Below are 144179 nucleotides of genomic sequence, written 5' to 3' on the forward strand. Positions count from 1 at the left end.
TTTCCCAGTGGAATTGGTTTCATTTTCTTGCTTGTCCTTATCTCTGAAGCCTCCCTAAATTCTTCGGAGGTCCCCTCCTGCACTGTCCCTAAAACTGCCTAATAACCCTAGGTTGCCCTGTCTCATGGATATAAGATGGCATTAAATGAGATGCCACGTCCAGGAGTTTACAACAATAAAGTGTTCCTGATGCTTGCAACCCCTTCCCCTACACCCAACAAAAGGCACCAAAAAAACGGGGTAAGGTTTCCCGCTTATGGTTGTCATAGCAATTTGTACTTCATTCCTTCATGAATGACGATCATTTTCAGTTGAATAATTCTGCGCTTACTACCTACCACTAGAATTTAGTTCCGTGGGAAGAGGTAATTCATCTTTTTGCTCTCTGTATTTACTCAGTGCCTTGTATGGCGCAGGGCTTAGAAAAGACAGCAACATATTTGTTCAATGAATGGCTGAAAACTCAAAGACATGACAAGAAAACTAGCGTCTAACACGTACTGCAGGAGGCATGCAGAGTACTGTAGGCATTTATAGAAGGAGCACATAAAGCTATCGTGGGGGAATGATTTCCAGGAGAGAAATTCCTCTATTTTTCCAAATCCGACACTTGCATGATACTGTGCCCCACTGGTCTGCCTGGCTTAACCCGGATCCTTCTCTATGACAACAGCATCTTGCCAATGACTAAATAGCAGGACCCGGCCAAGAGCAGGCAGCATATCAAAAAAAAAACAAAAACAAAAAAAAAAACAGGCCAGAGGACACGGAGGCCGCGCGGTTCACTTCCAATGAGATCACCGCTGGCGAAAACCCTAGGGACATGGAAATCTTCCACTCGGGAGCGGGCGCTGCCACGGCGCAGAGCCTCCACGTCACCGCGGGTCCCGTCACGTGACCCGGACCGCGGCGGCCGCGCTCTGGGCGGCCCTGCGCCTGCGCTGGGGGCGGGCCCGAGGCGCCGACGGCTTCCGGTCTTGTGTCCCCGCCCCTGCGTGGCCGGAGCCGGTCGGCTGGGCGGCTGGGGCAGAGCCTGGTGGGGTGAGGTGAGTGCCCGAGAGGGGTCCCGGGAGCCATGGCCTGCTCCATTGTCCAGTTCTGCCACTTCCAGGACCTCCAGGCCTCCCGGGACTTCCTCTTCCCTCACCTGCGGGAGGAGACCCCCAGCGGCGCCGTGCGGAGGGACCCCAGTAAGTGACCCCCGCGCCGCCCTTGTGCCTGGCTGAGTCCGCGCCTCTGCCCCGGGGCTGCGGCCCCCCTCGCGCCGCTTTTCCCTCGCGGGCTCGGCCCCCTGCCCGCCTCGCCCTCCAGCCGCGGCCGGCCCAGCGCGGCTGCCTCTCCGCGACTCCCCGCTCGCTCCTCAGCCCCCCGGCCCCGGCTGCGTCTTGCTGCGTCTGCTCTCCCTACCCCACCGGGGGACTCCTGGCTTTCTCGCCCAGGCTCTTCTCCATCCCCTTCCCCCCAGCCCGGATTCCCGGCTCCGCCAGCACATCCTGCTCCCCCATCTCTGCCAGCTGTCAGCGCGCTCTCGGCGTCGTCCCAGCCCCGGGACCTGGGCCTACTGCCCCTCCCTGCCCCCAGTGCTACTCGTCAACCCGCCCACACTCCTCCTGCCTCCAGCCCCATCCAGATTTATAGAATAAACGACTGATTGACAAGTGAGTGACTTCTAAGGGGATGAACAAGCCTCTCTCCAATAAGGAAAATAACTTGTCAGGAAGTGAGCGAGAATCTCCCTCAGGAGCTAAAATTACCGTCACATGGCCCTGAAAAGTTAATTTGCTTTGAAATGAGAAGCCTTCCACGCATCATTATCATCAAGTAGTGTTAAATAAGCCCTTGCCCACGTCGTGTAAAATCCCAGGGCTGGTTGATTAGATACTGCCTAGTTCCTCAGCGTCTCCTGCGTTTCTCCCGATGACAGGTTGTGTGTGTGGTGCTTAATGTTTTCTAAATAGTCTCAGTCTGAACCACCTTTGGCTCTTGTGTACAGTGCTGCCACGTTGTGCCTTCCTGGGATGGCGATAAAAAGCCCAGTAAATCTGCTCTTCTCTCCCCTTCTCATCCTCTTTAAAATTTAGAGGACTACCCAAATCAAAACCATGTGAAGATTTGCTCTGCCTGTCACTAGTGCTGCAAATCAAATCATCTGGTTGGTGGAACACAAAATTTGCCAGCCGTCCTACAGTGTGATTGAGGTGTGTATATGAGGCACCTGGGGACACCTTGAAGTGGTGATGCTTAAACTTACCTTTGAAGTAGTAGGATGAATAAGGACTGGTAATTGCATATGCTGTGAAAGGGGGCTGTGAAATGGCCTGATAGAGGACTCAGAAAGAGGAATGGTGGAAGAGAAGGATGTGAGGGAAGGATGTGAGGGATGAGATTATAAAGGTAATGAGGAGCTTGGCATGAGAAGCCTGTGAAAGGAATGGGAGGCCTCTGGAAGGCTGTAAGCAGAGACATGACATAGTCAGATGTCCATGCATGTGAGTTGAATACTTATTATGTGTTTAGATGGCAGTGTGTTGGAGGGCTTGAAAGCAGGGAATTGGTTGAGAGTGTTCCATTAACCTATGGCCAGAGGTGATGTGAGCTTAAAATATAAAATGGCTTGAGAGGGAGCACTAGGTTGGAAAGATATTAAGGAGGTGAAACAAGCAGGACCTAGTGAAGATCTGGTGAGTGAAGGGGAGTTGAAGATGCCTTTGAGGTTGTAGCTGGGGAGTGGGAGATTGTGGGACTTGAGAGTGGTCTCTGGCTTTTGGTTTGAATGAGAGTGTACAGTGAGGGAGAATATGAAGATGTGATTTCAACCTTTTGCATTTTAATGGTTTGGTCTGTCCAAGTGAGTGGGTCCGGTTGAACACTGGCTATAGAGATCTAAGACTTAATGTGGTGTCCTGTGCCAGAGATGTTAATTTGGGAGCTACCAGCAAAAAAGTGTCAGTTTGGGGCCTCCCCCAGTGGCGCAGCGGTTGAGCGCTGGGCTGTGAAGCTGCCTGCAGCCTCTGCAGCACTGGTTCGATCCCCGGCCACCGGGGAGGGTCCCACATGGTGCTACAGACCTCTTCTGCCACACCCACAGCTCCCCTCAGCAGTGTATTTCGTCAGTCTGCCTGTTCTGTTCCCTGCTCTGGCTCTGGTGAATTCTCTCACCCTCACGTGCTTCTGACTGTACCCTGTGCTTGTATAAATGAATAAATAAAATCTTAAAAAAAAGTGTCAGTTTGATCTCAAGGATTGTGTATACGGTAAAATGAACACTGAAGTTGTAACCTTGGAACAGCACTAAAGTTTAGGAGTCCAGGAGGTGTGACCAGGAAGACTTAGAATGGGAGGAAACCCAGGTGAGCGTCATGGAGCTGAGGGAGGAGAGAGTTTGATGAAGAGTGGGTCAACAGGTGCAGACGCAACAAAGCTTGGCTAAGGATAGAAAGTGTCTGGTGGTTTGAGGAAACATATTTACAAGATGTGGAGGAGTTAAAGAAGAAAATGACAACAGAAAAGAAGTTGGCACCTTCAAGGATCCTGTCTATGAGAGGTAGTAGACCGTAGGACATTAGACAAAGATGTAGAGCAAGAACATGGTTTTTCCTTTTCACTGCTGACCCCTCTGCCTGGCAACTTCTCTCCTGGCAAGGGTGCCAGTCTTCTTCAAACAGATCTTCCTTCTTCCACCTTTGATATCTAGTAATTAATTCCTAAAAGCAGTCGAAATAAGCTTTTAAGGCATAATTTAGATTATAGCATTCATATCTATAAACCTCTAGGACTTTTGATCGTACTTCATATAAAATCCAAAGTTCTTATCTGCCTTCTAAGGTGCTGCCTTCTTGCTCCCTGTACTCCTCTCCCCTATTTCGTATACTTTAGACACTTAGTGTGCCTGAGGCCTTTGCCCTTGCTCTTGATGCTTTGTGTAGATCTGTGCGTGCTAGCTGCCTCTTTCAAACCTCAGCTCAGATGTCAGCCTCTCAGACTGTTTCTGACCAGCTAATCTAAAATTGTCACTTGTTCCCCTTTTCCCATTTGTTGCTCTCAATCATATCATCCAGTTTATTTTAATCATGTCTGTACTGGTCAGTATGGTAGCTTTTGTCCACATCTGGCTGTTGACCACTTGAAATGTGACAGGTGCTACTGAGGAATGAATTTGAATTTAAATAACCAAATGAAGTTAGTGGCTACCATGTTGCATTGCACATATGCTGAAATTTATACACATACACATGGAGTACTTGTCCAAAGTTCATACAGTCAAGGGTAGATAAAGTGTATGAGTTTCATTGGACAGTTGGGCTTTTAATCACATGAAAAGCCTCTAGATTAATTTGCACTGTGTCTAAATATTTGCAAATATGACTTAATACCTCTTCAAATCAAATTCTTAGGTTTGTGTATGTTGGTGTCATTGTGGCTACCATCAATTCAAATAGGAAATAAGTGGAAAAAGGATCTCTTAACTAATGAGTCTTTTAGCAAAAACTGTTTTCCGGTTAAAGTCGTGTTTAATTTACAAATAGAAATCAGAAAAATAGATGCATTACTGTAGATCGTTTACTTGGCATGATTAAGGATATGGATTTCAATAATCTGGGCCATCTTTTACAAAACAATAGGTTTTGTAACTGGTACAGTTAGATGCTCTTCATTTCCTGAATCAAAACTTTTGTTAGGGTGAAAAGTTACAGAGTGAAAATGAAGTTAGCGGAGCAGGTAGGACCTGCTTTAAATTGCTCATGGTTTCATTTTGGTTTTCTTTGTTAGTGACAGAAATGATTATTAGTAAACAGAAACCATGGACTCATTTTCCAAGCTTACGTTGTTTTCTTATCCTAATTCATCTCTGGGGAATATATAAAAACAAACAAAAAACCTCAATTATTTATCATGATTATTTATCCTAGTTAAGTGATCATTTTGAAAACGTGCCATTTGGCTTAATAGTAGTTTTGCTTTAATGTGGACAGCTGCCATACATATGGTGGTTGCTGGGCATTGAGAAATCAACCCTACTTTTCTAGATTTGAATTGACAGAGAATAAGAGTATGACTTTATATCTTAAATTATAAAATGACTTCTATTTATTTATTTATACAAGCACTGAGTACAGTCAGAAGCACGGGAGGGTGAGAGAATTCACCAGAGACAGAGTGGGGAGCAGAACAGGCAGACTGACGAAATACATTGCTGAGGGGAGCAGCGGGCGGCCGGAGAGGTCTGAGCACCTTGTGGGACCCTCGCCTGGCCAGGGATCCAGCCAGCGCTGCTGAAGCTGCGGGCAGCTTCGCAACCCAGCTCTCAAATGCTGCGCCACCGGGGAGGCCCATGACTTCTATTTTAAAAGAGATCTGGAACCCCAATATTTTCCAGTGTCTACATTAGTGAGGATTTACCACTAGTTGTTTCTACTCAATCATATGCTATCTACTCCAGACATGAAATTTGGTCTTGTGCTTGGAGATTCTGAGATAGATAATAGTATGTGTCCCCACTTTAATACAGTGAGACTATATTTTAGAACAGCTTTCTTTTATTTACAGTTAGGTGCATAAAAACAGAAATGCATGCTACAGAGAAGGAGAAGCAGAATATTTGGAGGTAATTTTGGTATTATAATATTGTGGCTCTCTTAATTCAACCAATAGTAAAATGATTTTCTCTTTGCTATCCTAAAGAGACAGAGCAGCATTCCATCTTGCCTGTTTCAAAACAAGAAAGAAGATAAAGCATGTAGGGAATTACATTGAAGTCATTGATGTAAGCCTTTTATGCTACAATCACTGAGAAAAGTATGGTGTTTAGGATATCCTAAAGTCAGAGTCACTTGTGCGATAAACTATTACAAAGCATATAAAATACCCATTTTTGATACTTAGATTTCCACTAAGTATGCTCATGCTCTCTGTTGTTTGAAGTCTTAATGAGAGTAATTTGAAGAACATTTACAGGAATTCCAGAAAATGTAGAGTTGTTGGATTTCTTTATTTAAAATTGAAAGCAATAATACTGATAAAATGTTATCAGTGAAGAAATTGAGACGTGTGTTCTTTAGTTTCTTCATTCAGCTAATATTAAGCACCTATTTTTACTATACTAAAAATTTTCTTGAAGGTAAATAAAATAGGTCCCTCTGCCTAAGGAGCTTTCAACTAATAAAAGGAAATAATATGTAAAAGGAGTGTTAAAGGTGTTATACCGTAATTGGGCATGTGGTAATTGGAGCATGCACCTTTGCTCCTTTCTTTATAGGGAAACTGTCTCCACAGAGGTCTGCATAGTTTCAGAGCTGTCCATCAGATAGAAAATGGCCAGTCAAAGGATGTGAACAGCATGGGGTTTAGAAAACTACAAATAGTAAATTGTAGTGGGAAAGTGGGGTTTATACACCTTATATTGTAAGGGATGACCCTGGAGAGGTTGGCTGGAGTTCAGATTATATTTAGTAGTGATTTACTCCTACATTGAGGTAAGAGTATGTTGGGGTTACATGGAAATTTGCCTTGGCTTACCTGGGAACAGATAATTTTAAGTAAATGCATTTAAGGAAAGTCTGTGAAAGTAAAGTGCCTGCTTTCCCACCCTGCCTTCTCCAGTGGGAGAACTTAGTAAAGAAAGTTCCATCCATTCACACATTCTGAATATTAGTATAGTAACTTGCCTCAAGGTGTTAAAAGCCGTCCCCTTTAATTAAGGTACCATAAACTCCCCTGAGTTTATGAGTAGTTTTTGCTAATTGTGTTTAATAGTTATTTGTCAAAATTTGTGGTATTAAGTGTGCAGTTTCCCTCAGTTACAGGTTGCAGTTATCTGCATTTTCGCTAATAACACCTTTTCACCCAAAATTGTTTCATGGTAACTTTGATTAGGGAAAAAATATCCTTATTTGCATCTTTATGTGTGATGCTAGTATTTCTGAATATAAGTTTCTGGGATTAGAATTGTTGAAAAATAAAAATTCACATTTTAAATTTTGATCACAGTTTCCAAATTACTTTAAAAGTTGGTCGCTTTCTTCTCTGTCCATGTTAAACAGATACATATTTTCACACACACTTATTCTGTATTATCAGTTTCTTTGACTTTTGCTCTTATGATGATAATGGTTCTTAAGTGGTTGAGATTATTATCAGACTTTCTCTTACAGACAATCATTGAATATAGAATGGACTAAGGAAGGAGGATGTAGCATTGACTACTTTAGAATATACAGAAATTAGCTTTAATCATGGGAGTTTTTACTTGCCTTCATCTATATTTCATAATGGCATACTCTCCCTGACCTTACTAGCTGTTTACTTTTTCTGCTGCTTTGGGTATAGTAAATAAGTAACTCATAAATATGAAGATGTAAGAAATTATACAAGACATGTAAGTTCTTTAATATATTATTACCTTTAGTGGTTTTTGAAAAACAAGATAGCGAATAGGATATATTAAATTCTTTTAAAGATTTATTTATTTATGCATACAAGAACTGGGGTACAGCCCAGAGGTGCGGGGGAATGAGAGGATTCACCAGAGATAGAATGGGGAGCAGAACAGGCAGATCTACTGAAATACACTGAGGAGAGCAGCGGGCGAGACAGGAGAGGTCTGCTGTGCCATGTGGGTTAGCTCTCTGGCTGGCTGGGGATTGAACTCGTGCTGTAGAGGCTGCTGATAGCTTCACAGTGCTGTGCTGTGCCACCAGGGAGACCCACAACATAGTAAATTTTTTTTTGAAATGTAGGCCTAACCATTTCTTAGGTTTTTGGGCAAAGGGAGTATGTTTATTTTTAAGCATTTTTTTAAGACTATACAAGAACTGGGATACAGGTCAGAGGCGCAGGAGGGTGAGAGAATTCACCAGAGACAGAGCAGGGAGCAGAACAGGCAGATAGACCAAAGAGACTGCTGAAGCAGTGGGCGAGGCAGGAGAGGACTGAGGTGCCATGTGGGTTGCTCCCTGGCCGGCAGGGAATCAAACCTGTGCTGCAGAGGCTGCGGACATCTTCACAGCACAGTGCTCAACCCGCTGTGCTACCGGGGAGGCCCAGAACAGTGTTTTTAAATTGATATAGGAGATGATTTGTCTGACAACTCAAATTCTAGAGCTGAAAAAATCCTTAAAAATCTAGTTTGATTTAATCTGTTTTTTTTTTTTTTAATCTGCTTAAAGTATATTTATAAAGTACAAGGATGTATTTACTGGACCTGGTCTTTTATTTAAAGTTATTTTAATTCCTCTTTTGCTTTCCTTTCTAACCAAGTGAGATTTTCTTTGCTCTCATCTGAGAGTCCTGAGCTGATCTCACTAAATATCTGCTCTTTGCTGTGAAGAGTGAAAGACTAGCACAACCTTCCCCACAGCTAAAGGTGAGTTCATCTCAGAAGGCCCTCAAGTATCCTACTGAGGTAAATGACTCTGCTCTGATCAGCTTAGGCTGCTGTGGAGCAGAGAATCAGATGTCCTTGGGGTGCTGTCTTCATCTTCTTGAACTGAGCCAGCTGTCCAGCCCAGCCAGCGGTAAGCTTGGTGCTTGTGGCAGAGGTAGATCTCCATGTTGTAGTCCTTCTCCTCTGCCAGCCAGGAGAGGACTGTTTTAGGCTTCTCCCTGGCTACATAATTGGGCTCCAGTCTAAACCCCTGAATGATGGTCAGTTGGCCTGCTTCTATGCCTGCTTTTCCCCTTTTCTCCTATAAGGCGTTTTCCAAGTCATTTTCTCCTGGTTCCAAGTGGCCTTTGGGAGGAGTCCAGTAGTGAATGCCATCTGATGCATTTAGCAGTAGAAAGTCAATTGCACTGTTGTCCACCTTGGGAATGAAGTGTCTTCCAAAGGTGATCAACCACATGCTCTTGGCCATGGTCTATCCAAGAATCCAAACAGAGAGAGAGACTGGAGGCTTCATCTGCTATTTTGAAAGAAATAAACCCCTGATTATTGAAAATGAGAATGTCTACTTCATTTTAAATTGTGGCATTGTCATATGTGCTTAAAAGAATATGCTGATAGGAAACTTATTTTTCCCATTTTTCCTAGAAATAAAAAAAGATTAATTCTAAGGCATTGAAAAAATAGAAGTAGCTCATCTATTCTTTAGTTTTTTAAATTTTGTATTATTATGTGACGCTTTCCTTGCATTGATCACGCAGAGCCAACTAAAATGTGTTGAACTTCCTTAATTATTTACAAGTTATAGATTCTAGAGGTTCTTGCTCTTTATAGAAATCAGTACACTATTTCTGTTTTTCATTATCTGAGAAGAGCGGAAATGAATTTGCTTCTATGTTAATAAGATCTTTTATTCAACCATGGAGATTAAATTAAGCTCTCCTTTTCCTAACATTTAATGATTTCAGTTTTTCATTTAGTTTTTTTTCTTGACATATTCATATTGGAAAAAAGCAGATGCTGTCTAATTAATTGCCCACTTCTGGAATTCAATTTCCTTTCTAGCTTCAGGTTCTTGTTCAATGAAAAACATGCCCTCAGTTTATGAGGACAAACTGTTCACAAGGAGATCAGAATGATGTATTTTTAGAATTAAATAGAGCTATGGGAAATAGAAGTTGAATTTCTTGAGCTTTTGTTGGTAGAATAATCCCTTCATAGGAAGTACCCCTAAAAAGACATCTGTAATTGTTATTAAAATGTATTTTCTCTTTGCTTTGAAGGTTTCAAAGACTATCTCATTCGTCAAGTAAGAGCAGATTGTTTTTTATGCTAATCTCATCTCTTTAGGGAAAAAAATTCTCTCCAGGGGGAGTTATAGTTACATTTTACATTTTTAAGTCATTGATTTTATTCATTCAAGCAAAGCATTTAAATAGATATGAGTAAGAACAAGGGGTTGTGCTTGTTACCAGTTATTCGAGACAGTTCAAAATAGTCCATTTCAAAGAAGGGTATAAAAGCAATTAAGGTTTGAAAAAATCAAGCTATAATTAGGAAGAAGGGAGTTTCTTTTGTTACTGTTATTTCTAATTACATCTTGCTTATTTTTATTTGTAGTTTACTTGTATTTATTTTCCTAGCATATAACTTGATCGGTGATCAGCTTATTAATTGTATTTATAAAGAGAGCAAGTATGATTCAAGATGTATGAAACAAGTGAAAGGCAATTTCAATGTACTAACAAACTAAGCTGGCAAACTTTCTTGAAAGACTCAAATTCTCAGTGCAAGTTTTCTGTGAATTTCAAGGAAAAATGGCTAAGAATGTGAAAAGAGTAGATTCTAAGGAAGCTTATTCCTTAAGAAAGGTTTTGCCTGAATTTAAAAAACATCAAAAGATCTAAATATTGCACATGAGACTAGAAATGTTTTGTGTGCTTGAAAATGCCATCTTTTCAATAGGTTTTATAGGAAATGAGTTGGGGGACCCCAATTCATACATGAGCCTTTGACATACTTTGCTTACTGTTAGCATGGGTACGTGCTGATGTAGTGTAGTTGTAAAATTAAAATCCCTGCTTTAGAGACAATATCTAGCATATGAGTACTGGCATGAAAGTAACAGGACAAGGGAAGTATTCTAATGATCTGTTTTTAGATTTTTCCAATAGGTGATATTTGCTATTTTTGAATTGTTTTTTTGTATAACATGTATTATTCACTGTTGACAAATATGTATATATTTGTACAACTTGAAAATGATGTAAATAATATTTGTTTTTTTCCTTCAAAATGGTATGGTGTTTACTTGAGAACTTACTATTTTTCTTACCAAAAACCTAGGTTGTTAAAAGTCACACTTAATTGAAGGAGCCTATTTCCCATTATTAATGAGATCGTTTGTTAGTAATGATACAAGTGTTGTTTTGTAGTATTGTAATGGACATTATGTGTGTATGAAATATAAAGATCCATTAATCCATATCAGGCATCTTTCACTATCTTTCTAAAGGATCATTTTCTTACATAATCAAATTCTACCACTTAAATTTGGATTTAAACAAATACTCTTTTTTCCTATTATTTAATTAAAACTAATGGTAGGAAATTGGTGCTTTTTAGTTAATTTGTCTCACTAATTACAATGGAATGGAGTAGGAAATAATTATCAATGTTATACATAGATCAGTTATTTGGAAAGGATAGTTTTGATCCAAGATATATAAAAAGTCTATGTATATAAGGTTATAAAAAGAAAAATTTGGGCCTCTCTGGTGGCGCAAGGGGTTAAGCGCTGCACTATGAAGCTGTCCGCAGCCTCTGCAGCATGAGTTCGATCCCCAGCTGGCCAGAGAAGAAACCCACGTCGCGAAGCAGACATCTCCTGACTCTCCTGCTGCTCCCCTCAGCAGTGTGTTTCGGTCAGTCTGCCTGTTTTGTTCCCCACTCTGTCTCTGGTGAATCCTTTCACCCCCCGCATTTCCGGCCTGTGCCCCAGATCTTGTATGCATAAATAAATGAATCTTTAAAAATAAATAAATAAAAATAAAATTTTATTGTTTGTATTTCTGAAGAAATTCAAAAGGCTTAGGTAGATTCAACAACTAATTTATTCATTATATTTAAAAATATTAACTTAGGGGCCTCCGTGGTGGCGTAGGGGTTAAGTCTCAGTGCTCACATCCCTGCAGCTTGAGTTTGATCCCTGGCCAGGGAGCTGACCCACATGGCACAACAGACCTCTGCTGTCTCGCCTGCTGCTCTCCTTAGCAGTGTATTTCACTAGGATCTGCCTGTTCTGCTCCCCACTGTGTCATTGGTGAATCCTTTCATATACCCCCTCCTCTACCATTGCCTACACCTCAGTTCTTCTATGCATAAATAAATAAAAATCTTTCTTTAAAAAAGTATTAAGTTAAATCCTGCTGCTTTTATGGTGGTATATGCGGAAGTGTTTGAGTAAGAAAGTCATTTGCAAAGATCTGTGTTCTGCAGTTATTTATGAAGTATTTATGATTTTTTTGAAAATACTCCATATTTATATGTTTGTGTTTACACACAACCCACCCTACAAGTCTTAGTAGTTGTGTAGCAAGGTGTATATTTATTATATCAAACAAGTTAACAATGCAACAAATGACCCAAAGCCATATTTAATTAAGTTCTGAATGAAAAATACTGTGGTTTCTGAAGAGGGCAAGATCACTGTTGGATGCCAGAAAACTTCATAGAGGATTAATCTGAGTCCTGTAGGAGAAGTTGGATTTAGAGAGGTAGAGACAAATGGAAATGTGTTTTAGTTGACAAATATTGGATAGGCAAAGGTGAAGAGTTATAATGATGTTTTATTTGGAGAATAATATTATTTCTTTTTTGGTAAATATTTATGCATACAAGAGCTGGGGTATAGACCAGAGGTATGGGGGGTGAGAGAATTCACCAGAGACAGAGTGGGGAACAGAACAGGCGGATGGACTGAAGTACACTGCTGAGGGGAGCAGCGGGAGAGTCAGGAGAGTCTGCTGCGCCTAGTGGATAGCTCCTTGGCCTGGGGTCAAACTTGTGCTGCAGTGGCTGCAGACAGCCTCATAAGTTGTGTCTTAACCCTTGTACCACCAGGGAGGCACTCTTTCTACTTTTTAAATGTGGCAACCAGTAAACTTAAGATAGTTCATGTGGCTTGCATTCTGTTTCTTGGGTAATGCTGCTAAATACTGCACTCCAGTGAGTCAGGGGCCCACTGGAATGAAAGAACAGAAAGGTGAAAACAGGCCAAGGAAAAAAGACTATTCAGCATCAAATTAGCTGGAATGGAAGTTTCTCTTTGAGCTAGTGTTCCTCAGAGTGTGGTCTACAATTTTTTATTTTAATCTCTTGTCAAGAGTTTTTTTTTTTAATAGAGGCATGTTATTTATTTGTTTGTTTTGTTTTGTTTATACATGCACTGGGTACAGTCAGAAGTGCGGGAGGGTGAGAGAATTCACCAGAACCAGAGCGGGGAGCAGAGCAGGCAGAAGGACCGAAGTACACTGCTGAGGGGAGCAGCGGGAGGCAGGAGAGGTCTGCATGTCATGTGGGACCCTCCTCCCGTGGCCGGGGAGCAGCCGGGGATCGAACCGGTGCCGCAGAGGCCACGGGCAGCTTCGCAACCCAGCCCTCAACTGCTGCGCCACCGGGGAGGCCCTCTTGTCAAGATTAAGGTGACCTGGAATCTGCTGTAGAGGAGGTAGTTTTGATTTTATGAAGACTATGGATATGAATAACATTTAATTTTATGATCAGTTTTGTTGAATTGCATTTCAACAAAATAAAAGACAGGTAGTTGATGCCAATTAAAGGCTTGCTTTTGGGGGGTTGGGTGGTTGCTACTTAATAAAGGGGAAAACACTTAAAATTACCCTGTAATTTGTAGTGTAGCCTTTGACTGAAAGAAGTGCTACTGAGCTCATTAAGCAACCTAGATAATTGCCAGAGCCTTTGTGATTTGGTGATTGTGGAGTGTTAGGAAGTTTTGCACTGGACCCTGACTATTCTAAAGAAGTCATCTTTTCTGGTGCCCTTATTCTATAATAACTCTTTGTTAAACTCATCTCTTGAGTCATACCAGAGGTCGGAACTTTCAGATTATCCTGGTCTGTGGAAGATTTTGATCTGTGTATTCCAAAAGACCATCACGATGAGTTTTTTTTTTTTTTTATAGTAATTACGAACAACAGTACACTGTTCTCAAATACTCATTATCCACTATATCCTAGCCTTTAGCCATTATCCAGTTTTGGTAACTGTTTTGGCTACCTAAAATACATGTTACACATACTGCTTTGGTTACCCTGATCAATGATAATCAAAAACACTGCTAATGATACTGAACACACTCCTTCACTGAAAAGTAAATAGAAGCAAAAACTGAGTAAAATTGTTTACATGAGTGACAACTTTAGTGGACATTTGTCATCTGAGTTTTCAGTACAAGCCAAACCGTTCTCCTCTAAAGCATGTGCTGCTTGGCCTGCCCATGTCATTTGAAGGCAAAAGAAATAACTTAGTTATAGTGCTGTGATTCCAACACTTTTTTTTTTTAAAGATTTATTTATTTATACAAGCACTGGGTACAGTCAGAAGTGCGGGAGGGTGAGAGAATTCACCAGAGCCAGAGCGGGGAGCAGAGCAGGCAGAAGGACCGAAGTACACTGCTGAGGGGAGCAGTGGGCGGCAGGAACGCGCCATGTGGGACCCTCCTCCAGTGGCCGGGGAGCAGCCGGGGATCGAACCAGCGCTGCAGAGGCTGCGGGCAGCTTTGCAACCCAGCGCTCAACCACTGTGCCACCAGGGAGCCCCAACACTTTTTTTAAAGATTTATTATGCATACAAGAGCTGGGGTACAGGCCATAGATGTGGGGGGTGAGAGGATTCACTCGAGACAGAGTGGTAAACAGAACAGGCAGATTGACTGAAATACACTGCTGAGGGGAGCAGCGGGAGAGTCAGGAGAGGTCAGCTGCGCCATGTGGGTAGCTCCCTGGCTGGCTGGGGATCGAACTCATGCTGCAGTGGCTGCGGACAGCTTCATAGCTTGTGTCTTAACCCCTTGCGCCAGCAGGGAGGCCCTCCAACACTTTTTAACAGCCAACAGTAACTGTCACATAGCAGCCTGCATAATAGTATTAAATAATCTTGAGCAGAAGTCAGGAGGCTGCGACATTCAATCGCTGGCACTGTGTGGAAATAAAAATGAAACTAGTGCCAAGTTTGCAAATATTTTCCCCCTCCCTCCTTTTTTTAGTATTTCCCATTGACAAGATTTGGAATGCATTTTTTACAATGTCATAAATACTTAGGATTCTAGACTAAAAGTCAAAAACATTTTTAACATAACCGAATGGTAATTCTGCTTCACCTTCCTTTAATGGTGGTTCTTGACTTATTTGGAAAAGGTATTCCTGTTAATTGTGGGAGATGCTTGATTAAATTCTCTCTCCCTCTCCTTAATAGAAACCCCCAGTAAGAGGCATTGAGATACATGTCAGCCCTCAAGGATACATATACCCTGTGTCAAGAGTGTATTTCTCAAGGTCTTTCTCTTCCTTGATGTTTTCAGTTGGGCATAAAGAGATATTAGGTCTCTGCAGGAGTAGGAAGTTCAGATTGCTGGTGTCTTCTGTTTGATTGTATGAGTCATTTGCGAATTGACTCAGGTACTTTTTATACTATACAGAGGAGATACAGCACATTTTTCATAGTTTAGTATTGCATTCAACTGAGATTTTGTGCACGGGCTATGTTCTTTGAAGTATTAGTTGCTTTTGTGTCTCAGCACTTAGCAAAGATTCTATACTTGTTGAGTGAATGAATAGCTGACTTTCATGAATTGCTTCATTTCTATATGGTCTTTCTGTAATCGTGGTAATTTGATAAATACGTTCTTTTTATAGCAGCTTACTAATTGAGTCAAGGGTAATAAGCTCTTTTAGGTACTTTGCTTTTTTATAAGACCAGGGCATTTCCTCAGACTATGTAAGTGGGATAGCCTAGTTGCCACTGCCCACAATAAAGGTTGTTTTGGGAGAGTGGAAAACTGAACGAAGCGTTTGCCTAGCTGAATTAGAGTACCAAGAACAGACTTATTTTCCCTGTTTAGAGAAATCTCCAAATCCTAATGTCAAAGGAATGTTTCGATTTTAAAATAAGTATTCTCTTACTTTTGGCCTTAACTGTAAACCCCACTGTTCCTAGTCCTATCTCCCTCCATAAGCAGACTGGATTAAGTATAGCAGAATACACAAGAACATGGGCTTTGGAACTCAGGCAGATCTGAATTCAAACAACCTCCTCCTCTCCCTCAACCCCCACTGTTTTCTGTGATCTTGGTCACAGTATTAACTCTCTATAATCTATTTTTCTCATTGTAAAATGGGGGTGACAGAGGATGCTTGTGTTGCTTAAGTGAGTTAATGTCTATGACGCACGTAGCTGTACCAACATGCTGACTGCATGTTAGTTGTTCTCAGGTGATAATCCTTATATGTGTGTTGCATCTTATCTTTGCCTTTGCTCATATTGACCATTTTTTCAGGAATATTTGAAAAGTTCCTAGCCTCTTTTTAAAGACTTCATTGAATTCTTCTCTGTACTTTTTCATCTTCTTAAACCCCTTATCTGAGTTCCCCTAGTAGTAGATTTCAGTAATCACCGCTTATTAAAGTCACATTTGTCCCCTGCTCTCAGTCATGATTCTTTAAAGACAAGGAGTGTGTTTGCATTTTTTTCAGCTCCTGCTGCAGGCTTTCGCAAATAGTAGTTAACAGAGCAATTGTTAAATTGTTTAATTAACGTGTATATGGAAATCTTCTATAAGTTGTGCAGTGTTAATCAAATGATAGTACTATTTTAGGACTTAATATATGCCTAGCAGTGTGCTTGACATATTGGGAAGTATTTACTTGGTATTTAAGAACCAAAGATGAGACTGTTACTACACAGCTAACAGAGCAAGTACCAGACGGTAGCATTTTTTTTTAATCTATATGTAATTGTGATTTTAGCAACTTTTAAACCTTATATAAATGTGGAAGCCCTATTTGCTTCCTTCCTACTGTAAGCATCTTAGATATCAGGTTTCATTCTATCTTTTAAATTGATTCTTACCCTGGAATTTTGAAGTTGGTTGTTTTAAGCATAGTTCTTTGTTTTATAGTATTTTAATGGCTAAAACTTGATTATTAGCATTGAAAACTTTGTCAGCGTACTTAAGTATGTTGTGTGATTTTAATCCTTTTACCAACCTTACCAGATGTAGTAGTATTTTCCGTGCTTTTATGGTGAGAGAGCTGGATCTTATGGATATGGGGTAGTTTGTCCTTGGTCACAGAGCTAGTAAGTGCTGGGGCCAGGATTTGAGTTTAGGTAATCTGACTCTGGGGCCTTTATTTGAATTTTGTATGATATTTTAATTAATTTGAGATAATGTAGCAAGACCATCTAATGTTTTTTGTCTCTGAGTAGTTTTATTCCTTCTTTTCTGATATGATTCTGTGAGAGATGGATTCAGAGATAAGTCTATAGAACTGAGTAGCACGAATAAGAGATCTTACCTCCAGACCTAGCTGAGATTGCTTGATGCAGTGTTTGTTGAACATCTTATTTTAATCTGAGAGGATATTCCCATGTGTAAGGAACTAGAGGCTCAGAAAAGGGTGGGCAATAGTAGACCTGTCTTGTTTCAAAATTCTGTATTTTTTTTACTGATACCTTGTCTTACCTAAAAAAAAAAGTCACTTTTTAAGGCATCCTTGTGAAATTTCATGTGTGTTTTTTTGTCGCTGTGTATATTTAGTTTGTTAATGTTTTAACAAATGTTTGTTGTCTTAAGGTTTTTTTTTTTAAGGTCATTTGAAGATTGATTTAAACATTTACAAATTTGCTGTCCAGTTTTACTACTAACATAAACTTGGGAGATTCAGGTCAAATGTGACCTGATTATTGTTATATATAATAAAAATCCATTGTAATGAATTTTCCATTGTTTTCTTCCTTAATATCAGCATTTAAATATATTTATAAAAACTTATTGCATGTCAGGGGTTGGTTCTATTATGTTTAGCTAAGATATTTTAAAAATATTTTAAGCTCTGTATTTCATGTAAACACTTTTTAACTTTTTAAAAATAGGTAAATCAACAAACTGGGAAGATGACGGTTGGGGAACATGGGAAGAAACAGAACCCCAAGAACCTGTAAGTCTATAAATTTATGCATACTTTTTCTTAAAGATTTATTTATTCATGCATACAAGAATTGGGGTACAGGCCAGATGTGCAGGAGGGTGAAAGGATTCACCAGAGGAAGCGGGGAACAGAAGAGGCAGACTGAAATACACTGTTGAGGGGAGCAGTGGGCAAGCCAGGAGAGGTCTGCTGCGCCATGTGGGTATCTCCACGGCTGTCTGGGATTGAACCTGCACTACAGAGGCTGTGGACAGCTTCACAGCTCTGCGCTCAACCGCCTGCGCCACCAGGGAGGCCCCTAGGCATACTTTTTGATGTGACATTTCCCTTTTGTAATGATGGCAACATATGACAGTATTACAGTGACATTTTAAAATGTGTATCAAGAATGTTTGTGCTTAGTAAATGGTACTTAAGTAGATACCTGTTCTTAAGGAACTTAATATCTTTATAGTTAAGTGGGCTAAATGAAGAATAGTTGTGTTATGATTCTTTTCATTATTATTATTTTATACTTTCACTCATAAGTCAACATATGTCGTTAAGTATACACCATATTCTAGGCATTTTTCTGTGTCCTAGGAATATAGCAGTGAACAAGATAGACAAAATTCCTGTTCACGTTAGTAGTACACTTTCATCTATAAGAAATACAAAGTCTAATCTAAACTGACTTAACTAACAAGGAAATTTATTAGCTCACATAGAAGGAAGTCAGAGGTAGTATGGACTTCCAAGTTGGTTGTTTAGGGGATTCAAAAATTCATCAAGAATTCAAATTCTTACCTCTGTCTACCCTAATTTCCAGCATTTCATCCCATAGCTTGTTCCTCTCACAGATGTGGTTTGGCAACATGTTCCTTCATCATGGCCAGAGGGAGGAAAAGACTGGTGTTTTCCATGACTTTTAGGAGTGGGGAACAACTTTCTCAGAAGCCTATAGCAAACCTTACCTTCTGTCTTGGGCAGAATTAAGCCACATTCTCATTTCTGAACTAGTCACTGGAGAGGGATGTAGACTTTTCATCAGTCATTCATACCCGTCCCCACTGTTAGAGGATGAAGGGCAGCTTCTTCTGACCTTTGTGGTTGCGCATGAATAAAATCAGGGGTTTTTAAGGAAGACAGAAGAATGAACATATATACTGAATAGGCTTCCTATGGTCCCTGTTTCCAGCAGCTTGCTGTCTAATGGGGAGAGAATTTTTTTTTTTTTTTTAAGAAATAGATTAAAAATATCAAATGGTGGTAATACTTACACAGAGAATTTAAATGATGTGATGGCAGTGTGATCAGTCAAGTGACTCCTGTAAACCAGGTGCTGTAGGAAGGCTTTTCAGAAAATGTGACATTTAAACTGAAGTATGAAAGACAGACCGAAGCCAATAAAATGAAGATTGGGTGAAGAGCATTCTAGGCTCCAGAGCAACAGCTCACACAGAATCCCTGAGACTGCAAAAGCTTTGAGTTGAAGGAACATGGCTTGGTAGGACTGAGTCAGCTACAAGTTAGAAGCCAGCAGGCCTAATGTAAGGCCTTGTGAATTTGGAGTTTCTTCTAAATATTACAGGAAACCACATTTACCTGATTTCTAATTTTTTAAGTTTGTCTTGGCTGCTTTTTGGAATAGGTTGAAATAAGGAGCAAGAGAAGCAGCAGGGAGACCAATAGGAGGTGATTATAGTAGTTCATTAAGGTGATGGTAGCTTCCATTAAGGTGGTATTAGTGAAAATGAGAAACTGTTGGATTTGGAATAAGGTTTATAGTAAGACTTTGCTATAAGTAGGGTAATAGGGGCTGCCTATTACCCAAGGGTGAGTGAGGAATGAGTGGGTAATAGAAAATCAGAAATTACCTTCTTTGATCTGGGATGTGGTGTGGAGTAGATAAAATATGATTGATATGATGTAGATAGTCCCTAAAGGTGAAGAGTAGGTACCACTTTCTTTATTTTAGTCACCGTTAGAAAATGTCCGTAATAAAAAGGTTTTGTGTGTGTGTGTTATTTAAAATCTTCCCTGATATTTGGCTTACGCAACTGGATGGAGGGTATTTCATTTATTGAGGTAGAGGCATTTGGGAGAGAAATGAAAGAATATCATGTAAAAATCAGAGCATGCCTGTGTACTGAAGATTTATAGAAAAACTCCAAGAGGAAAATAAGAACAGAAAACCATTTTGGAAACCCACAGGAGATATGGGGTGTGTTGAACAGGATGTAAGGCAGCTCACAGAGGTCACCATCACCTCAGCCTCGTCCCTTGCTCCTGGTGCTGTGTCCACATAGAGTCTCAGCTGGACTGTCTGCCTTCAAGAGTGACTAGCTTGTGCTACTTCCTGATTTAGGCTATTTTATAGCATTTGCTTATCTTTTGTTTTGGTTGTTCTCCTGTTTGTTTTACATTCATGAGGGAATTTCACCAAGTTTGTTAACCCCCATCTAGTATAGGATTCTTGGGGGGGGGGGGGGAGGTGGACTTCATCAGACACCAGCCAGCCTGGTACTGTTGCCTTCAGGTTAGGCAGACATCCGCAGTCTTGTGAGCTGTGGCCGGAATGTGGGAGGGTAAGGGAAGAAAGGAGGAGGTGTGCGGGGAAAAATCTGTGGACTCTGTATTACTTGTGTAAGTAAACCTCTCAGGAGGGGATGTGCTTTGAGAATTATTTCTAAGAATAACTTCTTAGAAAGGGGACTGTATAACTGGCAGCTGCCTTGCATGTTGTATTGGTACAGTTACTTTTAGTATTTGTTTTCTAGAATCATATAACTAAATGACTATTGTGAGAGTAATATAACCAACTCCTAAGTAAGTTTGAGGATTTTTAGAATAAATCCCACAGACATTGCATGGTAAGAGGACACGTACACTTCTAATCTCAAGGGAAGTGCCGGTGGGAGGATTATTATTAAATATATAAAATGGTGGGCTGAGTCAAATGCCAGTGAAGCGTGGTATTTATTTACAGACCCAGAAGCCCACATCTTAGAGTCCTTTGGTACATCATTGTTCTTTCTGGAATGGAGTTTTATTTGTGAATGATGTCATTAGGGATCTGAGTGTGAAGCTAATTTACCTCACACCTGTCTGCTCCTTCCTGCCTGACAACACTGAGGTGAGCTTAGTGATGGTATATATGTGTCCTTCTCTTTGGCCTCTCTAGCAGTGTGCCTTCCCTTAGCATAGGCCCCCTTGTGCCCATGTAACCTCCTTCATAGAGAACTATACTGCAAGGTGAGTGCAGAGAAGCAGTCTGGCCTGATATAAGGCCTGGTGAATTAGGGGTTTATTCTAAAAGTGCCCAGAAACTATATTATCTGATTTGTAGTTTTTATAACTCACCTTGACTGCTAGGTGTGGAATAGGTTATAGTATGCCTAGACTTAAAAAGGTTATGACCAATTTATTTTACAGTATTTCATTTTGATGACTTGATTCTGTGTCATGTAGACCGTGGTAGCCTAGCTAGCATGTGTAAGTTTTCACAGACTTTTTATTTTTTCAAATTGTATTTATTTTTGTGTAGAAGAACTGGGGTGTGGGCCATTGGTGCAGGGGTAAGAGGATTCTCCAGGAACAGTGGGGAGCCCAACAGGTGGATTTACTGAAATACGCTGCTGAAGGGTGCAGGGGGTAAGACAGGAGAGATCTGCTTCACCATATGTGGTTTAGCTCCCTGTGCAGGGAGCGAACTCAGGCTGTAGCAGTGATAGCGCTGAGACTTATCCCCTCAGCCACTGTGGAGGCCTGGACAAGCCTTTTTAAAAATGGAGAAAGCCCTTTGAGCTTTTTCTGATTTTGAGGTGTCAGCTATAAGGGCTTAGTGAAGAAAGTATAGTCTAATATCTGTTATCAGTATTAGCCACATCTAAGAAAGTATACATCTCTGACCCTGTTCGGCTTAGGAACTTGAAGTATGGATTTTTTCTGTAGAAGAGGACAGATATTTTTCTCCTGTAGATATTTCATGCCTCTATTAGCTCTGGCTGCCATAGTAATACCAAGACTTGGTACCTTAAACAACAGATGTTTACTTTCTCATTGTTCTAGAAACAGGAAGTCCAGATCAACGTGCCATCAGGGTTGCTTTCTGGTGAGCCCCTCTCTTCCTGACTTGCAGATGGCTGATTTCTCACTGTTCTCATGTGACCTTTCCTTTGTGCACAGGAGAAAGAATGAGTCCTGGTGTCCCTTCCTCTCCTTGTAAGAATACTAGTCTGTCTGATTAGAACCCTACTCTGTGACCTCATTTAATCTTTACAGCCTCCTTCATGGGCACCATCTCCAAATACAGTCACATTGGGGGTGAGGACTTCAACATACGAATTTAGAGAGACATAGTTCACTACCTAACAGTGCCTAAAACAATGGATCCATGTCAGCTATAACTTATGTATACAGGTGAAAAAGTGAAGGAATTCCTGTTCCATAAGTAAATACAGTAAAGGATTGAAAAGGCAAACAGACCTGTCTTTCAAGATGGAAGAAAGGTGAAATGAAGCCTCTCTTCTGTGATGACTTAATTTTAAATTGACCTCACGACAGACAGTGCCTGGCTTGGGAAATGAGGAAGGAAGATTGTTGCATGAAAACATCTACTGAGTAAGGGTCCTGTAACAAGTAGTAAATAGTGAATAACTTTGTTTTATTTTTTTGCACTGGGAAAAAAGTGATTAGAGAGGGATATTTTGCTTAACCTTATGTTATAATGAGAATCCGAGGCCGTTTGAGAAGAAGTATGACAAGGCTGAGCTTAATTTTAGTGGGCAGATTTAATTAGCTAAGGCCAAAAGGTAGGAAGTATTGAATCTCAAGGATTGACCTAGCATTGGTTACTGGAACAGGAGGCACAGAAGCTTCTGGATTAAGGTTCTCAGTTAAGATAGACAGCATATGAGAAACTCCCATTCAAAAAGAGACTTTGAAATATGGTCCATCTGAACAAGAACAGACACACAGACCAATGAAATCGAATAGAAAATCCAGAAATAAACCCACAGATTTATGGTCAACTAATCTTTGACAAAGGAGCAAAGAATATGCATTGGAGCAAAGAAAGTTTGTTCAATAAATGATGCTGGGAAAACTGGGTCGCTACATGCAAAAGAATGAAGCTTGACCACTACCTCACACCATGCACAAAAACCAACTCAAAATGGATTAAAGAACTAGACATAAGACCTGAAACCATAAAATACATAGAAGGAAATATAGGCGAAACACTGCATGATATGCACATCAAAGACATCTTTACAGACACATCACCCAAAGCAGTGATAGTGAAGGGAAAGATCGACAGCTGGGACTACATCAAATTAAAGAGCTTCTGCACAGCAAAAGAGACAATAACCAAAACAAAGAGAAACCCCACCAACTGGGAGAACATTTTTGCACACAACACTAATGATAAAGGACTGATCACAAAAATCTACAAAGAGCTGATGAGACTCAACAAAAACAAAGAAAATAATCCAGTCAAAAAATGGGCAGAAGAGCTAAAAAGAAACTTCTCTGAAGAGGAAGTGCAAATGGCAACAGGCATATGAAAAAATGTTCAACATCACTTGTAATCAGGGAAATGCAAATCAAAACTACCATGAGATACCATCTCACACCAGTGAGAATGGCACATATTAAAAAAACTAGCAACAACATATGTTGGCGAGGTTGTGGAGAAAAAGGAACTCTTCTGCACTGTTGGTGGGAGTGCAAACTGGTCCAACCACTGTGGAGAGCTGTGTGGAGATTTCTGGACCTACTAAACATAGAGCTTCCATATGACCCAGCAATTCTACTCCTAGGTATTTACCCCCAAAGGACACAGAAACATCAATTCCAAAGAACACCTGCACGCCTATGTTTATAGCAGCACAATTTACAATAGTTAAGCTTTGGAAATAACCCAAATGCCCAAAAAATAGATGACTGGATCAAGAAGATGTGGTACATATACACCATGGAATATTACTCAGCAATCAAAAAAGATAAGCACATGCAATTTGCAGCAACATGGATGGCGCTGGAAGGGATCATGCTCAGTGACATAAGCCAGAAAGAAAAAGAAAAATACCGGATGGTCTCACTCATAGCAGGAATCTAGAAAACTTAAATAAGGAACCAGGAAAAAGAATAACTATAAGAAAGAAAATATCAAAATCAATAAATAACTATGAACAAGAGACACTCTATGGGGGTTGGGGGGCGGGGAAAGGAGGGCTTGGGGTCAAAATAAGGGGGTTGTAATTGTATGGGGAATATAAAAATAAAATTTAAATTAAAAAAAAGAAATATGGTCCATCTGTGTTTCAGAAAGTGGTATAATACAGTTTGTAGAGGCAATTATAATTTAGCAGATTAACAGGAAACGAAAGCATGCTGGTGAAATGGCAGACCTCAGAGAAATGTTTGTTTATATGCTGAGAAATAAGACATAATGTGGCCTGGTTAGAGGTCCTTAGAGCATGAATAAATTGGGATAATATTGGAAAGTATTTTACCTTATTTTATCCCTCATTAGAGTCTGGTGCCTCTGCCACACAAGAGACAGGACCAGACCAGCCAGAGGCAGGAGAGCGCTCCTGTTATACTGAAGATAATCCCCAGGGTTTTCCTCCAGTGAGCAGCAGTGACTGTGAGAGCTTCTCATTGGAACTTTGTTCCTTTGCCTGTTAGAAATACTCCTTTTGCAGTGGCCATCCCCTCGGCATTAACCTAGTGACTCAGCTGGTGGTGAATGTGCTCCCTCAGGGCATATTTGGCAATGTCTAGCGATAGTTTTGATTATCACACCTGGAGGGGTGAAGGGGGTGTTTGTCTCATGGGCAGATGGCAAACATACTCTAAGCATCTCACAATGCATGGGACAGCCTCCCAAAAAGAATTATTCTGCCCAAAGTGTCAAATGTGCTTAAGTTTAGAAATCTTGTTCGAGCTCATGACTTTTATATGTAACTCTCCGAGTCTTTCTAGCTTTCACCCCTTTTGTTCTCTAAAATTTCTTGGCCCTTTTTGAGGCTTCAAAACTTTTCTTCTGTGATGCTATTAATTTGGTTATAGTAGATTCTGGTGAAGTGCTTTAGGTGTGAGGTGTGATTAACAGATTGTTTGCCAGCAAACAACGGTACATTTAAATTGTTTTCTGGATCTTTGGTCACAGACCAGCAAGTTGTCCAGGAGATATTATTTATGTCTAAGTGTTTAAGAGAGACCTGTTTTTAATCTGTCTATGTTGTCAGGATCCACTTTTCCTTCCTTTTATTCATAGTTGTTCACCTTAGTTCAGATATACACTCAACAGGCATTCTTGAAGGATAGCTTCTGTTAGTGTTGGTTTGTTCATGGGCCTCTACGGTTCTGCGAGGGCAGGAGGGGCAGTGATCTGACAGGTGGAGTGAAGGGGAGCTAGAGTGAGAGGGGGGCTGGAGACATAATCACTGTTTAAACACACTTTGGCCAGCCTCCTGATCATTCCCATCTTCGCCTTTACTTCCAGAGAAACCTGGCACCAGCTCCTAAGCCCGTTTGCAGTTTTGCAACACAACTAGGGTTACTTCTCCGATTTCCTCTCCATCAGTTTAGGCTTTCTAGGGACTGTAAAATCAGTCACCACCTGTCCATCTGCTTTCTTGTTCTCAAAATGTTACGGCTTTTTCCTTTCCTTTCATTCTTTTTTTTTTTTTGCACTTTTTTTTGTCTTTAAAAATTCTTTTACTAGTTATTTTTAATGGGATTGAAGCTGCTGGAGCGAATTCAGTGTAATACGTTAATTCCTTTCTTTACATGAAAGTCCACCTAGAGTTCATTTTCACATACTGTTCTATGCCTTCCTACTTCCATTTAGTGTAATTTGGAGGTCTTTCCATATTTGCATATATAAACTAATCTTTTCAAAGAATAGTAGATACTTCATTGTATAAATGAACTATGATTTATTTAACCAGGCCCCTGTCAAGAGACATTTCATTTTGTTTGTAATTATTTGTGAAATGAACTTTTTTTTTTAAAAAAAAGATTGATTTGTACAAGAACTGGGATGTAGGCCAGAGGTGCAGGGGGTGAGAGGATTCACCTGAATGGGGAGCAGAACAGGCAGATCTACTGAAATACACTCCCCGGGGAGCAGTGGGTGAGACAGAAGAGGTTTGCTACCCTCTATGGGTTAGCTACCTGGCTGGGGGTCAAATTCATGTTGCAGTGGCTGGTGATAGCTTGATAGTGCTGTCTAAGTATAGATGACTTTTATTTCTATGATTTAGAATTACAGTAATATGAGGACAGCCCCATAATTAAACTGTATCTTACAGGTACTGCTCTACTGTGTAAAATTGACCTTGAAAGTTAATGCAATGACACTGACAATGACAGTGTAAGTTGCAAGTGATGGACATGCTGCACTAAAGTCAAAACTTTATTGGGTAGGTACTCTATGGCTACCTAGTCACTGCAACAGCAGATGTGCCAAACACATTCACCAGAGTGGTCATTTGCCAGCTCCAAGGTGGCCTGCCATAGATGAAAGCAATTTAATTGGCTGCAATTTTACCATGTGCCACACTGTGAAAGAAGAATAGTGGACACATTTGTGGGCTTAAAGTCAAAAGAAAGAAAAATTTTTAAATGTATATTATAACTCTGGTTGTTTAGAATTTATTTTATTAATACACATTGGTGGCTTCCATATTTTTGTGGATCAAGAAAACATCTTTTCTGGTGTCAGTTCAAAGAAAAATCCTTGCAGTTTAGGCAATACTAAGTAAAACATTACACATTCTCTCTCCATCCCCCCTCCCCAACTATGGTTGTTTTTCTCAATATGTGAGATAGGAAGGCTAATCCACAGGAAACTGCTTGTTCTGGTTTTATATTACCAAACATGGATTTACGAGAAGGCTAATAAGCAGGTTTAGGAATGTAACTAGTCTCTGTAGAGTAGTTTCCCAGAGTTTATTTCCAGCCAAGTGACACCTGTTTCTTGTACAGTCATCTTGGTTGTTTCTTGTGGGGCAAAATTCACCTTTGACACTGGGATGGTGGAAGACAATGCTTAATCACACCTTGACACGGAGTTCTAGCCCCACCTGAGAGGGTGTGTTCTGTTCCTATGTAGCGCTTTCTGACTTTAGTCAGAATCTTGAACTGTTAAATCTTAGTGTATTATTTAAGTATACTAGCTCTGAATCGATTGCTCCTTGTCAGATAGTTTCGTGTACAAGAATAATTAATAATGTATTCGGGTATTTTTGTGAAATCTAGTAAGGAGATATGGAAGTGCTGTATTATTCACTTGTATATGCTGTTTGTGGGTTGTGTTCCATCTGGAGTTGAGGAGTAATTTAAAGGCTTTTAATCTAGTGTGGGAGAAAAACAATCAGAAAACACGTAGGTGCGGCAGAAAATAGTAAGACTTTTAATTGCAGTAAGTGTATACATGAGGACTCACCATAAATGAATAGTGATCTTTTGGTATATGGCAAATCAGAATTGAGATGTGCTATAAAAATAAATACATACTGGATTATGAGGACTTAATATGAAAAAAATGTAAAGTACTTGAAATGATAATATTTTGGATATATTGGGTTAAGTAAAACAAAAATTTTTAGAAAAGGTAAAAGTCAGAGTAGGATGGAGTTGCCATAGGAACTGGAATTCAGATAGAAAAACAGAAAAAAGAGGGCAAAGGTACTTTTAAAGGCATGGTTAAAGAAATGCCACAAGAATACTCTGGTCGGCGTGGTCAAGTGGTTTTCTTGCAGCTCTAGCTCAGTCTGGTACAAAGCTCCAAGTAATAAGGTAGTTCTTTTTGAGAAAAGACTTCATTTACTATGAGACTGGAATTAATCCTAAGTGAAGACAGGCAAAGTAGTAGGGTATCCTTTTTGATAAAAGGCTTCAGTTACTCTGAGCCCAGAGTCAAGTCCCAAGTTAAGACAGGCTTCACAGAGCTGTTGCAGCTACACACAAATAATCAAGTGATGGCATGGAAACAGAATTAAAATCAAAGGCCTGGGTTCTGATTTGGGCTCTGATCCTGTTTCAGGGACAGGGAACAAGTCCTCAAGCCTCCATTTTCTTTACTGTAAAGTGAGGGTTTGACCGATGTTTATAAATCTCCCACCTTTGATTTTCTTTCACTGCTTTTCAGCAAACTTAACATGCAGTCTGATCCCGGTTGGCGGCATTATTTTAAAAATAGGAAAGAAACATAGCAATAATGTTTACTGAGAAGTACCATTTACAAAATTTTCAGAATTTTCTCTTGAAGCATAATTTTGGAGTGTGGTAAAGGGAAGAAACCCATATGTATGGATGTTCAATTATTTTTTTAATTATTTTTATAAATTTGTCAAAATTAGAGCTGTTATCCCCTTGTTTGAGCTTTTTTTTTTTTTAACTGCAGTGATAATGTGAATGTTAGTATAAGAATCGGAGTTCAATAAATCCAAGAGAGATCTCCCTAATTTCTTATCTAATACAATACCCGTCTACCACCTGTCCTCTCTAGTCTCCTACCTGCAGGTGAGACTGATTGCTGGGAAAGTCCTGAGCCCCCAGAGTGGTCATATTTGTGGCTCTTGGGAACCTTAAGACAGTGTGCCTCAGCCTGCAGCTGAGCCACCTAGAGGAAGAAGTCTTGTCTTGCATGCTGTGCTGGCCCAACTGTAGAAGTTGTGGGTCCAGGGCAAAATGAATTGTAACTGACTTCTAAAGTTTTATCTTGAGGGGATAATGTCCTCCTTAATTTCCCTGTAGAAAAGTATAAATTAAAAACACTAAACTAGATGGCAAAATTCCTAAAATACAGTCTTAATAAAATGGGATTTTGCCAATATTACTTTTCTCCTAAACTTTGGCAAGAGGGTATAACATCCTTACCTTGCATAAGACGACTCCAAATCTATTGGATTCCTAAGAAAGAAATAATTACAGGACTATCCCAGAGTCTTAGGCCTACTTGGATATTTTCTTCAAAGTACCCTATAACCCATATTTTTTTTCATGTTTTAAACATTTTTTTTGATACTGTCTCGGCCAGAAATCATTTATCTTTCTAGAAATACTGTCATTGTATTTTGACTAGGGTCATTTTCTGTTTTTAAAAATCATTTAAATTTCATATTCTAGTAATGCATGCTCATTGAAATTTTTTTAAATAGCATCATTGTGTAAATTTTTTGTAAAACTGAAAGCAGCCTGCATTTCTTCTTCCACCCCTCTTGATTTAGTCCAAAAGCCACTAAGTAAGCTTAAGTAAGGTAGGAGTCCACAGAATGTAAAACCTAGAAGTCATAAGAAAATAGATGGATAATTATATAGTAGTTAAAAACTTCTTCATGGAAAAAATTAAGCCACCACATAGACTGGGAAAAATTATTTATAGCTGTTCCGATCAAACCACCAGTTTTCCTTGTTCATAAAAATTATATATGAAAATCAACTAAAACAAGGACAGCAATTCCACAGGCAGTCTGCAAAGGAAAGAAACAAACTATCTATAGAAAAGATACAAGCATATGAGGAACTGTTTGTTCTCCTGAGAGAAATGCACGATGCTGAAAAACCACTTTTCAGCTGTCACATTGACAAAGATACAGTGTTAAAGCATGTAAGGTCTGTGGGGAAGCATGCTCTTTTAATAATTCTGGTTGAATTATTAATTATCATAATTTCTAGTATGTGTCAAATTTAGTAATAGATAATCCTTTGACCTATAATTTCACTTCTAGGAATTTATCCTACTGATGTACTTCCACATAGACTGACAAATGTTTTACATTATTGTTTTATTCATTATAGCATAGTTTGCAACAGCAAAAGATTAAACAATACAGATATACATCAGTAGGAGACTGGTTAAATGATGGTACATGGATACAATGGACTGCTATGCAATTGTACAAAGTACAACTTCCTATGGAATGAAGTCAAGGTGTGTTTTTTAAGAGAATGAAAGTAGGTATATAGTAGGCTATGGTGTGAAGGAATTATGAATGTATGGGCATAAAGTGTCTCTGGAAACACAACAGTTGACTATATGGGTTTTCTCTAGGGTGAATAGCAGTGTGTCCAGAGTATAGGATTAAGAGAATTTTCAAAAAATGCTTTTTTAGAAATGTTGAATTTTTAACCATGGGAATTTACCTTTTATAATAAGTTTTCACTTGAAAAAGGAAACACCTTTAGGGCAAATAAAAAGGTCAGACTTATCAAATACACTAACAGTTCTATAGCCATAATCATCAGATAATTTTTTTCTTTGCTGCAGATATGTTAGTTGCCTCTCTGGAATTTCCTACTACTAAATCATTCCTGAAGGTGGCCCCTGTGTGACATTCTTTTAATGTCTTGCTAGTTTATTTGTTTACATGTAAACATATAGTACATATACATTAATGCAAAAGTGAAGTTTGTAGTGGATATTTTGTTAATTGGTCAACTTTGACATGTTTTGATAACGAATAATATTGAGAGTTTTAAAAAGAACTAAAAGGATTTCTTTTTTTCCTTTTTTTTTTTTAAAACCAGATCTCTGAGTGCCTTTTATTTATTTATTTTAAAGATTTATTTATTTATGCATACAAGAGCTGGAGTACAGGCCAGAGATGTGGGGGGTGAGAGGATTCACCAGAGACAGAGTGGGGAACAGAACAGGCGGACTGACTGAAATACACTGCTGAGGGAAGCAGCAGGCGAGACAGGAGAGGTCTGCTGCGCCATGTGGGTAGCTCCCTGGCAGGGGATCGAACTCGTGCTGCAGAGGCTGCTGATTGCTTCATAGTGTGATGCTTATTAACCCCTTGCACCACCAGAGAGGCCCCTCTTTTTTTCCTTTCTTCTCCTTTGTTCCTCAAAGGTAGACAAGTTGAGTTGAAATACTCTTATCAGTATTTCTGCATGTGCAGTAATTGTAGTTTTACCCCACAGGAAGAAGAAGGAAATGCTTGCAAAACACAAAAAACTTCCTGGCTTCAAGATTGTGTTTTATCATTATCTCCAACCAATGATCTTATGGTTATAGCCCGAGAGCAAAAAGCTGTATTTCTAGTGCGTAAGTAGACTATTATTTTCAGTGTTTATCTTGATGCATAGATTAGGACAGAAAACAGATTAGATAGAAAAAAAAAGTTATTTCTATGTGGAGTTAAATGGCATTCTGTAGTTTATCTTACATGTTGTATAGTACTTTATTCCTTTCCCTGTTTTTTGTGTTGCTTCCTTTTTCTATTTGTTTTCCTCTTGTTATTTTGGATTTTTTTTCTTGGCGGCAAATGTGTTAGCTATTTCTCTCTGGCACTCCAGAGGTAGCACTGGGCATGGCACAGTTCTTGCAAGGGACAGTCAGAGCTAAAAAAGCCACTGACCCCTTCTGAGGAATAATATGAGTAAGGTGATTTTCAACTAAGGTTTGGGCAATTTTAGAATGTGAAAAATCTCGTTGATCTAAATAAATAAGATCGTATGTAAAATGACTGTAAAAGTCTTATAAAGCACATATATCCTCCAGTAGCGTAAGTTAATAGAAAAATTATCTGGTAGGTAAAAAGTTGTTTAATAAATAAAATAGGTTAAATCAGTACATAAGAATTAACAACTTTATTCAGCCACAACTGTGACTATCTTATATGGATTTAACTGGAGGAAGGAAGAACTACAGACTTTAGGAGTTGAGGTAGTTTTAGAGAAATCTTGTAAAAGTTTTAAAACATTTTTACCTATAAAAATATCCAATTCCATTAACACAGGACTGTTGAATTTTGCATTGATCATTCTAAAGGAAAGGAATAAAGTTTATAAATTACTGTATCAGTATAATAAAAAGTTGTTTTAGGTGATAATCTTAAATTTTTCAGCAAAATGGAAACATAGTGATAAAGGAAAAGAAGAAATGCAATTTGCTGTTGGTTGGAGTGGTTCTTTAAATGTCGAAGAAGGGTAAGTACCAGTTAATTTTTTGTCTCTCTGTATGCTAAATGCATATGTGAAATTGTCTGATTTATAAGTGAATCTGTTGAGAAGTTTCATCATTTGAAATGTTTAGTAATTGTATAGTCATTCCAGCTTTAGAGGTGGTATACATGAATCTGTCAGCAAATTTTTATTTTTCTCATCATGTGACTACTTTTTTTAAAAAAAACTCCTATTTGGAGAGGATTCAGAGAATTCAGAAAGCATCCCATAATACCCTTTCTGCATTTTTTCTGTTCTCCTGTTCTCCATTAATTTTATTCAGCCCAAAAGTCAAGGGTAGTCATGTCTTCTCTGCTTGGGGAAGCATTGGGCTTGTACTTGAAGGGGATAGTACCACATTTTTAAACCTCTTACATATTTCAGAAATGCAGTTAGTAAATTCAGGTTTCCTATTGATTCAGTCAGAGTTTTAGAACCAGAGCTCTAGTGTGCTTGCCTAATGGAGCCACTAGCCTGGAACCTGGAAAATCTGTTTCAGTTACATTTTTATGATGAAAACTCACTGATAAAGGTTCCTCAGACTTGAATTCAGATAAAAGACAACCAAGTGGAAGTTCCTAATATGTGCCTGGCATTGGGTAGCTATTCAATGAAATGTCTTTTACTTTTATCAAAATAAATGATAACGTTTCTCCTTAAAGTCTAAGCATTTTTGAAGACATTTAATTTCTGTCATAAATGCAAGGCAAACATAATCGATAAGTTACTTTAAAGACAACAAACAAAAAGATTATTTTCACTGATTACCAGTACAGCATATAGGGCAAGAGTGTTTACAGTTTCCTGAATAAGCTAATGATAGTACTGAGGTTTGCAGGTTAACTGTCAGAAAGAGTTATGTTTACCAGCTTGGTGTCTGAGCTCCTAATAAATTTTTCAAATCCAAGAATCAGAAAAAAATCTTTTAGGGAGCATCCAACATGCTTCTAAATAGGTTATTTCTGGGACAATTTATGCAAAACATGGAAGAAACCAACTGAAATACAGTGAGTCCTAGAAAATGCACCCCACAGAGCCTATCGTGTGATTGTGAGTTCCCCAGCCTCCACTAAGGTTCTTAGCTGGTGGAGAGGAAAGGGTGATGGTAGGAAAGGCTGCCTGGAGATTATTGGAAGTGCTCTCAATTTGCATATAATCAGTGCGTGCTTTCTTTACTTTCATGCTTGAAACTAACGAAAAATACTGTCATATTAATCTCAGGTGACTGTGAAATTGTATGTGCATGAATTTTATAGTCCTACTTAGAGCAAAGTTTCACTGTGTTTTTACTTATGCATTGACTAAACCTGGTCCACAGACCTCATCTTAGTGCCTTGAACATCAAATTATAGAGAAATAGGAATACTAATAAATTGATTTAGATAAGCATGTGATTTTCTTTTTGTTTTAGGGAATATGTAACCAGTGCTCTGTGTATCCCACTAGCCAGCCAGAAGAGGTGAGGATAAATGAGAGTTGTTTGCTTGCTTTGCTTTGCTTTGCGAACTGTTAAAACCATCATTTTTGCTTGTAACAGGAGTTCGACTGGCCGCCCTGACTGGACCTGCATCGTGGTGGGCTTCACTTCAGGTCACGTACGCTTCTACACCGAGGTGTGTTCAGCAGTTAGAAAACACTAGTTAACTGAAATGCCTTCTTATACATGCCTATTGTGTGCACTTGTAGATCTTTACTGCTGCCTGGAAATGGGTAGTGCATACTCTATGGGGGTGGAGCTTGCACAGGGGGAGGGTGGTGGTAGAAAGTTTTGGTAAAAAGATAGCTAGAAAAGAGAGGCTATATTTTTCTAAGAAGAGAGTGCCTAGTATCTGTGGAACACTGTTGGAGAGCGATGCTTGGCCTGCACACAACCATTCAGGTATATTCAGATCCCCTTTCTCTGCTTCCCCCTAGAGTGGTGTGCTCCTGCTGGCGCAGCTATTGAATGAGGACCGAGTGCTGCAGCTTAAGTGCAGGACCTATGAAATCCCACGACACCCTGGTGTGACTGAGCAGGTCGTGTAAAAGATTGTGTTCAGGGTAGAGGGGGCATTACTTTAAAGCAGTTTCTTCCCTCTTTATTGGGTGGGAACTTAGAGATATCTTTGTCTTGTAGCACAGTTAGCTATGTTGCATGTTTTAGAAATAGACATATTTATAACTGAGTATAGAGTATCAGTCTTTTACTTAATGAAATACTGTGTTTCATTCCACAATAAAATGCTTTAGTCAGAAACCATAAAAGGTTTTTTTTTTTTTTAAGAATTTAATAGTGACTTAAGGCAAAAACATGATATGTGACTTTATTTTATTTGGCTTTAGATGTCAAATTATACAAAGAATAATGTTCTAACCTTTCTGTACTACTACGTTATACTTAAAACTCTTTCTCAGAAAAGGAGTGCTTAATTAGTATGTTTTTTTTTATGTTTTTATTTTGTAGTAGAAAATATTTAAGATTCATTGAAGAATTTGAGAAAATAAGGTATTTAATATCTAATGCACTCTAGAGGTACACTTTTCACTGTTGCTAGGTGCTGTGTCTCAAAGTCAAAAAATAATTGTAGAGCCACACAAAATATTTTGCTTTTATTTGACTCATAGTCAAATGTGAATAATATATGATATATGTCATTAAGTCAAAACTGGGTAATAAGCATTTGTTCTACTACTCAGCTTCAAAAAATTTTAAGTTTATAGAGGTGTATATATTGTGTGCCTGCACGATAGGTAGGTGGTCAAGGGCTGTAGGGACTGAAGCTATAGAAGAAACAACCAGTGAGGACCTCCCTGGTGGCGCAATGGTTGAGCGCTGGGCTGCGAGGCTGCCTGCAGCCTCTGAAGCGCCGGTTTGATCCCTGGCTGCCTGACAGGGTCCCACATGGCGCACAGACCTCTCCCGCTGTGCCCGCTGCTCCCCTCAGCAGTGTGTTTCGTCAGTCTGCCTGTTCTGCTCCCTGTTCTGGCTCTGGTGAATTCTCTTACCCTTCTGCACTTGTGACTGTACCCAGTGCTTGTATAAATAAATAAATAAATCTTAAAAAAAAAAGATTTAAAAAAAAAAGAAACAGCCAATGAGAAGAGACGACACCAATACCTATTAATGGCCTGTGAATGAGTTAATCAGTATTATCAATACCTAAATTAATTTATAAGGACAGAATAAATTCTGTACAACTTCGGAGAAAGGGGAGCTCAATTAGAACTAGGACTATGAGGAAAATTTCATTGAGGAGGTGGGATTTGAATTAAACCTTGATTATGAGTATAGGATTTAACTAGTTCTGGGAAAACCAAGGAAAGTATTTTAGGTGGCTGGGAGAAAAATGAAGGAAGAGTCTAATGTGGGGCTATGTATAGGATGACAAAGACACTTCATTAGAAAATAATGGGAAACTGTTGAATAAGTAGAGAAGCCAAGTTTTTCATAAATTTGAAGTAGAGATTAGAATTGAATCAGAAGTTGAGAGAAGCTACTAAAGATTATAAAAAGGAAGTGCTATAATCATAGGGGTAATGAAGGACTCTTCTGCAGGATGAATTGGAGTTGGGAGAGCCTGGAACCTGGGAAACTGGTTTTTAAGTGACTATGATAGCCATGGAGTGTTGGGAAATAAGACCACAATGGCTGTGGGAAGAGAGAAAGACCAGGACAAAAATCATGTTGCAAGAGCAATTGACAGGACTTGGTTTTTGTGTGGAGATGTAGAATATTAATGAAAAGAGTGATTTGTTTTATGATACACATCCTGAGGTGTGCCATTGAGAAAAGTTGGAAGAGGAGGCTGCTTTGGCAGTGAATAAAGGTTATTTATTTGGTTTTGGACATGTTGCATTTGAGGAGATAAAATGAAAGTACTAGTATTTATTTTTTGGTTTTTTGTTTTTTTAAAATATTATTTATACAAACACTGGGTACAGTCAGAAGCACAGGAGGGTGAGAGAATTCACCAGAGCCAGAGCAGGGAACAGAACAGGCAGACTGACAAAATACACTGCTGAGGGTCTGCACGCCATGTGGGCCCCTCTCCGGGGATTGAACCAGCGCTGCAGAGGCTGCGGGCAGCTTCGCAACCCAGCACTCAACCGCTGCGCCACCGGGGAGGCCCAGTACTAGTATGTGTTAATGATACAGAACTACTCTGAAGACACAGAGTAAGTTGAAGATGATAGTTGAAGTCATAGATGATGAACAGATTATCCAATATCCAAGTAAAGGATAAGGAAAATAAAACTGAAAGGAGAATTAAGTCTTAAAACTTTCATCATAAGGAGGTAGGAGGAAATGGGACTGTTGAAGGTAACAAACTGTTGGAAATTTAAGAAGATAATCTTTATTGAAGATACCTCTCAAGAGCCATTTTCAATTTTATACAAAATCTCTCCATTAACAAACATTCTTTAAACACAGTAAACTTGGTCATATCTATACTACTCTTTTTTAAAAAGCTAGTGGAAAAATATAACATTTAAATACTTGCTTTTGACTATGAGTGAAGAAAATATGTTAGCTGAAAACTAATTCTTAAAGAATATGGACAGGAAGTTTATGTTGTTACTCTGTTTGCCACATAAGCTTCTCTGCATCTGACACATGAGTTTATATATCAAAGCTGTCTATTGGCTGCTTCTTCCCAGTATTCCCAGATCTAGGAAGATCAAAGAAATGGGTTTCCTCTAAATTTAGTTCTGGGAGCAGAGTGTAGTGGAGGTAGCAGTGGAGTCAATGCAGGAGATCTCTTTCTGGAAGGTTTAAGAGCCTTTTGTGGTTTCTGCACAGAGGCCTTTCATGTAGCACAATTTCTGCAGCCCTGGACCATCGATGTTTCTGTTAGTGTCTTTAAGAAGAATGTCTGGCTCTGGAGATAATTGACTATTGTGATCAGCACCTCCAAGCACAGTGGATCAGCAAACAACTTGTGAACACACAGGCCCCCATGGCCCACAAATCTCTTAAAAATGGAAACAGCTGGGCCTCCCTGGCGGCGCAAGGGGTTAAGACGCAGCCTATGAAGCTGTCTGCAGCCTCTCGAACACGAGTTCGATTCCCCGGCCTACCAGGGAGCAGTTGCCCACATGGCGCAGCAGACCTCTCCTGACTCACCTGCTGCTCCCCTCAGCAGTGTACTTTGGTCAGTCTGCCTGTTCTGTTCCTCACTCTGCATCTGGTGAATCCTCTCACCCCCCACACCTCAGGCCTAAACCCCAGCTCTTGTATGCATAAATAAATAAATCTTAAAAAAGAAAAAATGGAAATGCTATTATAGTCCAGTAGAAAAGGAGGCAAGGCAAATGAAGATAAATAATTCTCAAAAGAAGATACATAATTGACCAAAAGTATATTAAAATTTTGAATTTTAAAGGTGACCTAAGAACTATAAGCAATGATGTTTGGATAGTTTTTTTCCCCTGACATAAATGCAAAGATAAAGGCTGACAAAACTGTTGGTGACAAAATGGAGAAACAGGCACTTTGATGCGTTACTGGTGGAAGCATAAATTGATAGTTTAGTAATATGGATGAAAATTGAAATTGTGAATACATAGACCCATCAGACCCACTTAAAAGAATTAAAGAAAATAGATGTGATTATTTGGTGATGATGAAAACTTATGGTGATTTTTTTCCCCGTTTTTTAATAGAACGAAGAATTGAGTATCTTATATCCAGCTGCCATTGTCACTATTGATGGATTTAGTCTTTTTCAGTCTCTTCGTGCTTGTCGAAACCAGGTAGCAAAAGGTAATTTTTTGGCAAGAAAAGTCTTAACTTCTAATGTTGTTTTATTTAATTTACCTAGAGAGTTAAATTTGTCTTCTAAATTTAGAAAACTTCCAAACCAGATTTAAGGAAAACCCCCTCTACTATAGGAATGGGCATTCCTTGTTGTGTGGATTGCTTACTAAGACAAAAGCAAGGAGTGAGCATCAACCCTCTTTACAGCGTCTAGTGGAGAGTGACCAACACATGAATAACAGGCTTCTCATTACTCCAGTGGTGTGTTTGACCAGTTAAGAAAGATCTGCAGCTGTATTGAGACTCAACATTGGGGTGAGGAATTTAGTAGCATTAACTGAGCATTCACATTTCTTGCTAGATCAGCAGATGAGCCAATACTAAAATTTTTTGACTGTCCATCACTTCCCTTCTCACTGAGGGTAAAGATAACAGTATATGCCCACAGTTAATAGGACCCAACAGGGAGTCAACATCAGCTTTTTGTTAACTTGGAACACTTAAAGCCTAAATATAATGTATGCATAGGCAGCTACATTCTGTCCAGACTTGGGGATGAAAGGTATGCAGATAATCAAGAATTCTCGTATTACCCATAAACTAGAAATAGACAATTATGTTTTAGTTTTTATTGTCAACCATTTAATTTTTACTATTTTTTAATTCCTGATGTTTTATTTATAAAGACAATAAAAAAGCCTTTTTGTCACCTAGGAAGTAATAAGTAAGCCATTTAGTGCCTTTTACTTTAATTTACTCTGAAGAGAAATCTGATTACTGTTGTGGTTTTTTACAATATTGAAAAATTCTCTTTTCTTGTCCTTCCTATTGAAATCTAAACTGCTTTCCTTAATTAAAATAATTTACTTACACAAGTAAATAACCGGGATCCAGAATAGAGGGTAGCTGTATTCTAAAATGCAGCTTAAGAATTAATTATTGATAAACGGGCCCTCATGCACGAAGGTGTAACTGTCTTCTTTCCTTTTATTTACTCGCTGTGTGCAAATACTGAGGTTAATGATTAACAATTTGTTAATTGTTAATTGCTGACAAGGCTGTTGCTGCTGCATATCTTTGCATCAGGCCTGGCCTCTGTTTTGGCATTAGCGACCTTGCTATATATGTGAGCTTCTGCCTGGCATAGCATCTGGTTCTTAGCTTTTCACCAAGTAAGGCACTTTTATCTTTTACAAGAGGGAGAAATTGTGAGTTTCAATTACAGCTTGAATTCAATGTGATTTTAGTAGTAATAGTGGTGGTAGAATTTTTAATAGTCTTCTCTAATATTTGAGCATTCCAAAATCTCTTGTGACAGCCAACTTTACTTTTTTAATGTTTGTATTTTATGTGCATAGTCTTAGTATGAATAAATTTCATCTTATATGTTGTTTATATTACTTTGCCTCATTGTTATGTGAAATTTTAGAGTAATAAATCAAGTTATTACATTTTCACTGATTTTTTGGGGGGGGCGAAACTTCATTTCATCCATTACAGTTAAGTTTGGATTGTCTAATTTTTACCTTTGACAGCTGCAGCATCAGGCAATGAGAACATACAACCACCACCGTTAGCTTACAAGAAATGGGGTCTGCAAGACATTGAAAGTATTATTGATCATGCTAGTATTGGTAAGCATTACTAGTTCAAATTTTTTGATTGATGTATCTCGTAAGACATACATTTATTCTTATGTGAAAAGTGTATGACATTTGAAGGTTCTGATGTACAGATTAGCTTAGCTATAACTAAGAAATGGTAGCAGTTTTAATAATTATATAGTTTTACATTCACTGTTTGACTTAACTATTCTGTAGACAAATTTAGTCTTTTAGAAATGTACCCTTTATACTAGCAGAATAGATCAGAGCAGGTTTTTTCTTGTGCCTACTATTGGAAGATCTACTGTGTTAGATATTGGAAATACAGATACAAAAAGATTAGATCTCTGTTTTCAGGAAGCATGCTAGTCAGAAAAAACACAGGAAAATAGTTACAGCACTGCAGTGTAATGGCTGTGGTAATAGACACATGGACCACCCGTGGCAGGAGCAGAGAAGTCCTAGCACTGAGGGAATTAGGGAACAGGAGGTTGGCTTCCATCTGAGATGGAAGGGGTGAGTAGGACTTGACCTAAAATGAGCACAGAGGAGTATTTCTAGCTAACATGTATGTGGGAGTAGAAGTCGTGAAGAACGGGGGGAATCTATGAGAACTGGTGAGAGTGAAGCCCAATATATAAAGAGGAGCCAGGTTTTGAAGGGCCACCTCTACCAGGTAACAAAGTTAGCTCTTCTCCTCCCCACACTGAGAACCACTGAAGAGTTGAGCAAGAGGATATCACTTGGCCTGATAGAAAATTCATTTTGGTCAAGGTTTAGAAATTGCATCATAGGAGGTACCTCTACAAACTAGGTGCTATAAGGAACTTATAATAATCTTTGCGAGAAGTAATGGGAGCCTGAAATGTGGTAGTTGAATGAGGGGGTGGAAAAGGAGGAAATGCCTTTTTAAATATACATGAATTTTTTTCTGTTTATCAACAGTGTATGCTAGCTTAAATATTCAACAGTTCATAAGTAAATAAAGAGAAAAGGGAAATATCTCCTTATTAGGCCACCTAGAGATAAGTCTCCATTGGTAAACAGCCTTACAGGCTTGTGTGTAAGTGCGTGTGTAATGTATGTATGGTTTTGTAGAGAAATGTGCTATTTCATAAGTAGGATTGTATTGTCCCAAATATATTACAGTTTTTTTTCCCTAATCAGAATATTATGAATAGACTTTTACATTGGTTTTGCTCATGTACATTTTGAGACTTAAACAGGTTTTGCTAGTGTACATTGAGTCCTAAACAGAAGACACATGGCACCCTTGAAATAAGATTATTGAAAGGGGTTTTACTTGCACAGAAACTATTTATAAAGGTGTGGTGTGGGAGAACCACAAGGGTTAGTACAGTGTATCAGGGCTTCTAAGCAGCCCAGCTGTTAACCACTCTAAGGCCAAAGGCAGTGATGGCTGGGAGTAGTTCCAGAATTTGGAGATAATGAATAGAATCAGTGCCTTACAAGCAGGATGACTGTGCAGCAGTCACAGGGAAATGCATGTCCTAAGTCAGTTCTTTCTCTCTGATGTCACAGTGTGGCTTTCCATCATCTAAACCCAGCTGGAAGTCAGCATGCTCAACACTGGCAGGGTGCAGGAGAAAAGTTAGTTATTTGACACACCGATCTTTTTTTTTTTTATTGTTGCATAGTTCTTGTATGGAAAGCTCTGTAACAATCACCTTATTGGTTGCTTTTACTTTGCTAATGTAAAAATGCTACAAAATTCCAAAGTGTTGAGTTCAGTTCAGGGTACCTTCCCTGTTCTGTTAATTAAACTTTGGAACATTGAAACAGGCTAGGAAAGATGATTGAATAGAAAATATTACTCTATTCATTTCTCTCCCAGCCTACAAGATGGAAAAAAAAGAGTGGTGATCCTTACATAAAGGCCTGATTTAGTCATTGAACATCTAAAGGAATGGATACCTATTATGAACCATGTGCTAATATTGATGCTAGAAATACGTGGTAGACAGGACCCTGCTCTGATGAAGTATAAATTCTGGTAATGGGGAGATGGCAATAAATCACCAAACCAAATGACTAAATGTGGTAATACCGAAATGTTACTAGCAAGCCACATGAAGAAGTAAGCAGTTGGTGATTAGAGAGTAAAAGAAGAGAGTGACCTTGCCAGAGAGGTGACATTCAGACTGAGACAGGCAGGGTGAAGAGGAGCCAGCTGAGTGGAAGAGGTGTAGAAGAGCTGTGTAGGCAAAGGAGACAATAGACAGGCCTGGGGGGCCTTGGAGACATGGGTATTGGAATAGAAAGGAAGTTAAAGTGCTTTGATTGTAAAGAGTTGGGGTGGGAGGCTAAGGGACAAGGGGAGGTTTGAGTTGTAGACTGACACCTCTGTTTGAATATTTAATTGTGTGAAAAGTTCACCTGTAAAATACATAACTCTCAGTTCATCCACCTCAAGCCTCTTCCTTCGCCTTATTCTGATTTCAGTAAGTCTGGTCATCCACTCAGTTGCTCAAACTTAAAACCTAAGAAATCCTTGAATCTTTCCTTTCTCTCGTTAGAGAAACATAGGGATAAGATCACAGTTTATTCCAAATGCAATGGATGTCATTAATGGTGTTTAATATGGGATATTAAAAAATATCCCTATGACTGCTGTTAAGAAAGGCTTATAGCATGAAAAGTGAAAGCAAGGAAGGCAGTAAGGAGTTTGCTGCAGTAAGGATGTTGGCTTTTTCTAGAGATGAGATTGTGGAGCTGTAGAGAGGGAGACAGATTTGAGATATATTTTGCACTTGCTAAGGAATGGATTTGAAAACAGTGACTGTTAATTAAATTTAAAAATTTGATGTATAGCTATATTAAAAGGACATAAAAGAATAGCAGTTATAATTAAGCCTATATGCCCATAGACCTTAAGTCACTTAAAAATAATGCTAAATTAGTGACTTTACTAAGGTTGAAGTTTTGCCAGAGGAGTGTTGGGGGAGAGAGGGACAGGGATGTTGTGGCTCTAAAAATGATTTTGAAGGAATTCAAACTGCCAGATAGAAAAGGATGTGCTCTCACATGTTGCTTCTAGTGAAAAGTTACCAGGATCAGTGACACGAACTCTCGAAGATGTGAATTATTACAGGGTTGACAGAGTAATTGAGATGGAAAGCTAGGTCAGAAGGTGATGGGCTGAAATTTAATATTTTGAAGACTATAACAGTGATGTGCCTAAAATGTACCGCAATGAAAGTGGAGGACTTAACTGTGGGAGGGAAAAGATCACTAGTGGTAAGGTGGAAAGGGCTGAAATTATTCTCCATACTGGGGGATTGTTCTCCAGATAGCTTGTAGCAATTTTCACACCCCCCCTTCGTGTGAGAGCATGTAAAGTAGTAATTTTAAAACTTAAACTTCAATTTCTAGCCATACAGTTCTCCCTTTGATTTTGCTTTAGTGAAGTCAGACAGCTTTTGCAAATTTTATCTTTTAGTAAAAATATTCTGTATATGGAATTATTTATTTATGAATATGAGACAGGCATTCTGATTTTTTAGAACTGTCCATTTACAAGAATTATTTGGTCATTTTAATCCCTAAATCAAGTAAATGGTTAGCTTGTGAACTCCCTAAACCTGTTTTCTTTCCCAGGACTCTTCAGAAGCAATGCAGTTTTTGACCATTTGTAGATAGACAGGTTCTCTGTATGAAAATTAGGATAACTCAGGCTCCTTTCTGTAGTATTTGAGTTCAGAGCCTCTCAACTGCTTCTTCAGGTACCCTGTGACTACCCAAGTCTGAAGATAATTCCTGAGTCCACATGTGTTACAGTCTAGCAGTAGATCTTTACATCCTGCATCTCTTAGCTCTTTACCCCTCTTCCTCTCTCTGCCTCCACCAGGTACATTTAAATGACACTGGTTTTTCCTCTGCTACTCCACAAGGCAGGGGAACTCAGCATTCAGTCTGTCTGCTTTTGCTCTTATAGCCTTGGGGAAATGAAAAGTAACTTCATTAGGGCAGATTGGGGATTTCTGGACTACAAAAATAGGAGTTTGAAAGCATTTTCACTTCTTTGGGAAGGGTGTGTGAGGTGAGAAGTTCTTTCACCTTTTTGATAAGTGTAAATTAGCACCACCTCTATGGAATGAATGTTAACAGTACTTAGTAAAAAAAGATTTAAATGTAGATAATCTTTTATCTGAATTTACCATACCAATAGACTTACATAGATGTTCAAAGACATTTCAAGGATATATGTTACAGCATTATTTGTAGTGGCAAAAGTTGGGAAATAATGTAAATGTAGGTATAATGAACCATAAATAAATGTAGGTATATGAATCATGGCATGGCCATGCAGTGAAATATCATTAGTGATTGAGGAGAGTGGTGCATGTCTCCTTGATAATTTTATTAATGAAAAAACTAAACAAAACTAAACCTCAGTGTGGTGTGTGGTTGTTTGTGTGTGTACAACATCTCTGGAAAACAGCTTAAGAAACTGTAATAGTTGTTGCCTCTTAGAAGTGAACTCTTGCTGGAAGGAGGCCTGGTGACCCCACTAGCAAATGGGCCCAACCCAGTCTCCTTCCTCCCCACCTCCACCCTGGAGCAGTCTTTCCTGCCCATGAGAGTAGCATCTCAGACAAGTAAAAAAAAAAAACAACTTCTTTGTTCCCTAAAACAATGAGAGAAAAGGCCTGATAGAAATATTCTGAGTAGGTTTGAGCTTTTGAGCTTTTACCAAGATATGGACTGTTTTATTCTTGTACCTTTTAAATTTTGAATCTGTTTTAAAAATTAATACTTAAATTTTGTTTTTGTTATAATTAGAAATTAGAGGAATTAGAGATAGCAATTTTAATTTCTTATGAATATTTTATAACACTGATTTTGTAGTTTTTAAAAATGACTTTTGTCTGTTAAGTAATACTAAGTAGTTAGATTTCAGAATAGAGATGAAGTAAAAATTTAATAACCCGGTACTACTGTCATTTAAATGCATTCAAATCATGTATTGTTATTTTATCATTAGGTATTATGACTCTGTCTCCTTTTGATCAAATGAAGACTGCCTCTAATATCGGTGGCTATAATGCAACCATTAAAAACAGTCCACCTGCCATGTCTCAGTATATCACTGTAGGGTCCAATCCATTTACTGGCTTCTTCTATGCCTTGGAGGTAAGAGTTTCATCACTGACTATGAGTAAGACCACTTTTGATTTTTTACAAATTGAGTATGGTAACTTAGCCTTAGAAAGATTAAACAGTTTACATTTCTTAGTTTCAGTTTAAGCTAAATTAAGTTCCAACTGGATGTCTTTTCAGTTTTTTAGAGTAATTAAAAACGGTGCTAAAATCAATATAAAGCAAGCAAACTTCTTTGTTTCTGACACCTTGTGTTCTGGGACAATTGAGGGACAGTTGAGTCATTTTTTTAAATATCAGTGCAAAAGTTAACAACTCAGGTTTGCTAATGACATCAGCCCATTGGGGATTTGAGTAAATGTGGAATTGTAAAGACAGAACAAGCTGCTAGCTACAGCTGATGTAAGTGGTGAAAATTGCTTCCTAAAATAGGGAAGAGTTTGGTGTTAGATTTGCCAGCTCTTCTCGCTTAAAAAGTTATCTCAGATTTTTCCAAACCATCTTTTTATAAAAACACTTATTAAAGCAAAAGAGGGAAGATAGCCATTTGTGTGTAGATAAAAAGTCGATATCCTTGCTAGAATAATGTCACTTTAATGCCCTCATTTAGTATTTTCTTAATATTTAAAGAGGGAAGTCCTAAAGATGAAAAGGTTTGCTGGTGACTTTTAAGCTATCAAAATAAAACTTCTAATTATATTGCTGTGCTACCTCCTCTAATAAAGTTTTTGCTATCCCCTATACAAGAAGCTGAATTATTCTCACTAGTCCAGGCTTTATAACTTTTCAAAACTTTTAAAAAGTTTAGTTTAGAAAGTAATCTTTTTCTTCTAAGCAATTTTCTTTTTTCAAAAGCCTCTTTCTTTTTCCAGGGAAGCACACAACCATTATTATCTCATGTGGCTCTAGCAGTTGCAAGTAAACTCACATCTGCTTTATTTAATGCTGCCAGGTAACTACAAAACATAAAAATCTCCTTCTTTGAGATCAACTTGGTGCTAACTTGTATTTTAAGAGTTGGCACTGTCCTGAAATCTGATACTGTTTTGACATTTCTTTCTTTCCAGTGGATGGCTTGGTTGGAAAAATAAGCATGAGGAAGAAGTAGTCCAAAAGCAAAAACCAAAGGTTGAACCAGCTACCCCATTAGCTGTAAGGCAAGTCAGTCATCATCTCAAATTTTAGTATTCTTAAAAAAGTAATATTAAATTTATGATTCTTTCAGTGTGCTTGATGGATTTGTTGACTTCACAAGTCTTCAGAGCCTCCAAAAGTCATTAATGTGGGCCAGTTTTTTCCCGTGGAATGTAAACTCCATGAAGACACTGATTTTTGCCTATTCACACAGATGTTTCCTGTCATTACTAGGTGCCTGTGTGATTAGTTGTGCCTCTTTACAAACTTAGCTTTACAAACTTTACAAAACTTAGCTTTACAAAACTTAGCTTTACAAACTTTACAAACTTAGCTTACGTGCTGGGAAATTAGTTTTGTGATAGCTGTTGGATAGCTGTTGAATTTCTTCCCTTAAAATGTTTAGATGGTTTGGCAATAAGCTGTATTTTTCATCTTATTTTAAAATATTTTGTTGCAATACATCATATCATCTAAATTCATCCAAGAATCAAGAAATAAGCCAACTAGCCCTGTGCATCCAAATAAATGTGGCAGAGTTCGCCACAGGGACCTCTCTCAATGTGAGCCCTTCTGCTTTCTCTTATTTTACTTCTGATTCTAATAAGGTTGCTTGTAGACCAAGAGCAGTTTAGAGAGAACTATTTGGAAGGAGGAACATTGTTGCTTTAGATAGGTATACTCATGTCAGCAAGATCAAACACCTAACAAAAAGAGAGTAGATTAGGAATAAAACTTAGACAAAAGATGCTTGTATAGGAGCAGAGTATTCTAGAATTTAGTTAACTGTGAGGAAACTATTTTCTGTGACTTAATGCTTAATCAAGGAAAGATAGTTATACTCTATTCTTTAAAATATAATGTGGTAGGTAGCTGTATAGAAAACCTATGAAATAAAATACACTATAATAAAAGCTTCTTTATATGCAAAATGTCAAGTGTGAATGGTTGATAAATCAATCTATGCAAGGTTCATATTTCTTTATATAAAAACAGATTCCGAGCCTATTTTGTTTATGCATTTCATTCTCTTGTTATATATTTCTAGATTGGAATTTGATTTAGTTTTTTATTTTCTCTGAAATACCAGGTTTGGGCTTCCAGATTCCAGACGCCATGGTGAAAGGATTTGCCTGTCTCCATGTAACACACTGGCAGCAGTAACAGATGATTTCGGAAGAGTTATTTTATTGGATGTATCTAGGGGGATTGCGATACGTATGTGGAAAGGTACTTACAAAAATCAAGAAAAAAAGCTAATTAGCTTTTTACCCCAAGAGTTGAACAGTGTTATCCTTTAACTTCTAGTTGATAGTATTATTAAATCTTTTATGTTTCTGTCTTTTTTTTTTTAAAGATTTATTTATATGCATACAAGAGCTGGGGTGTAGGCCAGAGGTGCAGGGGTGTGAGAGAATTCACCAGAGACAGTGTCATCTGCACCTTTCTCCTCATATATAGGAACTCCCTCCATTCGCTCTACAACCTGTGTTTTCCCTTTATCTGTGTATCAGCAGGAAATCAGTTTCATCTTTTTTCTTACAGTTTAACTGAACTTTAAGGGAGGATGATCCCCATAGAATTTTTTAAGGGACAGTATTTTATAGGGAGTAGGAAGGCACTGGGTTCAGGGCAAGGTACTCATGAAATTTAAAAGAATTTAAAAAAAAAAGATTGGAAGCAAATAGAGCAAAACATTAAGACTTGAAACCTTGGTGATTCAGTATATCTTTTTTTTTTTTTTTTTAAAGATTGATTTATTTATACAAGCACTGGGTACAGTCAGAAGCACGGGAGGGTGAGAGAATTCACCAGAGCCAGAGCGGGGAGCGGGGAGCAGAGCAGGCCGAAGGATCGAAGTACACCGCTGAGGCAGCGGGTGGCAGGAGAGGTCTGCACGCCATGTGGGACGCTCCTCTGGTGGCCGGGGAGCAGCCGGGGATTGAACCGGCACTGCAGAGGCTGCGGGCAGCTTCGCAACCCAGTGCTCAACCGCTGCGCCACCGGGGAGGCCCCAGTATTATTTTTAAGGCATTTTACAATAAAAAGATTTTTGTAACTTTGATCAAACCCCCACTTAAATATCTCCAAGTGCTTCAGAAGACTGCTACTGAACCAACACTAATTAGCTTTCCTTTTCTTCTCTAAGGATACCGAGATGCCCAGATTGGTTGGATCCAAGTTGTAGAGGACCTTCACGAAAGAGTCCCAGAAAAGGTGGATATTTCCCCCTTTGGAAATACTCAGGGCCCAAGTCGAGTAGCTCAGTTCCTCGTCATCTATGCCCCCAGAAGGGGAATTTTAGAAGTGTGGAGCACCCAGCAGGGGCCTCGAGTAGGAGCCTTCAACGTGGGAAAACACTGCCGGTGAGTGAAGCCTGGCTCATTCCCATTCACACTGCTTTACTAAGTACAGCCTTCGTCAGAGCTGCTGCGTAGATTGCAAGTTGTTTGAGAATTGGAATGTGCTTTATTATGGTTTTTCCTAAAAATATCTGGCATATGAGCAAGGAATAAGTATTTAAGAAGTAAGGAGTGTTTCTGAAACAACCCTGATTCTACCAAATTAAAGTTAGTTTGGGCAATGCCATTTGTCCTTACCCCTTCCTTTTGATGTGGAGATGCAAAAGGGAAGATAGCTTTCAGCCCCTGCTGATGTTAAGTGAGGGAAATGCTTTGTCATTGCGACATAATCTAGGGTTTGCTGGCTGTATTAAAGTCATCTTTTGACATTTCTCCTTGTGCTAATATTTCTACCATACCGGTATGTATTTCCTTAGGCTCCTGTATCCTGGATATAAAATAATGGGCTTAAATAATGTTACCAGTCAGAGTTGGCAGCCGCAGACCCACCAGATCTGTCTGGTGGACCCAGTGTCTGGAAGTGTGAAGACAGTGCACGTTCCTTTCCACCTGGCGCTGAGGTGAGGCTTCTTGAGTGGCTGCTACTTGGTGGCCCCTGCAGGCTTTTCCTCATTCCTTATTTTGCTGCTTGTTTTGCTTTGTTTTGTAGTTTTCATTTCTCATTAGACTGCTATTTTTAAAGTTTAAAGAAAAGAATACTATAAAGGAAAAAGAAAGTTGGCATGTGTCAGGATTAGAAGCACGATGTTACACCTTCTGTGAGAATTTGTTGTATTTATTATTTTAGTGATAAGAAGAGTGAACGAGCAAAGGACATGCATTTGGTGAAGAAACTGTCAGCCTTACTGAAAACAAAATCTCCCAGTCTTGGTTGGTATCCTTTGATAAAAGTAATAAAGTGTACTATTACATCACTTTTTACAATTAATATTCTAAAAGACAAGCCAGTGCATTTTATGAGCAGTTGCAACCCGTTTGTGCACTTTTGCAGTTGCAACCACTTTGTGCACTTACGAGCAGTTACAACCCCTTTGTGTACTTTTTATTGGGATTTTTCTGTAGAAAGAAGTGTGCCATTCAGGAGATTTAAAATTTGTCACAAGAAACAATGTGAGTGAACCCAGAAAATCTTTAGACTCACTGATAGTGCAGATGTGCATTTTTGTTTCTTTTTTCCCCCAGAACAAAGTTTACTAAGTAAAAAGTGAGAATTTTACTGTAATTTTTTTCTCTAGATTTGGTTGAAACTGAAATAAAGGAATTAATTCTTGATATTAAATACCCTGCAACCAAAAAACAGGTAAGTATATGTAATATATGAACTGTCTTGCTAATTAGCTATTACATATCCCTCTTAAATTACTTCTCTAATTGCATCAAATGATGACAGGCTAAAGTCTTCTTTCATGTTTTTATTAATGTGCATTCTTTTTTATGTTCTCATCTTCTCATCTGGTAGTTCCTAGTGTCTCTTTTCTTTCTTCTTTTAAATTAAATGATGTTACCATACACATGAATGCATGTATTTTCAACACGCACTGCATATATTCAGATCAAGGAAAAATAATAAACATGGGTATGACCATCCACCTTAGGAAATAGGCCAGGAACTCTGCAGCGTCCCACATGTCCCTCTTCAGTCCTACCTCCCCACCCCCACCCTAGAGGTAACCAGTGTTCAGAATTTTGTGTTTCTCTGTCTTTTGCTTTTATGTATAGCTATCTCCTTTCTATATGGCTCCTTTAAAACATATTGATGCATTTCCCACTCTTTAAAGCTTCGGGTAAATGGGGTCATGCTCCATGACTTCTGTGACTGTGCTCCTTCAGCCTTATGTTTCTGAGAGAGCTGTGTTGATGGTGGACCTGTAGTGGACTCATTTACTGAGCTGTATGTATTCTACCCTGTCATTGTCCCTTCAACTTGTTTCCAGATTTTTTGATGTTACCAACAGTGATACTGTGATTATCTCTGTGCACATTTCCTGGTGCACAGATGAAAGAGTTTCTCCTCAGTTGACACTACAGAGTGGCACTGCGAGGCTGTGACATAGTTCAGCTGCACCATTCACATCTTAAAAGTGCTCATAAATGGGCCTCCCTGGTGGTGCAGGTGGTTGAGCACAGCGCTGTGAAGCTGTCCACAGCCTCTGCAGTGCCAGTTCGATCCCCACTGGCCTCGGAGCAACCCATATAGTGAGCAGACCTCTCCTGTCTCGCCTGCTGCTCCCCTCAGCAGTGTATTTCGTCAGTCTGCCTGTTCTGTTCCCCTGCTCTGTCTCTGGTGAGTCCTCTCACCCTTCTGTGCATCTGACCTGTACCCTGGTTCTTGTATAAATAAAATAAAACTTTTTTAAAAAAGTGCTTATAATGAGGAGGAGCATGCCCACTTGTGCTGTCTGCGGGGCTTATTGCTCTATTGCCTCACGTGCCATAGTCATGTCAGGCTAGTTTCCTTTTGCCAGGCTCATATAAAATGGTACCTCCTTGTGCTGTCTCTTCTCCCACTCCTCTTATCTGAGCACCTCACAGTGCTGCCTGACTATAAATTCTTATATGGCACTTCAGTCCCCAGCGATATCTCTGAAACCTACTCTACTTTGAGTCAGAACCAGATAGCTAGTGGCTACTTACTTTCTAATTTTTGCATGTACATTAGTCATAGATCCCCAACTTTTTTTTTTACCTGTTTTAAAGGTCTCTTCAAAGTCTCTTCAATATGGAGTTCCTTTTGCATTTTGGGTAAAGTGTAGGCAGAAATATAAAACTTAAGAAAATAACATTGTTGCATTCACATTACTAGAATCACTCAATATCTTTCTTCTAGGCTTTGGAAAGCATTTTGGCAAGTGAACGTTTACCATTTTCCTGCCTTAGAAATATCACTCAGACTTTGCTGGACAATTTAAAGAATCAAGGTAATAGGGTTTATACTGACTGGAAATTATGGTCTGTCTGCAGCTTTAATAACTCTGATTATAGACAGCCATTAATTGTTATGATGCTATCATGTTGGATTAGTTTGAAAATAATCTGTATAAGAAATAAGGAATCTTATTTCATGCCGTAAGTATAGGGAGATACTTATTTTTCCCCTAGTCATTGTATGCAGTTGGTCTTCATCGAACTTTCTCTGAATGTATTGACTGTTACCTAATGTAGATATTTCCCCTTGGATCCCTCTGCTATGAGGGAAGATACCAGTATAAAATGATGAGAAGTGGTCATCCTGGTACAGCTATGGAATGTGGTGAAAGCCTTTAGCATGAGTGCAGATGAGCAAGTGGCAGGTAGAAACAGCCAGTGCTTTTGCTGTCTTGGTCTTTTATTTAACCTCTTGGGAAAAGAGAGATTTCTGTAGACAGGCATTCTTTAATACTGTTTTGACCAAGATGATGATAAAAAATATTTATGCTTTGAAGTAATGTGCTGTTAGTATTCGTGGCATCCACATATTCTCATCCATTTCTCTCGTGAACAGAGTTAGAACTTCCAGAATCATATAGCACAGTTACTCCTCTCCATTTTCTGGTTCCTTTCTGCTATTGAAAATTAGTCTGTAAAAGTATTCTCTCTGTAATTGTGGGGTTGTTACTCCATATCCTACCCCACTGAGCTAGCAGAATTCTATTTATTCTAAATTCCAGCGTCAATAAATTGTAATGTGAAGCTATGAGTCGTTGCTTCTTATTTTAGTAATAAAAAGTCAGTTTTGCATTTAATTATATTTAATCCAACTAAATGATTTAATAAATCACAACATGCCCTTTCAGGACTTTAAGCATCCTAATTCTGAGATACTTTTTTCAACATGCATGTGAAACTGACTTTTTGTACGTGGTGTACTCTTTTTGCACACAGATTGTAGAAATGCCTCTTTAAGAAGCACAGCGCACCTATAAAGCCCTCACCCACCACAAACCCCTCAAGGCTTTAACAGAATATAAAAACTTAATAAACTAAAAGTGATTTTGCTCTGATGGGAGAGTAAACAAACGCCATTATTGGATTTCTAGAAAATCATTACTGTTTTCAAATTTTGTGTACAAGTGAAATTCCTTAGAATGTTCTGTGTTGAATTTTATTATGGCTATAAAAACACTGTTCATGTTACTCTGTCCTCACTGTGGGTTCTTGAGGGTGGCTAAGGCCTGCCTTTTCAAAGAATAAATGTTTGGTTTTTATTAGATAGAAATATTCAAATTACTGTGCAGGAATGTATCAGAGCATTTCTCTAATATTAATCTTGAAAAAGTTTGATCGATGGAAAGATATTGTCTGATTTTGATTTCTTTGCCATCCTTTCTTGAGGGTCATATCTAATTTCTTACTAATTATAATGTTTTTGACATTACAGTGGAAATAGAGAGGCCAGTCAGGTCTCTGCTTGTCTGTCCTCAGTGTGTGGGCCTGACAGACAACATTTGAGTTACAGGGGAAGGCAAATATTTCATATCTGTTTCCAGAAATTTATTTAAAATTGAGTATTAAACTACAACATTTCTTATTTTTCCTTTCCCTTCTCTTGCCCCTATTTAAGAGCTCATTACTTCACTTAAATGTTTTTTTACCCTTGTGGAAAATTTCTTTGCCTTATTATTCTGTTAAACCTTAGGCATCTCAATATTTAATACAGTAATTTTCAAGGAGTTGTATAAGAAATTTAATGAAAGCAAAGCTTTTTATGTCTCTATTAAATATGTCCTAATGTATTTTTTCCTCTGCCTTTTAGAACTTGAGTCTGTTGATGAAGGATTGCTACAGTTTTGTGCCAGTAAACTGAAACTACTCCATCTTTATGAGTCTGTCAGTCAATTAAATTCCCTAGATTTTCATTTAGACACACCATTCTCTGATGATGTAAGTAATCCTAAACTATTATACCATACAGAGTATTTGGCTAGTTGAATTTTTTATGATTGGTATTAAGTAAAAAATTAAGAATATTTTTACAATCAAAGGTGTATTTTCTTTTTCTTTTTTTTTTTTTTTAAAAGATTTATTTCTTTATGCAAGAAATAAAGAGCTGGGGTATAGGCCAGAGATGCGGAGGGGTGAGAGGATTCAGAGACAGAGTGGGGAACAGAACAGACAGATTGACCGAAGTACACTGCTGAGGGAAGCAGCGGGCAAGTCAGGAGAGGTCTGCTGCACCATATGGGTTGCTCCCTGGCAGGCTGGGGGATCGAATTTGTGTTGCAGAGGCTGTGGACAGCCTCACAGGTTGCGTCCTATCCCCTTGCACCACCAGGGAGGCCCAAAACTTTAATTTCTTTAAAAAAAAAAAATTATTCTGCCAAACAGAAGAGACTAATCTTTCTGATTGTTGGTAAATTCATATCACTTGCTCTATATAATAAAGTACATTTTAAAAGTATTCTTACTTGAAGTGTTTAAATAACTATGGTAAATGTTCTGTGTTTTTAGTCTATGAAACATAAAGTGACAGCACCTTGTAGTCTTTATTACAGTGCAACTTTCTCATTTCTGAGAGGTGTACACAAAATGCTTTCTTCCTTCCAGAGAAATAAAGTTTCTCTTACAGGGAATGCAGAGAATATTGTTCATTCTTCCCCTTGAATTACTCTGTGACCTTGAGCAGGTTGTCAAGTCTAATTTAAAGGAAAATTATTATATAATGATTTATCTGTAACTTTAGGTTTAAAGTTGGAAGCCTATTATTTTTTTTTTATTTTATTTTTATTTATTTATTTTTTTATAGAGGCATGCTTTATTTATTTATTTGTTTGTTTGTTTTGTTTATACATGCACTGGGTACAGTCAGAAGCGCGGGAGGGTGAGAGAATTCACCAGAGCCAAAGCGGGGAGCAGAGCAGGCAGAAGGACCGAAGTACACTGCTGAGGGGAGCAGCGGGCGGCAGGAGAGGTCTGCGTGCCATGTGGGACCCTCCTCCAGTGGCCGGGGAGCAGCCGGGGATCGAACCGGTGCCGGAGAGGCTGCGGGCAGCTTCGCAACCCAGCGCTCAACCGCTGCGCCACCGGGGAGGCCCAGAAGCCTATTATTTTAAATACACATAATACGTAAAAAAATTTTAAACAGAAAAAAAGGGGAGAATTTTTTTTATCTGTGATGGAAACCACCTATATGTTGTAACATCTTTTTTATGTGTGGGATTATGGATGGAGTTTATAAAGCATTTTAACAGTAATCTCACAGTAATATTCTATGATTACCATTACAAATGACAGCCAATTTTTCATGATCTTTTGTTTTTGTTTTTTTTCTACTTCTGCAATAGTACAGACTCATTTCATACATTGTAAGATTTGGGATTATATAAAAGTTACATCTACAGAATCGCCTACTTAGTAACTGATTCTTCAATGCCAGATTTTTCTGTAAGGCCCACACTATTGCTTTCACACCTTGCCAGAGAATGTTAAATATACATCATTAATAATTCCTGTAGAATTCATTTTCATTTGATAGCCCCATTATAGTGAGCAAAGATAAAAGAATTACGCAATTTTAAAAATCATTTAGCAGATACACTCTTTTTTATTTTTAAAACATTTTTTAAAGAATTGAAATTATATTTTGCAGTGGACTTGTTCATATCCTTAAAAAAAGATGCAATTGGTATGTAGGCTGAAAGACTTGTTTTGTACATAGAAAATGAAAATTCATATCTCAAATTCATTGTTTTGCCTGTGGAACAGACCTCATATATGCTCACTTGCAAGTTCTTTATAGCATAGAACTACTGGGATGTGAGCAGTAGCATTTTGTAGTTTATTGTTTTAAAAACAATAGCCTTAAGTAAATAAGAACTAAAACTGTTCTTGTTTAAGAATGCAGCTCTAATTATGTAGTATGGGGTTAGAAAGTTTTGCTCAGTAAGGCAAATCTACAGTTTTATAAGCATATGGGTATGTTTGTATACTTGTCCCTAATTTACAAAGCCATGTAGAGGGTTTATATACAGTAAGGATTGTTTATCAGTGTTTTTTAATTTAGGGGGTTTGTGCTGCTTCATTGTTCAAGCTTTCAATTTCAAATAGTTTTTTTTTTTTTTTTTGTTACCTCAGAATCAAGAATTGCAGTTGATACCCTTATAATTTTTTTGGTTATAAATGACGTTTATTAAAATTCAAGCATTTTAGAAATATATATATATAATACACTTAAGAATCTTTCTGAAAATGGTCCTTTCAGTAATTATGTGGTTTCAATATTATTTAAATAATCTTCCAATCTCATAAATCTGAGAGTACAGTTTTAAGTGATTTATGAATGAAGCTGTAAGGAGAATACATTTTAGCTGTTTCGTTAATGAAAATGCGATCTTTTGCTTATGGCTTTGCGTTACATTTCATATAATGAGGTTGACACATATTGCAGATACATAGGAAGAGACATGGCCTATTTGAAACTTTTTTCACTATTTTTAAGGACTTGGCTGTATTATTAAGACTTGATGGAAAAGAACTGCTTAAGCTCCAAACATTGTTAGAGAAATACAAACAGGAAAACACCAGGACCACTGTCCGATTTTCTGATAACAAGGATGGTGTGCTGCCTGTGAAAGCATTCCTGGAATACTTAGAATGTGAGAAAGATGTGATCAACGTAAAGAAGATGAATGAAGAAGAATACGTGGCTTTAGGTAGGTAGAGTAATGAATTGTGCTTTGAAGAAGACCTGAAGGCACCTACAGCACCTCAGAGACTCACTTTTTAAATTAAAGGAACTGAGGAACTTACATACTGTTTTTCGTGAACAAAAGATACTCTGTATGTGTGTACTAGGTCATAAAAGCTGTGTGAATGAGTATACTAATGAGACAGTGTTAGACACTTACAGTTTGCTTACTGCTTTAATCATGCAAATTAAACCATTGATTTGCTCCTCTGGGGAACTAGATTGTTCAGGAAGATTGTTAGTTACTAGTTGATCTGTTTTATTTTTTAATTTTACTAGGAAGTTTCTTTTTTTGGAAGTGTTTACATGGAGAAAGCTCCACTGAGGAGATCTGTCACACTCTGGAGTCTGCTGGACTCAGCCCTCAGCTGTTGTTGGTAAGGCTTCTTGTTGCTGGATACAGTTTTGCATACTGATGTCTTTCAGAAGGGTCTTTTTTTTTTTTTTTTTTTAACTATTATCTAAGTCCATCCATGTTGTTGTAAATGGCAGCATTTCAGTTGAAGAGGATTCCATTGTGTATATACACCACATCTCTTTTATCCATTTGTCAATGGATGGGCAGTTAGGCTGTTTTCAGTTATTAGTATCACAAATATCGTTGCAATAAACACATAAATCTATACATCTTTTTGAAATAGTGTTTTTGTATGGGGGGAGGGTAAATACTCAGAAATGGGATTACTGGAGTGTATGGATTTAGTACTTTTTTTTTTAAGAAGTTCCATACTGCTTTACAAAATGGTTGCACCAATATACATTCCCACTGAGTATACAAGAATCCCCTCCTGCCACATCCACTCTACCACATTGTATTTCTTGTCTTTTGAATGAAAGACAGGGATTGAACTATTGATAAATACAATAACTGGGATCAATCTCAAGGAAAATACGCTGAATGGGAAAAAGCCAATCTTGAAAAGATCATACTGCCTGACTTCTTTTTTGTAACATTCATGAAATATCAAAGTTACAGCAGTGGAGAGCAGGTTGGTGGTCACCAAGGGTTAGGAGTGTTGGGGGATGATGAGTGTCTGAAAAGTTACAAGGATGTGGGGGGGTTGTCATGGCCTGTGATGTAGGGGAGTGCTGTGATGCCAGTGCGCTGGCCCCAACACTACGTGCACCAGAGATGAGTGAATCAAAAGCCTGTCATTAATAGTTATGGATGGGGGGCCTCCCTGGTGGCACAGCGGTTGAGCACTGGGCTGCGAAGCTGCCTCTCCAGCGCCGGTTCGATCCCCGGCCATGGGCAAGGGTTCCACATGGCACGCAGACCTCTCCTGCTGCGCCCGCTGCTCCCCTCAGCAGTGTACTTCAGCAGTGTCCTTCTGCCAGTTTTGCTCCCCGCTCTGGCTCTGGTGAATTCTCTCACCCTCCCGCACTTCTGACTGTACCCAGTGCTTGTATAAATAAATAAATAAAACTCCTAAAAAAAAAAAAAAACCACTGAGGACTGACTCCTCCAAAAAAAAAAAAAAAAATAGTTATGGATGGGAAAGAAGACCCTTCTCTAAAAATAAAATATAGTGCCCACAAACCAAAGTATGAAACTGAGTGTATAAGACAAGCATTTAAAAAACCCACGTGGTTATTGTCACAGGATCAAAGCTGGCCTCGGGTGGCCTCTGGAAGGTCAAGTGCAGGGTCCGCAAGCCATGCCACCTGTAAGCTTCTGCCACACCTGCCAGTTCCAGAATACAGACCAGTGACATTTTTATGAGTCACTAAATTTCAATGCTTTTCTAAAGAAAGTAAACATATTAAAAGAATTTTAGGAGTTAGGCTTGAAAAAATCATGACCAAAAAAGTGATAGGTCTTTGCCCAAAATACATCATTATTGTCGGCAGATGTTATTTGAATTGCTAATTCCTCCTGTTTTCTGATTATTTCCTGAAATATTTTAAATGGTAGTTTTATTGTAATTATATTCATGAAGAAACTTGGTGCTTGTAATCTAGGTAGTATAATTGTTTACATTTAGAAGGTTTTCTAAATGCCCTATGCTCATATTTTTCTATAAAATTTATATTTGATTTAGTTGCTATTTTACTGCATTGTCATCTGTAATTCACAGGTGACAGCAGATAGTTTTCATAACATTTAAAATTTCATTATTATCCTCAGTGGAATTATATCAAGTTTTAGATTTTGTAATCTAAAACAGTCCTTTGTTTTCAGGAAAAATTAGAAAAGAAGGCTCATGCGAGTTTTCTTTTAAGTATAGACAGGCTTAAAGATGACTTCCTCCCTTATTTGCTAGCATTTCCACCAAGAGAAGGATTAAAGCATTAGAGATGTTAATGCTATAGGACAGTACCTGCAAAGGTCAGAGCTCATCATGCATTTGAAGCATCTACCAAGCGTCTGTGGGACTTTCTTTCTGATTCTTAGGAGAACTTTTTCACAAGTCTTAGACACTGCTTAACTTAGAAGAATTAAATTTCCCCTCAAGATTTCTATCCTTCAAAAATCTATTATTTAAGTATCATCTGGTAATATATCAATATGTGAAATTTATAGGTGAGATAATAATTCAATTTAGAACAGTTCAATGAATTTACAACATGAATGTTCACAGTATAAACAATGTAATGTGACATTCTCTGCTGTGAGACTTTGAAAGGACAACTTACTGTTTACTAGGTATGGGCATAGTTACCATCTGTATGCTGTCTTGTTTGTGTCCATGTGCATGTTTCTGTGTAATAGCATGATTTATCTCTATTCTCTTTATTTTCTGCTTTCATCATAACTTTTCTGAAGTTTGAACAAAATTTCCTATTGCTTTTAAGTGACTCTAATCAAAAACATTGTGTCACTGCATCCCCATGACTACTGTGGCATCCTCTGGTTCTCACTGACCTGCACACAAAGCTTAACTGCTTGGAATGTGTACAGCTTATGAAAAACAGGAAAGCAATCTAAGTTGTACTAAAGATGGCCTGGTTGGGAGGGCATAGCACGCAGAGCTGACTAAGAAGAGACAGGGAAGGAGTGTTAAGCAGAAGGACACAATTATTTTTTGGTTCAAAATTTGCTTAAGGTGGTAGACAGAGGGGGAGTGGTTGATTGGCGAGAAAATCAGAAGAGTTCACAGTAGAAAGAGGGATCCAAGACATGGCATCTGATTTGTGTCTAAATGTAATTTAGCCTAGAGTCACCCTTCAGGTTCCCAGTCTCAACTTTGTGAGTGCTTTAAGATGGTTACTGATGAGGACAGGAGCCAGGTTTTGATAGGCACTAAGCCTCTAGGTAATGTTCTGCTGTCATCACATTGTCTGATGTGCTTCATAGCACATTTGCACACGGAACACTAAAGCAGAGTCATTGCTGTTTGATTATGGAATTGTCTCTGCTACTTGTGTGGTCAGCTAGTTCTTTTAGCCTGGCTAGTGATTATATGCAGCAGCATTGTATGAGGTGAAGGGGAAGTCAGGAAGAAAGGACATGACCTTGGTGACTGGGGTAAGATCAGTCAGAATTTTGTGTAATAAGAGAAATGCACATAGTTTGATTCCATCTTTAAAAATAATATTTTCCCAGCCCAAACAACTATATCATTCATATACGCACTGACTTCCCTAGAATAGGCAAGGTTTTGTGTTAAGTATTTTTTTAGACTGAAAAAGATTTCCGTTTGCTTTCAGTCTCTGCTCCTGAGTGTTTGGCTTTCTAAGGAAAAAGATATTTTGGATAAGCCACAGTCTGTCTGCTCTCTTCATACAATGCTTTCCCTCCTGAGCAAGATGAAAGGTAGGATGCTGGTGGGCGCTGAGCTTAGCCTCTCAGGAATTGAGCCTGTTGCTCAAGTTTATTGTGTGAAATTCTACAAAAATGGGGAGGGAAGATTGTTTCTCCTAAAAAGAAATTACAGTGCACAAAGCATTTCACTCTGGAGATCCTTCTGTGTATTAATACAAAGCTCTTCAGACATTTGAAGTATGCTTTGTGAAAATTGAGTTTGTATTTTGTGTCATCATCAAAAATAATGTGACAGGAACGATGCAGTTTCTCACTCAGTGAGGTAAGTGGGAATGGCCTTTGGTGGCGGGAACGTGTTCTTTCTGACACGATGAAAATAGTGATCTATTGTGGCATTCAGTAGTAGTTCTCAGTGATGCTGACGATATTCCAAACAGAGATTTAAAGGCATCTGTTGAAGTCAGTCAGATGACTAACAGCACAATAAATTCAGAAAATAAGTATTCTAAATAATACTCATTATAGATTGATTCATTCAGAAATACACATATTTATCAGCGGGGAATATAGTTTTAATAATATGTTTAATTTGAAAGCTTGAACCCAAAGAATATGAACAAACTACACGTCTCTTTTTCAACTTTCCCTTTTGGCTGTAGTGTCCATCGAGGATACCTGGGATTCACAGTCTGTGTCCCCCTGGTGGCAGCAGATGCGCACAGCTTGCGTTCAGTCGGAGAACAACGGAGCTGCTCTGCTCTCCGCACATGTGGGGCACTCTGTGGCAGCACAGATGTCAAGCAGTACAGCAGAGAAAGAAGTGAGTGCAGAGGCCCCTGTAACCTGTGCCCAAGAGCAGCTTGTAGCTTTGAGTGACTCAAATGAGGTTCCTGTTAACCTTTAGCTTTGTGGTCTTCCATCCCTCCTGAAGACCTAAATTTATATTTTTAAGAAAGATGGTATCCCTTAGATCTCATGGCATATCATAGTTTTTTTCTAGGGAGCTGTGGTGTCAAATGATGTAACATCTCATTAGATGAGACACTTAAGTAGCTCTGTGGAGATTCACTTGACCTTGCCAGTCTCAGTAGTTTATAGGTTAAGTTTAATATTAGCTTAAGGTGTTTATAATGATGGAGAGAGATGAAATTTGAAGCACATTTTTTGTCAAGTGCTTTCTCAGGAGATATCAGTGTCTTTGAATTGGTAGGAAAAGCCGTGGGCCCTAGTCAGAGGTGAAAATGTTTTGAGGAGAGCACTGGTTAGATCTTGGGCATTACTGTCGATCTCTTTGTATAAGTCTCCAGTCTGATGTTTCATCAAGCCAAGTGTAATATTTGTACAGCAACATTGGTTTTGCTTTGTAGTGTGCCCTGACTACCCATCCACTCTCAAGTCAGGGCTTAGTCCAGTGCAGATTGTTTCAGAACTTTGCCTGAGTCTCACCAGTATGTTTTCTATTAGTTTTCCCAAGAAGCTGGTGGTGCTGATTCGGAGGGCCTCACTGATTCCTGGGAGGCACTTTCTCTTGACACTGAATACTGGAAACTCCTGCTGAAACAACTGGAGGATTGTCTCATTCTTCAGACTCTGCTTCATAGCAAAGCGAACACTCGACCCTGTAAAGTATCCTCGCCACAGGCTGAGCCCCTCCCAAGGCTTTCTGTGAGAAAGTTATTAGAAGGAGGAAAAGGTAACCTGAAGTTTATTTCAACATTTGCATTTATATACTTACATTTTTATGGTATGGGCTTTTTGTTTATAAAAATAACTGATACAGAATACACTCAGATTTTAAAAATTTTGAGGTTTCTACCACGCACTTCTCACTTAACCTTTTCTATTCTGATCTTGTCAGTTCCCTGCTCAGGAACCTTCCAGGCTCCTGCCGCCTGCCAAATAAATAGTAGTTTTCAAAGAATGGTTATAGAACCTCAGAACTTGGCCCCTTTCTAACTCTTTTATGTGAGGTGGATTTTCCTCATATAATTCAACCAGAATGCAAGGTACAAGATACAATGCAGAAACCAATTGGATATTCCAGATCAAGCTAGAGGTTTGCAAAAGAGAATAGTTGTTTTCATAAAATACTGTTAAGGTACACCAAGGTTATTTTTAAATGAACTAATATTTTTTAAAATTTGTTTTAATTTCTAATGCCATAAATATTGATAAATACTCATCTTTCGAGGCCCAGCCCGACTGCTACCTCCAAGAAACCTCTCACTATCCACTGTATCTTTTCTTCTTCCGCCTAATTTCCGTATCTTGATACTACTTTTTCTGTGTGTCATGTCCTACTGACATGGCATCATTAGGATCCCATCCTGGTACCTTGTAGGACTGTAAACATCTTACATTTTGAATTATCTGAGCTCCTGCCTTCTTTTTACCAGCTTATTAAGTATTTGATACGAGAATGACTATTTTAGGGTTTATAAATACCAAGGTATTTATAAATTTTTATTTAGCTTAAAGTCAATTCCCATTCTTTATAAGACTGTGACCGTTTTTAAATTATAAACTTACCACACTCCATGGTGTACCTGGTGAAAGTATAGGACACCATTTTAATATTAGCAGTAGAATCAGGAACTTGATTCTGGAGTGAGATTATCAAGTGATTTCAAAACCAAAAATAGGAAATTAGATCACTCAGCTCACTAATTAGTGTTGAATGGTTTTTATTTGAATCAAGTAGGAGAAAACAAAAAAAAGGTAAATTATGTTTATTTGTTTTAGATTATAAGCAGGGTACTTCATCTGGAATACTTTTCAGTTTGCATTTATAGTTTTTTGGACCATTTGATGTCTAAAATATGCTATTGCATCATGTTGTTGATGAGCTGTGGCTAAATTTTGCCCATAAATATGCTATATAGGATGTAGGTTGACTATAACAAATAATGGATTGTCCTGAGAATCCATAAGAAGTATCAGTTATTTTTACTTTATTTAAATGAAAATGTTTTAAGGATAAATTCATCCCTTCCTCTGGTAAAATATATTTGAAATTTGTGGATATGCAGACATGTATATAGCATATGCATCTGTATTAATGTTTTGTGAGCGTATAAAGCTGCTCTTAGATGCAGGTATCCTCCTTTCCCTCTCATATTGGGTGGTAGGTAGTGACATTGCTGTGAATCTCATGACTTTGGGGTTGCTTGGACTCGGCACTGAACTTTGCGCTTAAATTTCTGCAAAAGGAAAGGCTGGCCATGCTCCGTAGTGACTCCCTTTGTCAAACACTCTTATGTTTTCATTATCTTTCTTGTCTCCTTAACTCTAGGTGGCATAGCGGACACTGTAGCCAAGTGGATATTTAAACAGGACATCAGCCCTGAAGTGTTAAACCTGGCTAATAATGAAAGAGATGCAGAAGACCTAGATGAACCCAAAGAAGGTATTAGCCAAGGCTTATTCGAGGTGGCAGAGGTGGAGATGGACTTGGGCACCATACCAGGTATGGAGCAAGCTACCATCCAGAGTGAAGAAGATGTGGCTGTTGGTTAGGGCAAAAATGAAATCCCTTTCTTCTTTCAGAGCTACTGCGTCTAGCCTCACAGCAGTTTCCCTGTAGCCTCGAGCCAGATGTGCTGCACGCGCACTGCTGCTGGGAGTATGTGGTTCAGTGGAATAAAGACCCAGAGGTGAGGTGCTCCTGGCATGCTAGCATTGGTTCTGCTCTGTGCTCGTGCTCAAAGTGAGGGACAGTCGGTCATTAATATAAACACTGGCTTTTCCCTTAGGAATATCTCCATACTAGAAGCTGAGGCCCTTTATGTCGCTTACAGTCCACACAGCAGACCCATGAAGAATGGGTATTTTCAGTGTCCCCCTCAAGAGATGAGAACACAAGGGTCCACAGAGTAGATTTCTGCCTGAGGACACCTGCTCAGGTGCCATTTGGCAAGGAGCTAGGCGAAGGTTTCTCTGCACCAAAGCCATTGTGTTTGCCCTACTCCTGATAAGGTGTGAAGAGTTTCTCTTTCCTTTTGCCTTCTTGAGGGAGAGATGACTGCCTTAGCAGAAAATTCTTAATGTCAAATTCATCATGGTAAAAGCCAGAGGGAAGAGGCTGATGCCAGCTGGTGTGTGATTGGTCAGATGGGTCTGTGTGTGTCTGTCACTTCTGCTTGTCTCAGAGGGAAAATCAGAGCACCTAGGCCAGAGTCTCAGTGCTCTGCTTGGGCAGCATTTTCTACCACCTCTGGTAGCCAGGCCCCCTCCTAGGGCAGTCATGACTGGCCTGGACCCATCACTGCATCTCTGAATCTATTTGTTTCACCACCTTTTTCTTTTCTTTTCTTTTCTTTTTAAATAATAGATTTTATTTTTATATTCCCCATACAATTGCAACCCCCCCCATTTTGACCCCAATCCTTTTTCTAATGAAGCTGCTAACACTTCAGGATTGATTCCAGGATCAAACAGATGTACAGACATAAAGTGGCTATTCTTTGCCTTCTCATTGGCCTCCCTAGCCAGTGCTCTGGTAAATTTTCCCTCTCAAAATTCTTTTCTTTATCTTCCTAAGCTATTTCATGTTAACATGTTAATGGTAACAGTATTCTTCCTCAAAAAAAAAAAAAAAAAGTCACTTGCAAAGGAAGGGTCTTTGATCAATTAAACCTTGACCATAATGTGAATTTAGAAGAGGGACTCTTGACACCACTCCATCACCCTCTTCCATTGCCTCCCTGCAGCCTGAATGCTGATCATGTTTATGCAGTCTACTTAAAGAGTACCTGCCATTTTTCCTACATGAAAGAAGAGTGTTGGGACTAGAACAGGGACATCATACTTTCTAAAATCTGAATGAATTTAAGATTTGGGTATAAGAAAGTGATATTTAAGAAGAAAACAGCATTCATTTGTAAACTAAAGCAACTTGCACAGTAGATGTAGAGCTGAGTCCAAGCTCCATTGCCACTGCTTATTAGCTATGTGACCTTTGGGACTATCTCTGAACCCTTTGTTCTCAATTTCCTCCTAAAAAGGAGAATTATTGTTGTGCAGGTATTGCAGTTTAAAGAGAAAACCAGCCTCTACAAGTGCATTGCCTACCATTTTGGTTAGGGTTTCTCATTGTCTGGTCTTAGATTGTTTACATTTTAAGTAAGTAGCCATGTTTCCTTTTTTTCCTTGTTAGATATTTATCTCCTTGCCTTATTCAATCCCTATACCAGTCCTACCTCTTTACACAGAGCTTTACTGAGCTGAAAGCAATTAAAATGATCCTTTGGGGAATTGCTAACACCAGCATGTGTTGTCATAGGCGATGTGTTTAATTTTTGTACAGACTATAAAATTAATAGAGATCTAAATAACCAGTTTTGCATGCTCCATTTGGGTATTTGTATGTAAACTCCCTTGTTTGGAAATAGTTGTGTTTCAAGCATCCCCTCTGATATTTCATATTTTCTATCACTGCTTTAATTTTCTTTCCTTTGCACTTATCACTGACATACTTTTGACATACAAAATATAATTTACTTATATTTGTTGTCTGTCTCCCTCTGAGACTATAACCTCAGGGAGGGTTAGGATCTGGGTTTGTTTTGTTCATCACACCATCCGTTGTGCCACAAATTGCCTGATGCCTAGTAGATGGCTCAGTAAATATTAGTTGAGGAAGGAAGGAGGAAGGGAGGCATGGAGGGATGGAGAAAGGAGTGGCAATTGCAAAGAAATAAACCCATTGGTTTCACATCTTTGTGAAAGTTAAGTATTTGTTGGTGAGAACACAACTTATGATGTACAGATCACAGTAAATTTTGAGTCCAGATGTCAGCGCCTGTGTATGACCTGGGGCTTTCCAGGAATCAAGTCATTATGTTGATACATGAATTTAAGAGAGACCATTGCTTTTATCTTATGAAAAATTACTTGTTAATTAATTCCTTGTTCTTATTACAAAATCCCTGGGCTTTTTAATACAAAAAATGTATGTAAGACGTCTCTGTTTGCATTTGAAACATCTATTAAATGGTACCTCTTTTTTCTTTTCCTTTTTTTCCCTGTATGTAAGGAAGCACGTTTTTTTGTTAGATCCATAGAACACTTGAAGCACATTCTTAATGCCCATGTTCAGAATGGTAAGTAAACAGGCGGCATTACTGTGTATCACTCTGTACAAAGTGCTGGCTGTTAACTGCATGGAGAATGCCATACAGAAGAGTGAAGAGGGCAGGAACAGTCACCTTGTGTCCCCACCCAGCAGTCTGCTAAAGTGCCTGCTCTTCTTAGTTGTGAGGAGAACGTTACACACAAGTCATTGATTCTTAATTTCAGAGAGGAATTCCCTAGATTGTAATTTCTGATAAAGTTAGGTAGCCAAAAACCTATACTAGACCTTCAAGACTGACTGCTTGTGCTTCTTTCAGTAAGTGTGAATATTTGCCTGTTGGCTGCCATATGGGGATTGCTGAAGCCTCCTTGAAAAAATGTTAACAAATTGTAGAAAAACTAAACAGCTTGCTGCTTCATTTCATAGATAGATGAGGTTCCCTGGAGGAATTCAGTGAGGAATTCAGCGTTAGGCTAGTTAGTAATCTTGCTAGGAGGTGAGACTAGGTATTGGGGCTGGTAAGAAGAGGTATCACCTTAATGTCTGGTTTAAATACTTAACCTGAACCACCTTCAGTTTATGAAGTCAAATTTATAGAAATTCTAAAACATCACATTTTATGTAAGGAGAACTAGAAAATTATTTCTTTCTTTCTTGGGTCTTCTAAGGATTTAAAAAAAAAAAAAAGACTTTAAGAGGCTCGTTTGGAAAATACAGTCTTTAGGTTATTCTATCTTTACTGATAAAATTAAGTCCCCTCCTGCCCTGCCTTTAGGCTCCTCTTTCTTCAAGTTAGAACTTCACCCATTTGTGCAATGAGTAAACTTCCTGGCCTTTTCACGGGGCTTCAAAGACCTCATACTTAGGTATACAAAGCCAATTCCACAGGTAACACTAGACCATGTGAAATGTCATGTTTATGCTGCCTAGTTGACAGATCTCATAAATTTTATGAGTGCCACTGCTTATTAAATATGGGCATATAAAGCCTGCAGTTTTAGTTTATTAAAATATATTTTTTGTATTTTGGTTTTTAATGTTTCCTTGCATGTCACTTTATTTGGTAGTTACATACGAAAACACCAATTGGTGGGCATTGGCTGTCTCTAGTGTTTGGCGATTATGAGCAATTTTGTTGTTAGTGCTCTTGGAGAGATTTGTGTATTCACTTCTGCAGTATAATTGCTGGACCATTTAGTAGAGACATTTAATAGATACTACCAAATGACCTTCCAGGTGGTTTTACCAATGTATACATTCCACCGCAGTATGTGAGCATTCTAGTTTCCATATCCTCACCATCTCTTGGTGTTATCATTAAAAATTTTGCCGGGCCTCCCCTGGTGGTGCAGTGGTTGAGCGCTGGGTTGCGAGGCTGCCCACAGCCTCTGCAGCTCTAGTTTGATCCCCGGCCACCGGCGAGGGTCCCACCAAAAAAAAAAAAATTTTGCCTTTCTGTTGGTTGTGTGATCTTTGTGATTTTGAATTATATTCTTGCAACTAATGATGTGACTCTTAGGCTTGTTAGCCATTGACAATCTGTTGTGTATGATGCAAGTGAAAAATACTTAAGCACTCTATTTACCCCTGCGCGTTTGACTTGCTCTCCAGGCATTGCACTGATGATGTGGAACACATTCTTGGTGAAAAGGTTTTCTGCTGCCACGTACTTGATGGATAAGGTAAGCAATTTAAAGTCACATGCTGACCTCTTACTTGGTTCCCTTGATTGACTGCTACTAGAAAGATTGTTTACATTGGGTCTGATTAGATTATTTTTCATTTGATAATATATTTTACTTATACTCTGTTAAATGTAATTCCTAGTGCAGGTCTTTTGATGATTGAGGAGCCCCAAGTCCACAAGAGAGAGTAATACACAGCTGGTCCCTGATTTTCAGGTTTTACTGACTTAGTTTACACTGGTGTGAAAGTGGTATACGTTCAGCTCAAACTGTGTTTTGAGTGTTTAGTTTCCATCTTTTCCTGACATAGTGGTAGCAGCACAGTCCTCATGCCACCAGGCAGCAGCAGGGGGCACAGCACCCAGTCAGCCCTCCTCCAGAGACCCTCTGTGTCATTGCAGCATTCAGTAAATTACATGAGCCAGTTAGCACCTTTCTGTCAAGGGCCCAGGTACAGATTAACGTACATGTCCTGAGCATGTATTAAGCAGACTGGCTAAGGTCTCATGTTTGATAGGTGAGGTATAGTAATTGCATTTTTGACTTAGGATATTGTCACCTTACAATGGACTTACCAGAACACAGCTACATTATAGGTCAAGGAAGATCTGCTCTGTAAAAGCCTCTGAACCCAAGAGATTGGGTTGATTCAAGCAAGAATTTATATTTTATTTCAAATTAAAACATACAGATAAGGTCTTCCCTGATGGCGCAAGGGGTTAAGCAACACACTATGAAGCCATCTGCAGCCTCTGCAGCACAAGTTCAGTCCCCAGCCAGCCAGGGAGAAACCCACATGGCGAGGCAGACCGCTCCTGTCTTGCCCACTACTCCCCTCAGCAGTGTATTTCAGTCAATCTGCCTGTTCTGTTCCCCACTCTGTCTCTGGTGAATCCTCTCACCCCCCCGCATCTCTGGCCTGTGCCCCAGCTCTTGTATGCATAAATAAATAAATCTTAAAAAAAAAAAACAAAAACATACAGCTAATACACTTAGTCATCAATCTTTGGATTTGGGGCCAACATATGTTCTTTGAATAGGTTCAGTTGGAATTCTTTTTAGATAAACCACACACATGTAAATCCTATCTCTTTAAAGTTAAGATGTACTCTGAGTGCCAAATCTTTAGATTTTTATAATTTATTCCTTAATCTTTGTATTCATAGTTGTTTCTCCTAGAAGACCTGGGAGTTAGCTACTCCATAAATGCTTTTAAAGCATTCAATTTAGCATTCATAGTAACCATCCCATCTTTCTCTCTCACTCTTGTTTCACCAGCTATTTAACCACATTATTACAATGACAGGTACAGCCAGCACAGGTAGCTTTGGGAACTGATATGATATGTAAGCACAGCACTTAGGGAAGCAAGAAGTGGCTCACTGCTGGAGGGGCGGCCCTCCTGGTATTGAACAAGCACAGTGGCAGGGCCTGGTCACTGTGGCGTGAGTTAAATGGGTGTCAGGAGACTCACACTAAAATCACATATTCTCCAAATGCACAGAGCAGTCCCGAACCATGAGCACATGCCAGCATTAGGTCACTGCCTTCCTTAAAGTGCTTTGATAGTCCTTGGTAACACTTTTTTCTGGTTAAGTCTTTTCTCTCCTGTGTCCTCATCTCTCTTGCCCACTTACCTGCTTCTTAAAGGATACTCCTTTTTGGCCATGATGATTCTCTTCTGTTTCACATTTGAGAGAATAGTGAAAGCCGTGTGTGTGTGTTTGTGTGTGTGTATGTGTGTGGTCATTTATAGTTTTACAGCATTTTCATATCTACTCACTTGAGTCAATCTTACAACTTGGTTTTGGGTTTAAACAGGTGGGAACTAGCAAGCACAGAGTTTCTGATCATTCATATAGTAAACTTTATTACAGTGAGTATCTCTGATATATTAGGGACTGTGCTGAGTTTTGTGGTTGCAGGATGAATGTCACATTCCTACCCTCCATGGACCCACAATCCAAGACAGGGAAAGAGACAATGGATGCTTTTGCAACAAAGGGGAGTAAATAAGGGGAAAGCATCTGAGCTGAATTTTGGAGGATAAGTTGTATGAACCAGTAAAAAGTGAGAATAAAACATATTACTGTAAAAAGTTGTAGAGCTAGAAGCGGGAAGTTGGATTCAGGGAGCTAAAAATAGCTTCATATGGTTGGAACACAGCCTGCAGGAAGCAGAGCCTGAAGAGTTAGTTTCTATACAGGCTGCATTGGGAGTCTAGGGAAATGGGTGAGCTGCTTAGCAGAGTGCTGTTAGGATGGTTAGGGCTCAGTAAAGGTTCACTGGTATTTTAAAGACATGGGGGAAGTTTTAAGAAGAAGAATGTTTATGTTCAGATTTGCGTTTTCAAAGATGACTCTAGCAACAAGGTATATACATTGAGGGGCTAGGGAGGCTGGTGCAGTGTTTTCAGTGAGAATGAGGTACAAAGTCCTTCATTCTGTTAACAGCTGGACCTGCCTTTCCTTGTCACCATCCCTTTGAGTTCTTATGAAGGGATATTCATGAAACTTGTTTCCCACTATTACCCTGTCTAAAATAGAATTATAGTGATTACTGAATTGAGGAAATGCACTGATTTTCCTAAATAAGAACCATGTGCTTTATTCTTTTGATAATTTAAATTTGTTGTGTATTTTTCTTAATTAGCAGAACTCTCAGCTGCTCTTCATACCCTTGAGTCTGGTCTTGGGGTGCAGGGTGTTTGTTTTTAGTTTATGCATACAAGAACTGGGGTGTAGCCAGAGGTGCGGGACGGGAGACAAGAGGATTCACCAGAGACACAGTGGGAAGATCTACTGAAATACACTGCTGAGGGGAACGTGGGCAAGACAGGCAAGATCTGCTGTGCCATGTCGGTTAGCTTTCTGGTCAGGGATTGAACTCATGCCACAGTGGCTGGCAATAGCTTGTTATCACTGAGACTTTAACCCCTGTGCCACCAGGGAGGCCCCTGCTCTTGAGTTTTAAGGCAAAATGATCATTATACAAAGTATGAGAATCAAGACTTTACTGAAGGAGTCCACTGGGATATATTTTTTGTAGTATATTCATAAATTCCACCACAAAGTTAATAGCATTATGTTATGAGTAAACCAAAATGTACTTGATAGAAGATTATGAATTTATAGCTATTATAAATCATTGAACATTACATCTTATATTTTGTGTTCTTTTGTCTTAGGTTGGAAAATCACCAAAGGACAGGTTATGCCGGAGGGTGAGTCTCCCTTAACTGGGATGAACTTTGCCTTTATTCATTTTGATGACACATAGAAAAAATAGAATGAATACTGCATTAAGGAAACTGATCATGAACTCTGGCCAATTTTAATTTACCTTTCCAGATTGTCAGATAGCGTGTTTAAGCATTCACAAGACATTTCAACTTCGGTCTGTGGGTGGAAGGATCACGTGCTGCCTTTGCTGTGTATTTTGTTTGTCCTTCAGATTAGAAATGTGTAATGGAAAAGCATCCATCAAATTGAAGTAGATTCAGAGGAGCAGTGAATACCATCTACCTCTGTAGTAACCATTGCAAAAAGAGGTTTAAGGCTGATGATTAATGAGCTTTTGCTCAAAACTTTTAACTAAGTGTCAGGACCCAGATTTAGCTATCATAGATTCTTAGTTTACAAGAATTAGTTGTTTAAGAATTCTCCTGTTTACTCTCCAGTGGAGCTATATGAATAGAGTTGTGTTAGGAATGTGAGTTTATTGGGAAAAAGTTATGACTCTAGTGGCCTCTTGGACAGGTCCTTTAAAGGAACCATCTGTTGCCCAATACAAGGCTGATATTAGTTCACCGGCTTGGAGAGTTTTGTTCAGAGTGTTTTCATTCCCTAAAAGATGCTCTGGAACCAGGCCAGGCTTTATCCTTAGAGCTTTTAGGACTGCTCCCATGTCCTTGTCCATTAAGTGTCTCAGCAAGCGACACAAAGAATGGGAGTCCGGGCTGACTGGGCTCGTGTCTTAGTGACGTTGCATCAGTTCAAGTGTACAACATGACCTGTTATTTGTATATAGTGTGAAATGACCATATAGCGTGAAATGACCACAGTAAGTCCACACCCATCACTTCTCAGTTTGTTTTTTGTGATAACTTTCAAGATGCTCTGACACTATTAACTAAGGCTACCATGCTGTACTTTCTATCCCCGCAGCTGATGTTATAACTTCAAGTTTGTGCCTTCGGATCCCTTCATATGTCCTCACCTTTGGCAACCATCCACCTGTTCGCTAGAAGTTTGATATTTTGTGATTGCATGAGGTTCTCTTTTCCTACATTCTTAATAACCAATGGAGAATATTAATTTTTAAGTGGATGGTGGTACAATCTTCTTTAAAACCTAATTTTAAAATTAGTCAAATTTAAAGAAAAATTAAAATGTGTTAATGTCTTAACTTTCAAACTCTTGCCTGTCTGTCCAGTGGGGAAAGTCAGTGGCATAGGTGTGTTGTGTCCTGGTGTCTGATAGCAACAATAGTAGTTTTGCTGCAAGAGCTGATTATGTCCCTTTTTTAAAAAAACAGGATGTGGGGCTGAGTGACACAGCAATGACCTTGTTCCTTGGTTCCTGCTTGGATCTTCTTCAGACTTTAATGGAGGTAAAGAGGTGTATTTTTATTCCTATCTATCTCTAACATCCCAAATGTTTTAAAAATCTGTGGCTTGAGGATTAATTTTTCCATGTATTTCTGTTTTGATTTCTATCTAAAAAACAGCAGTGAGGTTTCTCAATCTCTGGTATAATCCCAGGAGTGTGGAGAAACACGGGCTTGCACTTTTCCTGTTGGTAAGCTCCTTGCACACTCATTTCTCTAATTCTGCATGGTTCTCAAATCCTTAGGCAGATGTGAGCAGGGACGAGATGCAGATGCCTGTCCTGGATACTGAGGATGCTTGGCTCAGTGTTGAAGGCCCAATCTCCATCGTGGAACTGGCCCTGGAACAGAAGCATATCCACTACCCTCTGGTGGAGCACCACTCTGTCCTCTGCGCCATCCTGTACGCCATCATGAGATTCTCGCTCAAGACTGTGAAGCCACTCGCTCTTTTTGATAGTAAGGTAAGCACCAGAGATTAGAGAGCAGAGGGCTTAGTAGGCACAGGCAGGGCTCTGACTTGTAGGGGGGCAGATTCCCTGTTCTTGTAGATTCAGGTGCTGTGTTTTCCTGTTTACTCAGCTGTTTCTTCCTTAACAGACCCATGTTCTTCATCTCTAGACCTAACCTTTCCCCAGAATTTGAAGCATGTATTTCTATTGAAATACCGTGCTAAGGGGCTCCAGATTCCTTTTTTTTTTTTTTTTAAAGATTTCTTTATTTATACAAGCACTGGGTACAGTCAGAAGCATGGGAGGGTGAGAGAATTCACCAGCACCAGAGCGGGGAACAGAACAGGCAGACTGACAAAGTACACTGCTGAGGGGAGCAGCGGGCGTGGCAGGAGAGGTCTGCGCGCCATGTGGGACCCTCACCCTGCAGCTGGGGATCGAACCGGCGCTGCAGAGGCTGCGGGCAGCTTCACAACCCAGTGCTCAACTGCTGCGCCACCGGGGAGGCCCCTCCAGATTCCTCTTAATGTAAACTGTACTCCTGGTTAGTTATTAGTAATGCCATTTGTGCACTGCCACAAACTAGAAACCTTGACATTACTAGCTCACTTTCCTTCACATATCGCATTCATTATAAATTCATTCTTGTAAATTCTTTCTTAATTCAAACCTGTCCATTCCAATGTCACTGTGACCCTAGTTCAACATCTTCTATTCCTTGGCAAATACAGCAGCCATCAGAGCTGTGCCAGCATGTGCATAAACTTCACTTTATCAGTAAAATTACCACCTTACCCCTCTGTATAGGTTAGGCCTCTGTAGGGAGAAGGCCTCCCAAAGAAGTTGAGTAGGGTCCTGGCGGGAATGCTCAGTTGCTTCCCAAACTCACCGTGTACCCTGTGGGGAGGAGGCATGGGTTCAAGAGCTCTGGAATATTGTCCTTGGGAAGGCCTGCCAAGGAGCCTGTGCCTCTCCTGTGCTGCAGCCACTGTTAACATCAGACATTGTGTTGTTGCTGTTCCATGTTCACAGGCAGCTTTTCTGTGTGGCCAGCTCCTGTTTATAATCATTGGTCACTTCAGTCTACCAGGATTCCCTAAATGGCTTGTCTCTTTATTAGGCACACAACAGGAACCCAGCATGTATATTTCTAGTTAGAGATGTTCAAAGTTACAGGAAGCAGTATGCTAACACTTGGGTTGACATTAGAGTTTGGAAACCACTGGAGTTAGGAGCTAGTGGGAATGAGGACAAGTGACAGAACTCATGGTGGATTTAGAGGAACCGGTAATCTAAGGACAGGTTGGGTAGAATGCCAAAGCAGGTAGAAGGGGCTAGAATGAACTCCAGTACTGGGTATTCACAAGGAAGCCCTATCAGGAAGATTTTAGTTAGACACGTTAAGGGAAAATGTAAACAAATGTACATTTTAAGAAATCTTTTCTAAAAAGTAACCATAACATTAGATCCTAACAGGATACTTTTGAAAGCAGACTAGAAGTCTGATACTTACACTTATAAACATGGATTACCTTTCAAGATTGTAAAAACCAAAGTAAAGTATGTCTCAGTATTCTCCTCAGAAGCAACTGTGCCAAACCAGACATGCAGTTAGATGAACACAGTGGTGAGTGTGTGCTCAGCGCTTTGTGGCAGCATGGTGGTTAGTAAAACAGAACCTTGGCTTTGCCATTACCAGCACAAATTAGAAAGTGACAGCTTATGGGTGAGAGTATGGAAAAAAACTTTCCATGGATTGCTACTTCTCATTAATAAAAGGACAGGTAGGTCTAGAATTTTCACTTGATGCTACTTGGGATGATTTACTTGCAGATGACAGAATAGCACCCTGAGATGGTGGGGTTGGTGGACACGGAGGCCCACCTAATCTCAGGTTCAGCTTTGCTCTGTGATGAATTTCATGCCAAGGAACTTCTGAAATCCTGTGTTCTGAGACCTTTGTTTTATAACAGTTCAGAAGGATTTTTCTTTTAATCAGTATAGGTTAAGTACTAGTTCTGTCTTATTGCAAAATATATTATCCTGGAATATAGTGGCTAAGAGCACAAATGTTTATTATTTTTGTAGGTGAGGAATCTGAGTTTCCCTCATGAGAGGGTTAAGGTCTCATCTCAAAGCTGGGCTGGGCAGGGGCCTTACCTGAAGGGATGGGTGGGATCCGGCGCCTAGTCGAGAGTGCTTTCCATCAGGCAGCTCACAGCGGGCTCCCCTCAGAGCCAGTGAGAGTGGGTTTGGGCACCCAGGGCAGAAACCACTGTCCTTTCGTGAACTAGTCTTGGAAGAACACTGTTACCACTGTCTGATTCTGCTTGTCAGCAGTGAGTCACCAGCCTACTCAAGGGAAGGGGAGTCCACTGGGAATGAGGACAGGAGGAGGGATGCCTGGGGCCACCTTAATCACTGTCATCCCCACACTGGATAATTGTAAAAAAATGAGTAAAATCCTTACCACCCTCCTCTCCCCTCCCCCCCCCTTATCAATCCATACTCAATCAGCTCTTTTCTCTTTAGGGAAAAAATGCATTTTTCAAAGACCTGACTTCAATTCAGTTACTACCTAGTGGGGAAATGGATCCAAATTTTATCTTACTACGACAACAGGTAATTTACAGACACTGGATTTTGATTTTGTTTCTTGGGGGAAAAGAAAACAGTATCTGGCTGTCCTTTAAAGGATAGCCACTACCAAGGCAATTTTTGAAATTTTAACTGATAATTAATTTCCCTTTCAACTGATAATTTCAATAGAAAAGCTACTCTAATTGACAGAAAGCTCAACAATTACTTTTGACTTAGACACTGAGATGTTGCCATTTCTGTCTCCATTTTCAAGTTCTTACTGAAAGTTGTCAGTGCAGCTGTCCAGGCCCAGCATGCAGTCATGAAGGACAAAGACTCCTCAGAGGAAGCACCGATCTCTCCTTTTGGGAACGACCCAGATTGGCCTGCGCTAGCTGTGTACTTGGCCCTTCACCTCCAAGTTAGTGAAGATGTCGTCAGACGGCATTACGTGGGGGAGCTCTACAACTATGGAGTCGACCATTTGGGAGAAGAGGTGATCATGACCCTGTTAATGTAAAATTGAATCAGCAAAAGTCTGTGATAAAACTTTTAGCTTTTCCTTTTATTAGTTCCTAGGCTTAGAAACAGAATAGAATAGTTAAATACAACACTTTAATCAGGGCTGTTTCTGATCCTTGTTTAGTAAAACTCCCTGGTATGACAGGCCTATTTCATGCAGAGGGAGCAGGATCCTTCCTCATGGAATTGATAGAGCAGCCACTTTTGTATTAAATGATAAATGCGGGGGGAGGGGGTACAAACAGGTTCATATGAATAAAATATGAGCTACCATAATATTGGTCAGAGTGATGTCTGAACTGAGTACCAGAGTGAAAGCAACCACTGCACTCAAAACTAGGCAACAGTGAAATAGTACACAGAAAGCACAGAGGGGGTGGAGGTTGGCCAAGTCCTCAAGGATCTTGTGGCCCAGGATTTCGCCCGGTGCATTCAAAAGCCATTAGAGACTTTCGAGCAGTTATATCACCTAATTCAATTCCCTTTCTTTGCCAAAAGCTTGAAAATGAACTGAAAGATCAGGTAATAAAAATGTAGGTGATGAGCAGAAATTTGGAGTTTAAATGCTAAGTTTGTAGTCATGGCTATAGCTCAAGAATTACCATGATCTCTTCCTGGGCAGTGCCTTTCCCAGACTCAGACTGTCAGCTCTCACTATGTATTTGCCCCTGTTCATGTCCTCAGGCCATTCTCCAGGTTCGTGACAAAGAGGTCTTGGCCTCTCATCTACTGATGCTGACCGGGCAGAGGCTGGCCTACACACTTCTGCACACCCAGACTAAGGAAGGCATGGAGCTGCTGGCCAGGCTGCCACCCACTCTCTGCACTTGGCTAAAAGCAATGGTAAGCACAATAGGGAGAGGCCAAAAGGTCATTGGCTATTTTCCTAAGTTTCTATTTAATTTTGATTAAGAAAATTTGTGAGATACTCACAAATGCTTTTCTAGGGAAAAGCATTTTTGTTGGGAAATAACTATCCTGGTAACTTCACTTTAAGAGAAATTATTATTGTATATACTGCATGGATTATTTTTGTGTCCCGTTTGCAGGACCCTCAAGATCTTCAAAACACTGAAGTGCCAATTGCAACAACAGCTAAACTAGTACATAGAGTGGTGGAGCTTCTGCCAGAAAACCATGGGCAGTACACTCTAGCCTTGCACCTTGTGGAAGCTGTCGAAGCCATATCTATGCCTACTTTATGACACCTAGCTACTGACACCTGTCCAAAATTATGGCTATAATTCAGTGCATGGTTATTTTACATAGTAAGATCTGGAATTTTATGGGGGGAGTATGTCTTATTTTGTAAAATAAAAATATATATTACTTTTGAAAAGCAGTCCTGGATAATTCCACTCCTTTGATTAATACTGAACACAAGCAAATACCAATTATACTATTACTAATACATTTTACTGTTTATTTCTAATTTGAGCACTTAAGTAGTTTCATTGTTAAACTTTGTTCTTAAAAGATCCTATATTTCATACTCAAAATACAATTAAATGTAAATGTGTTCATATCTAGTCTCCAACAGTAGAACGAGAAACATCCCCTCTCAGAAATGTGGGGGAAATGCTTGTGCTTTCATGGAACCCCACTCAGGGCTGCACTTGGAATTCCAGACGTTGACAAGGTCCTTTCCCAGAGGTCGTGCTGCTGCCATCAGAAGAGGCTGACCTTGCTTGAGTAGGAATCATGAGTTCAAGATCACCAGAAGAGATACTAACGGGGGCCCTCAACCTGCTGTTCTTGCCAAAATTCAGAATCCGAGATGCAAGCAACACGGTGAAGTTAATTATAATGAAGACTTGCTTTTGCCAAGATTGTAGCACCAGGTACTGTGAAAAATGCATTATTGTGTAAAATCTATTTACCACAAAAGGGCCAAGAATGAAAATGTTTAAGTCCAACTTTGTTTTTCCTACAAGTGTTTAGAAATGTCTGCTTCTGGGATTTGGTAATGCTGTCTGTTCTTGGGAACAGTATAGGAAATGCTCAGTGATACTACAGCTTTAGCTAACCTACCTCATGGCGGTGTTAAGAATATAAAACTAATTTTGAACCCTATAGTGCCTAGAGCAGTCCAAGAGCTGGCACTTATTTGTTGATTAAAACCAAATTAAAACTAAAGTGCATTGTGCTCTAAAATACCAGGTATTTGTTATGGTATGTTTTTGGAATGTAGCCATATAGTGCAATTCTTGATAGTCTCGATCACAATAGTTACTCATAGTAACTCACTGTGATACCGTGATACAGAAGTTTGTTCACTTCCTTGTAAGAAGTCAGCTCTAGCAATTGTACAAAGTTGGAGTGTGTCCTTCATGGATATAAAGAAAAAAGTCTGATATGTGAGGGTATCCTGGTGTAACGTAATTTTAAAAATCACATGCAAATAAGAACTTCGCTGTTAAACCTTACACTGGGTGAGGGCCTGTAATACTGACTGAGGCACGCACTGTATAGCAGTGACCTCGACAAGGACCATGAGCCAGTCCTACCTCAGCCTCTGCCCCATCCAGACAGTGTCATGCTTCCTCGTAAAGGCAGCTGACTTTACAAAGTCACTTAGAAATTTGGGAGACTGGTCAAAGTTGAAGTCAGGTCCTCACTTTGATTCCATTATCATTTTTGGGGGCCGGGGTAACTAATAAGCATTTTAGATAAAATTGGTTAAACAGGACACACAGTAAGCCGAAATATGGCTCATGGAACTATTAACGAATCATTGAGTCTCTGGTTAGATTTGTAATCTTAAAATCTGCCATTCACAGAATTTTAGAATTGACTTCTGGATTGAATTAAGAAAAGCAGTTAAATATTTTACTATTTCATCAAGGGCTTTTAAAATAAATCTGATAGGAAAAAAGGAAAAATATCTAATAACTATATATTCTGTAATAACAAAGCCACAAGTAAAGGAATTAGAACTTAAGCAAGCAGGTGGTTTCTGAAACAGGCTTTGTTGCACTTACAGGTTGATGGGAAGACAATGAGTGGCAGCCTTTCTTCATTATGTACCTTGTTAAATTCCACTGCATACTGCTCAAGGAAAACAAGTGTTCAAATAACCCTAACTTTGGCACTACAGGTTGTATTTAGAGGGAGAACTAGAAGAGTCAGAGGGAACACAGCCCCAGGCTTCTAAATGCTTTGTACTTTTGCAAAAAAAAAAAAAATTTCACCTTAATTTAACAAGTTCATTTAAGTTACTTTACTTGATGAATTGCAAGTTAAAGATCACAAAACCCAAATTTAACAAAACTAGCTTACGTGGAGTGTCATGTCCACCTAGAAGTTGCCGTGCTTCATTCCATCATAGGAGATGAGCAGTGCTCATGAGCAGCAGTGAGGCCTCTCCCTGCAGGGTAGGGCTCTGGGGCTTCTGCAATTTAGATTTCTACTGAATAGGATTAGCCACCCCTAGAAAGACTGTAATCCAACACGGAACTGTTCATAAGATGCTCTATTACCTGCTGTAATGTACTGTAAAGTAGTAAAATCCTGTATATGCTATTCTATGTTCATTGTCATGAGCTTCTGTATATCAGTCAATAAATTTCCAGTTTTCTTGTTGTCTTCTGAACATTCACGTATGTATGCAGATTTCTTTCCTCTTGTATAAAAGAGTAGCAAACTTGTTTTTCTTCTTAGGCAAAAACAATCACACCTAACTTATCCTGAAAGGGTTGATGTTTCTATTAAGACAAAAGGAAATTAATCTTCATCCCTAAAGGGAACGGTATCTATTCCATTCTCCTTCAAAACCACATTTCTTTACTTGATTGTACCAACATCAGTCAGTATTTTTCCAGAAAGCCTTTATTTTTAAACATTATAAACATAGAACTTAAATACTGAGTCAAAAAATTCGTAAAATATAAAACATTTCTGCTCAGCCATATTTGAAGGCAAGCATGCTCATTGTATTAGCTCATGGCATCCATCTGCATCTTTTTCTGCACGTATATACATTTTATCTAGTTACAGGAAACACTGTTCTGATTCTGACCTTCATCCTTCCCCGTTTTCTCTTTCCTTCATTACCTGAATCTTGGCTTTCTTCCCAGTATTGTGCACAGTCCATTCTGAACTCCTAGTCAGCACAGTGGGGTGGGGGTCTTGCAGAGAGCTGTCGCACCAGTAAGCTGCTACTTTCCAACAACCTCTGCGCACCGGGGACAGAGTGTATCTGAAGACTGGGCTGTATACTTCCAACAACGAGGGCACTTTTCTTTGGTTGTTGGCATGACAATCACTTTATATGAGGACTCTTCACGAATGTCACCACCTGTGAGGAAAGAATCCAAGAAAAGAGTGCCACTCATCTGTCTGGCTCTTAGTCCTTAACTAGATTTGCAGGAGCTCCTTCTTCAAAGTTCACTCCTCCCTGCCCAGGAGAGGCTGTGGGACACAGCTTCTCTCACGTTATAACAATGGCCAGGACAGTGGACTGCACAGCCTGATTACTGGAGAGAATTGGGGAATCTCAGCCTGAGACATGAACTGGTTATTCTCAAAGTCACTGAGTTCTGTTTGTACTTGGGCAAAGCACGCCTTTAGTTCAATCTAGGCAGAGTTCTGATAAATTATTTAATTACCAATTTAAAAAAAATCAAATTATAGTGACAACAGCAACGTCCCCACTTAAAGCTTGATTTGGACAAAAGGAAACAAAATTTCACTTTAAGGCACTTAGAAAATAATTTGCCCTCATTACTATGTTATCAGTCTGATGTCTAAGTCATTGCACAAAGAAGGCATTTTAACATTTTGAAAAGCAAGGTAAGCTAGAAACTAGGCCAGTCATTGCTGCCAGGCCTCTGATTTAAAGTGATGCCTCTAAATTCACCTCCTACCACCTGCTGGTACCTAGAGCTATTTTGAAAAACACAGGCAGCATCACTTTCCCCAGACTATCTGCATGTTAGTTCTGTTAACATCACTCTGCCCTTCATTTGCTCCATAAGAAATGAATTAGTTTGAGAAAAATACCCTATCAGCCAGCTACAGAACGTTGCTTTTGAGGTAACACTGAGAGAAAGAGTTCAATTAAAAAGTCAGTAACCGGGCCTCCTCCCCTGGTGGCACAGCGGTTGAGCGCTGGGTTGTGAGGCTGCCCACAGCCTCTGCAGCGCCAGTTTGATCCCCGGCCACCGGCGAGTGTCCCACCAAAAAAAAAAAAAAAAATCAGTAACCACTCATTAAAAATGGGGTGTGCACAGTGTATTTTAGAATCAATGTGGAAGAGCAGCAGGGCTGGGCAGGACTAGCGCACCACCAACCAGAGGAGCCAAATAGGAGTGAGGCCACAAACTTCAAATACAGTGATACTCAGTCCCGGGACAAGAAGGAAAATCTCTTCTACCCTTGCCCCTCGTTCCCAAGATTATCAGGTGGGACTCCAGAGAGCTGCTTTAGAAAGGTGGTCACTGCCTCCATAGATGTCAAGTGAACAGCAGCCTTTAGAACAAAGTCCACTGGAAAGTTGGAGAGGACCTGTAATTATCACACATTCTCCAGGGAACACCGACTCTCCCCACCTCACCTTCTAAGTTGATTAGGAATGTCCCTTTAAGCTCAATTACATCTGCAGGCAGTGCTCGTGGTTCCTGAGAGAGCAGTGTTGTCTGGGAAGCCATCATCAGTTCATTCAACTGAGAGGTGCTAGAAGTCTCCTCAGCTTGCAGCATCTGGGAGCAAGCAGTGAAAGTTACCCACTGAACTACCATAAACCAGGGTTATAGAAATAGACACTGTGAATTCTTGTGTTTAGCAAGGAATGCTTTGGTACCAGCAGCTCCTGGGCCAATACTATTAAATACATCAATTCTTACTACAAAAGGTTTTAAGTGAAAATGTCCAACAGTAATTACTATGAGTATGCTCTGTGCCAGTTACATCCACTTTGCTAAATGCTAAGTTTTCATTATTTCTCAACACAACACACCGTTAATTATCCACATTTAACCTAGAAATAGGTCCAGGGAGATGAAGCTGCCCAGGTTTCTCACCAACAGGTGGTGGAGCTGCAATCCAACCCAGGTCAGCCCGCCTCAAGCCCACATTTGTCCATCTCCTGCTTACTGCACTAGAGAGGCCTTGAGATACTATCTGGACAAACAGGCTGGTGGTCGAATCTGCACAAGGCACAGAACCCTCAAGCACACTGATTTGGGTGTTTGCTACTAACACTTTCATATTTTTCAAGTCCTTAAAAGCAGCTCATGAGAAAACTGGAGATTTTAAAAAGATTAATTTGGTTTTGACCAACTCATATACAGCTACTTTGTATAAAATATATTTAGAGAAAATATATTCATTTTTTTTACATCTCAAAGTATTTCTTAATATGAATGATGCAAACGAGCTGTATTTTTTTCATTTTATTACTTGGAAATATGAAGTCAAAGGAACACGACATGTAGGGAAACAGGCCTCCACCAGGTCCTACTTTATTTCACTCACACAATGAATAGGCCAGAACTTCCCAACTTGGATATTCTGAAATGTGACTATAATGTCAATTCCCTGTTACCGGATCAATAACCTTATACCTACTAGCTATTTCAAGTCACAACTCTTACCAATCAGATGCAAAAATCCTTTTTTAGAAAATTTTGGTACTAGTAAAGCTTATAAATATGTATTGCCAATTTTCTTCTAAAGCTGTAAAACGAGAAAATTCTTGAGTCAAATGTTAAGTGATAAGCCAATCTGATCAACTGCTAAGAATTTCAAGAAGAAATTCTGATGGCCCTTTTGGAAGTAAAGTAGGATGATGCTTTGAGATGAAAAGCTAACTTGCTGGAGCAAATGAAATTTCTCCACATCTCATGAGAAAAAGATGGACGAAATCCTTGGGATTTGTTCTGAATCTGGTCCAGACTGATAAAATTCTCTGAAAGTCAGTTCCTTAGCACAAAACTCCCCCTTCTTGTGTATTCTGATATTACTGCCATGGGTTTGCATGACATCTTTAGTCTAAATGGCCCTGAGGGCTTGCACTGCTATTACAACTTTATTATACCTTCCTGGTCCTGGCTTATAAATCGCCCCAGAGTATGTGTTTCTTTAGAAAGGGAAGGAGCACAGAATCAGTGGTAGTATCAGGAGACAGAAATACTAATTTCTAAATTGAAAAAAAATCTTATGCAAGGATTTTGAAAACATTTCAGGTGAAGTTGTCTAATACTAACACCCTTTCAAAAGTCACCAACTACTGCTCACCTCTATTATCTCAAAAAGCAGCCCAGGCTCTATAACAATGATAACCTCGTACTCAGCTGCATTCTTGCCAGGGATGCTTCCGAGGAAGGAGTCTCGCATTGCACACGCGCTCTCCATCGCTTCCTCCAAGCCCGGCTTCTTCCAGATGGAGCTGGTGCGGATCCACCCAGTACGGAACACACTCTTGGGCTCTTTTGAAAAGGAAAAAAGTAAACTCACTGACATGGATTCTAGTCTGTACATAAACCAGCAACCACCAAATATTTTCTATCTGTGGGAGGTTAGAAGTGTTATTTATGGTAATCATGTGACAAAAGATCATGGAGCCAGTCCTAAGTGCCATCAGCACTGGGAAATAATTATGTTACATTTAAGAAGAATAAACTACAAAGTGAGATCTCAAAGAGAAAAGGATACCTCAAAGAAAGTACTATAAAAAAGCCTCCCAATAGCGACCGCAGTAGCCTCTAGATAGAAAGATGAAGTTTCTTTTTAAACATCTATAGTTTGTGATTTTCTGTAATTTTAATACAATCAGAGTAAACTATTAATAAAATTACTTTTTAAAAAGGCACTATGTTTTAATGAGACCTAAACTATACAAGTATTTAAGAAACAGTGACTTCTAAATGCAGTCAAGCTGCTACGAGGCCACATTTCAGAAAGCATTGCAAGGTGGCCCAAAGGCCATTCTGAAATTCATCACACTCTGCTATCAGGGGCAGAAAGTACCGAATGGCCACAACACACCAGGCCACACAGCATTCATTGTGGACAAGTAAGGACCGCTGATATGAAGTGGATGAAACTGGAAGTTGTATCCTCATCAGAAATCTTTTTCATTTAGAGAACAAATCAAGTATCCCTTACCTTTGACATAAGGTATGTGCTGGAACACCTCTTCGGCCAGGTGAGGAAGAATGGGAGCAAAAGAACGAACGATTACATCCAAAATCTCAGCTAGCACAGTCTGACAAGAGCGTCGCTTGGGCTCATCTGCATTTTCACAGTAAAGCCTATTAAGAAAAACCAATTCAGCAGTTGACAACTCCTTACGTGCCACCCCTGCCAGTCTGGCTATGGCTAATCCTATGGCTCTAGTCATCTTTTAATCCAAAGCAAAATAGTCTGTCACAGTTTTTTGATAAGTTCCTCCATTCAACTTCATTCCTCCCAGGTGTGCCAGTGTCCTCAAAAACTCAGTTGCTGTACATTGTCTGATCTGTTTTTCAGCTAGAGGGCAGCCAGTCTTGAGGACTGTCACAGTACAACTAACCAGCAGGTTGATGGCATTTAACACACCACTTGTCTAATTGCTGTAAAAGGGAGCTGGGCGGTTGCAGTTCTTACATGGAAGTGACTTGGGGCTGGCACTGCTTACTGGCCCAGTTATTCTAAAGACAGCACCATCTCCATTTACAACACAAAGTCAACTCCAAGCTTCCTCTGAAAGAACACTACTGTCACCACAGTGTTATAACAGCAGTAACTGCCTGTATACGCTCCCACCAGCCTCCCAAGATTTGCAAATACACACTGTTCTCGTATTAGCAGCTTTTACTGAGCACTTACTTTATCAAATGGCATTAAGAACATAATCTGTTTTCATTCTCATCACATAAGAGTATTAGCAACACCAATGTACAGCTAAAGCAGCTGTGAGAACAGGATAAGATGCCCCAAATCACAAAGCTGGTGAGTGGCGGGCAGATTCCTGTTCAGTGGGGGAGCCCAGCTTCCAGATCCGTGAGCCTTGCTGCCCGCCCCACTAGCCACTGTGTCTCAGCTGCCACAAGGAAGTAGACAAGAAATATTTGTTGAGCCTTTAAACACCCAAGTCGTACATACCGATCTTTGATTATGCTGAAATAAAAGTTAGAGAGTTCTCTGGTATAAAATGCTCTCAACAGTCGAACAACTTTTCCAAAATCATATTGCTTGTATGAATCGTTAATCTAGGAGACAAAGCCAAAAACATTTGGAAGCTGGGATAAGAAATGAAAAAGCAAGTCATCATAAGTAACACATGTTCCTTTTCAAATATGTGTAAATCTGGAAAAATACAAAACAAGGTGCAAGAGCTGTTAAAGGTTTTCTATGTGTCATTTCTGGATATCAAGTTTGACCACCCTCAGAAGATACTGACTAGTGTCCTGGAAACCACACCACACACACAAAAACCCACTCATCCAAGAGAAAGACAGCTTCTAAATGATGAAGCCACACCACTGAGAATTAAGTGTGGGGGCAATATTCCCTCACTCATGCCTGGAAAGTAGAATTGGGCAAACATCTGCATCCCCCTAACTTCAGGGTACAAGGAAGCAGCCGCACTTCCACTTTTTGAGAAAACACAAATTATCTTCCAAGTCACACAGGTGCAGTCATTTCATTTCTGCACCTTGAGGAGTACCTCTGCAGGTAAACAAAGCACAGCTCCTTCTGTCAGAGTACAGAGTTCACCCTGAGAGAAATGCCAAAGGAGAGGCAGCCTGGGCCTACTGTTCCCACCAGCACTTCTCTAGTCTCTCAAGACTAAAAGAAAATCATCAGACTTTATACCCGAGTGACATAGGGATGTGTGGCATTTGTCAAGTGTAACCTTTCTCAAAGCTGTAGCTACAATGTCTAGTCAGGTTTTTCTCCTCAGGCAACATAGCTTTCAATGTACAACAAACAGTGCTCGTCTTTCTATTTTCCACAAGGTTACTGATTCACGCTTACCTTGTTTGCCAAATCCTGCAGCAAGTGCAGCATGTACTGGTCGACGACATACATGTCACCAACTGGGACAGAATCTGTCTCTGGGTTAAAACCAGCCACATTTCCCAAAAGGAAGCGCAGTGTATTCCTAAGCTATTGATATTGAGAAAAACATGAGCAGTCAAAAAAAAAAAAAAAAAAAAAAACCCAAACAAAAAAAAAAAGAGGCTTTCAATTCCTACCCATGAGCTTTCTTAATTCTCTTAATTTTTATTCAATACATTACTTTCTTAATGGGATACTTTTCAAATAATATCATTCCTAAATAAGATTAAAAATGCAAAAACAGAAAACTCATTTCAACAGCCCACTTGAAAGAAACCACCCCTGGACATTACACATAAAGGCTGAATTTTCATTATTTCTTTATAACCTTAAGCACCTATCAGTGGCCCAGTTTATTCACCTCAGAGTAAAAATGTATAGGTGAAAATGAAGATAAATGGAATAAACATTAAAGGTCATTGAGTACATATTATGCTATTTTTATATGAATTAGTATTACTAGTATTTTTAAGCAAATAAACAGGATATTTTCAAACACTCACAACATATGGACAGCTCAGTGTTACAGTGCCAAGCTGCAAACGTGTCTCATTTATTTTAATAATGACTGAGTAAACGTTTGTATTTAGAGGTACAAGTAATGACTCCGACCTTGCTAATATCATCTCTGGCAGCAGTAAGTGCAGACGGGCCAATGGCCACCTCAGTGAAGACGTTGGACTCAGCCACCCACCAGCGAAGGACATCGGCTCCATAGGGAGGCTCTTTGGTTTGGTCCTTTTCATTGAGGGAAGAAAGAAACAAATGACTTTCACTCAATTAGGAAAACCAGTATTTTAGGTATGTTTCCTTCCAGAAATGTTTGAGCACAATATGAGCATAAAATCTATCTGCACATAAGGCCTCCCTGGTGGTGCAGTGGGTTGAGCGCTGCACTGTGAAGCTATCTGCAGCCTCTGCAGCACGGGTTCGATTCCAGGCCGGCCAAGGAGATACCCACATGGTGTGGCAGACCTCTCCTGTCTCGCCTGCTGCTCCCCTCAGCAGTGGCTTCAGTCATCTGCCTGTTCTGCTGCCCGCTCTCTCTGGTTAATTCTCTCACCCTCCCATGCCTCTGACCTGTACCCCAGTTCCTGTATAAATAAATAAATCTTTAAAAAAAAATTATCTGCACTGTAATGAATAAGAGCTAACAACCCCAGAAGTCAGGCTGCTTGTGAAGTGTGACAGGAACACAGAAGAGTCCGCTCTCCAGCCCTGTTGACAACCAGACGCCAGCACGTCTGGCCCTCACCCTGTCTGCACACGCCTGCGACAGTGGGTGCTTAGAGCTCCACCTTCCCTCTCACAGCGCCCTCGCAGCAATCACAGAGAAACCATTACTGGGCATGAGGACAATAAAAAGCCAAAGGAGTAAAAATAACAGATATAAGCTTTCTTTTCCGAAAGCACATCTGATACAAACCAAGATATCAGCACCCCAGATTTGATATTCATTAACAACTTATTTTTAAGTGTATTAAAGAGTTTACACTCCAAGAATGTAATAATAACACATGCATCTAGAAGTTGCAATTATTTCCATTTAAGCATACAACTAGAGCTTACATATTTAAAAGCTCAAACAATTAAAAAAAGGATACAATGGGTCAGGATCTGTGATTCAGACTTGAAATGAGCAAAAAGAGCCAAGTCCAGCACCTCCCTTCATTAAAATCATGTGTTATTTAAGAATCCAGATCTAAAGATCTAACAAGGCTGCCACTATTAGTATGGAAGATGACTTTTGGGTTTTGGTTTTTTTTTTTTTCTTTTTCTTTTTTTTAAACAGTGAGTAGCTATAATGAAGAGTTTTGGTCACCAACTTAAGAGCTTTAAAAAAAAAAAAAAAACCTTCAGGCAACCACCTACTTTTCCCCCATTGATGACGACGTCAGGGTCAATGACATTGCCGAGAGACTTGGACATCTTCTCCCCCTTTTCTCCTAGAGTGAATCCATGAACCACCACAGTCCTAAGATGACAACCAGATGATGTAACAGTTTAAAATGAGTATCTGAGTTTGACATGAAAATAAGATTGAATAGATTTTTCTTGACATATTTTGTAGGAAAGATTTTTTTACAAGGAAGTCATTTCTCAACAGCTTATTTATCATAATTGTCAAATAGTTCCACCTCTAATTAAACAAAGGAATATTTTATATGATTACATCCAATGGAAAATTTCCTGAATATTATCACTGGTCTTGATCATTAAAACTAACAAGGAAAAAGTATGTCTTAAAAAGGACAGTTATCCCTTGAAATTATCCTGCAATAGACAACCTAAGAGAAATACGTGCTGCTCCATGGTTTTTAAAACAAGTGATACAAAAAACAAACATGTAAAGACTCTGGAGTGGGCTACTGTAAGATAGCAAAATCTCAAGTTATGGAAGAATCTTCCTGATGAGCACTTCTATCTGCACATTTGAATAAGGAAAGCAATTGTCTACAAAGGATCCCTAAATTACTAGAATTCATAAAGGAATGTTTCCCTTCCTTAGCCGCTTGTGGGCACTGCACAGGTAAGGCTGTGGAACTCAGCTCTTCACCTCCCCAGAGTATCCCTTTTTCCATCCCCAAGCTCAGGACTTCCTTTCCCCAGGTTTCCCACCATCCTCCCTGCCGAGGCCCCCTCTTCTGGGAGTGATGACCTGTATCACAGTGATGAGACTTCTGTAACGCCATCGCCTTTTTTACTTCAACCTCATTTTTCTCAGGACACGGGGGCGCGCAAGCTAGTAAGGGCAGTGTTCCATCGTGTGTGTCACTCAGCATGAGGCCTCACGTAGCGATTGGCCAAGAGGCAGCAGCTCTGTGTACTGGCTTCGCTGAGGGAGAGACTTACTTAAAAGGTGCTTGTTTCCTTGCAGCCACACTTGTTAACAAGGAAGACTGAAACCAACCCCCCAGCTGGTCTTTTCCTTCCATATACAAATCTGCTCTTTGTTCAGAACCTAAAAAGAAAAAAAAGAAATGTGAGTTATAGTAGCACATGTCATCACATTAATTGCATCATGTGATGCCCAATGCCTAGACAGTATTCACACAAGCAGTTATCCTCACTGCCAATTTATTCATCTAGATAAAGAGAATAAACTTGGTGTATAGTCTCCCAAACCACAGGTAACTAAAACACTATCTAAATTAGGAACTAGGGCCTCCCTGGTGGCGCAGTGGTTGAGCGCTGGGTTGCGAAGCTGACCGCGGCCTCTGCGGCGCCGGTTCGATCCCCGGCTGCTCCCTGGCCACCGGAGGAGGGTGGCACATGGTACGCAGACCTCTCCTGCCACCCGCTGCTCCCCTCAGCAGTGTACTTCAGTCCTTCTGCCTGCTCTGCTCCTCGCTCTGGCTCTGGTGAATTCTCTCACCCTCCCGCGCTTCTGACTGTACCCATGGCATGTATAAACAAAACAAACAAACAAACAAATAAATAAAACATGCCTCTATAAAAAAAAAAAACTATTAAAAAAAATAAAAATAAATTAGGAACTAGTTCATAGTTATCAGTATTCCAGGGAAATCCTTTATGCAATTTCAAGGAAAATTTGCTGAGCAGCAAATAATTTCATGTTAATTCATTTGACTTTCATTGTATTTTTATGATCCCAATTTTACAGATGACGAAAGTGAAGACAGTTTCTAACTTGCCCCAGCTCATGTAGAGAGTACACAGTTAAACAGATTCTGAACCTTGACAATTTGGCATCAGAGATCATGCACAACAAGGAAATTAATTATGAAAAAAAAAAAAGAAAATCGAAAGAGCAAATGAACTTCTATTTGACAATGACCCAATTGAAAAAAAAAAAAAAAAAAAGCACAGGTCAGGAGCTAAAGCAAGAGGTGGGAGCTAGGGACTGGATGGGATTCCATCCCATCCAAAATGTGCACTTCTGATAACCAGTTTTTTGATGCAGCTATAATCAAAGAGCTAATTAATGACAGAATACAGGTTGAAATCCTTTCCCAACATAAGGAAATACAGCAGAAAAGGATCCCTAATCCCTTTTCACTGCATTGAAAAATGCCTATTTCTGGCCTAGTGTATGAGCACTGACAGTCCACAACCATGAATCAGACTGAAGTTCTGACATCCTGGAAAAACCCTTGCTTGCAAGTCTTGACAAAAAAGTCTAAAACCTAATTTTTTTAATTTTAAGAAAACCTGCTGCCTCAGGATTTCTAGTGCTCAGGATTAAAGCATCTGAAGCTGCCTGGGTCCAGAGCCTGTAGCAGCTCACAGGGCTGGGGCCCCAGCCTGACCTTTCACGCTTCCATTTCCTCTTCACTAAATGAGAAAAACACTAAAATTTACTTGCCAGGTTTTTGTCGAGATTAGAGGAGTACTATAACACGCTTAGGACAATGCTAAGACATAATAAACATTCAGTAAATGTTAATTATTATTAAGATATATCATAAAGGGCACTCTGATATCTCCTGATGGAGAATTATGAAAGTCTTCCTGGTATTTTTTTTTCCAACAGTTTTTCTATGAAAGAATATTTGCAAAAAAAGAGTATTTGTAAAAATTATCATTCATTATCCTTAAGCTATTTTAAAAATAAATGTCTATGATCCTGTCCTAGAACGTATACACATTATCATCTGAATAAAATGAGAGGACATCAGCCCATTTCAATAATAGCACAACATTAAAAAAAAATTTATTACATACAAAAAAAAAACCAAATGGCAAAACGCAAACAACTAATTCATTTTAAGGGTCAAGTCTCAGTATCTTTTCCCTGTTTGAAATATACTGACTTCTTTTAACTTGGTAAAAGAAGAGTAGCCCCCCAAAAATTTCTAAAAGCAAGAGTCTTTCAAGATGGTGTGTGAAATCAGTGGAAACAGGAAGGGGGTAGTTTTATGATAGTAAACCTCTGGACAGAAAATGAGAAAAGTAATGCTTGTAGAACTTTCAAAGTGAAGATGAGAAATTTAGTCTTGGACAGTGAAGAAATACAAAGCACAGTCAAATTCAAGGAATGGCACACTGTACAATTACTATAAAATCTCATATAATTATTGGGACTATTTCCTGTTCTAACAAATGTGTATTAGCAATGCTTCTTATTTTTTCCTAACAAAATAACTTTAGGAAAATTTGTAAAATGGTGAGAAGTTCAAGAAAATCAGTCCCAGTGCCTAGAGACAGTCACTTTATTTTTTTTTTTTAAAGATTTATTTATTTATGTATACAAGAACTGGGGTACAGGCCAGAGATGCGGAGGGTGAGAGGATTCACCAGAGACAGAGAGGGGAGCAGAACAGGCAGACTGACTGAAAAACACTGCTGAGGGGAGCAGCGGGCAAGTCAGGAGAGGTCTGCTGCACCATGTGGGTTTCTCCCTGGCTGGCCGGGGATCGAACTCGTGCTACAGAGGCTGCGGATTGCTTCACAGTGCAGTGCCTAACCTCTTACGCCACCAGGGAGGCCCAAGACAGTCACTTAATTTCAACATATTTCCTTCTAGTATTTTATCTATGGAGACAAACATTTACTGGTGTTTGCTAGCAAATCAAGACTTTTACTGCATCCTGCTTTTTGGTACTCTCTACTTTTTAAAATTTCACATTCCCCTCCACGAAACTTCCCACGCCCACGGATATTTTTCCAAGAACCAACTCAATGGCTACCCATCTCTGCCCATGTGAGCGTGTGCCCCCCCCCCCTTTCGGTCCTATTTCTACTGGTAGAAACTGGGGCTCTGTGTCACATCCTCCTCCCCCATCTGATTATTTCTCCAGGAAAGATTCCTATCACTGCCCAAAGGATTGAAAACTATCTCAAACTTTTTTTGTGCCTAATGCTAAGTAACAAAAACAATTTAAACCAAAATATTTACTAAATTTCTAAAATACAATTATTTTTGAAATTAGGCTATATATTTTTTTAAAGATTTTTTTTTATTTATTTATACAAGCACTGGGTACAGTCAGAAGCGCGGGAGGGTGAGAGAATTCACCAGAGCCAGAGCGGGGAGCAGAGCAGGCAGAAGAACTGAAGTACACTGCTGAGGGGAGCAGCGGGCGGCAGGAGAGGTCTGCGCGCCATGTGGGACCCTCCTCCGGTGGCTGGGGAGCAGCCGGGGATCGAACCAGCGCTGCAGAGGCTGAGGGCAGCTTCGCAACTCAGCGCTCAACCACTGCGCCACCAGGGAGGCCCTGAAATTAGGCTATTTTAAAAGCAGTACTGTGTATGTATTAAGATGGCAAACTTTAAAAGTTACTCATAAATCTAAGTTATAAACTTAAGTTTCTATTTAAAACAATGATCACCTCTAGTTAAACTATATCTCATTTTAAAAAAGAAATGAAGTGTTTTTAATTACTCACTAGTTGAGTAGGTGAATGGATGAGTACACTGTGGCACCCCCAGACAACAGACCATTCAGCACAGAGAAAATAAAAAAGCTATCAAGTCAGGAAAAGGCACAGAGGAACTCTCAATACTTGAGACATCTGAGAAGGGAACACATTGGACGACTCCAACAAGACTTTCGGGAAAAGGGCAAAAGTATAGATAGAGTTTGTGAAAAGATCAGTGTTGTCAGGGGCTAGCAGGAAGTAGGGCTGAAAAGGGGGAAAGAAGATTAAAAGAGTTAAACTGTGTGGGATGATAATGATGGATACAACATTACACATTTGTCAAAATCCACAAGAATGAACAAAGCCAAGAATTAACTCCATGTCAACCATGAACTCCTGTCAATAATGATCTGTCAATGCCAGTGCAACTATAACCAATGGGCCCCTCTGGCACAGGACATTGACAGTGGGGCCACTATGGCAGAAGAGGCTTAGGGGGATGGGAACTCCACTATCCACTGAGCTTTGATATGAACCTAAAACTGTTCTAAAATATATATAATTTATTAATTTTTATAAACAATGGTAACAGTTTAAAGAATGTTTTAGAATATGGTATGACATTACCCATCCATGAAAGACGTTTAAAATGTCAGTGTCTTCTAGAAAGACTGAGTTTCAATTTCTTAAGTTCTCTTGACCTTGAATTCATAATGAAACAGGCACTGAACCTGATATCAAAATTTGTAAGTCAAATCTTTCTGCTATAAATGCTGACAGTGAAAAGTGAAACCAGTTATGTATGTTAAATATTAGTAGATCTCAATGAAGAATTAAGCTCAAAATCAGTTTTATTTTGCAACAATGTACTCTTCCAGGAAATATGGAGATCTCAAAGCACCTCAATGAGATGTGATACAAACCACTGAAAAGTACAATGAGCCTTCACAGGAAAGTAGGGGAGGTCTTTTTGTTTTTAAACAAGAAATTTACATTTGGTTTATGGCTTCTCAAACTATGAATTCACTCAGTATCTTATATCATCTTCCCCACTTCATTCTATCTTGAAAAAAATTTTTTTAAAAAAATAAGGAGGCGATAATAGAATATAGGCCAATTAAAAACCTCTTTCTTACTGACTGCTCTCATAAGATTTGGTAATTTATAATTTATATACATTTTTTGGAGACAAAATGAGATCTGAGAGAATAGGTAGGAGCTATAAAGGGCCTCCCCAGTGGCGCAGCGGTTGAGCACTGGATTGCAAAGCTGCCCGCAGCCTCTGCAGCGCCGGTTCGATCCCTGGCCACTGGCTAGGGTCCCACATGGCATGCAGACCTCTCCTGCCATGCCCGCTGCTCCCCTCAGCAGTGTACTTCGGTCCTTCTGCCTGTTCTGCTCTCTGCTCTGGCTCTGGTTCTCTCACCCTCCCGCACTTCTGACTGTACCCAGTAATTGTATAAATAAATAAATAAATTTAAAAAAAAAAAAAAGTAAAGTTTGGTTGTTGTATTATCCATGAAGGAGCTCATATTCTGGTAGCCTATGCGGGCAACATATCTTTAAGTGGCAATTAATGTTTTTTCCTTTTGCATTGCCTGAGTACAACAGGAAAGAAAAAGAAATGCTTCATGACTGGTTAAGAGCATCACAATTAAAAAACGGTAAGACAGGCACCTATCATTACACAGCGAGGTTTAATGGCAGCTTTTTTTTAGGCAGCTTAACCCAGGCAATGGCTCCAGGTCTACCGTGCACACTAACTGCATTTGCTAATGTAAAACCACTTCAGCCTCTAAAAAGTCTGAATTGCTAGGAACAGCAATTCTCACCAAGGCCAAACCAATGAACGAACTGGCAAATGTACCTTACAAGTATTGTTTCACATACGGCGAGCACGTTTCTGAAACTGAGGTTGCTGCCCAAGGTGAGAGCAGCAGCTAACCCTTCTTAACCTTACCTTAATCTCATGTAGCACTATTTGCCTAAATTTTCAGTAAAATTTAGGAAAACAAAGTGCCTACACTGGTAATATCGTCTCTTAAATACAGTGGAAGAAACTTATGAAAATGGTAATTCTGAAATTGCTACCAAAAAATTATACTTTACCAACATGCAACTCAAATCTGGCCATTATGAATTTATCAGTTACTCATCAGCTATAACAGCATCACCATGAACTTATGTATGCATTTTACTTTTCAAATATCTTCAGCTGAAGGAAGGCCAAATTGAGGCAAATACATGTTTACATATAAATAGGAATCCCATTTCTGTCCTCTCCACAGTGAGGCCTAGCTCCAGAAAGACAGACAACTCAAGTCAAACTTGAGGACAGTCCCTTTCAGCCCTCTAACAGTGGCTAGCTTCAAGGCAGAGCGGCCCCCACATTTCTTTGCTCCAGCATGCAAACAGGACCTCAAAGACTGCTCTGCATAGCCATGTGAGGAACAGCCTGATCCATCTCTTATTGCTCCCCTCTAACTTCTGCCCAGTTCGCCTTCCTCTCTTTATCAAGTGAGTCAAAAACTTACCCTCACTAGGTGTATTTAGTGTGCTGTGTAGCAAGACACAGTCTGTGTAGAAAGCCACAGAAAGACAAAGTACAATAGTACAAAAGAACTTGAACAGGAGTCTCCTTGGTGGCACAAGGGGTTATGTCTCAGCACTATGAAGCTATCAGCAGCCACTGCAGCACGAGTTCGATCCCGGCCATGGCACAGCAGACCTCTCTTGACTCGCCCACTGCTCCCCCCAGCAGTGTATTTCAGTAGATCTGCCTGTTCTGCTCTCCACTCTGTCTCTGGTGAATCCTCTCACCCCCTGCACTCTGGCTTACACCCCAGTTCTTGCATAAATAAACCAATCTTTAAAAAAAAATTTTCATTCAGAAAACAAGTTTAGAAATCATTGGATTAAATAATCTCCATGGGCTATTCCAGATATTCCAGATCTAACATTATATTATAGCAGCATATTTTCCAGATAAGACAAAAAAAGAGTTGACTATAATAGATTTCTTCTAAGTAACATTCATCTATTTTGAGAACTGCTTGAGTGGTACTGATCACAATACAATCATTTAAAATTACCTGGAAGAACATGAGCCCACGAAGTCCCACTGTCAAACCAGATGTCCAAAATATCCTGACCTGGAACATATTCCAAGGCATCACGGCCACCAACCTAGACAATGTCAAAGCATTTTATACCCAAGGCTCACAATATATACAATAAACACCATCAGAACATCAAGCATTTTTAACTAAGTACAATTATCCCAACTGCCCGTAAAAGGGATTTGGCAACTTAGTTACACTTTTCCCATTGTAATTAAACTGACTTATAGTAACTACAGTAACAATGTAACTATAAACTATGATCTGATTTTCTTGAAATTAATCTTCCAATTTGGATTTTTTGATGTGTGATGCAACCAGTTAGATCTACTGCAGACCCTACAGTTCCAGTGCTGGACACTGCTCTCATAGTGACCGAAGAGTTACAACCCACAGTGATCCTCATCAGGGTAACCAGTAGCCATCCCTCTCCCCCTGCACATTTAATACCAAGCTTCTACAGCAAAACAAAGGTGTTTGCTCTCAACTGTGGGTTCTGGTGACTAAACTCACCAGACAATGTAACTACCTTTTAACCGCAAACCATTACTCATGTTGTGAAGTCATGTAAGGCACATAAGAGCTCACCTTTGCCAAGACTGCCTCAGGAAGAAGCTGCTCAGGAGGAAGAGTCCACCAGACATCACTGCCATGTTCTTCCACCAGTTTGATAATATGCTCAATGGTTTGGCTATGTTGTGGGGACAAAACAGTATTGTTCAACTAATTACTTTAACACTGAACATTTTTAATTTACTTTAAAGAACTTTAATTTACATGCCACATCCTTGGGAGCTGCATTCCTAAAACTGTTTCTATTATCCTAAACACTTCTGGCATCCCCTCACCGCTCACAGGACTAAATCCAAATCCTTAAGGCAATGCCACACAAGAGCACAGAGTAACATATCCAGGCCTGTATTCTGATTCTCCACTCTCTATAAATATTACCACGCACAAGTCTACTTCTTGTTTACTCATGACCATAATGGAGTCACATACAACTTCCAAGCTTGGTTGCTTCTCTGTTAAAAATGCTACATTTGTTCCAAAAAATATTTAATTAGCATCTCCAATGTCTTGGACACTGCTCCAGACACCAGAGCTACAGCAGTGGACAAGGCAGGGAAAGCCCCTGCCTTGGTGGAACTTACACTCAGTGACCCTACGCACTCCTGCAAAATGACTGTAAACTAAAGAAAACAGTCCACATAACACTTAGCACAGTGCCTCACAACAGAAAGCCAATGAATGCACATCAAATGAATACTGAAATGGATTCCTTGGGAAGAAATAGTTATCATGTATTTGAAAAGCTCAGAAATATTTACACAAATATTCTCACAGGAATAACACACTTTTGATTTATTATCATAGTTTTACGACAGCACAATTTCCTCTAGTTGCTTCCACTGAGGGACCATGGATCTTGGAGCCACGCAGCTTTGGCACAATCTCTGACTCACCACTTACCAGCTATGAGACACCTGGCAAAGCAATGAACATTTCTGTACCTCAGTCTGTAAAAACCTCACAGTACCATTAAGAGTGATTGAAATATTAACCAAGTTTACATATAAAATGCCTCAAGCAATGTCTAGTACATATTAATAAGTATTATGTAAACATGATGTATGGATTTTCTGAAGTCGGGTCAATTTAGACAGTTAATTTTGCTGACCAAATTACCAAAACGCATGTCCACAGTAATATTTAAAGATTAAAATATACATACTAGAGCTAACTTTTTAAACCATCCTCCTTTCTATCACACTACTAATGCAGTAAAAAGCTTAAGTGTAAACCCACAGGAGCTCACAAAAAATGGAGAAACTAAGTCCTTAATCTGGATCTGCTTCTTATTAATATTAACAACATGGGATAAACTTTTTTTTTACCTCTTTGGGTCTGATAATTCATGAGTAAAATAAAGTACTTATAAAAAATTGTTGTGGGAAGCAAAAATCAAATGGGAATTATAAATTAAACATGCTATACAAATTGAGATGTGAAATAGAGTTGGTATACTATGGAAAGTAGATCAAAAAGTGTAATGCTACTAGTACCCAAACACTAAAAGAAATGAAAAGAATGTTAAAATGGGCACAACTCCATATTTCCAATATAGTTACACATTTTAGATGGACTTTAACAGCAAGATAAACTTTTTGTGATATGAGACCATAAAACCTGCAATAACTAGTTATATGATAATATTTAGTTACATATTACTGTTTTATGTAGTTTACACAGAACATTTTATCAGTCAAGAAAATATGAATACACTATAATAAAAAATCTGAATAAACCTAATGTTATTACTCTAAGAGAAATTTAAAAAGATACTAGCAAAGTACATTTATACATACACAATTACCCAGATATGCTACTCATACCAGTTATGAAATTTTCATCAAAAAGAATGCTTATCTAAAATGTGTCATTTTACCTTTTTATTCTTGCAATGGATCACTAGATTGCAATTTTAGTGAAAAGTAAAATAAAGCAATAAAACAGTTTCAAATGTGTTGGAAATAAAAACATAAAAAAAAAAAGTAAAAGCAGATGGTTCAAATTTCATTCATTTAGAAAATCAGATAAAGATGTTAGGATTATTATTAATCAAAATAAAAGCATTTGTGTGGAAACCACACATTATATTTTTCAATGCACTTTAAAAGCACTCTTGACTGAATTCACAGAAAAACATTTTAGGTCTTTTTTTTATTATTAAAATTTATTTTTATACAAGAACTAGGGTACAGGCCAGAGGTGTGGAAGAGTGAGAGAATTCACCAGAGACAGAGTGGGGAGCAGAACAAGCAGATGGACTGAACACACTGCTGAGAGGAGCAGTGGCGGCACAGGAGAGGTCTGCCGCGCCATGTGGGTAGTTCCCTGGCTGGCCGGGAATCGAACCCACGCTGCAGAGGCTGTGGACATTAGTATGTCTTGATAGAAACGCTCCTGGACCTCGTCGTTCCTTCAGTCAAGAACCTAAACAAGTGGCACAGGTAAATCCAGGCCCCAACACCACTAAATCACGATTCAATTCTATTTATACATCTCTATTCATTCTTACTAACTCTTCTATAAAGACAACCACTGCCCTGTGAACTCTCAGTCCTCATCTCTGGGGTTTACTGATAATAAGTAGAGGTGAAACACTCTTACTACCCATTATAACGAAACCATGAACCAGAGATGAAGTCAGGGGACCAGGGAGTCTCAGGAAATAAGTGTTGACAGAGCAAGTACCAAGTCCAAAGACCAGAGTCTACCTGTGATTTATTAAAAACTGACAGGGATACACTAGACTAGTTCTTAGCTTCAGTTTCTACAAACACAGGGACACACTGTGAGGAAAAAGGATATATGAAAAATTTTAGTCTTAAAAAAAGAAAAAAGTCCTAATATTTTACTCAGTAACTTGACAGCTATAGGTGATACTTACATATCTACTATCTACTTGACAATACCAAATTCAATACCTAACAGAACTGAAGTTCTTTTGACTATCCCTAAATTTCATACAATTCAATGAAGCTTAAGAACTGTACTTTAAATATTACTTAACTATATTCAATTACCTTACTAATAAGTCCATAATAAAAATACAAAACAACAAGAAAAGATTCCAATTTTGCAGTGGGTCTGTTAAGGCAACTATTAAATCCCATGGAGATTAGTGAACGACTCCACAAATCTAACTAAAATTGACATTTTAATTGCTATATTTTCTTATAAAGGTATTGGTAATTCACTTAATACAATGTTCAATGAAAGAAGTTTAAGCTTGCATTTATATATGTATACACCTTACTTACAAATATATTTTTTAATTCATAAAAGTCCCTTATTTCAGCAAGGAGGAAAGACTATTTTGGTTTTTCTTTATATTTACCAAGTTACACTTACTAGAAATGAAATTACCACACTATGTTATCAACACCAATGAAAATAATCCTTTTTTTAATCTAATTTTAAAAAAGTTTTCATGAATAAAACTACATACACTATCAAAAAAATGAAATGACCCAATGTTTTTCTCATAACATGCATATGAATCTGGATAAAAGGAAATTGTTTCTAATGGATCTAAATGAAATATGCAACAGTTTAAAGAGAGGAAAGACTCTGATCTCATTAAAAGAGAGTCTCATGGATTAAAGATTTGCTTTCCTTACTTTACTAAATGTATTTCAGTGTTTATGTTCTTTCCACAGTGCTATTTGAGGTCTTAGACAACTATATTACTTTTATTTAAAACACAGGAAAATTAAATGACAATTGAAGCTAGGGCAGAAAAAGAAAATTTGCAAGAATGCCAATTTCAAAGACAAAAACATTTTCTCAATCCAAACAAATCACAATTTAAGTGCATGGAATTTGTATCAAAGAGTAAAAACTTTCTCTTGACTTGTACTCTGGTCGCTTGAATAATCTGAACAAACTATGGCAGAGAGTTTCAGAAACAAAATTTGCAGTGAACACACACCACCTACAAATTCGAGGTGGTCTACCAGGCTTCACAGGTAAGACCAATACTTTATAAGCATAAATTGGTAAGACCAATTTAATGTGCAAACAAAAATCAAAAAAGAATTTGGAAAAAATACACGTAAATGCTGCACAAATGCTCCAAAGATTCTCAGTGCTGTGGAATTCTCTGTGCTCAAAGCATCTTGCAAAGCCCAATGTGGGTAGCTCTCCCTAGACTACCAGCCTGTGTCTTTTTTTTTTTTTATTTTTATTTACTTTTTTAAATTTTAATTTTATTTTTATATTCCCCATACAATTGCAACCCCCTTATTTTGACCCCAACCCCTCCTTTCCCCGCCTCCCAACCTCCATAGAGTGTCTCTGGTTCATAGTTGTTTGTTGATTTTGATTTTTACTTTCTTATAGTTATTCTTTTTCCTGGTCTCTTATTTAAGTTTTCTAGATTCCTGCTATGAGTGAGACCATCCGGTATTTTTCTTTTTCTTTCTGGCTTATTTCGCTGAGCATGAGCCCTTCCAGCGCCATCCATGTTGCTGCAAATTGCATGTGTTTATCTTTTTTGAATGCTGAATAATATTCCATGGTGTATATGTACCACATCTTCTTGATCCAGTCATCTATTTTTGGGCATTGGGCTGGGAAAACTGGGTCGCTACATGCAAAAGAATGTAGCGACTACATTCTTGACTACTACCTCACACCATACACAAAAAACAACTCAAAATGGATTAAAGAACTAGACATAAGACCTGAAACCATAAAATACATAGAAGGAAATATAGGCGAAATACTACATGATATGCACATCAAAGACATCTTTACAGACACATCACCCAAAGCAGTGATAGTGAAGGCAAAGATAAATAGCTGTGACTACATCAAATTAAACAGCCTGTGTCTTTTAAAATGTAAAAGATAAAAGCTTAACTAAGCCTAAGGTCTGGTGGGCTGCGAGTACTTGCAGGGAGCTGGCAACCAGCAGGGGTGGGGACACAGATTTGAATGGCTGCATAGTCAGTCTTCCAAAACTGACGGACAGTGAGGGCCTCATAAAACAACTGTATCAGATGTCCATACATATGTATTCTTGTATATTAGTCTTCTATTTCCTTAAGATACTTTGAAGTGTAATTTTTATAAGGAAGCTGAGATCATGCTTTAAGAAGTGTTGAAACAATTTTAAAGGCATTTCTTAGTGATACTAAATGTCCTTCAGAAAAAAATACAAAGAAGTCAGAATTCATCTTCGGAAATTTAAAAATTCAGCCACTTTGTTAATCTCTTAGCACAAACACACAGTTAACTAATAACTTTAAGATCATTATAAATCACTGTTGATAAAAACGGGTGAAACTCCTTATCACTACATAATCTATATCCTCCTTCCATTTTAACGCTGTGTTTTATAAAGCAATAAGTCCGCCATAAAACTTTGCACTTTACGCAAGGACCTTATCTAACCACATGCATCACGTGTCCCTTCCTAGCTTCCAATCAGTGAATATTCACTAGGTATAGCATGAGCAACTGTAACGCCAACCAATCATTCTGAACTTTGATATCAGCTGGGCTGGGGCTTATTTAGTGTGTTACAGCAATTTAGCAGTATTAAGATGAATAGGTAGTGAAGAAACTGTTGCTGCCTCCCCACTATTTCCTGTGTTTGTAACTTTATAAAAGCAAAAGATGTACTGAGGATCTATGACGTCTTTTCTTCTGCAAGTTACTGGAATAACAATGAGGTAAGATGATAAATGTTTCATAAGTAGTAACTTTTAGAACACAATGAAATTGGGAAATTTTATTTTTGATGTAACATTTCACTTATGTCTTAAAGATGAAAGGAAATGATTGGAGAAATTTATCTTTAATGAATAGTATCAATTTTTTTCACCAAAATTTTTTTTTTCATTACTAACATGAGAAAAAATGTGAGGTGGCAAAAGCAAATACTCCAGCTGATTAAAGTTCATTTGCCTATCCTAGTCAATTTCTTGTAATTTCCAGAAATCAAGGGCTGAGTTTTCTAGAAATGTATAGTAACTATTACAATAATATTGTTAAATTGATTACAATCATGTGAAATGAAAGAAACTTAACAATTCCTTTCTAGGTAGCAAATGTTTCTTAATTTTTTCTTTGTACTTATAAAGTATTTGTCTTTATTAACTAGGAATAGGTTTTCAACTAAATTATAAATTCATACTACAGATTTAGAAAAATGTTCGATAATGTTAGAGTCAGAAATTAATACAAATACAAAAATTAAGTGCAAATCAACTGAAATCAAAATTAAACATGAGTTTCAAATCCACTAGTCACAACATTTAAATATCAAGATTCTCGTCTGAAACAAGTTATATTAAGATAACTTATGGACTCAGGTAGGAGTCTTGATATGCTTCCTGGAGCTATCAATTGTAACAGCAACTCCATGTGGACTGTGTATCAATTTCCAGTGGAGATGCTGTTACTTTTGGTGGTTACCAACTTGCCAACTTAACAACATAGGGTATAATAACCAAGACAGACAAAAAAATCATGGTCACTTAATTCTCATTTGATTAAGGTGGAAACAGGATAATCTCATTTGATTAAGGTGGAAAAAGGATAATCCATTTCCTTGAGTCAAGTGTTATGGCTCGAAAAGAACCCAACAATGGAGGAGGATTTCAGCCATCACTAAGAGGTAGTGTTCAGGAAGATGACCTATGAATTGACAGACGATATGGCTGATTTCATCTGTCATTTCTGTAGGCCAATATTCTGTATACTACTGCGACTTCAAAAATCAGAAATCAAGTAACATCAAGCAACAGAATGGTAGATGCGGAGAAAAGAATCTGTAACACACCATGTAAATGTACTAACTGTAAATAAAATGCAAATGATACCTAATAAAAACTGTCTTCGTTTCTCTGACAAACTCATGTGTATTCCCCTTAGCTTACTGAAAAATGGTCAACGAAATAATGATCAAATAAACTAGTCAGCTCTGCTTACTAATATATACATACAGGTCCACCTGAATCAATTCAAGAAGATTCCCTAAAAATCTTGTTCTCTTGGGCCTCCCCAGTGGCGCAGCGGTTGAGCGCTGGGTTGTGAAGCTGCCCGCGGCCTCTGCGGCGCCGGTTCGATCCCCGGCTGCTCCCCGGCCACCGGGGGAGGGTCCCACATGGCGCGCAGACCTCTCCTGCCGCCCGCTGCTCCCCTCAGCAGTGTACTTCGGTCCTTCTGCCTGCTCTGCTCCCCGCTCTGGCTCTGGTGAATTCTCTCACCCTCCTGCGCTTCTGACTGTACCCAGTGCATGTACAAACAAACAAACAAATAAATAAATAAAAATACATAAAAAAAAAAAATCTTGTTCTCTAAATACTGAAAAGAATGGGAAGCAATGGCATTGGCTTAAGAACATTTCTTAAAAGAAAATTCTCAAGTGTAGAATTTTAAACAATACTGTGTAAATTGATCTCAGCTTTAATTCTTAATAGAGGTCTTAGAAGAGTAGGAGTTTACAGATTATAAGAACATGAACAACAATATTTGGGCCCAAGAGTCTCAGCTTCAAACTCTGAGAGTGAAACAGCCTCACAATGACTTTCTGTTCTCTAGCCTCTAGTTTCTTTTCCTAAAACATACTCTTACTCCTCATGCCTACTTAACAGCGCTACTTAATACTCCTCAATCGAGTATTCAAGACTCACAATTCCCCCAACCAACCTTGCTCAGTGGTTATCTTCCTGTTCTCCTCACACAGCTTACTGCACACAGGTGAGGCTTCCCTGCCAGGCCTCAGCTCCAGCTGAGCCCTCTACTGGCTAGGTACTTTGTAAAATTTCCTGCCTAATCTCCTGTGCCACATCCTCTGTAACTGGAGCTCAGGAGAGGCTTCTTGGCTCAATGTCAGCCTCAGACAGAGCTTTAGTGCTGCCCTCTGAGCCAAGCCGCCCTAAGGTGTCAGATTTCCCATGAGGGAGTGCCATAAGGTGTATTTCAAACTGAGAAGAAACCTCAAAGGATACTGAGAGCATACCTATGGTGTGACTAGAGGTAATCACACACACACAAAAAAACCCTACTTAATCAACATAAAACCCCCTGAAACACAACCATTTACCAAAAACAGCATCTGAAAAATATTGATCATGTCAACACTGCGAAACAGAAGCTTTTACCAAAATAATAATGAGCCCCAAGGTAAGGATACACACAGTCTTTTGAATTCCCCATGATTTGCTGGTCTCCATGCCTTCAAAAATCTCGGAAGCCTCAGCTGATGAAATGCGAAAACACCAAAATGTGCTCAAACTCTTTCCTCATGTTACAGCATAAATTAGCAGAACATCCTCTAATCAGATGAAAACAAAATTACCCAAAGAGAATGAAAACCTGGGCTGTTTTCCTAGAAGGGAAGACTCGCATTCCCCTTTCTTTCCACATCAGTTACTGAGTCTCCCTCATTTACTGGAGACATTTACCAGTGAGATGATCATCTCATTAATGTCAGGCACTGGGTCAGATTTGGTCACTGGCTCAATAGTGTCTGGATTAGAAAAAGGTCTTTTACAAATATAAGTTTTTCTACTCTGAATAAATTGTCATACCAAAAAAACCACCCCAGGAAAAATGAAGTATAATCATCATCAGAAAAAATATAATATCATACTTCCTTACATTTCAAAGGATCTAATTACATTTGCCATTTTTACTGAAAAGAGTAAACTCAGAGGAAGAGAGTAATTCCAAAGGAAAAATTATATACCAGGTTCCTCCACAGACACCTCAGAATTCCTGACACCTTATCTATCACTGTAGACACAGTAGAAATAATGAATCATCAAGGAAAAAAAGGAGTCTTTGCTTCCAAGTATCTACATTGAAATAAAAATGCAGTTGTGAAAGTTTCAGCCTTTTGAAAAGATCTTTCTGAAATTTCTATTTTACTCCCCTGAAAAGATAAGTTTAGAATATTTTATTTAAAATACACCTGAAGAGTCTCCCTGGTGTTGCAGGGGTTGAAGTCTCAAAACTATCAAGGTATAGCAGCCACTGCAGCATAAGTTTGATCCCTGACCAGGAAGCTGACCCACATGGCACAGTAGATCTCCTGTCTCACCCACTGCTCCCCTCAGCAGTGTATTTCAGTAGATCTGCCTGTTCTGCTCCCCACTTTGTCTCTGGTGAATCCTCTCACCCCTGTACCTCTGACCTACAACCCAGTTCGTGTGTGCATAAATTAAATAAATAAATAAATAAAAATACACCTTAGGTTTAACAGCCCACTAGTTTTGCATTAAAAAAAAAATGAACTCACTTAAAAATGCTAAAAAATTTCACAAAGTTCTACCTGTTAATCAAGAAGTCATCTTTTGTCTTATGATGAAACACAGGAATTGGAACACCCCAAACTCTTTGCCTTGATATACACCAATATGGCCGCCTATCCATCATGTCAAGCATGGAATTCAGTGCTGATCCAGGAATAAACTTCACCTTTTTTAACAATTCCTGCAATAGATTCATAAATCAAGCCTAGTGAGAGAAGGCACAACAATTTTTTCTAGAGCTGTAACTATTTATTCTAACACAGTTCTTTATTTTTGGATACTGAAAGTCAATGACACATGCCCTAATCTCCCCTGTGCAAAAAAAATACACTCAAAAGAAAACAGACTTCAGAGCAAAGGAGGCAAAGTTCAAACAGGGTCACAAAGGACCTACAGAAATAACATCAATAGCAGATTTCACTTTTGGAGGATGTGAAAAGAGGTTTTATACTAATTTCCAAACACTTTAGAGCACAACTGTTAATAACAGTGGAAGTACTATAATTATATTAAACTCAATTCCAACTTGATTTCAATGCTATTCTTTAAATGTTTAAAAATTCAGCTATTGTTGGGGCCTCCCTAGAGCTGCAAGGGGTTAAGCACCACACTATGAAGCAATCTGCAGCCTCTGCAGCACGAGTTCGATCCCCAGCCAGCCAGGGAGTAACCCACATGGCGCAGCAGACCTCTCCTGACTCGCCTGCTGCTCCCCTCAAGAGTGTACTTCAGTCAATCTGCCTGTTCTGTTCCCCACTCTGTCTCTGGTAAATCCTCTCACCCACCACATCTCTGGCCTGTACCCCAGCTCTTGTTTGCATAAATAAATAAATCTTTTTTAAAAAAATTAAGCTATTGTTTTAGGCTGACAAACAAGGACTGTTATAGAACCTAATTTTACATTGTAATGGTTTAAAATACAGAAAATACTCTCAAAATAAGTCACTTTCTATTTATGATCTCTCCACCCTCCCTTCTTTCTTTCCTCCCAACTGCAAACTGCTAATATTTGATTCCTGTCATCAATTATCAAAAGCTGAACTGTATAACAAAATGTTGGATAATAATCACAAAAAGGCCAAACTATGCAAACTTATTTTGAAAAACTCTTCTCTTCATTAATAAAAATACCTTAATGTTTTCAGAGCGTGTTCAAAGTCTCCTCACTTACCCAACCACCTAATTACCAGATATGCCCACCCCACCCCACCCAAGTCTTCTGTAGCACCACCTACTGACAGAATGGAAACATCCACAATTCAATTTGATTAATACTTGGTTTAAAAAATCTAAGAAATGCCAATACCAACGAGATATTTGATTTTGTTAAGGAATAACTATTTCTTTTTTAAAGTGTCAATAATGGCACTTTTAAAGAGTCCTTATTTTTCAAATATACATGCTGAAGTATTTATGGAACAAATAATGCCTAAAATTTGCTTCAAAATAATCCAGTGGGTAGGGAGTAAGAAGCTGAGTGGCAGAAGAGGTGCAAAAGTTCATTTTTATTGAAGGTGGGTAATGAAAACACTGTCTTATCCATTCCCACAAAGAGTAATAGTTGGAAATTGTACATATAAGGAAGCTAAAAACCCAACTTGGCTTCAGAAAACTGCAATGAGACTCAGATGTTCTACAACCATTAGTCTACAGAGCTGAAAATTACAAATTTTAACATGCACAAGGAAAACAGGCATCACAGTAACATAAAAATGAAAGAAAAAAAAACATCATAGTTGTCTACTCTATACAAACATACAAAATATAAATTGCTATGCACTGACCTAACTAGAGCTCCAAATTCCCAGGCCAACAAATGAGCCAACTAATGACAGTAATATAGTAGATGCAACCTGTAAAATATCTGTATATTCAGCCTGATTAACAAATAGACTTCTGAGCTCTTTCATGCAATAGAATCAAGTTGTTCATAAGACACATGTATTGAAAGATTCCAAATACATGTTTATCCAGAATACCAGTACTTTCTAAAGGGACTGAAATTTCAATCTTAAGGAGGGAAAGGGTTTAGAGAGTTATTAAATGCCTATTTTGTGCCAGAAACTGTTGTGGGAGCTTTAATTCACCCATCCCTTGAAGCAGGTTTATATATATATAGAAAACAGGTTCTGAGAGGTTAAAATACTTGCTAAACTCAGCACTGTCCCAAAGGGAGCAGCTTTCACTGACTGCATGCAGGAATTCACTCAGACTCTTTAGCCCAATTTTCCCCACTAGCATAATGAAGGAATGGAAATCTAAGGTAGTTCCAGATCTGAGATTCTCTGACTCCAAATCCACATTGTATGAAATAGTAGTAAAAGCAAGATCCCACCTCAACCTCATACTCAACCCTTTCATACTGAGGGAAGGATAAGCCCCTGCAGGAGAAGCCCTTTATACCTTGGCTGTAGACTTAACGTCTGCGATATTTATAAACCACTGCTTGCTGGCACGAATAACCACTGGTTTCTTAGTTCTCCAGTCATAGGGATAGCTGTGTACCAACTTTTCCTCTTTCAACAAATTCTTTGCAGCTTGAAGCATCTTTATAACTTGAAAAAAAAAATCATTAAATCTTAGATTAGACATAGTTTTAAAGTTAGACAACAAAAATTCTAGTAATGCTCTACACTTCTAGAAATACTAAATCTGCACCAATGGATGACAGGTATCAATAGCATAATCTGAATTTCCTGGCATACAAAGCGGAGACCGGAAAAACTTAATCAGACTCCAGATACGCAATTAACGTGGCTCTTCAAAGGAAATGTATCTGAAATTCAGAGACATAATCATTCATACCATAAATCTCAAAATGGTTTTCCATAATCCAGAAGAAAGTAAAAATAGTGGGTTCAAATTTTTCCCCAAAAAAGACATGGGACACACGTATTGAAAGATTCCAAATATATGTTTATCCAGAATACCCTTAATATCTGTGAATGCCTCCTAATTTGGAAATAGGAGCTATGCATATATAATCAAGTTTAGATGCTACCACCCCGGGATAGGGGGGCCCTAAGTTCAGTAACTGGTATCTGTATAATAAAAGGAGAGGCTGCTCAGAAACAAAAGATCAAAGCAGCTCAGGTGCCAACAGAGCCATAGTCTGGAATGCAATAGCTGTATACCGAGGAGTGCCAGGATTTCCAGGTGCCTCCCCCAGCTAAGAGGAGGCCAGGCTGGCGTCCTCCACAGGGCTTGCAGAGGGGGTACAACTACCAATACCTCATTTCAGACTTCTGGCCTCCAAAACAGTGAGAGAATAAATTCTGTTTTAAGCCACTAGACTTAGGTAATTTGTTACAATTCCAGGAAAATAATACCCAGGTCTAATTAGCCTTAGTTTGGGCAGAAAAGGTATGGGTTGCTAGGTCCATAATTAGGCAGATAGAAGAGTCCAGACTTCAAGGACACCCAAGAAAGTAACACATAGGCCTTGCTACAGAGTCAGCAATTTACAACTGTCAGAGAAGGAATAGTGAGCACTGATAGGTGGTTGGCATGTAGTCTCAAGGCCTGATCTCACCTTACTGCTGAATATTATCTCTGTCGTACTAAATCATGCCCCGATTAGCTCAAACAAATGGAACAACTTCAAAGCAAAAAAATGAAAACTGTCTCAAACTCTATTTTAAGCTATAAAAGTATGAGAGAAGAGCCAGCACAAGATACTGCTGCTGCCTTTCAGAAAACACACATAACAGAGCATAGACAATACTTACCCACATCTGTTCCCTCTTCAAGGACAGCTTTGTGTTGAAGTTTAGGACCTGCAGCATCTGTGAAAACGCCATCTTCATCCACTAAACAATCCTAACAAAGTGTCATTTCAAACAATTAAGAATCAAGACATTTTATCTTATCAGAGTATCCGGCAAAATAATATACATACTACATCTCAGTACAGTTTTTCACTACATTGAAAATTTGAGTATTACTCAGATAAGAATTTGTGAATATACACATAAATTATTGAAGGCAAAATATCTTATTAAAAAGCATACACCTGAAGTTTAAAAACAAAAATAACATATACTAAAACATCTTTTACTTGGTCACTACTAATTTCCAGATCAATGGCAACGATTTTGTTATACATTACAATAATTCCATACATTATAATGATTTTGAGACTTCCCTATCAGTGGAAAAATTCACTAAGTAATTGATATGTGTAAAACAGATTTTAGAAAGAAGTTATAAAAATGTTATTTTCAAATATTAAGTTCACTAGCCATTTTTCAGAGATTAAAATTAACTTCTTCATGTTACTGAATAATTGAAAGAAAAAATTGCCCCCATTTGATATATATTCTTCAATTCTAACTGTGTATTGATTCTGTGCCAATTCTAGGAAATCTTTCTCAATCAGCATGAATTAATGAGGTGTTGAGGCACTGGAAAAACCCCAAGTATTTCACCATTTAATTAACATGACAAAAATGATTGTTTCTAACTGAAAAGTAAAGATGTTAGTATTTATCATTTTCATTCAACAAAAGCAGTGATTGGAGGGCCTCCCTGGTGGCTCACGGTTGAGCGCTGGGTTGCAATGCTGCCCGCAGCCTCTGCAGCCCGGGTTGATCCCCGGCCACCAGGTGAAGGTCCCACATGGCGCGCAGACCTCTCCTGCCACCCGCCGCTCCCCTCAGCAGTGTACTTCGGTCCTTCTGCCTGCTCTGCTCCCCGCTCTGGCTCTGGTGAATTCTCTCACCCTCCCGCGCTTCTGACTGTACCCCAGTGCTTGTATAAATAAATAAACAAATCTTTAAAAAAAAAAAAAAAAGCAGTGATTGGAAAGGAGGAGGATTACTACCGTGGACAAGCCGTGCTGAGCAGCTACACTGTAATCTTCCATACCATGAGCTGGGGCTGTGTGAACCAATCCTGTTCCCTTTGTCATGGTCACATGATTTGCAGGTAAGAGAGGAGACGCTTTATCAGGAATTAAAGGATGAACACAAGTACCATTTTCCAAATCTACACCTATGGGGGTAGAAAACCACAAGCATTTTATATGGCAGTTCTACCTCTGTTAAGAGAACAACAGGTGAAAAGCACAAAAACTGCTACGAGAGGGCTCAAATCGAAGCTTCTTTTTTTACTTGCTTTGTGGCCTTCAAGAACATTTAAAATGTGAATAGTTATGGCTCCTACCTTGGAGGTGTGCTGTGAGGATACCAAGTTAATGCATTTTAAGTAACTGAGGCACTTAATACAATTCCTACCACAAAGTAAATGTCTTTATTATAGTAAATGCAATTTTTAAAATGTAATTATGCCACATCCTAAATGCAATTATTTAATTAGACAACTCAAATCAGCCCAAGAAAATTTCTAATTTATGTGTAGTCATATACTTTTTGGAATGTAAGGACAAAGAAATTCTTAGGTCAGCAAGTTAATGATCAGCAGGTTTTAATACCATCTCTATGGGAACTCATTGCTTTTCATAATGTTACCCTAAAAAGAGTAGAGATAATAACACCTAACAATGACTGGACTCAACACTTCATAATAACACTACAAAAAAGCTAATACTATCCTCAATTCACAATCAGGAAATATGTAGGCAATTTGAGGTCACATGGCTAATTGTTCAATCTAGCTTACAAGGAAAATCTGATCCGAGTGTTCTATACAACTCTAGCTTGCTTTAATGATGTATTATACCCATCACCTGTTAATTTTTCTACATCATTACTGTCTCCCACCTCAATGTCTCCTGGAGTTCCATAAACTATTCTTCATGTGTTCTAAAAATAAGTTTTTGGATTTTAAAAGAATTACCTGGCTCTACCTCTCTACTTGCCAAGATGTACCGAGTCTGTTTACACTTGAGCCAGATACTCTATCTACCATTTAGTACTCTCCCAATTTCTCAACAAAGTTCTCTAAATGATTAATAAGAAACAATTTATATTTTCTGGAAAGAAAACTTACCCCATATAATTCCATTTTAGCTGCTTGATATTTCTATTGCTTTATTAAGTAGGAAGCTAGCTGTCACCAGTTCATTTTGCCAGGACTGAGAAGTATATATACTCCTCTGTAATGTGGTGGCACAAAATGGCAACCCAGTATTCTCTGCACAGGAACAACTGGAAACAATCACATGTTCTAGAAAAACAATCTCAAATTTAACCTTACTACTCTCAAAATGCCACCCAACCTCTGGAACACTGTACTTGAGAGGTGGGAGGGGGCAGAGTCAAGAAAGAACAGAAATATACCTGCCTTTCACAGAAAAACCTTATTTTTGTCAAGACTTTAAATCTTCAACTGGCTCGTATCTGAACCAATCTTAGAGGGTTTATCTTAGAAGGCTGTTTCCCATTTTTGGGTACCTGCATTCATGTGATTTTTTTTTTTAAGTAGTATCTCTAAGGATCAAAGATAATTTAAAGTGTCCCTAGATTTCCAAAATTTTGCTTTAAAACCAATCACTACTCTAGAATTCCCAAATTACAGTTCACTAAGATTTCTTTTGATAGAAAGTCTTCAGAATACTTTCCAGTATTTATTAAAGTCATACCAAAAGATATTTCTTTCACTGCTTCTTTAATTAAATCTAAGACCATTTTGGTGGCTAATTTGAATAGAATTTCGCAAAGGACAGTTGTGCAGTCTACATTTTATATTGGGTACTTGCCAGAAATATTTTAAAAACTGTTTTGCCTTTGTCTATGTTCATATTTTTCTGTACTCCTGAGATGTTTAAATCTCCTTCAGTGCATTCAACGTAAAATGTATTCTAAAAAAGGTAAAGGCCAGGGCCTCCCCTGTGGCGCAGTGGTTGAGCACTGGGCTGCGAAGCTGTCCGCAGCCTCTGCAGCGCTGGTTCGATTCCCGACCACCGGTGAGGGTCCCACATGGCACACAGACCTCTCCTGCTGTGCCCGCTGCTCCCCTCAGCAGTGTATTTTGTCAGTCTGCCTGTCTATTCCCTGCTCTGGCTCTGGTGAATCCTCTCACCCGCCCACATTTCTGACTGTACCCAGTGTTTGTATAAATAAATAAATAAATCTTAAAAAAAAACAAAAAAAAAGGTAAAGGCCATATTATGTTTTGATTCACAATGAGCAATATGACCACTGTGACCATGTGATCTGATGTAATGGTCAGAATCTTATAAATTCTCACCTGAAAATGTGGAAATAACTTCAAATGTTGTTCCCAAAGCAGAAGCAACAGGTGCCACTTTATCTGCAGCTAGTATGTAGAGTTCCCCAGATTTTGAACATTTCACAACAGCATAACTAAATAAAATTTTAAGAAAAAATTAATAATGACAAAGGACAAGGAGTAACTTTTTTTTTTTTTTTAACATTTTAAAAGAACAGTTTATTAGGAAAAGGGGAGAGAGGTGCACCTGCCTAGTCACGGGTGGGGGGGAGGAGAGCTGCCAGCGGTAACATTTTAAATGTTTACATCATTTTAGAAAAGCTAACTTCAAAAAAATTCAATTTTCATCCCTACAGTTTTTTCAATAAAAGCTGGAATTTAGATCTTAAATGGAGTCCCCTGAAGCTCATTAACTAAGTAATAATTTACCAAATTTTAAGAGGACAATGAAGATGAAATAAATTCAAAATAATGAAAATAATGGAGTAAGTACCCTCTGTAATTAAAACGAAGAGTGCAACAATATACCTACTCTGAATCTGGCATATAGCAAATGGCCTGATTGGCTGGAATCGTCCAAGGCTGGGTGGTCCAGACTAAAACACTAACAGGAGACGAGCCATCTGGAAAAATACAAAATTCAAGAATGTCAGAAAATGCTAAAACCCCTTACTGTAATAAACTCAAGTAACAAAAATATTTTACCTGTAAGGGATGCCAACTTAGGGGAAGGTTTCAAGAGAGGGAATTTTACATATATTGAGCGACTGACATGCTCAGGATTATATTCCAGTTCTGCTTCAGCTAATGCAGTCCTATGGTTTGAAAAGAGTAAACATAAATATTTAGAGAACCCCCCAAAAGCTCCCCCTTGTAACTACCAAAAACACATAAATACCTTGATGAGGGAGACCAAAACACAGGTTTGTAAGAGCGATAAATTAAGCCCTATAAAAGACAAAGGTAAACATGAAGTTGGAATTTTCTAATATACCATTTAATTTTCTAATACACCATTGAATGAAAAAAATATAACATTACCTTATCATACAGTTGGTAGAAAATTCTCAACTGTGCAGCTTCATATTTTCTATCAAATGTATAGTAGCAATTATCCCAATCTGCCATTACTCCCCATCGAATGAATGCTGATTTCTGTTTCTCAATTGCTGCATTAGCAAATGATCTAGCTAAAAAAGGAAAGAGTTTTCAAAAATGAATAAATTCAAATTCTTAAACATGGCATAGCATTTCTCTCTCTAAATGCAGGTACTATACACAGTTTAGACTTTAAGATTTAATAGGAAAATTATTTTGTAAGTTAACAGTGTTCAAGAAGTGATCTACAACAAATCCTAAATTAACTGGAATTTCAAAAAGTGAAATTTTGTTACCATCTTCTGTATTTTCCAGACTATGAGCTTACATTCAGAAAAAATAAACAGGAATAATATGGCTCATTATTTCTTTAACGAAATTATAGTTATGAACTAGGAAACACACAAAAAAATTAGTATGTTCAATCTAAGTCAGTAATATGTTTCATGAGCAAGTAAAAAGTCTTTAAAATCACATGCAAGTATACAATCAAACATGAGAACTGGATTGCTCTCTGACCCAATCCTCTGAAGGAAAGGGTTAAATGAGATTAATTTAAAATATACGTATTTTATAATTAACTTTTGGTCTAGCACCTGACATAGGTCAACAAGCCCTAGCCTGTAAATAAAAACATTAACCAAAGTAATAATTTCACAAAACAAGACTAAAGACATCAAAAATGTACTCGGAAATGCTCACAAATCTTTCCTTCAATCTCTAAATAAATTCTCACAAAAGTCTTAAAAAATTAAACAAAACCTGAATTTTCTGTGACATAGAACAGATGCTAACAGATCTTACTGAAACCAAAAACAAACACAAACCACAGGACATTAAGTCCTGACTTTTGTGCGCAACCAGTGTTTGCAAATACCACTTTAAAACAGAGATATTATTACCTTTCTCTCTAATTTCCACAGCTGAAAGACCCTTGGCTTTTCCACCCAGTTCTGCTAAGACTTTTACTTCAATGGGTAGGCCATGGCAATCCCAGCCTGGCACAAAATGTACTTTGGAACCTCTCATCATATGGTATCGATTGGCCACATCTTTCAAAATCTGCAAAGATGGAAATGATAATCATCACTCACACATAATATATGTAGCCTTCAATTCGTAGTCTCAAAATCATTTTAAAACATTAAGTCCAACTTCAAAATGATTTATATAAAATGACCTATTAAATTTAACTCAAGTTCTAAAACACAGGAGTAACAAATATTTGAATTTTTGAAATGCCATTAACCCCTCCCCTCCCCAATGGAAGTCAAAGCATAAAAGATTTTAAAGTGAAAAACATACAGCCCAAATTAATCTGCGAGTCGAGCTGGAATAAGCAAATAAGCAGCCCATACCACCCTTTTAAAAAATAACCTTCTAAACACCAGAGTACAAATATGTCAATCACAAATTTGTTTTACTTTTATGAAAAAAGTTACCATGAATAAAACCCAATAATAACTTACATTTTGCTAAGAAATGGTATAGGATCAATGCAGAATTTAAAATGCAGAGTTTGGAAAATCATAGTTAACATTTTGTCATGAATTTGCATGTCTTAGTTTACCTTAGGTACCAGAAAGCAGCAGAGCCTTCTAAAAATTATATTCGCATTAAAAAATATGGGGGAATGATGGCAAAGCACAGATTTGGCTTAGTTTAGTTTCCTTCTTCCCAAAAGGAAACAGTGCAGTAATCCAGAAAAATCACTTCCTCCTATCACCACATCTATCAAAATAGGAAAGGTATCAGATGTTCCTACCACCCTTCTCTGAAGACCAAAGTTTTACCATAGGGCAAGAGGAAGCATTGTGATCTAAGCGGTAATACCCAGATATAAAAACTCATTGAGGGGGCCTCCCTGGTGGCTCAGCGGTTGAGCACTGGGCTGCGAAGCTGCCTGCAGCCTCTGCAGTGTTGGTTCGATCCCCAGCCGCTGGTGAGGGTCCCACATGGCGCATAGATCTCTCCTGACGCAGACTGCTCCCCTCAGCAGTGTACTTCGTCAGTCTGCCTGTTCTGCTCCCTTCTCTGGCTCTGGTGAATTCTCTCACCCTTCCGCACTTCTGATTGTACCCAGTGCTTGTATAAATAACTAAATAAATCTTAAAAAAAAAAAAAAATCGAGGTGCATGCTCTTTAGATTTGTATGCTTACACTAGGTGTATCATTTAAATAAATATATAAACCACCTCCTTCCCACTTATATGTATTCAAAATTATTTTGGTCATTTAGAATATGTCCCTTGACAAATCCCCAGCAAATCCCCAGCATTTAGAATGGCCTCTCTATTCTATAAATGTGGAACAGGTGCATGCACACATCTGCACACATACTGGACTCTCACTTATGATAGCCACCAGTGGCTACTGAGCAGCTGAAATCTGGACTTGACTGAATTGAGATACACTATAAAAATAAAATATGTACCAGATTCCAATACTTTGTACAAAGACCAATGTGATCTCACAATTTATATTAAGTGATAATTCAGATATGTTGGCTTCAATATAAAATTAATCTCACTGTTCTCACCATTTTTTAATGTTGCTATTAGAAAATTTTACTTCCATGACTCACATTTGTAGCTCCCATTTCCACTAAACTGCTATCAGTTATACCTACAAAATGAAATCATTTGCACTAAGATTCTAAAGTGTCCCTAAATAAGGAAAGGTATATCTGAAGCCTCCTCCCCACAAGTTTCTCTAAGATTTCGAGACATTCATCTCTTCTGTTGATGATAACCTCATTTCTCCTTTTGTCACTTCATTTTCCTATCACAATTTTCATACATTCCTTTGTCTAACAAATATTCAAGTCTGTTGTGTGCCAAGAATTGTTCTAGGAGTCATGTATAGCAGTAACATACTTTCCCCTGCCAGAGGAATGCAGAAAAACAATGCACTCACTGAACCACAAAAGACCCTGAATAGCAGAAATGAGGGATAAAAACCAAAGGCATCACACACCCTGGTTTCAAACTCTATTACAAGGTTACAGTAATCAAAGTAGTATGACACTGGCGTAGACCAATGGAACAGAATCAAGAGTTCAGAAATAGGGCCTCCTCCCTGTAAAGTCTCAGCGCTATCACGCTATTTCAGCTGCAGCCTGAGTTCAGTCCCCAGCCAGGAAGCTAAACCACATGGTGCAGCTTAAGTTGCTATCTCATCAGCTGCTCCCCCAGAGTGTATTTCAGTAGATCCACCTGTTCTGTGCCCCACTCTGTCTCTGGTGAATCCTCTCACTCCCCGCATCTCTGGCCTAGGCCCCAGTTCTTGTATGCATAAATAAAAATAAATCTTTAAAAAAAAAAAAGAATCCAGAAATAAATCCTGTATATATGAACAACTAACATACAGTCATGAAAGACAAGGTTACTCAATGGGAAAGGACAGTCTCCTCAAATGGTGCTGGGGAAAATTAGTATTTATATTCAAAAAAAATGAAACTGGATCCCAATCTGCTATCAGCAGACACTCAGCTGAGCTAGCTGCCTGTGGGAGATGGGAAAAGGCAAGAGGGGACTTAAAGCAAGATTAAACTTGAAAATTCCTTCTATTCCTTTTCAAATTCAATGGAAGTGTGTTTTCCATTTCATGTTGTACTCCGTTTCATGTGTATTACCAACTGAATGCTCATTCTTTTGCCCCCTCCCCACCTCACGCCCATTCACATGTTGAAGTCCTAATACACCAAGTGATGCAAGTGTATGCTGGAATTTTCTAGATGTAAAAAACACTGGCATTATGCAGCAAAACCTCTGCTTTTGCAAAAGGCATGAAGTAATGGCTCCACTTGGCAAAATAAAAAGGTCTCTTGGGGTTTTGGGGGGGCAGGGAAGGACATGAAATGAACTTTGAAAAACTTAAGGAGAAATAGTAAAATAAAACAACTTAATTAACTTAGTAGAAATAGGAAATCAGTCAAGAATTGATAGTCTGTAATAAAAGCAATTGGTTCTTCGAAGAAGATGGTTCCAGTATCATGACCCCAGTGCACTCTTGAAGCAACCTGCAAGCATTCTGACCTTGAGGCAGAAAGCAGAAAGACTGCATGGCACCCAGGACAGTTAAGTGCATCCAAATTTCTTGCTCAATTCATTTACTATTTAAAAACAATCCAGCAGCCACCCCTCAAAAACAAACAAACAAAAAAAAAACAACCACCACAGATCAATTTACATATGTAGTCTATACCTCCCCTCACCAACAGTCTACGTGGTATCTCCACCTGAATGTCAAACTGAAGGTGGCATGTCCAATGTTGAACTCCCAATCTTCCTCCCCAGTGTTCTCCATCCCAGGTAACAGCTACTCTATCCCTTCAAATGCTCAAGACAAAAATCCTCACCAGCACCCTTGGCTCTTCTCTTACCGCCGACCTCCAATCCACCAGCAAATCCTGGCAGCTTTACCTAGAATCTAGACTTAAACTACACCTAGAATCTATTTCTCACACCAAAACTCTTATGACTTCTAACCTGGTCAATATCATCCCTCTCCTGAATTACTGCACAAGACCCCTGACTGGTCTTTCCATTTCCCAACATCCTCTGCCTCTGTAGCCTACTGCCTGCACTATAGCCCAACGTGATCCTATTAAATACAATCATGGATTCCTCCACCAAAACCCCCCAATAGCTATCTGCCTCTCAGGATAATATGTAGGTGCTTCCAATGGTCACAAGATCTACCTTGCTACCTCTCTAGGCTCATCTAACACTCATCTAACTCTCTCCATTCTACAAACTCACCAGGAAAACACTCCCCTCAATCTTTGCGAGTGTTGGCTATTTGTACTCCCCAAATCTCTACAGCCCACACCCTTTTGCTTCCCTTAAGGATTTTAGCCAAACATCGATGTTTCAGCAAGAGAGGCAACCTCAACAATTTAGCTACTTATATGTAGCATGAGATGGGTGGCTTAGACAGACATTTTTCTTCTCACAGTTCCAAAGGCTGGGGGGTTCAAAATTCTGTATCAGGGCCTCCCCGGTGGCGCAGTGGTTGAGCGCTGGGCTGTGAAGCTACCCGCAGCCTCTGCAGCGCCGGTTCGATCCCTGGCCGCCAGGCAAGGGTCCCACATGGCACGCAGACCTCTCCTGCCGTCCGCTGCTCCCCTCAGCAGTGTGTTTCATCAGTCTGCCTGTTCTGCTCCCTGCTCTGGCTCTGGTGAATTCTCTCACCCTCCCGCGCTTCTGACTGTACCCAGTGCTTATATAAATAAATAAATCTTTAAAAAAAAATCTTAAAAAGAAAACAAAAAAAAACCCAAAATTCCGTATCAGGTAAGGGTCACTCTCTGGTTCAAGGACTATCTTCTCATTGAACTTCTCCTGCATAAGTAGGTAAGGGAGCTCCCTAGTATCTCTTAAAAGGGCACTGATGAGGGCTCTGGCCCAAACCCCACGTTTAAATAACATCACACTACAGATTCACTTCAACGTATGGATTTGAGAGGAAATAATCAGTCTATAGACATATTTTACCTTGTTGATTAGATCTTCCCTGATGACATAAGTACCGTAAGTCAGGACTTACCTTTATTTTATTCACTGCTATTTCCAGTGTCTATGATGATGCCTAACACGTGATAGGTGTTCACTATTTACTGAAACATTGCTTATTAATGTAAAACAATCGGTTCAAAGCAGATATAGGCATTGTTATTTTTCATATATTACTAAACAGTTTTACTGCTTCTAGTAATGACATTAGTTTTATGAGTCAATACAAATCTACCTAGTTGTCAAAATTAGAATACGTTCTTTTGTGAAATGTAAAGAAATAAAGGTTTTTCCCAAGTATTACTACCTAAATTACAATTACCTTATTTAAAGCATGTCCAACATGAGGGTCACCATTGGCATAAGGAGGTCCATCATGAAGACAAAATTCTGTCTTTACTTTTCTTTGTCTTTGCCATGAATAAAGTTCTGAAAATCCACATTTCTGTTTGAAAAGAATAATGTCTGAACATCACATAAATACACACTCCCAATGTTACTATAAGTAACAGCCCCCACTTACTGATTTCTTCTCTCATCCCACTAATCAACTCTTACACACAAATAGAGTGGAGTCTCTAAATGTGCTTTTGGATCACTCTTTAACCCTTCCAAGAGTTTCCCCCCCACAGATATCAGATTAGTCTAAGCTCTTTATAGGGTATTCAGGACACAACAAAGGTTCAGTCCCACTAAATTCTTGGGCAGTTTCTCAGCACACCCACCCTCCACTCATCAGTCCATCCACGAAAAAGGGCCTGCAGATCCCCCACACTCCTATTTCTCTGGAAGTCTGGAGTACTACTGATTCAAGTCCCACTCCCCTTAAGTCACCTGCTGCCTGACAAGTCACTGCCAGTAAGTCCGTTTCCTATTTTGGAAAAAAGTTAGAAATAGACAACTGACAGGGCTAGTATGAAAACTAAAGCACTGGAAACTGTCACAGTTGCCAGCACAAAGATATGAATAAAACACTTAAGGAAAGCAGATGGCCTCAGGAGGTTTATGAGCCTAGAAATCTGCTGTCAGAATATTTAGGGTAAGTCTACTTACTTAACCAACATACCCCAAATACCAGGTATTTTCAAGATTCTAGAATTAGAACTTAAGTGAATTTCTGCCTCGAAAAAGCTGTCTAATACAGAGGACATATGCACCACTTAGGAAGAGAGCTCAGAGTAAGCAAGTGGCCCTCCTTTATCCTTCAAACAGATCAAAACGCCAAGTAGGGACCTACTGATCCAACAAAAGTGAGCCGTAACTTTTTATTCAAGTGTGTATACGCTGATTTGCTTTGTCCAAACCACAGGGAGGGTGTTGAACATCGACTTGCTTCGCCCAAGCTGGTAACATTCAGCACGTGCTACCGTCTGCGTTTCCTCCTTGATATTCCGCCCTGGGACCTGCAGCCACTGAGTGTCTTACCCAGATTTCTTCACTTAAGTTTCCAGCCAATAAAACCTACCCTGAAACAGATTTCCACTGATCTGGTCACGCACCCTTTCCCCCCACCAACCCCTCCCACCAGAAGAGGCCGGGACCCATCGGCCATGCCTTAGGCCCAGGGCCCCCCCCAACCACGCCCCTGGGGACTCCCTCCCCGCAGCGGGGCCGCACCTCCTGGATGTCCAGCTCCATGTCCGGCTGCTGGCGGCCCAGCAGCTTCATGGGGAAGCTGGTCTGCGGCAGCAGCACCGTGTCACGATACTGGCCGCTGCTCGAGTTCTGCGGCTGGTTACTGGCCCCGGTGACCGTCCGCACCAGGAGCCTCCTCGGGGTCCCTCTCCACCCCGGGCGGCAGGGAAGGCGGGGCAGTGCCCACAAAGTCCGGGCCGCCGCCAGGACCGCCGGCCCCGACCCCCGAGGGCGCAGCCCCCAACGCATGGCGATCCAATCGCTGCCACCCCGTGTCCGCGGCGCCGGCGGGGCCCTGGACAGCCGGGACCCCAGGGACCAACGCGAGTTGCCCGGACTGCGCAGGCGCCTGGGTCACGGAAGGGGCGGGGAGCACGCGCTGCCCGCGGGCGCCGAGGACGGATCCACCTCCGGGTTGTGGCTGCAGCCGCGGGGGCGGGGCCTGCTTCAGGGGCGTGGCCGCTAGGGGGCGGGGCCCCGCGAAAGGTGTGGCCTGCTCCTTGGGGGGCTCGCATTTCAATCTCGAGGCCTTTTAAAATATATTTAACTCGGGCTTCCTTGGTGGTGCAAGGGCTTAAGACGCAACCTATGCAACTCTCTGCAGCCACTGCAGCAGGAGTTCATCCCCAGCCAGGGAGTAACCCACATGGCGCCGCAGACCTCTCCTGTCTCACCTGCTGCTCCCCTCAGCATGTATTTCAGTCAATCCTGCCTGTTCTGCTCCCCGCTCTGTCTCTGGTGGCCCGTATCAACCCCCCCCCATCTCTGGCCTGTACCCCAGCTCGTGTATGCATAAATAAATCTTTAAATATATATATATATTTAACCCCACATCTCCAAGACATGATCACCCCCACGTGTAGTTAGAAGTATAAATAGCATTTCATGTATTTTCTCTTCATGCTAAGTATCATGTATGTTACACACCCGCACATCTCAACCTGGAGCGCTCGCCCAGTGCATGACACCTGTTGAGTGGCCCGCTGGGAGGGAGGCAGCGCCTTGGCGCGTTCAAATCCATAACAACTCTGTAAACCAGCCTGGTCATTTGTCCCGAGTCCTACCTCCCCGTTAGGCCTCCTCATGGGATAGTTGGGGAGCGCGGGCAATTTCTACTCCATTTGGTTTGTTCTGGTCGGAGCGGCTCACAATTTCTAAGGCGAGGGAACTTTCCACTCGCACCTCCCTGAAAAGGCCTCCCCCTAATGGGGCTGAAGATGAGAAAAGAGTGCCCGACAGGACAAAGCCGAAACTCCCCTCCCAGAACGCACCGTAGTGGTGGCTCCACTACACAGCCGCGCGGGTCTCGGTCGGCAGCGCGCTGCAGCGCTCACACCAGCGCCCAGCAGAGGGGGTTGGCGCCCCAGGTCACTGACCTGTCGGGGCAAGGAGGCAGCTCACTCAGCCCCTGTGCAGTAGGCGCGTTTGCAGAAATCGGGGGAGCCAGGGGCGCCCCGAGGCGCGGACCGCAGGCCCCCCATCCTCGGAGACCCACATGCTCCGGTAGCTGCTGGAACAGAGCGGCGGGGACCGGCTCGGTGAAGGAGAGCCCGGACTAGGACCCAAATTTGCTATCGCCCTGAAGCGGTGGTTTCGCTAGTAGCAGAGAGAGTTCAAAGACTGAACCAGAGCGATTCTGCAAAAGTTTTACTCCAGGCGGCGCCACCGCAGCGAGCTCCGCTAGCCCGGCCCTCTTTGAGAGAGTTTATTTATACAGGGAGGCAAAGCGGCTGCACCTGCAGGCTGGGGTCTCCGGTAGGCTAAGGAGCGCCCTCCGGCAAACTCAGGAAGGCTCCAGCTGGTCTAGTTAACTGGTAGTTGTGGATATTTTCGCCCTGGAAGATTCTGTGTTCTTGAACTGGGTCTTAACGACCTCCAAAAGGTTTCTAGGTAGCTCAAGTGTTTCCAGTGCCCCATGCAAAAGGCAGTGCTGGGCTGGGAGTCAGCGATCCCACCTTTGAATGTTACTCTGTGTGATTATGAAATTTAAGTACAAAGAACAACGCATGATTGAGCTGGTAACTCTTGTTGGATTTTTTTTTCTACCCCAACAAGTGGTCTGAGTTAACTCACAGAGTTATTATGAAAACCAAACGGGATCATATAGGTAAAAGACTCCGCAAAGTAGATTTCCATGTAACAGCAGCCATTTGTTGCTATTGCTCACTGGTGAGTTTTTTTATTTGTTTGTTTGTTTTTAATAGAAATGATGTTTCTAATTACAAATGTCTAGGCGTTACAGAGAGAGAGCATATAGAAATAATTGCTCACTAACTACTCTTCCCAAAGCCAGTGCAAACACCTTTATGAAAGCTAAACTAACTGCTCTAAGGGCTCAGTAAAGGCAACTGTTTAAAAAAACTAAAAGAAAATGCTTTTGAATGAAGTAATGTGTAAAGCAGTGGGAGAAAAATCACAAAAATGTTTGAGATTGTGGCTTGAGTTTTCCTCAGCATCTAAACTGCAACACTGGAGGGTGCATTATGGCTCTGCCTTATCAGGAGATAAAGCAACTCCATTCTGAGGAACCAAGTTTCTAGGAAAAGGCCTGCACAAAATGGATTGCTTGCATTAAAAACAAGGGGCCTCCGTGGTGGCACAAGGGATTAAGACGCAACCTATGAAGCTATCCAGAGCCACTGCAGCATGAGTTTGATCCCCGGGGAGCTACCCACATGGCGCAGCAGACCTCTCCTGACTCGCCCACTGCTCCCCTCAGCAGCGTATTTCAGTAGATCTGTGTAGGGTAAGGTAAAATGTATCAGGCTTTTCTGCCCTCCCGCCATCAGGATAGATGAGGGAACCCTGTGATCCTGAATGCATGCCTGATGGCGGGCACCTGAAGTGCGCTAAGACTGTGCTTTTTAAGGGCGGCGTCACCTGGACGCTAGAAGAAGCCAAAGCAGACCCCGAAAGAGAAGCCAAGAAGCAGCAGAAGGAACGCCAGAGAGTCCAGATAGAGTGAAGACTTGCTGGGGGCTGGGGGGCCTGCCAGCCTCCCAGCCCCCCAGCCAGCACCCCTGCCTGCCATATGCCTGGTGAACCCCAATAAAAGACCTGCAAAACCACTGAGGACTCTGACTCCTCCTTTACCCGGTCTGCATGGGATCAGAAAACCTGCTCTGTGCCCAGTTCCTGCCCTTACAATCTGTCTGTTCTGCTCCCCACTCTGTCTCTGGTGAGTTCTCTCACTCCCCCCCCCCACCTCTGGCCTGTACCCCATTCTCATATACATAAATAAATAAATCTTAAAAAACCAAAACAGACACACTTTTCTCCTCCACAGGGGGCGACAGCAGGCTCCAGGGGGCTTGGTGAAAACAAGGAGAAGTGGATTTTTGGAGCGGATCGGGAATCCGCAGGGGCCGTGGGAAGTAGCCGTTCTGCGCCTGCGCCTCGTGTCCCGCATGCTCAGTAGCGAGCAAGGTTTGCCCTCCGCCCTGCGCGCGCGGCTGACAGCGCAGAGCGCGGACCGGGCGTTGCGAGGCGGGTGTGCGCTGGAACGCGTTTTGTGCTGTCTCCACTAACTGCCCAGGCTGGTCACCGAAAGTAAGTTTCTTTCTTGTGGGTCAGTGCCAGGGCCTCTGGCAGATTCCCCAGACTGCACCCCTTTGCACAGATTTGAGGCGTTTCAAGGGATTTAGGTTAAAAAACGAAAGTTTAGGTGGAGCCTACCTCCTCTTTCGCACCTGAGTTCTGGGGTGTCGGCATTTTAATGATTTGTGTGTGCTTTGATTTTCGTGCTGCGGCCTCTTGAAGGCAGGATATTGGGGGAATAACGAGGCAAACCTAGACATTGGGTCCGTCAGGGTACCCCCCGATTTCAGCTGTTTTACACCTGAAATTTTTATAAGCACGCCAGGTATTCTTCCTACTGGCATTCCTGCGTATTTGTAGACTTGCTTGATATACTTTGGTTTCCCTGAAAATATAATTGCTACTTCGATTAGCAATTAATTTCATTTCAGAGCTCCTGCTTTACATTCTTGCTAACAAAGTCCAGGAACTTGTTCCCTCGCTCGGGCCAGCCCTGAGCAACCTTTACCTTACCTGTGCCATAATCACAAATAATCCGTGCAGTCGAACATTTCCTGTATTTAGTAAGCCATCGCTTCGCCCTTTCTACCGCTTGCGTGTGCATGCCCATTGTCCGTTTTCTACTGGATTATTCCTCATTTACCTATTGATATGTAAAAGCCCTTTTACGTAACAGAAATTAACTGCTTTGTCTAGAGATACAAAATTTGTCTGCCTTGCTTATGGTATTTTGGCAATATAGACGTTTTCATTTTTGTGCAGTCAAGTTTATCAATATATTCTTTCATGGGTTCTTAGGTTTGTTATTTTTATTTTTTAAGGGGAGGCTTTTTTTTTTAAGATTTATTTATTTATGCATACAAGAGCTGGGCGCAGGCCAGAAATGCAGGGGGTGAGAGGATCCACTGAGAGTGGGGAACAGAACAGGCAGACTGACTGAAACACACTGCTGAGGGGAGCAGCCGGCAAGATAGGGGAGGTCTGCCTCCATGTGGGTTTCTCCTTGGCTGGCCGGGGATCGAACTTGTGCTGCAGAGGCTGCGAATTGCTTCATACTGAGGTGCTTAACCCCTTGTGCCACCAAGGAGGCTCTTCTTAGGTTTTTTTAAATCATGTTTAAAATTCCTTTACCATCTTTATAGAAGATTTCACCCATGTTTTGTTCCCATATTTGTATGATTTGATTCTTTTAAAATGAAGCATTAATCTGGAATATATATATATATATATATATATATATATATGACGAACTCAAAAAGATCCCAATAGTTTTTTGAAAGCTTAACAATTTCTATCCCTTTTATACACACATCTTTATCCCCATGGTTTGAAATACCACCGTTAGTGTTTTTGATCTCTCTTTACAATATATTTGATTCCATTAATTTGTCTCTCTATTCTGCCCAGGCCTAAACTGTTTTAATGACTGTAATTCAGTATATTATAACTCGTAAGGAGAGTGTCTACTCATTTTTTCAGAATTTATTCTGTTATGTTCCATTTTTCTTTTTCATGATGACCTTGAACTTTAGCAACTTGATTTGGTCAGATTGCACTAGATAAATAATTACTATTTTGATGAAGAACTTGTTAGTCATTTTTTAGATCCTAACCCTCATAAAGGTCCCCACCATTATATTGAATTCAAGACCTGTCTCCCAGGCTGTGAAAAGAAACTGTGCATTTGATTCCTATTGCTTTTGTCCTTCTAAACTAGACCTGTTGCAGCTATAAAGATTTCCTAAACAAAAAATAGTTTTTTTTAAAGATTTATTTATTTATGCATAGATGAACTGGAGTACAGACCAGAGGTGTGTTTGGGGGTGAGAGGATTCACCAGAGACAGAGTGGGGAGCAGAACAGGCAGATTGACTGAAAAACACTGCTCACTGCTGAGGGGAGTAGCGGGTGAGTCAGCAGAGGTCTGCTGTGCAATGTGGGTAGTTCCCTGGCCAGGGATCAAACTGGTGCTGCAGAGGCTGTGAATAGCTTCACAGGTTGCATCTTAACCCCTTGTGCCACCAGGGAGTCCCCAAACAAAAAATAAATTAAAAAATATTTCTTAGATGGGATGTGTTAGGTTGATTGCCTTAAGTGTTATACAGCCTTTTTTTCAATTGTTCACTGAGCCTCAAGCTAGAAATGTTATTAATCTGTACTGTGATTCAGAGTCAGATTAATTATATTACACCCCAAAGGTCAAAACAGTGTTCCAGAAGCTATAGAAATTTTGCGCCCTTAACACTACCCTAATATCCTTGCAGGATAGTCTCTGGTGAAAATAATCATAATAATGATGGTTAATCGGTATTACACAGTGCTTACCTGTCCCAAAACTTGTAAGTGCTTTATGTGTGTCAGTCACTTAATGATTGCTACAGCCTTGCTAAGGGATGTGGCTATGCAAGGGTGCCCCCAGAAACAGGCAGGCCCAGAGCCAGCCATCTAGGCTAAGGATGCAGTTTCACCGCATCTGTGCCAGCGGGAGGAACGTGTAGTTTCCTTTTCTCTTGGGAAGGGGGACCCATTCTCACTGTGTTTGCCTGCAGTCCCAGGGTCTCTGGCCCCTCTCCTCCCAGCAAGTGTTAATGGAGACAGGTATGAGAGCCTGTTCTCAGTCTTGATACCCCCAAGCCCTACCACAGTGCTACTTAAAAAAGTCTTCCCCTTACTTTCACACTGGCCTAGTCAGTGATCAGCAAATTGGAGGGAATTCCTATGGGAGTGTGTGAGATAAAGTGTCTTGGTTGTACTTGTTTGTGGATTAGCTTTGTATTTTAAAAAAAAAAAAAGGAAGAAGAAGGAATTACACTTAAAAAAATTGTTTGCCAGGGCCTCCCTGTTGACTCAGGGGATTAAGTCTTAGCACTGTGAAGCAATCCACACCACTGCAGCTGGAGTTTGATCCGCCACCAGGGAGCTGAACCACATGGCACAGCAGACCTCTCATGTCCCACCCACTGCTCCCCTTAGCAGTGTATTTCAGTAGATCCGCCTGTTCTACTCCCCGCTGTCTCTGGTGAATCCTCTCACCTCCCCATCCCTGCACCTCTGGCCTACACCCCAGCTCTTGTATGCATAAATAAATAAATCTCTAAAAAAAGTGTCAAAAAAATTGTCATCATAAAACTGAACCAAAAATTATTTATTGCCAGGTGAGAAAAATATATAGTACAACCCTCTACTGCTGTTATCTCATTTTACAGTTTGAGGCACTTCTCTGCTTAAGTAGATTTCCCAAGGCCACACAGCTAATAGGTGCCAGAGCCAGGATTTGAACACAGATAGTTGGCTTCAATACCTCTGCTGTTTTTCAGCAAGCTTTCAGAAAGACACAGTCACTAAAGGTGGTGTATGACCCAGAAGGTTGAAAAACTGGTAGAGAAGGTATAACCTGAATGCTGTAAGGAAGTTACCTGTTTGCAGGTAGCTTTTTGGCCTTCTCTGAGTCTACCTATGCCATCAACAGGTAATTCTTATTTGGAGTCTGGGAGGGGTATAATTTAAAAAACTACCAGAACTTTTTTCACAGATTTTGCATATTGCATAATATCATCAGCTAAATTTTCTTTATATAAAATATACCAAAATTATTTTTGTGTTTAGAAAATATGTAAGAAAAATGTTTGGACTAGGGGATAGTAATACTTCCTTACTAATTCATTTTGGATCAAAGAAGAACATCTGAGAAAATGGTGGAAATATTTTCTATTTACCAACTATTAATAAAAAGGATTTTCTGGATTTCTTTATAGCTCATTGTTGTGCTTTCCATCAAATCTAACTTCTTATATTCTTAAAAAACTGTTACCTTTTAAATGGTGGTTTATAAATATAGTTATACATTTTATGAGGAAAGTAATAGAAAGACAAAGCCTAAACGTTTGGAAGAAAATACTGTGGACTTAGCACACACAGAAGGAAGTGGTTGATCAAGTCACGTAAATCCTGACAACATTTGAATGATTGCTTAACTGACTGAAAGATACCTGGCTAAATGATACCTGTGAAAAGCTAGAACAAAACCATACAGGGAGGGAAAATGATTGGCCTTTCACAAATGGAGTCTTATATAACATGAGGACTGTAGAGCATACCATCCCATAATAAAATATGTTTAAGACATCCGGGTCATGCCATTAATTGTCTGACAACAACCTTTTCCACTGTAGTATAAACCCAATATTGACTAGTCATGGATAGAAGGAAGTAGAGGTCAGGCCAACAAAGCATTGGCTAGATTACTTCTCTCTTTGAGATGTTCGAAATATCGTAAGTAATAATTTTAAGTTTATTACACTTGTAATGCTTGGTATGCCAGGAACATTATATAATGGCATAATATAGTATAATGAAATGTTGATGTAGTAAATAAACTAGTAAATAAATGTAGTAAATAAATGTTCATAGTATAATGAAATGTTGATGTAAATAAACTCAATTCAAATATAGAGACAAACCCCTTTTATTTCCACTTCATTCTGGACACAGTGGGTCATGACCTTACCGATTACAATTCTGTCTTCTTCTGATAGGATTTAAATACTTGTTGATTGTCTCAATTTTGTTCATAATCACTGTGAATAGAATGTAGATGATGGAAAAAAAAGTTAGGAAGAGGTTAAACTGCATCAGAAACTGGTGGTAGAATGAGAACTGTTGTTGATCTGAGGTTTCCGATGTCCTGCATGTTCTGTATCATGTACCCTTACTGCACTGAAATAATGTTGACCTGATTTGATTAGTGGTGGGAGATCTTTTGTCATAGGTTGCTTTCTAGTAAACATTCTAAGGCCCAGAGATAAAGTGTCCCGCTGGTGGGAGGGGAAGCAATAGAACTGGGGTGGATGGCAGACAAGTTGAGTCATGATGCTATGTGCACCAGGAAGGCCTCAGCTGACCCCATAGGCGTTCGGAAGAAGGGATGCCCATCACAGTTGGGGCAGCATCCCTGTTAGAGGGGGCAGTGGCCTTTAACCCCTGCTGTTGACCAGGTTCAAGTGAAGTGGCTCTTCTCAGCAGATATAGTCTCAAAGAAAGATGGCAGCTGAAGGGCACCTGTTAGCTTTACTCTTAGCAGCCGGGAAATATGTCTTTCATTCCCGGAGGAGTTTGGGTGGCACTTTCCAGCATCAGAATACTCACTGGAATTGCAGGGTGTACGTTTATATTTTCAAAGAGCAATATACTTCATCCTAAAGGCTGTTTTTTCTATATTTCTCTTTGGGACCAGGGACTTGTCTTAACATTCATCATGTTTCCAGATGAGTGATCATATTTAGTTAACTGACTTACTCTAAAGGGATATTCATTGATTTACAGAAATGAATTGTAGTCCCATCCAGTCCTCTCCTTTTTAATTAATCCATGCATGCACTTACATTCCTGATGCTATATATTCCTTTCTTGGCTCATACAGACACATTGTAGGCAATATTTTACCTCTAGGCCACCAAAATATGAGCTTCTCAAGGGAAGATGTTGTAGACCTTGAAGCACTGTCCAAGCCATTGCGTGTTGCACACCTCACACATAAAACTTTTTACATGCTCAGCAGTCTGGGCTGGTCTTCCCCAAGATTAAAATGTGACTCCTCTATCAAGATAAAGAATACAGTGGAATTTACTGAGAAAGCTAATACTGAAATGTTGTTTTTTTCTAATCTTCTTTTAGTAATAATTTACAGTTAATTGGTGCAGCCCCAGGTAAGTGCCGATTATATGTGTTGGGTAGAATTCAAGTTCATGAAACCTGTAGTTGACTTTGAAGGTAACAGCATCTCTCTCAGTCCCCCTCTAGGGCTCATCATGGCGTCTGGTCACACTGTGCTGATGCGGTTGGTAGCCTCAGCATACTCTGTTGCTCAAAAGGCAGGCGTGATAGTCAGACGTGTTATTGCTGAAGGAGACTTGGGTATCGTGGAGAAGGTACTGAAAGCCTCATCTTGTTTCATACCAACTTTATTTTTGTTCCTTGAGATTAGCTGACTGCTGTAATAACCTGCGCCAACTTCAATACAAAATGATCAATGATCCCTTACAGAAATCACAAGATCCCTAATTCACATGAGCCCTGTTTCTACTTTGCAAATGACTCCAGACTTCTTGTAGCCAAAGCCATTGTTATATGACTGAACTTACATGACTGGGCCTTGTGACTGTGTCCAGCCCCAAAGCATTGTAACTGAGCTTCAAATCCTAAAATCTATCATATGCGAAGTCACGCAGTCCTTAGTGAACTTGATGTGTTTGCTAAAAATCAAATCAGAACCCCATATATCCAAGCGTTTTTTTTTTAAGATTTAATTTTATTTATTTATGGATACAAGAACTGGAGTGTCGGCCAGAGGTGCAGGGGGTCAGAGGATTCACCAGAGTGGGGAGCAGAACAGGCAGATCTACTGAAATACACTGCTGAGGGGAGCAGCAGGAGAGAAAGGAGAGGTCTGCTGTGCCATGTGGGTCAGCTCTCTGGTGGGGGATTGAACTCAAGCTGCAGTGGCTGGCAATAGCTTGATAGCGCTGAGACTTTAACTCCTGTGCCACCAGGATACATAATTCTCTCTTTTTTAAAAAAAAAATTATTTATTTATGCATACAAGAACTGGGGTACAGGCTAGAGGTGTGGGTGGTGAGAGGATTCACCAGAAACAGTGGGGAGCAGAACAGGCAGATTGAATGAAATATACTGCTGAGGGGAGCAGCGGGCAAGTCAGGAGAGGTCTGCTGTGCCATATGGGTATTTCCCTGGCCGGGGATTGAACTCATGCTGCAGTGGCTGTGGATAGCTTCATAGGTTGCGTCTAAACCACTTGCACCACAAGGGAGGCCCGGGATACATGATTCTTAAAAGCAATGCCACCACATGTTGTGAGACATGAGGGGCAGAAAACATAGTTTTTCACCTTTTTCCTAGGCTTTTTTTCCTGTTTAGTATAGAATGCAATTTGACTGGTCTGTATCCTCAGCCTTTAAAAAAATCCCAATATGCCTGTGCTCTAATTTAAAATACCATTTCCTTTCTAAGATTTAGCTATATTTCATACTACAATTTTTAAATACAAGTTTCCATATGTTGACTTTTTCTCAGATTCTTTAAGGAAGATTGTATTATAATTTTACCCTAGTGAGAAAATTACAGGATATGCTTCACCATTAACACTTCAGTGATTTAAAAAGAATTACAGTGAAATCAGGCATCTAAAAAATTGAGGACCATATATATGAGTAAAAATCAACTTAGAAACAAGTTCCTGTGAGCCAATTATGGGCTATTCAATAGGAATGCTTTTAAAAATTAAGAGTAGAAATCATAAGAACAAATAGAAGTAGTATCATTTCCTTTTCTGATGGAATTATTGACTTAGTAGTATAGGAAATAGACATACGGTGTCTTGTCGTAAGAAAAAAATTTGTTATAGTCTCTTATTTTTCATTTTCAAAGAAAGATTCAAGTCATTAGTAAATCTATAGATGACATCTTGATCCACTATTAGGTATATTCATAACTGGGTGAACAGTGTTACCCAAAATTGTAACTAATTTTCAACCCGAAAACATCCTTGGTAAAACATAGGACTGTCCTCTAGCTCTGTCCGTTTCTCTTTAAGCATTTACTTAAATACAATTTAAAATATTTATTTTAAAAATGTTATGGAAGAGGAGGATACAGAGAAGTATGCTTATAAAGTTGGCAATGAGATGAAGCTAGGAGTACCAGTTGATGTATTAGATCAAAGAATATGTATTAAAAATATTTGCAGACTTTGAGAAACATTGGCTAAATTCAACAGGATATTATCACAGGAATGGAAAAAGGTTTTAGTTGACCACTTCCACTATCAAAGATACACCAACAATGTAAAACAGCTACTTTCACAAGGCTACTAATCTTATTGTCTTTTTTATCATTTTCTCTTAAAATAGGAATGGAAAAAATTAGAAAAAGTACAGCCGTCATCCATCATACTAACACTGCCAGTATCATGGATTGTTTCTTTCCAATTTTTTTCTCTACCATCACTAATTTTGTTTAAATTGATTTTATTTTGTCATGATAGCAGCTGTGCCACTTTGTAGCTGTTAACTTAGGTGTAATAGAAATACAGTGTTCAAGTTAGGAAGTAATACTCTCACTATCCTCCTTGCTGGTCAGGCACTGCTCATACTTTGCATTCACCTGTTGACACCTTATTTTAAAAGAGCAAAATCAGATTTGTCACACCAAGGACTCAGAATGATGAGGTCTGGCACTTTGTCAGTAGAAAGAGCAGAAACTATTTATTTTAGAGAAGAAAAAGGTTGCTATGGCTTCCTTAATATAATCAAATGCCTGTCATTTCTATTTTTCTCTGGAGAAATGGTCTCTAAACTTGTTTGAGTTGTAAGAAATTTTCAGATTTAACAATGCTTTTAAGTAGTTTCACTGTACAGATATTTATAAAGCACCTACTATGTGTCAGACACACTGTCTTTGTGGCTCTACATGCTAGCAAAATAGTACTTCACATTGAGATAACCAGCAAACTTTAGTGTGTCATTAAGTGGTTTGCTTTTCATGATCATTCCTTTACAGAGTATTGTGAAAATTCTATTGTTTAATATAATCTGTAAATCCACCAAGCCAGGCATCTACAAATTGCAACATGTCATAATTCTCTGAAAGCAAAGAAACAAAGGAGGTTGTGACTCAATCTCAAGGTTTTCTACTTTGTTTCTGGAGTGTGACCTTCTAATATGTAGAATGGGGGGGGCGGGGCTCATAGGTGAGCCATATAGTAAGTATTCTGCTGTTTGTTTCATATTTTTTTATTTTTGAAATGGGAATTCTTTCTATATGAAAGAATTGTCCTTGGGGGCCTCTTGAATTGTTAGGATTGAGATTAGTGAGTAAAAGTTACTGAAGAATCCATATATGGGATATCTTTGCAATAACTAGAGGTACTGTTTTTACCTTTGACTGCCTTGAAAAGTTATGAATTTCCTGTTAAGCAAGAGATTAGAGCAGTTGCTTATGAAAGCAATTTATGAATTGGGGAGATAATGTACTACATAATTTAAAAGCTCCTTTCCAAACTGAAGCCACTATCAATCCTGTGAGAATAGCCACACCAAGAAACTGGTTGATTCATTTGGTGTGTTAAGTTCCATGAGTCTAAAAACAGATGGTGAAACAAGCACTCAAGGAATCAGAAGACTACACATTTCATAGTAATTCTACAATTCGTGTTCTTTGTTGCAGACCTGCGCGACAGACCTGCAGACCAAAGCTGACCGCCTGGTGCAAATGAGTATATGTTCGTCACTGGCACGGAAATTCCCCAAACTAACGATCATAGGGGAAGAGGTAAGACTTCTCAGGGATATAGTGTTGTTTTAATCCTTGCTTACCATGTGAACTGATAATTACCACTTTAATTATGTGTATACCACTGTTGTGATCTCAAGTATTATATCTAGTGTTTTTAATACAAAAGCCATTAATGTAGTCCTTGGACTTACAGGAAATATCTGATTTTAAAATATACTGGCCCATTTCTAGGCTGATGTTGCAATTCTTCACCACAGATGATATAACTACTGTTCATAATTGGCATTAAACTGTAAGATGACAGAGTTCTAGAACTTCGGAATGAGATGGGTTTTGCTGCTTCTGGGTTTTGTTTTTAATCAGGTTTACTTGCATACTTTCCCAGAGATGGGAACATGGTAACAGTGAAAGAATTGACACCTCATGCAATTGAGAGACTGGAAGTATCTAATGTCAGAGTCCCTGTTTCAATAAGTTTTTACACTTAAACATTCTTTTAATGTTAAATTCCACTAGGATATTGGCATTGTGACCCTTTGTAGTCAACTTTGATGAGCCACATATGGTCATTTTTGCAATTTTTTTTGGTTTTCTTTAAAAGCTCTGGACATACATCATGAATAGGAAGGACTAGGGCAAACTATGGTGCTGCGGTTCTTCTAATAATGAGAAAAATCAGAGTGAGTTGAAAGCTTTAGTAACATCCCATGTTCCTGCTTTAGGATCTGCCCTCGGAAGAAGTCGATCAGGAGCTGATTGAAGATGGTCAGTGGGAGGAGATTCTGAAGCAGCCGTGCCCATCACAGTACAGTGCCATCAAAGAGGAAGACGTATGCTCCTGAGTATTACTTTAACTCTCTATTCTTCATTTTCATCACAGTAAAGGAAATAGTTTGCCTGTTAGTAGTTATAAAATGCAGACAATCAAGAACTTGAAATCTTTTAGGGCAACACAGAAGTATCAGGCAACCACACAGAATGTCTGGCTTTCTCATTCTGCTGGTTTCCTCTCCACTCTGCAGCTATTAATACTGTGTTTTTATGCAATACATCTAACTTATAAGTTTGGTAGTAAAGCATTTGATGAGTAATTGGGGCTGGGAAGAGGTGAAACACATCCCTACCTTATCTATAACAGGCCATAGAAATCCCTTTGGTTACTTTTATTATAGTTGCTCACATTAAATCCCTGGCTTCAGAGATGTCTGGAGTTTGTCTTTATGTCTTTAGTTTCCAAAATTGGGGCAGGAAAAATATACTTGTTTTTAATTTTAATTTTATTGAGGTAACATAGGTTTTTAACACTGTATGTGATTCAGAAGTGTAGGATCATACCTCTTCAGATGTACGTTACCACACCTCACCAAGGCACCCAGGGTCCTTCACCATGGTCCATTGTGCTCTGCCCCCCTCCTTCCCCCTACCCCTTTCATACAGATTTCTAGGGTTTGTTAATTGATTGGTACTATCTTATCCTTTGTCTTGTTTCTTTATATTCCACATATAAGTGAAGCTGTCCAATATTTATTCTTCTCTTTTTGACTTATTTCACTTGGCATGATCCCCTCCAGTTCCATCCATGTTGTCCCAACATGGAGTCTCTTTTTGTAGCTGAGTAGTATTCCACTGTGTATCTATAACACAGCTTCCTTTAATTTGGATATTTTTTTTTTCTTTTTTTAGCTTGTGGTCTGGGTTGATCCTCTAGATGGTACCAAGGAATATACTGAAGGTTAGTATCTCTTTTGTCTTTGAACATGACAGCAGGATTGGTATATGATGTTCACTTGTAAACATTTGCCATTTCATGTTATGTGAAAAGCTGGTGTCCATATTTTCTGTGTCTGTCCTATAGCTTATTTGTGCTCATCCTTGATAACTCTTATAGGCCAATGATGTCATCACTATACACACTCTACCAGCCCCACAATCCAAATGTCCTCCAGATGAGATAACTAACACACTAAACCCATCTTTAAACAATATGAACCCCCAGCTTTATTAGTAGAAAGACAATGCAGGGCCTCCCCTGGTGGCGCCACCGTTAAGCGCAGGGCTGTAAAGCTGCCCACAGCCTCTGCAGTGCTGGTTCGGTCCCTGGCCACCAGCGAGGGTCCCACATGGCAAGCAGACCTCTCCTACCGCCCGCTGCTCCCCTTAGCAGTGTATTTTGTCAGTTTGCCTGTTCTGTACCCCGCTCTGGCTCTGGTGAATTCTCTCACCCTCCTGCGCTTCTGACTGTACCCAGTGCTTGCATAAATAAATAAATAAATCTTTAAAAAAAAAATAGAAAGACAACACGGAGCAGATGTCCTGTCCTTCTCAGCCACCACCAGCCTCCCATGCCCATCCCGCTTTCTTCTATCTTCAAACCACTTTTTCACATCACAGCCTCCCTTTAAATGTGGGTTTTGAAACACAGTATACTGTTCCTCCTCTCTGAAATTATTTAAAATGAGAAAAAAAAAAATAGCAAATTATTTATTTATTTATTTTAGTATTAATTTTTAAAATTTTTTAAATCATTGTTCATTTTTAAACAATATTTGCTTCCCCCACCCCCTCAGGTGTAGTCCCCATAGAGTTTCCTTCACCATTGCACCCGTGCACCATCACCTCAGTCCCCTGGGCTCCTCCCTCCCTCCCTCCCCCCGATCCCTCTCCTTCCTCCTCCCTTGCAGTATGTCTGAATTATAATCATCTGTTTTTGCTTTGTTGTGTTTTGTACTGTTAATTATTTTTTTACACTGATGTCTTAATTTGGTTCCCCTATTTTCCTGCTATAAGTGAAACCATCTGATATTTTTCTTTTTCCTTCTGGCTTATTTCACTGAGCATAATTCCTTCTAGTTTTATCCACGTTGCTGCAAATGGCATGAGTTTATCTTTTTTGATTGCTGAATAATATTCCATTGTGTATATGTGCCACATCTTCTTGATCCAGTCATCTATTTTTGGGCATTTGGGTTGAGAAAGCAGCAAATTACAATAAAATTGCTAACAGGAAAGTAAGAAGAAACAGACTGAGTGCTAGAGTTTTTGGAGCAAAGCATAAGCTTAGAGTTCTATATTTTAAATGAAGATCTTTGTGGGTTTCTTATTTTGGTTCTCAGCTTCATGGCTTAAAAAATATTCTCAATGACTAGAAAAAACTACTTTTCTTTGCTTGGATGAGTCAGATCTATAATGAGTGAGTTGTGTGTATGCACTGAAAATGTTTCTGTAATCCACCGGGAAACAGAGAAGCTCTAGACAGCTTCAGTATATACAAGTACCCAGACAGCTGAGAATCTGCATTGTAAAAATGTTGCCAGTTAATCCTAATGCTGTTTGCTAGTCTATGCACCTCACTTGGAGATACCTTGCGTTGGAGTCTGGAATGTTGAGTGCAGAGAGAGATCCTGGAAAAGGGTGACTCAGCAGATGGGGGTGAGGAGGCAAATGGCATACAGGAGAATCAAATGATACTGGCTTCAGTCATGCTTTATTTAGTTTACAAATCATACTGATGAGAAAATAGTTACCAGTTTTGTTAAGTGGCATGGACCCTACTATCTCTGGTCAGTTCTCCTATAATTTGTGCATTTTTCGATAAGATGGATCCTGAAAGAGTTTTTGCAAATTCCTTACCTTTACTGAAAAAACAACTTGGAACAGTGGGTGTGCTAAAGATGAGTCATAACATGAGAGCATCTGGTTGATACTTATTTCTTCTTCATAGGTCTTCTTGACAATGTAACAGTTCTTATTGGAATTGCTTATGAAGGAAAAGCCATTGCAGGAGTTATTAACCAGCCATATTACAACTACCAGGTATGACTGAGCAATACAAAAAGATCCTGTGAGGTAACTGACCATAGTGTGTTCTGTGCTCCTGGTGTGTCTAATCCAGTGGCAGCTAGCTTGGTTGCACATGCAGTAATCTGGAGAGCTTTTAAGAATGCAGATTCACATCCCAGACCTATTGAATTAGAACTTTTGAGCTCATTGATTTCAAGAATGTACATTTTTGTAGATGTGTGTGCACTGTGTACATTACATATATTTTTATGTATTCCTGCTAATTCAAATGCAAAAGTTTGGAAATAACCCAAATGGTCCTTGATTAGCTTGGTCCTCAAGACACCTGATTTATAGGTGGTTCTTGGCACACTGAAGAAACAAATTATTTCTGCCAAGACAACATGCTGGTAGTCCAGCTGGTGCTGATAACAGGACTAAATGTGCTCTTGCTCTCTTCCTCCCACTTTCTCTAATCTGCTTTGACTTCCTGTTATACTTTCAAGAAATTATCTTCCTAAGAAACATCAGACCAATGTAGTTCCAAAGCAGGAGTATATCATTAAATCACAATATATTTTAAAGGTCAAGATAAAACTTTTAAGGTATTTTCATAGTGTACTTAGAAAAATTTTAAGAAACAAAATAGGGATTAAAACTTCTGAATTTCCAGGTTGAGTTAAGAGCAAGATTAATATCTTCTGCTAAAGTAAATGTTTTTTTTTTCCTGACATTTCTAAAGAATGTTTTATCTACAATCATATGCTTTTTAGAATTATTTAACTAAAATAGTTTTGCATTACTGGGAATGTCTTATTGAACTGTTTATATGGACGTTAGTTCTTTTAATATGCCTCTAATGTATTTTTATATGAAGACACAAATTTGTGCTAATTTATAACTTTAAGTTAATACTTGTATATAGTATTTAAAAGGGTAATCCTGCATAGCTAACTTTGTAATGCATGGCATTTTCATCAAAAAAGAGATAAGTGCTTAGCAGTTGTTAATAATTTCCATCACTTCTTTCTCAGATTAGAAAAATTGTATTCATTTTCCACAGAACAATGAAAAGGAGAAGTTAAGGGAAGCCAGGAATGAAGCAAAGGTGAGAAAAATAGCTAGAGTTTTGGCCCCACCAGCAGGTAGGAAAGGGGTAGGCCACCCGTGCACCAGGTTTGTCATGTCCATTCCACATACAGTTCATTTTCTCCTGTCTGTTATCTCCTTTGTCATCTCTCTCTTCACCACATTCCTTTTCGTACCCTCATTTTCTCCCTTTTCTCTTGCCTCTTTGCGTTATAATTCATTCCAACAACGAGGACAGCAGTTGACTCTTCCATTTTGAATAATAATCATCATAACCACAGCTAAATGTATCAATAGCTTACTCTGCTGAGTAAGGTAATACTCAAAGTATTATCTCATTTAATATGCAGTGCAGTCCTTCAATGACATCTTTGTCCCTGTTTTAAAGAAGAGTAAACTGAGGCAAGGGACTTGCCCTTGACCCAATTGTTTAGTGGCAGCTATGGGATTCAACCCCTATCCAAGTTTTTACCCTTTGTCTGTATTACTCTCTTGAGCCAGATAAAAGACTTAATTTAGACTTTGTAACTGCTTCTAACAAATACTGAAGCTGGTAGACACCTAATCGAAAGAGCATAGCTTAGTGCAAAAACAAAAACAAAAAACCCACCAGTGCATCTTTATTCCAGAGCTTGTATGTTAAACATTGTGAACTTTAATAAACTCACCAGTGAGATGAAAAGACTGGCCTTTTCTCCACTCCTTCCCTGCCGAGAGTTGGTGTGGAGCTTGTTTTTTTTTTTTTAAATATATTTATTTATGCATACAAGAACTAAGTTTGACTTAACTTTACATACAAGGCCAAAGGTACAGGGGGGCAGTGAGAGGATTCACCAGAGACAAGAGTGGGTAGCAGAACAGGCAGACCTACTGAAATACACTGCTGTGGGGAGCAGCTGGTGAGTCAGGAGAGGTCTGCTGTGCCATGTAGGTCAGCTCCCTGGTCAGGGATTGAACTTGTGCTGCAGTGGTGGCCGATAGATTCGTAGTGCTGAGACTTAACCCCTTGAGCCACCAGCGAGGCCCTAGTGTGGAGCTTTTGAAGGTGAGTCAGTGAGAGAAAAGTAGTCAGGAGCACAGAGGAAGGCTGGGGACTGCTTTGTGCAGTGGCATTAACTCCACCTGCACACCAGAGTCCTTTGTCTCATCCTCATGGCTACATATTCTTTTCCAGAGGGATATGATTTTTTAGAGACCAGAATCCTCAGGTCTACACTTTAGTACACTCTCCTTTCATATTTCAGAATGACTGGAAAGCTGAATTAATAAACATGGTAGGTTTCTTGAACTCATGAAATCCATCCCAGTGGTCAAGCTGAATCCTCAGCAGCAGCTCAAGCCACCATCGAGCCTATCTGTCCTTTCCAGATTCCAGCCTCTCCTGTGATATCACCCCAAGAGGGAACACGAGAAGCACATGCACATGCACAGAAGACCTTCACCTGTCTGCCGCTCAGGGATTGCCTCACCTCTAAAGCGTGGCCCTGCCCAGTGACACTCTTCCCAAGGAACTCCATTTCCACTGATGGATTATTGCATGGGAATAAAGCTAGCATTTCATCCCACTTTGGCACCACTCTGAAGGGCCCTCCGAGCCCCAGAGTGCTCATTGGGTTAACTGAATCTGTCTTTTTGTTGCATCACAAGAACATCACAATTTTGTTCTCTGCCCACTCCAGCTTCCTTCCCTCTGTGCTGCCCAGGGGATCCATCCTGTCACATCAGCATATGTCACTCTTACAGCACGCAGGGCACTGTTGTGGGGTGCTTCAGGGGTTCTGTTTGGAAGCACCTGACAAGCTCCCCGAGGCAGTAGAGTTTAGTGAAAAAGAATACTGACCTTGAACAGAGAAGTTTGATTTTGAGGCTCCTAGAACTCTTTGGTCAGGTTACTCACTTATTCCGAAGCTCACTTTTCTCATCTGTGAAACAAAGAGGATCAGACCACCTTCATGGGGTTGTTGGAACGATGCAGTGAGATAATATATGTAAACACTTAGTCTTGGGTGTGGTACATGCTTAGTATTTGTGAAGTATATGACTGTAGTGTACAGTATCTGCTTAGTATCTTAATATTATGGTATTTTGAGGACTTTAAGTTAATCATTTTGTGCATCAGCTTTACTTTCCATGAAATGCAGGTTATGCTTTGCTACATAAAATGTAGAGTTGCAGTAATGTAGTTGAAAATTCTTTGAGCTCTGCAAAGGAAAGGAGAGACCCTAAGTTTGCTTCCTTGTCATTTTACAACTAAAATTCTCCGTAAAATCTTTAACTGCAACTGCCTTATCCATGGCTACTCCTCAGTATCAGCCTATTTAGTCACTCTGTCTTTATAACAGCAAAATACACAATCGCTGCCACCTATACCCACTGTGACAGCCCTTCGTGTTTCTTAGGCAAACAGAAATGGTATGTGGCATTCCAGTTCCTGAGACTGCAGTGCCCTCTGCAAACAGCTTTTTCAGATATAATCATGAAATCACTGGATGATTCAGAGAGGGACAGGAGTTAGTTCCCTTTTCCTGGAAAGCTCCCAGGAAAGCCCAAAATTTCCCATCAGAACCTTGGAAACCCTGTTATGAAGCAAAATGAGAATAACCAGTTCATTCTCCTAGGAAAACGGCTTTGTTGATGATACCGTTCTTGTACTTCATGACATTAGCATGTTTTTATTTGTTAACTATCATAAGGTGACTATAACTACATATTCTATTTATAACTAGCTAACATTTTCTCCAAATGATTTCAAACTTTGCTGTTGTTTCACTCACTCACACAGGCAGGACCAGATGCCGAGTTGGGACGGACAATCTGGGGCATTTTAGGTTTAGGAGCCTTCGGGTTTCAGCTGAAAGAAGTGCCTGCAGGGAAGCACATTGTCACAACGACCCGTTCCCATAGCAACAAGCTGGTTACGGACTGTGTTACGGCCATGAACCCTGACAGTGTGCTGCGTGTGGGTGGAGCAGGAAATAAGGTATGAAAGATGTTTGTCATCCATTCTGAAATGCCACTGAATTACAGGGCTTTAAAACAATGTAAAATAAGTTTTAGAAGAGATTAAAGTTTGTAATGTTACCATGAAAAGCACCTTTCAGCGACATTTGAATTTTACAAAGATCTGATGCTTCAGGTATTTTTCAATCAAAGAGTTCAGTGATAAGTCATTAGGATCAGACCCCATGCCTCTTGGCAGCCTTTAATTTCTTAGGAATCTCTCTTGGATTGCTACCTACACCTCTGACCTACCCACTCTAATGAGGGGCCTGTCAGCCCCATCCTGGACGCTTCTCTCATTCTTTCATCTAGACTTCTGTCTCCTGAGGAAACTGTGAAATGGACACAATGTCACCTACATTCCTAGCCCTAATCTCATCTGATTGATGATACACCTGAGTATCATCATTATGACCTCCTCCAGGTATCTCAAATTCATCATGCCCAGTTGGAGCTTATCATTTCTCCAACATGCCCCTGGGGCATGATCATTCCTCTTCCCATTTCCTAGCTTATTAGTGGGCTGGTTGATATTTCTCTAACTTTTATATAATATTGGTTAGGTTTTCCACAAGATTAAAACTTAAATTTTCTCCATTAAATATATTTTGTTTTGCAGTAAGAAAAAACAAAACATTAAAAGCAGAAAATTTTCTCTAACTTGAAATCCTTGAGCTTATCTGACCTCTCTCCCCCTCACGTCACCAGGCTTGTGCACATCATCTTTGTATTTCAACACTCGGCTATTTAAACCAGCTAAATAAGGCTTTACGCTAAGTTGAGTCTGATAAAAGGAACCGATGAAAACTACTTGATAGAAACAGCACTTTTTCTTATTTGTACTTCATATCATCTCTTGGTTGAGAGACAATTATTATCTTTACCTTGCAGATTATTCAGCTGATTGAAGGCAAAGCATCTGCTTATGTATTTGCGAGTCCGGGATGTAAGAAGTGGGACACTTGTGCCCCCGAAGTTATTTTACATGCCGTGGGAGGTCAGTCCATTGCATTTCAGGAAATTACAGTTTTTATGTCTTGCTAAGAGAGTATTTCAAGCCTATTACTTTACCTAGACTCTTAGGCTGTAAGAGATAGGAGGAAATTTAGAGATTATCCACTCCACCTCCCCTTCCCTCATACCCCTACATTTCATAGATGACAAAGTCGCTTTTCAGTAATTTCATTTTTCTTTGGAATGCACTCTATGTACAGTTTAATTACACCCTTATTGATATATGATAGCCTTACTTTTATGGGTTTTTTCCTTGAAAAGTAAAATACTCATCATTATTGTCATCACCTCACTTATTTCTTTTAAGCAAATAATGATCTAAGATCATAAAGTTAGATTTTTAAAACATCTAAATGAAAATATTACAAACATTTACACAATAAAATTATTTTTTACTTTCAAATAGACATGAATTCCTATCTACTGTTAAGCAAAACACATGATTTTTTATTCTCTCATTTTCCTAATATAGTTGGTGTTGATCTCTGATACCATAATTCATGACAAAGAAGTTAAATTCATCACAATCCATCCTCATCTAGATGTTAAATGAAACTTATATAATATAGTATTATACAATTCTAGTTTATGTACATACTTCATTTCAGCTATTACCCAATTAAGTGTTAATATTAAATTCTGGAAGGAAGAACCACTTTGGAAAATGGGAATAGTGGTGATGAAGTATAACAAATAGGGAGAGTAACTGCCTCAGGAAAAGGAAAATTAATTGATGCTAGGGGTTAAGCACAACACTATGAAGTAATCCGCAGCCCCCGTCAGCCTGGGAGAAACCCACATGGCGAGGCAGACCTCTCCTGTCTTGCCCACTGCTCCCTTCAGCAGTATATTTCGGTCAGTCTGACTGTTCTGTTCCCCACTCTGTCTCTGGTGAATCCCCTCACCTCCTGCATCTCTGGCCTGTACCCCAGCTCTTGTATGCATAAATAAATAAATCTTTAAAAAAATATAAATTGAAAATGCTTAATTAAATTACATTTAATCAGGGAGAAAAAATAAATTTTTATGCTTCAATTAGTCACAATTGCTCTACAGTCTTAAATTTCAAGTGAATTAAAACTTAAACTTTATGGTCACTCATTATTGTCCTTTTGTATCCAGAATTAATTGCACATTGTTGATAAAGAAGCAAAAATCACTTAAAAATAACTAGAAACCTAATGATCCAATCAGCCATTAATACTGTATTAATGTTTCTTCCACAGGCAAGTTAACCGATATCCATGGAAATGCCCTTCAGTATAACAAGGAGGTGAAGCACATGAACTCTGCAGGGGTGCTGGCCACACTGAGGAATTATGACTACTATGCAAGTCGAGTTCCACAATCTGTTAAAAATGCCCTTGTTCCATAAAAAACAATCTCATTAGGAGAGGGACTCAGTTCTCAAAATAATACATTTAAAACAGATTCAATGGAATTAGACTCCACCTTTACTTTATTCATTGCTGATCAGCAATTTATATTTAGTTATTTAGGAGTAGAATATAGGTTTAAGGAACTTATCTTGATAGTTAATCAACCAGACCAATTTTGACATCTGGGAAATTTATAAAGTCAATATCATATGTCTCTTTCCTCCTTCTATATGGAGAAATGAAAGGAAGGTTTTGTTGCAACTGACCATTCAGGTCCGTTGTTTAATCAACATTCCTATGTACAAACCAAATTACTTTAGAGCACAGAATCACAAGTTATCTGAATGTCGTTCTTGTTTTTCACAGTAATTTTTAAAGTTTTCCTACAGCAGTTATGAATATACTAAAATGTCATATATGTTGATGAAACAGATTTATGGGAAAAGTTTCTTTATAATAAATTATTTAATTCTAGTTCATGCTATTAACCAGCTTTTTAATATTTGTAAGTATTTGAAAACCATAAATTCTCTATTATGGACATTCTTATGGTTTCATCATATTGTTTAACTGTAGAAAGTTAAGTATGGTCTTTATTCCTTCCATTGGGAGATTATGATATATGCTATCAAAATTCTTCCAACATTCTGCCTATTTTAGGTCTCTGTCTAGTGTTTTTCAATAAATTTCTCTGCTACTGGATTAAGTACCTGTTTTAAATTAATCATCCCCAAACCCAGCTGCGCATACAAATCACTTAGGAAACTTCACAAGGTACAGATTCAGTTTCTACCTCATGACTTTGATTCTCTGTATTTTAAGATGGCTGTTCCACAAAAATTCCATACATATAGGTTCTTTTGGGGCCTTTTGCCCATAATTCCATTATCTGTCTAGGTTTGATCTCTCAAACTTTAGGTTCTTATACAGGCTTCCTATGCTTTCTGAAAGTAGAACTTTCATAATGGTATGATTTGGTAGGTAATTTTTGGGGTCTGGGAATGCTATTCCTATTAGCTTATTTGAAAAAAGCTTTTAGCATTAGCATATTAAAAATATAGCCTACTAAATCATACCAAATAGAAATATTCTATTTTTGGGTAGCAGGGGAGACCTATACCCAAAGCCTGCTGTGAGCTATCACAGTTATCTCTGATTTATGTCTAAAAAGCTCCTCATTCTTGCTACCATTCCTTAAGTTATTTACATGTCCCCAAAGCAGTACTGATAATTGGCCACCTTGGGAAGTCATTTCCTTAAACCATTTACTTCTCTCAGAGTTTTCTGTCTACAAATAATGGACTAAATCTAATTCTCAAAAAAATCTAAATGCAGTATAACAAATATAACTTTGAAGGTTTTTTTTAACAATAGTTTTCTATATAAAAACTTTTCTAAGGGACACACTTGGAGATCTAAATTCTATTCCCATTGCTTCTCCATGAATGGACACTCTCAGGCCCCTTTATTTCTTCCTGAATCACTACAGTGTCACTGTCATTAATCTTCCTGCAACTCTTCTCCAATCCATCCATCACTGTCTCCCAGTGATTTTTTTAAATCAAATCTA

The 144179-nt window shown here is 39.3% G+C and overlaps 3 protein-coding genes across 5 annotated transcripts; 2 read left to right on the forward strand and 1 right to left on the reverse strand.

The window, feature by feature from the left end:
* Positions 1-1075: 1075 nt before the first annotated feature.
* Positions 1076-76007, forward strand: RAB3GAP2 (RAB3 GTPase activating non-catalytic protein subunit 2; the record flags this gene model as incomplete). The annotated part of the gene is made up of 35 exons (XM_084246158.1): positions 1076-1190; positions 17552-17616; positions 30532-30655; positions 31458-31539; positions 32966-33013; positions 33092-33167; positions 33469-33570; positions 37198-37297; positions 38827-38925; positions 43901-44049; positions 44889-44968; positions 45084-45173; positions 46241-46380; positions 47300-47516; positions 47930-48073; positions 48301-48383; positions 48749-48813; positions 50341-50431; positions 52246-52373; positions 54928-55141; positions 55456-55553; positions 58828-58933; positions 59542-59702; positions 60347-60575; positions 62175-62348; positions 62429-62535; positions 64917-64983; positions 66567-66637; positions 69828-69863; positions 71177-71251; positions 71494-71712; positions 74233-74322; positions 74555-74776; positions 75487-75645; positions 75852-76007. 35 exons carry the CDS (start codon positions 1076-1078, stop codon positions 76005-76007), a joined length of 4182 nt encoding a protein of 1393 aa, XP_084102284.1.
* Positions 76008-78750: 2743 nt separating this feature from the next.
* Positions 78751-119750, reverse strand: IARS2 (isoleucyl-tRNA synthetase 2, mitochondrial; the record flags this gene model as incomplete). Its single annotated transcript, XM_084244741.1, has 23 exons — positions 78751-79099; positions 80357-80501; positions 82039-82229; positions 82909-83054; positions 83887-83993; positions 84763-84894; positions 85459-85584; positions 86719-86821; positions 87700-87808; positions 94262-94355; positions 94877-94979; positions 104142-104302; positions 106525-106676; positions 107850-107940; positions 108944-109113; positions 111271-111386; positions 111785-111875; positions 111958-112067; positions 112151-112200; positions 112294-112442; positions 113253-113412; positions 118189-118311; positions 119484-119750. 23 exons carry the CDS (start codon positions 119748-119750, stop codon positions 78960-78962), a joined length of 3036 nt encoding a protein of 1011 aa, XP_084100867.1. The 3' UTR covers positions 78751-78959.
* A 9095-nt stretch (positions 119751-128845) lies between these two features.
* On the forward strand, positions 128846-142605 carry BPNT1 (3'(2'), 5'-bisphosphate nucleotidase 1; the record flags this gene model as incomplete). Of its 3 annotated transcripts, XM_084246159.1 has the most annotated exons (9): positions 128846-128965; positions 132279-132383; positions 133070-133177; positions 134031-134079; positions 136069-136160; positions 137191-137235; positions 139999-140196; positions 141108-141213; positions 142457-142605. In XM_084246159.1, the coding sequence occupies 9 exons, from the start codon at positions 128846-128848 to the stop codon at positions 142603-142605; spliced, it is 972 nt and encodes a 323-aa protein (XP_084102285.1). The 3 variants fall into 3 exon arrangements, with proteins under 3 accessions (XP_084102285.1, XP_084102286.1, XP_084102287.1); XM_084246160.1 differs by lacking the exon at positions 137191-137235; XM_084246161.1 differs by lacking the exons at positions 133070-133177; positions 137191-137235.
* Positions 142606-144179: the final 1574 nt, after the last annotated feature.

Source organism: Talpa europaea (assembly GCF_964194135.1).
Source record: "Talpa europaea genome assembly, chromosome: 10".
Classification (NCBI taxonomy): Eukaryota; Metazoa; Chordata; class Mammalia; order Eulipotyphla; family Talpidae; genus Talpa; species Talpa europaea.